Here is a 144179-nt window from a genome sequence, read left to right as displayed (position 1 = left end):
AGGTCAAGAGATCGAGACCATCCTGGTCGACATGGTGAAACCCTGTCTCTACTAAAAAAAAAATACAAAAATTAACTGGGCATGGTGGCGCACGCCTGTAGTCCCAGCTACTTGGAAGTCTGAGGCAGGAGAATTGCTTGAACCCAGGAGACGGAGGTTGCGGTGAGCCGAGGTCACGCCATTGCACTCCAGCCTGGGTAACAAGAGAAAAACCCCGTCTCAAAAAAAAAAAAAAAAAAAAAAGAAAATATCACAAACAAATGAATTTTCTGGGCAAGTAGAAACCTGTTTCCCCTGCTGGTGGGTAGGGTCAGGTAAATAGACGGGGATAAATTGGATAAAGAGAGCATCTACTGATGGGCCAAGGATTGACCTCTAGCCACTAATTTAGCTGGAATTTAGTCTAAGACTATCCATCAGTGTCTGGTCATTTTAGAACTAGTAAATAAAGTTTTTAGGAGTCTGTGTTTATGCTTATAAATTGGGCTGATCTTGATGTAAACTCCATCTGGTTTTGGCACTTGAGTTCATTTCCAAATTATATTTGGGTTCTTTGAAAATCCTCTTGCCCTAGGGAAATCTCTTTCCTTCCTCCGCCTCCATCCCCACCCCTGTATCACCACTACTCTCCCACCACCACTTGTCACTTGTTTACTTTGGGAGGGCTGGGCATGGGAATGGAAACAGGACATAAACTCTTAACAGTTTTCAAAAACACAAACAAGCCTGTTTGAAGAAAGGACTTCCTCTTTACACGCATCCCTGGCAAACCACAATCTCTCCCTCAATCAGTGGACTCACACTTGAACAAACTTCCAGGCAGGAACAAACCTCAGCCTTTCAATAACAGAGAATCCATGCAATTCAGACTTATCCCAAACCCACAGGATAAACTTAGCTGGATAACAACTCATAGTAGAGGACAACACTGGGCTTGGAGCTAGGCTGGTTCTGTTATCCTAACACATCGTGTTTATTAAGGTGCAGAGATTCGTAGGTCTAGGAGAAATCTGGAGAGGCCAGCAAGTCTGTTTCTTAAGGACGAAATAAATAACATTCTGTTAACATTGTTTATATGTTAATAATAATCTCTAACAAAGACTTAACAACAGTGTTTCATACTCCTTGAAATTAAGAAAATTTGTGTAATGATTAACATAATGACTTCCTCCTGTCTTGTCTCCTTAATGTGATAATCACAAAGTTTGTTTATAATCGTTTCCTAAGGAATCATCTGCTCTCATTGGAGTGTCGTAAGGCAGTAGTGTATTGATGAGAGCATGGGTTCCTAAGTTACAAACACCAGGGTTTAAATCCTATCTTCCTAGCTGTGTGATCTGGAACAGTTCCCTTAAACTCTACAATTTGGTCTTCTCGTCTGTAAAAGGGGGATCATTTTGTATCTACCTCAAAGAGTTGCTGCAAGGATTCAGTAACTTACTAGATATAAACTGTGTCCAACAAAGGCTGCCATGAGGTAGCATTATCCTCTCTCATTCATATATAAAGCACGCTTTTTGAATTAACCAGGCAATTCTGCTTCACCTGGGTTTACACACAAGTGATTCAAATTTGCGGATTGTGTCAGATTGATCTTTGCCCTATGATTTGGAGGTTTGACTTCCATATTTCCTGCCAGATGAGTGAGTCACATTAATAGCATCGTTCGTCATGGTTTGTGGTTGCCCTGATCTTTAAATTTGGTCTGCCTCTATTACAATCCCCATTTATCGGTTAGGTCCAAGGATATTTTTATCTTATGGCCACATTAACAATTTTAAGAAAAGGAGCCATGACATGGTCAATATTTTACGCTGGGATATTGACAAAAAACTGCAACAGATTGGCCACAGTGGCTCAGATCAACAGGCTGTGGCAGTGGATTAGGACATATCCTCCAAATCTATCTGGATCTCCTCTCAGAAAATGGGCTTATTTTGTAGAGATTTCATCGTGAACTCTCACCTCAGATTCTGAAGTCAGCGTTTTACAGCACTTAAGCAAAGTTTTCCACAAATTGAGCACAGAAATTTAGAATCAAATCTTCAATTGATTATTTTGATAGAAGGGAGTTCATCAAATGGCTCAATGTCTTCCTCTCTTGCTGTCTCTGAATTTGGAACCAACCATCTTCTGTTGTCAATGAATGACTACAGAAGATAGAAAGACCTTGAAAGCCTAGACATGTCTTGCCTATTCAAGAGCTCCTTAAATCTCTTTATTCAGTAATGTTTATTGAGCTTCTTTTATGTTACAGACACTGTTCTAGGGCTTTGGATAATCAGGGAACAAACTCGACAAAGATCCTTGCCCTTTACAGGCTTATATTCTAGTAGGGAAGACACATAGTAAGCAACTGATACAGCAAGTAAGAAAATTAAATTACATGTGGTAAATTACAAGTGGTAAATGCGGCCAGGTGCAGTGACTCTCACCTGTAATCTCAGCACTTTGGGAGGCCAAGGCGGGTGGACTGCCTGAGCTCAGGAGTTTGAGACCAGCTTGGGCAACACGGCGAAACCCTGTCTCTCTTAAAATACGAAAAATTAGCCGGGTTTGGCAGCATGCGCCTGTAATCCCAGCTACTCGGGAGGCTGAGACAAGAGAATCGCTTTAACTGGGGAGGCGGAGGTTGCAGTGAACCGAATTTGCATCATTGCACTCTAGCTTGGGTGACAGAGTGAGGCTCCGTCTCAAAAAAAAAAAAAAAAAAAGTGATAAATGCCATGGAAAAGAAAAAGAGAAGTAAATAGAGTAAAAAGAAGTTGTGTAGTCCCGGCTGCTCCAGAGGATGCTCCAGAGGCTGTGGTGGGAGGATCGCTTGAGCCCAAGAGGTCTAGGCTGTTTTGTGCCATGATTGCGCCACTGCACTCCAGCCTGGGTACCACAGCGAGATCTTGTCTCCAAAGAAAGAAGGAAAGAAAAATTGAATGTAGGGATGTTGTGAAGTGCAGGTTGCAAGAAATATTAAGCAGAGCAGTTGGCGGGGACTCTCTGAGATGCTGAAATCTGAGCAAAGATTTAGAGGAGGCAAAGCGTTAGCCAGGCAGATATATGGGGAAGCAGTCAACACAGGCACATGCGTTGTGTTCAAGAAGCAGTAGAAGCCAGCACTGCTGTTAGAAAAAATTTCTTGTTCTCTCAGACCTCTTATAACCATTTCGTAGGATCCATCTCAAGAATAAGAAACTAGGCTGGGTGCAGTGGCTCATGCCTGTAATCCCAGCACTTTGGGAGATGGAGGCGGGAGCATTGCTTTAAGGCCAGGAGTGGAGACCGGCCTGGGCAATATGGCAAAACCTGTCTCTACTAAAAATACACAGACACAGACAGACAGACAGACAGACAGACACACACACACACACACACACACACACACACACACACACACACACACTAGTTGGACATGGTGACGCATGCCTGTAATCCCAGCTACTCAAGTGACTGAGGCACTAGAATTGTTTGAACCTGGGAGGCAGAGGTTTCAGTGAGCCAAGATCGCCACTGCACTCCAGCTTGGGGGACAGAGAAGGAAGACTGTGTCTCAAAAAAAAAAAAAAAGTAAGAACTAGATAGAGGAGAATTTGTTTTCTAACATTACAATCAACTAAAAAAAGTGCTCATAGGCTGGGCATGGTGGCTCATGCCTGTAATCCCAGCACTTTGCGAGGCTGACGTGGGTGGATCACCTGATGTCAGGAGATCGAGACCATCCTGGCCAACATAGTAAAACCCCACCTTTAGTAAAAATACAAAAATTGTCTTGGTGTGGTGGCACGTGCCTGTAATCCCAGCTACTCAGGAGGCTGAGGCAGGAAACTCGCTTGAACCAGGGAGTCGAAGGTTGCAGTGAACCGAGATTGCGCCACTGCACTCCAGCCTGGTAACAGAGTGATACTCTGTCCCAAAAAAAAAAAGGGTTCATATTTTGTGGGGGGTTTTGTTTTCTAGTTAGCAAAAAGAAGTCTGTTGGAAATAACGCCAAGTATAACTGTATTTCACACTTTATTAATTTTACAGCATTAGGATAAGCCATAAGAAATCGTCATTCTTGTAAGTCCAAAACTCTTGATACTGTCAATTGCATATGTTTTGTACCTTAACCTCAGAACTTCTGATGACACTATTGCTCTTAACACTAAAGTGCCTAGATCACATTTATTATTTTTGAAATTATTACTCACAGAAAATTGAAAAAAAAAATAGCACAAAGAGCCCAGTATACCCTTTACCTAGCTTCCCCCAGTAGTAACATATTACATGGCTATGGTAAAATACCAAAACCAGGCCTCATCACTGATACAGTACTGTTAACAAGCCTACAGACCTTTCTCAGATTCCCCTAGTTTTTATATGCACTCATAAGACATTACATTTTAAAGTGTACACAACCAAATTTTTCTACACAACTCTGAAAGTAGGCACAGATGCAGCAGGTGAGGGTCAGAGAATTTAGAGTATTGTTTCTAGTCTAGTGTATCGTCCCCCTCTGTGCAGAGTATGGGATGGCCAATAGGTTGAAACCAACTAGATTTAAGGCTCTTTCCCTGAAAACTTTTCTTTCTGGGACCTGAACTATTCCCATAGCAGCGTTGATAAATTCTTCCAATTCTTTATGCCTCTTTTGAATTGCATATGTTTCTAAGAGATTAACTTGTTCAATGCTTAATTTTGTTTTTTCTGGGATCTGGAGAGAGAATAGTTGCACAAGTGCTGTGGGTAAAGCTTTGATGCTGATAAGATGCTGATAATGGGGAAAAATCAGAAAAATGGGAGACTGAAGCTCTCCAGGGCAAATACTCTGTCCTCTCTCACTTATTTGCGGGAGGGGAGCTGTATTCATTAGCTATGTCTGGGACAACCATGGAATGTGACTGTCTCAGACAGGGTGGCTGACATTTTATGAAACAATGGCTAAAAAGAGATCAAATATTAAAATCTAAAATTTCATTGTCTTTATTTAAAAATAAGAATAACCTAGATAATATGCAAATGTAAATTTTGAAACCCCAAAACAGCAGAGTGAAAGTGGAAAATAAAACTATCTTGTGTTTCAAAAAGCAATGAAAGAAAAACAGCACAGCACACCATAAGACTGGAAACCAGTTGTCTGGAGGTTTTAGCAGTGCCATGAGTAGAGAAAAGTTTCCATATAATTCAATAACCAAGTAGAGTCAGAGTGACTCAAAACTTGTCTGGGGTTTAGACTTATTTGATGGAAATTTTGTAGGGCAGCTTTTCCTCTTTCCCCAATTTGACTTTACAAGCCAAGTCCCACATACTTGGAAACAGTCACTGGACAATTATTAAATGGTTGCTGAGTGATGGTGTAAATAGTTAGGAAAAAGCTTGGATTCATGACAGCTGTCAGGTAAGTCTTATTTTCATGTTCTACACAGTTTTATATGCTGTTAGGACATACTGCTGTTGAAGAAAAAGAAATTTTCTTCGTCTTTAATTGTATTTTCAATTAAAATTCAACTTAATCAAATGTGTTATACTAACATATACAGAGGAAAGGCTTTTTCAGGGTTTTTAAAAAGTTTTTCAAAAAAATTAGCATTGGAGGTCCATGTGTTTGCAGAAACTACTGTGATGGGATTTAACAATTGTTTTATTTATTTGATTGTATATATTTAAGGTGTACAATTATATATATATATATATATATATATTTTTTTTTTTTTTTTCCTTTTTGAGATGGAGTTTTGCTCTTGTTGCCCAGGCTGGAATGCAATAGCGGGATCTTGGTTCACTGCAACCTCCACCTCCAGGGTTCAAGTGATTCTCCTGCCTCAGCCTTCCAAATAGCTGGGATTACAGGCATATGCCACTATGCCAGGCTAATTTTGTATTTTTTGTAGAGACGAGGTTTCTCCATGCTGGTCAGGTTGATCTCGAACTCCTGACCTCAGGTGATCTTCCTGCCTCAACCTCCCAAAGCACTGGGATTACAGGTGTGCGCCACTGTACCCAGCCACAACATGCATATTTGATGTGAATATACATTGTGAAATGGTCACTTGAGTCAGGCAAATTAACATATCCATCATTTCACAAAGTCGACCTTTTGTTTTCTTGGTATCTAGGGCATCTAAAATCTACTCTTTTAGTAAAAATCCTGAATTTTGAGAGGCCATACAGGTAAAGGCTCTCACACAGAGGGAACTGAAGTCAAAAACCCCAGTACCATCACTTGGGGCTACAGGGGATGCCCAGGGATGCCCAGATCACTGTCATCAGAAACCAAAACTCAGGGAAAGGATAGGCTGAGAGCAGAACTGAAAGAGTCCCTGTCACTTTCATATTGTATATAGGGCTGTCCAGATCATTGTCATCAGAAACCAAAACTCAGGGAAAGGACAGGCTGAGAGCAGAACTGAGAGAGTCCCTGTCACTTTCATATTGTATATTTATCCCTGTGTGTTAATGAATATATGACCCTTTCGTATATTTACCCATCTAGTGAAAATAATAGTCTCTTTGCTGCAGAATTTCACCACCACCACACCTCCCATTCTTATACACAAACACGCTCTGTTGTGCTGGGTAAATATTGTAAGTATTGTGATAAATTGCATTAGATGGAGGGTCAAACATTCTGGGGGCAGACTTGTCAACACTAGTAGTTATTGATCTGTTTTATTTTTTTGTTTTTGTTGTGGTGGTGATGGATGTCATCTGTGGAGGGCATCGATGGCTACATGCACGGGTTTCTTTTTCAGTAACTGAGGAGCAAGTCAAAGGCAGGATTTGATGCCAGGACAATACACAGGACTTTTGAGAGAAAGCAGTTTGGGGGCAAATCTTCAAGCTTCACTTTCTTTTAAGTTTGCTGGTTGGTGGATGATGTTATTTCTCTTCTTCAATTCCCCTAGAATTCCTCTTCAGTAAAATTGTTATTATTAACAAAGTCACTGTGGGGTTGGATTCACTTGGGGGATATGGCAAAATGCTGAGTTTGGCTTCAGAATGGGCACAGGATGGGAAGAGAAACTACCAGGGGATTTCAGGCACATGTGGGTCACTTAGGCTTTCGGGCAGTGATCCATTTCTTCTTAATTGAAAATGCTGCTATGAGTACAATCTGTTGTTAATACTTCCCCTCTAAGTTTAGAACGTTGAAGCAAAAAAAAAAAAAAAAAAAAAAGACTACATTCCCAGGTGAGCATTTTCTTCCCCATGTACTTTATTACTACATCTTTATGTCACTAATAAAAATTTAAGCACTTGCTAAATTTCCAGTGGAGAGCTAGGATATTTTATAAATGGATATTTTGGACTATCCAGTTAACAGGGAAATCTCAGGGGTAAAGAGCGATGAATTAAACACTTGTACGGAATTTAAAATATTATCAGGACTAAAAATAATCTCAATTCTACTTATTATAAAGCTATAAAGATTTACTTTAAACAGAGAAATACTGATGGGCAAAAGAAATAAGCATTCATGGTACCACCAAGAAGAACAAATCACCACCAATATCAGGATGTATATCCTTCCACCACTGCTTGTATAGTCATAGTCTGTGTATTGATTATTATCTGCCCCTATTTCCAAACACTGTACCAAGTTCTCTGTGCACATTATGTCATTTAACCTTTCCTTTATACTATGAAGTAAATGCTATTTAACAGATATGGAAATTCTTGGCTATTCAAAGAGGAGAAGAATTGAACCCTTTGAAACAACTTTAGCTATCCAGACCCTGGCCTACATTGAAGAATCCCATGAAGAGGTTTCAGGGATATCAATAAATCTAAACTGAATTCCAACCTCCTAATGTACTCAGCAAAGAATTCAGAAGTATCCAACATAAAAAGAGTTGCCTGCATGTAATAGAATGTATCCTCATACTTGACCAGTTTCCAAATATGGAAATGTTAAGGTTGCCAAGGGAAGAACCAAACTGTCTCCACTAAAATACTCTATGTGGCTGTGTTTGAACCTTACCTATTTTTGGTATATCTGGTAGAGAAGTTAGCATTATTAATACTAATTAATGCAATTATTGATGATGGTGATGGTTTTAAAAAATGAATACAAAAGGCAACATGATGAAGTGAAAATATCTTCTGCTACAAAAAGTATACACTTTAACACTTTCCAGCTTTAACAAGCTATGTACCATTTCATCCTGTTTAAATTTAAGTCTGCTTAACAGACATACTGTAGATTTGGGAAATGTGAAAACTTTTTTCCAAACAAAATTGTTAAAGGCAAAATCTATGAAATATGAGTCACCTGCAAGACTTCCAAGAAACCAATACTCCTGGGTTTCCTTACACGTGGTGACTCATTCTTCCAGGATGTTTAAGCAGTTGTCCTAGAAGGTGGGTGGCAAAGAAAAACTAACAGAAAAAAAGTATAGAATATGTCTATTTCTGCTATTTTCACCTATTTTTTGAACTATCTGATATTTTATTTTTTCCATTTTCAAATCTATGATTTGTGATAATTCACTTTGAGATGTGTTATGAGGGACCACTGGAGCCATTAGGGATTCAGTCTTTCTCAGGAGATCCATCCTTCCTTCCTTCCCTCCCATCCTCCCTCCCTCCCTCCCTCCCTCCCTCCTTCCTTCCTCCTTCTTTCCTTCTTTCCTTTTTTCTTTTTGAAGCAGAGTCTCACTCTGTTGCCCAGGCTAGGGTGCAGTGGCACAATCTCAGCTCACTGCAAACTCCCTCTCTCAGGTTCAAGTGATCCTCGTGCCTCAGCCTCCTAAGTAGTTGGAACTACAGGCCCATGCCACCACACCTGGCTCATTTTTTCTGTATTTTTTTAGTAGAGATGGGATTTTACCATGTGAGCCAGGCTGGTCTCAAACTCCTGGACTCAAGTGATCCACCCGCCTCAGTCTCCCAAAGTGCTGGGAGACTTGCAAAGTGCCTTGAGGTTTACCTTTTAAGAAGCAATATTTAAATCCATATAACACACTTGAAGGACCACATTTTTTAAAACTGTATTACAGCCTTTCTTCTCTTTTAAATGGCTGTTCTGAACATAACCAAATATTTCACTAAAGACTCTGTTCATTATCATGAACATCTGTGTATTCTGCCCTTTGTTTTGTCTCCTTTTATTTTCTTTGGTCTTTATTTTTACTTACATATTTATCTGAGATGGAGTTTTGCTCTTGTTGCCCAGACTGTAGCGCAATGGTGCAATCTTGGCTCAATGCAACCTCGACCTCCCAGGTTCAAACGATTCTCCTGGCTCAGCCTCCCTAGTAGCTGAGATTGCAGGCACCCATCACCACACCCAGCTAATTTTTTAATATTTTTAGTAGAGGTGGGGTTTCACCATGTTGGCCAGGCTGGTTTCAAACTCCTGGCTGCAATTGACCTGCCCGCCTCGGCCTCCCAAAGTGCTGGGATTACAAGCTTGAGCCACCGCACCCAGCCTGGTCTTCATTTTTGTAAATATTTTGTTCTTGGTCTTTATTGTGTTCTCGATGTCACCCCCCTCCCCCCCCACACACACCCAGTTCTCCCCTGGTTTCAGGTTATTGGATGTCACTTCTCTGTGTGCTGTTGTGTGACTGCCTATTCCAGCTCTGCCTGCCACGTTTCTCACTTGCATCACAGAGATGGTGTTATGGGCTGACTTGCGTTCCACACAAAATTCATTAAGTCCTAACCACAATACCCCAGAATGTGACTATTTTAAAGTAGGGTCTTTACAGAGGTAATTAAGTTAACAGGAAGTTATTAGGATTCCCTCATCCTATGTAACTGGTGTCCTTATAAGAAGGCAGAATTCAGACACAATTACAGAGGGAAGATGACATGCAGACTCAGGGAGAAATCAGTCAAGTCATCTACAACCCAAGAGAGAGGCCTTGGACAGATACTTCCTGAAGAAACCAACGCTGCTGCACCTTGATTTTGGGCTTCTAGCGTCCAGAACTGTGAGAAAATGAAATTCTATTGTTTAAGCCACTTAGTCTGTGATATTGTGTTATAACAACCCTAGCAAATCAACACAGGTTGATTTGGAAATCATCTACCAAGTCTCTTAATACTATAAAAACTAACCATAAATAGTCTCGTGGTGGGAGAGTCCAAGAGCAAATCTACAGGGAGCTCCTATGGGCTTTGTGCTGTGAACACTGGCTACGCCAATCATTTTATGCTGCCTTCTTAGATGCAAGTATTCATTCATCCCATTATTTACTCAGTCAATGAATATTTACTGAATCCTTTCTCCATACCAGACATTGCACCAGACACAGCTCAATGAGGTCTTGGTGTAGCCCGTGGGGGAGCTTAGAGTCTCAGAGAGGGAGACAGTCATGTAAAACATGAGTTATGGTTGGCCGGGCACAGTGGCTCATGCCTGTAATCCCAGCAATTTGGGACGCTGGGGTGGGTGGATCACGAGCTCAGGAGATCGAGACCATACGGGCCAGCATGGTGAAACCCCGTCTCTACTAAAAATACAAAAAATTAGCTGGGCGTGGTGGCTGAGAAGGCTGAGGCATGGGAATCGCTTGAACCCAGTAGGCAGAGGTTGCAGTGAGCTGAGATTACACAATTGCACATCAGCCCAGGCGACAGAGCAGACTGTCTAAAAAAAAAAAAAAAAAAAACAGTTATGGTAAAATACTACAGGTGTTTAAGATATTAATGAACTGAGGAAGAAAAAGAAAATAGATCAGATAGTCTTGAATTCTGGAAGGTGAGCTCACCAGATAATTGAATTCCAAATACATGCAATAGTATGGGTGTGTGTGTGTGTGTGTGTGTGTGTGTGTGTGTGTGTGTAATGTGTATAAGTGTGTGTGTGTATAGTGTGTCTACCTACCTACCTATATCTTTTGAAATATCAGCAGACTCCCTCACATTCAGCCTGGTTTCAATGCCTGTTGCAAGCTGACAGAGATAAGTAGATTACAATGGAGCGGGAAGTAGCAGTTAGAAGACATGTGTTCACGTCTGGCCTCTGTTATTTATCCAACCAAGAGACCACAAACAAGTCACTTAGCCTTTCTAAGCCTCAGTACCTTCCAAACTGGTTGTTTGGGGGATTAAATAAGATGTCAAGGGCTTTGGAAAGTATAAGATCTTGAATAGTCCAGTTATGATTTATTGAGAAAAAAAACTGGATCTGTCCAGGAAAATAAATAGTTAAAATTAGTAAGTGGCAAATAAAGCTAGAGCTAAACCAGGTATAAGTAGCATGTTGTTATCTAAAATTATTCTAGGTATGTTAGGTATTAGGTGACTTCTTGTGTGTAAAGTGTGGCTTTCATTGTGTTCACTATGGCAATACTGGTTAGTTGGTGCTTCCTGCTTGGTTGGAAAGTTGAATATTTATTCCCCCATGTAGGTAGGGGTAGTTGAGGATGCTCTTAGTTGGATTAGAGATATCCTCTGATGGGCAATGCTGCTTTGTGGTTAGACACATGGACTCTAGAGCTAACTGTAACAGGCAACTTAACCTCTTCTTGTGAAAATTAGGATAAAAATGGTATCTGCTTTATTATAGAGTTATTATGAGAATTAAATAATCTAAAAGTTATAAAGCAGTTAGGAGAGTGGCTTGCACATAAGAGCAATTTGAGTGTTAGGTTAATAAACAAATTCTGCATCTCTGAAGCATCGGCTTTACCAATGACTGCCGATAAGCTTTTACACCCAAGGCTGGCTTTTGCTCTGCTTCCTCAGCATTAGCAACATATTCTCAGAAAACCCCTGGACCCTCCACTCTTCGGGGATGATAATCCCTGTTACTGCCTCGTTTTACAAGTTTGGGGTGGTGGCAACAGAGTAACAATTGTTTACATCATCATCCATGAATTGTGAAAGTCCCCGTGTGTGGGGGGTCTCCTGGAAAAGCAGTGAAACTGCCTCTTCCCTCTCCTGGGCTTATTTTGGGGCTCATTGGTTTGCTCTGCTCCTCTAGAAGGGCTTTGTGGTGCTTCCAACATCGCTGGTGAAACTGTTACTGAATACCATCGTTCACAAGGGCAGTGTTTCAGAAGTCTTAATCACAAGCTGGTTTGAGCTTTGGCAATTTATCCTGAAGTAATAATTGGCAAATGCTCAAAAACACATGAATGATGCTTGCTGTGATGTTGCTTAAAGTAATAGTGAAAAGTGAGGAACGATGTAAATGTTGGACATAGTGGACTGATTAACAGACGATGACAGCATATATTGCAATTGATAGAGCAGTAAAATAAGAGAAAGTTCTATTTTTATATGAAAAATTGTATTCGATATGTTGTTAAGTAAAAAGCAAGTCACAAAGCCATAGGTAGAATGTGATCCAATTTTATTTTTAAAAAGAGGTGACTTTTGTTTGTTTGTATTTGAACAGAACAAGTTTGGAAAAATCTGTACAAAATTATTAATGATAATAACCTTTGCATAGTGGCATTTCGAGTGGTTTTAATTTTCTTGTGTTCTTTTTGTTTACCTGCATTTTCTAAATTGCCTGCAATGATTATGCATGGAATGCCTAAGGGTAAGAAAGGAGAAAAATATCTTAGAAACGAACTTTATTGGTTTGGCTAGTTTTTGTCATAAAATTACTTGGACAAAAAATTCTCTGTGCATTCCAAGAGGGCCATAGCTTGCCTTAGGCATGTCACAGTTTCCTGCTGACTCCACAGAAGGGTAAATGCCTGTGGTTTATGTGAACGCTGATGGTGTAAATTCGAGTGCTGAAAATTGGTACAATGGATATTCACTGCTTCCTGCCTCCCTCCCCTTCCTGTCCAAATTATTGTCAATGGAAAGGAGGATATCTATTGCACAAGGTCGAAAATACTCTACTATCTAAGGTCTCACGAGGGAGAAAAGCCGAGAACAACCCTTATCGTGACCTAGTAATCAAGGGTGAGCTCTCTAAACCACAATGGCTCTCTTTTGCTAAACTAATTATCTTGGTTGAAACAATATCTTTAAGCTACTCCCAACAGACAAGTCTCAGTGATGAGCATAGGAGTTTGGAGCTTTTGGCTAACAACTCCTAGGGGTGCTGCCAAAAGGGGCCCTAAGGCTGTTCTCAGGCTTTTCTGGCAGATTTACAAAGCCCAGAAATCGGAAAAAAATACAAATGGAAATAACAGAAAACTGCAAGATTCTTCTCTCTTTCAGTGCTTCCTCGGCCAGCCTGGAGCTCTTCTGCCAGGCTGAGACTGCGGCTCTGGCTGTGGGGGAATGTGCTGGAAGATCTGATTTTACACCTGTGGCTTATGATTACCGCTGGCAGGGGTTTCCTCTGGTTTAGTGGACAGACATTGTAGAGCCCACTGACTCATTTCTTACCTGGGACTTTCTTTTTCTTTAGAATATTACTAACTGAGTTCAGGCATCCATGGACCTGGCCTCGGTGGAAGCACTTTGGCAGAGAAAAACATTTTGGTGTATCGGTGAAGAACTAGGGCTCTGGGACTGAGTCACCACTTACCAGGCTTAGGCAGAATTTCTAAGCCTTAGTCTTTGTCTTTGTAAAATGGGAATAAAAATAATATACACTTCCACAGACTACGGTGAGGACTAAGTCCAATCTTGAACTTAAAGTGCTTAGTACCATGCCTGGCATATAATAAATATTTAATAAAAGCCAGCATTAGCAAAGAGCAGCCTCGAGGAAGTTAGGGATTTACTTGATTCCAGTTTGAGAGCTGGAGGAGGAACAGTTGGATCATCCATGACTGGAGGCCAGGCGCGGTGGCTCACACCTGCAATCCCAGCACTTTGGGAGGCCGAGACGGGCGGATCACTTGAGGTCGCGAGTTCAAGACCAACATGGAGAAACCCCATCTCTACTAAATCAACATGGAGAAACTCCGTCTCTACCAAAAATACAAAATTAGCTGGGCATGCTGGTGCATGCCTGTAATCCTGGCTACTCAGGAGGCTGAGGCAGGAGAATTGCTTGAACCCAGGAGGCAGAGGGTGCAGTGAACCGAGATCATACCATTGCACTCCAGCTTGGGCAACAAGAGCAAAACTCCATCTCAAAAGGAAAAAAAAAAAAGAACACATGACTGGGATCCTGGGATCCATCGCTTTGGGAATGTGATTCTCCATTTCCAGCCGCCCCCAAAACAGGGTAATCTGGGCAGTGATTTCTTCAGTAAAACACAGTGCCTTTCTACTCTGTCATGGTATATTTTGTTTGTTTTTACTCTTTTTCTATTATTTATCACTACATTCACCCTTGAGGAACCAAACATGATATTTAAAACAGCTGTTTAATAAAAGTGACATTTTTGACATCTTTTTTTTCTTGGTCTGTTTTCTTACGGCTTTATCTATGGCTCTCTTTAGCATTTATACTTCAGATGTGCAGAATCTGTTTTAAAAAGTTACCAGGCAAAAAGAATTCTGCCTCTTACACTGACAGTTTCTTTGTAAAGGGAACACCAGAAAGCTCAGAATATTTATTTAAGAATAATTAGGAAAAATGAACGATTAAATACTAAAATTAAAGAAAAGTCATTGAATCTACTTAAATTGCTCACTGCAGCTGGCAGAAACTCATTAAAAGTCAGTTTCAACATGTGATAGCTTTCAAAGAACCTTTTTACATATTTTCTGAGGTCTCTCTGAAAGGATTCCTTTCTTCACGAACATTGCTATTAAGGAGGGCCTCTATAAACCAAAACTAATTTGTAGGTAAGCATGGTTTTTAAAGGAATAAGAGCCCGATTCAGAAATGTTTACTGAACTGGAGTAATTGAGCTGACTTTCCCACATAGGCATACCAATTTTTCTCACTTCCAAAGTGAACCAGACATTTTGAAATTTATGAAATCAGCTCTCATGTCCTTTGCACAGGCTTGTACTATGTGATCAGTATACGTTTATATGAGATTGGGTAGCTACGAGTGACATTTTAGGCTACACTCTGTGTGTCCTTTCAGATGACAAAGTCCTCTGTGACGTCAGGGAGCAGTTTCTCTCTACCTCTGCCTCTTAGTTAAACTTTTGCTCTTAAGAATAGAGTGCTTATTTGTTTTTTCTCTTCTGAATCATCTCTGACCTTAACTGCTCAGAACTTTTACAAACAAGAAAAATTAATTATACAAAAGTGGTCATTCAGAGCCCTGGGAAGATGAGACTGGCCACATAGCAGAGATGTCCATCAGTGTTTCTGGCATACTTCGAAAAGAGATGTTTTGTGTTTGCATGCATCAGAGACCACACATTAAAAAGCTAAATATGGCCAGACATGGTGGCTCATGCCTGTAATCCCAGCACTTTGGGAGGCTGAGGCTGGTGGATCCCCTGTGGTCAGAAGTTCAAGACCAGCCTGGCCAACATGGCGAAACCCTGTCTCTGCTAAAAATATGAAAATCAGCCAGGTGTGGTGATGCATGCCTGTATCCCAGCTACTCAGGAGGCCGAGGCAGGAGGATCGCTTGAACCTAGGAGGCAGAGGTTGCAGTGAGCCGAGATAGTGCCATTGCATGTCAGCCTGGGCAACAAGAGCGAAACTCTGTCTCAAAAAAAAAAAAGAAAATAAATAAATCAGCTGGTCGTCGTGGCACATGCCTGTAATCCCAGCTACTTAGAGGCTGAGGCAGGAGAATTGCTTGAACCTGGGAGGCGGAGGTTGCGATAAGTGAAGATCACACCACTGCACTCCAGCCTGGGTGAAAGAGTGAGACCCCCATCTCAAAAACAAAACAAAACAAAAAAACCTAAATATAAGGATTAAATGAGATAGTACACTCAAGGAGCTCCTGACTCAGAGATGTTCAATAACTGCCCAGCCATTTCCTCCCATTCCACCCCACCCTGCAGCACATTTTCTAAGACAGAGGCAGCCATTACGGAATCCCCAAATCTTCTTTTCTCTCGGGGCAAGGACCTGGGGTTTTCTTTTCATCTTCTCTTCCTAGGACCCTCTCTGAACTCCATCCCAGCATCTTGTCCTTGTCTTAAACTTAACAGTACTCCTTTTCATCTCAATTGTGGTTCCAGGAACCGAATTCAATACTCCAGGCGACGGGACCTCCACTGAATGGAATGGCCTCTGGATCCTCTCTGAATAGGACTTCTCTTACATAGCTGACATGGCTTGGATCTATGTCCCCGCCCAAGTCTCCTGTGGAATTGTAATCCCCAGTGATGAAGGTAGGGCTGGTGGGGGTGATTGGATCATGGGGGTGGTCTTTCACGAATGGTTTGGCTCCATCCTCCTGGTGCTGTTCTCTTGGTAGTGAGTGAGTGAGTTATTACGAGATAACCCACTTATCGCTTATCACTCTTTGTATAAAACTGTATAGCACTGCTCCCCGTCTCTCTCTTCTTCCTGCTCTGGCCATGTGAAGTGCCTGCTTCCCCTTTGCCTTATGCCATGATTGTCATTTTCTGGAGGACTCCCCAGAAGCTAAACAGATGCCAGCGACATGCTTTCTCTACAGCCTGCAGAACCATGAGCCAATTAAACCTCTTTTCTTTATCAATTACCCAATCTCAGGTCTTTCTTTATAACTATGAGAGGATAGACCAATTCAATATCAGACAAAAGTCACCTCCTTGGCTCACTCTGTGTACCACTGATCTATAAATAAGCCAGAAGAGTCTCCTACAAGTTGTGTCATGCACTGGCCAGGGAGCTGTCATTCAGTCAGTTCTGAAGATACCCACTTTATTACTGTCTTTCAAAAGCCTTTGTCAAATGCTATCGGAGATTCAGCTATACTCCGGCTATGGCATTGCCTTTATGTACTAGCTACCAAAAAAGAATACAGTTATTTTCATGAGGGCGCAGATTTTTTTTTTTTTTTCATTCAAAAGGCATCTACTGAGTGCTTGGTACATGGTAGTAAGTAAGTGACTTTTGAATGAATGAATAAACTTGGACTTTATGGATTACATGGGTTTCTGTTATCCCCTCTGAGTGGTTTTAACATATGTTTTAAAGCCAACCTATAGCATGTGCAATTTATTTTAAAAATTTTAATGATAGCTGTCCAACTATTATCTGTCTCTCAGCAAATATATCTCAATTCGTTTCCTTTTTTTTTTAAGGCAGAGTCTTGCTCTGTTGCCCAGGCTGGAGTACAGTGGTGAAATATCAGTTTACTGCAACCTCTACCTCCCCAATTCAAGCAATTCTCATGATCCAACCTCTTGAGTAGGTGGGATTACAGACGCATGCCACCATGCCCAACTAATTTTTGTATTTTTAGTAGATATGGGGGTTTCATCATGTTGTCCAGGCTGGTCTTGAACTCCTGGATACAAGTGATCCACCAAATTACCTCCCAAATTGCTGGACTTACAGGCATGAGTCACTGCTCCCAGCCTCAATTCACTTCTCAAAAGTAATTAAAGGTGGCTTCAAGATGCAAGAGAAGTTTCCCTGGGTGTCTACCACTTTAATTTGTGGGAGTAACATGGTTCAGAGAAGCATCCCTTTCTCTACAAGCTCACACATCAGATGCTTCTATATCCTCTCACTGATGTTTGTTCTGCCATTCTTGGTCTAAAGCAAAATGGAATGTTTTGCTCTGTTTTCTGTCATCTGCCAAAATTATACTATTTGCCCCAAGAAATGGGCCTGTCTTCTTTATTCTTCTAATTTTGACTATTATTAATGAGACCATCTTGTTGTCCTTAGGAGTTCATGATGTTAATAGCTCCCGCTATTAGAGAATTGTGTGTTTCAGCTGTGGGTGCTTTCTATTCTTGTAACTAACTGAACTGCTGAAGTTCCCACAGAAGAATCCAGAAGAACAGATGCTGTGAATGAGCTTTAACATTTTGGGTAGTAGCTGGGGTGGCAAAGTGAGAAATAATTTTTAAATATTAAAACTATATTTGTGATTTCTAGAATATTCTTTGAAAAATGTAGCATTTTTTAAACTATTTCACATAAAATATTGTGATATTGGTAATAACTACACCTACAGAGCCTGTGCCACACCAGGTGCTTCACATGTAATTCTCACAATGACACTACTGTTTACATTTTTACATTGGGGAAACTGAGGCTTAAGAGTAGCAGTAACTCACCTAAGTTCACCGGACTCAAGAGCAAGTATTTGAACTCAGGTTTGCCTACTCAAAGCCTGCACTCTTCCACTCCACTACACTGCCTGCCAACTTTCATTCATCTATTTGCAAAATATTTATTGAGCACATAATATATATCAAGAGCTGTTCTAAGCGCCTAAGATACATTGGTGAATGAAGACAAAGTTTCCTGCCCTTATGAAGCTTAGATTCTAGTGGGAGAAAGGGACAAAGAAACAATATAATTTTATATAAAATTACATACATGATAACAGGTGCCAAGTGCCAGGCGAAAAAGGAAAAGGAGAGCAAATTAAGAGGAATCAGAGAGCTGGGCAGTGAGGGTGGAAAGAGGTCATCCCATTAAATGTAGGGCGAACGTCATTAAAAAGGGGTCATTTGGGTGAGGAGGGAGTGAGCCAAGCATATCTCAGGCTATTCCAGGCAAGTAGAACAGCGGCAGCAAAGGCCTGGAGGCAGGAATGTACTTGGCAAGTCCCTGGACCAGCAAGGAGGCCAGGATGGTAGCGTAGTGGGAGTGAGAGACAGAGGAGCAAGAGGTAAAGTCAGAATGGAATAGGCCTTGTATAGGAACACGCAGGTCACTGTACTCTGAATTTAATGGGAGGTGGAAGGGAGGGAGGTGGGAACATCTTTGGCAGAGGAGTAATACACTCTGACTTGACTTTTAGCAGGCTCACTGCATCAGCTACTTTGGGAACAGGCTGTGAAGACGGAATATGTAGAAGCAAGCAAGGAAGCAAGCCATTTAGGAGGTTATTGCAAAAATCCAGGCAAGATGTAACACCATTAATGTTCTGATAATCCAGACCTCAGTGATATCAATGGTGGTAGTGGGAGGTGGTCAGATTCTGCATGTATTTTGAAGAGAGAGCCACAGATTTGCTAAAGGATTGGATATAAGGATTGAAGGAAAAGGAGAAGTGAAGATGATACTAAGTTTGCCCTAACCAACTGAAAAGATAAAATTGGACAGGAGGAGACAGGAGGTGATGGCTTGTACCTGTAATCCTAACACTTTGGGAGGCCAAGGAGGGAGGATTCCTTGAGTTCAGGAGATTGAGACCAGCCTGGGCAACATAGCAAGACCCTGTCTCTACAAAAAGCCACAAAATTAGTTTGGCTGAGTAGCTGGGACTTATGCCTCTGAGGTGGGAAGATTCCTTGAGCCCAGGAGTTTGAGGTTGCAATGAGCTATGATCATACCACTGCCCTCCAGCATGGGTGACAAAGTGAAACTCTGTCTCTAAAAAAAAAAATAAAAATAAAAATAAAAAGATAAAAAGGATAGGAGGAAAGAAGCTTGGTTTGACACACTGACTGAAGTTTAGATGCTGATTAGACATCTAAATGGAATTGTTGAATAACCAGTTGGATACTTACCATCAATTTATACGCACCCTAGTATACTTTATTGTGAAAATTATTTACATTTAAATGGTTTGAATTATTAGTGATCGTTGGACATTTTTCATAGTCTTTATTAGCTTATAATGTATTTATCAGTGTGGTTCTTTGATTCTGATCTGCCACATGACAGCATTCTTTGGACTCTAAACTCCATGAGGGCAGGGGTTGCCTTTTTGTCATTGTACTTCTATTACACAGCATCCTGCCTGGCAGGTGGTAGGTGGACAAGCCACATACCAAACACTCAATAAATATTTGTTAAATTAATAGATACTTGTTTTAAAAATGAATATTTTATTTCAAGAGAAATGCTGCTCTAAAAATATTTAGAAATAAAAAAATGTTTTTTGAGGTTTTCAAATCTCATCACCACGTTGTTTCACTACAGGTTTTTACCAACTTGAATTCAGTATTAGAAAGTGATTTTGTCATAAATTATATGCTTCATAAATATGAGGTTTCAAAAAGATTGAAGCATGTGACTTTTAATATATCTTATAAAGATAATAAATGTATATTATACATATCTACATATATAAATGTATACATTGCCCCTTCACATGGCAGGCATTTCTGGAATAGCAATATACACCAATGAAAACGCATTTATTTCATTTATAAAAATCACAAATAAGTAATAGAGAACTTTCCTTGAATGCCACACACTTGTGAAGAGAGAGCCACTTTTTTGTAAATGCTGTGGATTTAAGTAGATAGCAATGAAACAAGAGAGCATGGAAATGGTGGGGGAAAGTAGGTGGAGGATCTTGTGACCAAAACCATAGGGAGTTTGGATTTTTAGATACTTGGCATCTGTGTGTGTGTAACCAACCAGTGGGTTCACCTTGCTCACTGCCTAAACAGAGCCAATTTATCAAGACAGGAGAATTGCAATAGAGAAAGAGTAATTCACACAAAGCCAGCTTTTTGGGAGACTGGAGTTTTATTATTACTCAAATCAGTTTCCCCAAGCATTGGAGCATTGGGGATCAGACTTGTTAAAGACAACTTCGTGGGTGAGAGGAAGCTGGTGAGCCAGGAGTGCTGATTGGTTATGTAGCAGATGAAATCATGTCCTCTTGGGCTGAGTCAGTTCTTGGGTTGGCACCATAAGTCCAGATGAGCGAGTTTATCAAGCTGGTGGTGTCAGCTGATCCATCAACTGCAGGGTTTGCAAAATAAGCTCTGATTTGAGGAACAGTTTAGTGAGGGTTGGAATTTTGTAGGCTCCAGCTGCATGACTCCTAAACCACAATTTCTAATCTTGTAGGCTGTCCTACAAAGGCCGTCAAGTCCCCAGGCAAGAAGGAGCTTTGTTTTGGGAAAGGACTGTTGTCTTTGTTTTAAACTATAAACTAAGTTCCTCCCAAAGTTACTTCAGTCTACACCCAGGAAGGAACAAAGACAGCTTAAAGGTTACAACCAAGATGGAGTCAGGTTAGATCTCTTTCACTGTCTCAGTCACAATTTTGCAAAGGTGGTTTCTCATACTCCTGACTGACCAGAACACAAGGAAAGTAAATGATGTGCCTCTGGACTGATTAGTGTCCCCAGTGGGGAGCTTTTCTGGAGCCTTAGGGTCATTTCTTCTCTCTCCACTGTGGTTGAGAAAAGAATGGACCAAGACCCTTAGTGTATATTCTACTTACTTCATTACTATGGATATTTTTCTGCATATCTCAAGGAAGAGAAAACAAAATCTCAGAGGAGCAGTGCTGCATAAATTCGAGTAGGACCAACAGTGCAAGCTGGGAGTATCACAGTTCATTTGGCTTATTTCCATGATGTTCTCCTAAGCACAAAAATTTGAACTCCTTGGTTGGAACTGGACTCAGATATGGAAAAAGTGAAATCATGTGTCTGTATCTATTTTTACAAGATTGCCAGGTCAATGGACAGGCCTGGAAAATCTGAACAAGCCAAGATTTCCTACAGCTTGCCTAACTTACATCTGGCTCTCTAAAGAAAGCACATCCCTCATTCATCAGAGAAATCCATCAGGGAATAAGCCAGATTAGACAGCATAGGCAGTTCTAATGATATCCATCTGCTTATTGTGTCTTAAGATTTGAGTATATTTTGGTAGTGTTTTCCAAGCCTCCCTCTGCAAAGTTGGTGCCTTTGCCAGTTGCTCATAGCAACACCGGGCAGTGCTTGGGAGTCCTGGTCAAATTTCTTAAACATTCTAAGCATCAATTTTTTAAATCTATAAAATGGTATAAAAATAGAATATTCTAGAAATTTTTTATATGAGTTAATACATGCCTACTACAGTATCCAGCACAGAATAAGTGTTCTAAGCAGTAGCTTTTAATGCAGAGAAATTTTATGAAATGTCTTTGTCATAATTAAAAAGGTAGAGTGGGGTTAGAATCATTGATTTCCAGTCTCTGCTGAATGTTTTCTGCTCTTGAATTCAATCTGTGTGATTTTGACCTATCCTTAAAAATCTTCTCTTCATTATGATATTATAATGACATTTGGATGCTATGAAATAAAAAATAGATTAAAATATTTTGAAAGGTAGCAAGTCTTAATTATCTAAATATAACAATCGCACCAAGAGGCACACATTTTTTCAGCATGGGGACAAATATAGCTGACCTAGCCACCAGGGATGTCCTGTAACAGATGCAAATGAATCGTATTCCGTCTGAATTCATCACCTCCTCCCCTATCTTCCACAGTTCATTAACTTATCTTGATACTCTTAGTGGCATATCTCTGATAGGCAAAAAATACCTATCTCTCGCTCTGCTTTTTTTTTTTTTTGAGATGAAGTCTCTGTCACCCAGGCTGGAGTGCCATGGCGCGATTTCAGCTCACTGCAACCTCTGCCTCCCTCAAGCTATTCTCCTGCCTCAGCCTCCTGAGTAGCTGGGATTACAGGCATTCACCATCACAGCTGGCTGATTTTTGTATATTTCATAAAGACGAGGTTTCACCATGTTGGCAAGGCTGGTCTCGAACTCCTGACCTCAAGTTATCTGCCCGCCTCAGCCTCCCAAAATGCTGGGATTACAGGTGTGAGTCACCGTGTCCGGCCAAAAGCGCCTACATCTCTGATTGTATTTTTTTTTTCCGTATACTTCCTCTGCTCTTGATTGGCTGAAAAGCCAAGAGCAAACAAAACCCCACAAACATATATCTCCTTAGCAGCTGAGAGCAAACCCAATTCCTGACACAAACCTAGCAGTGTAACTGCCATTTAGGGGATCAAGAAATACATAAGGATTGTGCCTGAAACTGACAGTGGCTCCAAACAGGGCAGAGCATCTAGGTGCCTATAGTAAATTCTTTGACTGCTTTCTGGAGAAAAGGATATACAATCATCTTGGCTCCCCAGAGAAGTGTACTATGATGGTGTTTCAGCATCTGTGGGTTTTGCAGTAGTAGGGAGAGGTTGGTGAGAACTGTCGCCCCCCTCATTCAGAAGCTAGGGAGACTCCTGCCCTCAGATCTGTACGTTCTCAAGCTGGGGATCCTCAGGGTCATAGAAAGACAAGTCTACATAAAGCCAGTGCTCTGTTTTTCAGTAGAGAATGCAGAGACCATACAATCTTTAGCCTTTACTTCTTTGGAATCACCATTGATTCCAATAATGACTTCAAATATTCAGTAAATCTCAGGTATAAAAACTGGCCAATTCATTATCCTTTTTGTCAATTCCAAATGATTACTCTGATAAAGATGGTAAAGACTTCCATCTTTATTCCACTGTAGGGAATGACTGACGTTACAACAGGATGTACCAACAAAAATTTAAAATAAAGAATTATTGGCCAGGTGCAGTGGCTCTCACCTTTAACTCCAGCACTTTGAAAGGCCAAGGAAGGCGGATCACCTGAGGTCAGGAGTTCCAGTCCAGTCTGGCCAGCATGACAAAACCCTGTCTCTACCAAAAATAAAAACTCAACTTCGTGGCCTAGTCACATTACCTCTTCCATCTCATCTGTTCTCATCTCCTCCCCACTAACTGTGCTCCAACCATATGTGCCCCCTGGGCATTTCTCAGACAGGCCAGGCAGGCTCTGGCCTCAGCTATGCACTTGCTGGTCCCTTTTCCCGCAACACTCTCCCCCAGATATCCTTCCTCACCTCCTTCAGGTCTTTACTTGAATGTCACCTTCTCTGTGAGACTTCCTCCTAACCATCATGATTAAAATCCAATCACTTCCCCCTCACATGTCTTCTTCCCCTCCCTGCATGATGCTTCTCCATACAGCTTACTGCTTACTATGTGTTTTATTTATCTTATTGCCTGCATCCTCCATAAACTATATATAATGCCTGGAAGACAAGGGTTTGTGTCTTTTTTGGTTCCGTCTACATTTTGGTCCCATTTATATACTACAGAGCTGGCCATGTAGTAGGCTCCCAATTTTTATCTGTCTGAGTCATGGATAAACACCCATAAGAAATAGGTGGGCATGGGAGCCTTGATGGTGGTGGTAGACATAGAGTAGGAAGATTGAAGAGTTGTGAGCATTTGAAGAGCCTGGTGAGATTCAGCCTGTTTCTGACCTGCTAGTCCTGGTGAAGCCTTCTGGGTAACCACCCCCCACCCCACCGCCACCCCGCTGATACTAAATAAGAGCACAGTTTTCTGAAAGCAGTGTCCCAGGAGGATGGCCCAGGAACTCAAGGGTCACTGGGGCAGAGCACACTCTAGGGTGTAAGGGTGTGGACAAGACAGGCTTAGGAGGGTAGGGGCAGAGAGCATGTTGGGACGTGGCAGGCCTACCTAAATATCTTGGGAATAGGGAACATCATTTTATACACAGGCTGCATGTGTTCTTAGGTGCTTTCTGTATCACCTTTCTCCAGGGGTGCCTAGCCACTTATTGTGGGTTTTCTCCTCCACAATAGGAAGGGTGTGTTCCCCCCTCTCTACTTTTTAATTTAATTTTTTATTTCTTTTAACTTTCACTTTAAGTTTAGGGGTACAAGTGCGGGTTTGTTACATAGGCAAACTTGTGTCATGGAGGTTTGCTGTACAGATTATTTCATCACCCAGTTAGGCATTAAGCCTAGTACCCATTAGTTATTTGTCCTGATCCTCTCCCTCCTCCCACTCTCTACCCTCTGAAAGGTCCCAATGTTTGTCGTTCCCCTCTATGTGTCCATGTGTTCTCATCATTTAGCTCCCACCTATAAGTGAGAACATGCAGTATTTGGTTGTCCATTCCTCTCTCTCTCTCTTTAAAAATAGAGACGAAGTCTCAACATGTTGGACAGGCTGGTCTCAAATTCCTGGCCTCAAGTGATCCTCCCACCTTGACCTCCCAGAGTGTTGGGATTGCCGGCGTGAGCCACAACGCCATTCCTATTGTGAATTTTCTTTATCCTCTACTGGGCAAGGGATGTTCCAGCTTGTTCCACTTGCCTTATCACATGGGGAATCCCGGTTTACCATTTTTTTTTTTGCAAGTTTCTGCCTCTTTATTTTATCCATATAACTTATGCTACCCCAAAAGGGGAATGCTGTCAGGGGTAAAGTGAGATAAAATAAGGGAGGGAAGGTCGGCACGGTGGCTCACACCTGTAATCCCAGCACTTAGGGAGGCCGAGGCGGGTGGATCATGAGGTCAGGAGATTTAGACCATCCTGGCCAACATGGTGAAACCCCATCTCTACTAAAAATACAAAAATTAGCTGGGTGTGGTGGCATGCACCTGTAGTTCCAGCTATTCAGGAGGTTGAGGCAGGAGAATCACTTGAACCCAGAGGCTGCAGTGAGCCAAGATCACGCCACTTTACTCCAGCCTGGCAACAGAGGAAGACTCCGTCTCAAAAAAAAAGTGGGGGGGTGCTGGGAAATAAATGAGTGAACTGATTTCATAGTCCACAGTGCCCTTTGTGCATGCCCTCTTTTGTCACAGTAATTTCAGATGCTCAGTGCCCTCATCCTCTCTCCTTGCACTTATTGAAACTAGTTCCTGAGCTGTAATAAACTTCTCTCCATTAAAATACAAATACAAGATGAATATATTCTATTATCTCTCTTAAGTATATTTGAATTTTATAGGTAAAGCGTTAAGCCAATCAGAGGCATTCCTAATATAGCAATTATAATTTCAGCATCTGCTGGTTAATGGTGGGATCATGGAACCTAGAAGCTTGTTTCTGAAATCAGAGTCTAGGCTAACGTGTGCATAGATGAGACCAATGTGGCCTTGGCTAGGGAGACTTCCACCCTCAGATCTGTACTTTCTCAAGCTGGGTATCCTCAGGGTCATTGAAAGACAGGTATACATAAAGCAAGTGCTCCGTTTTTGAGTAGAGAATGCAGAGACCATACAATCTTTAGTCTTCACTTCTCTGGAATCACCATTCATTCCAACAATGATTTCAAATACTCAGGAAATCTCAGATACAGAAACTGGCCAATTCATTATCCTTTTTGTCAATTCCAAATAATTACCCTGATAAAGATAGTTAAGACTTCCATCTTTATTCCTCTGTATGGAATGACCAACGTTACAACGTGATGTACCCACAAAAATTTAAAATAAAGAATTATTGGTCAGGTGCAGTGGCTCATAGCTGTAATACCAGCACTTTGAAAGGCCAAGGCTAGTGGATCACCTGAGGTCAGGAGTTCCAGACCAGCCTGGCCCCCAACACGGTAAAAACCCATCTCTACTAAAAATTAAAAAATTATCCCAGTGTGGTGGTGCCTGTCTGTAGTCCCAGCTTCTAGGGAAGTTGAGGCAGGATAATCACTTGAACCCGGTAGGTGGAGATTGTGGTGAGCCAAGATTGCACCATTGCACTCCAACCTGGCGACAGAGCAAGACTCTGTCTTTAATTAATTAAATAATTTTAAGAAGAAACAAAAACCATTATAACACGTATGCGTTAACATTTCCTGATATTACTAACATATGTACTTTTAACTTTCTTATGGGCTTTCTGAGAAGTGTTAGTGTATTCTGCAGCATTGCCTTCCAGGATTTGGAAACTAAAAAGCAGTTAATCATGTAAAATACTTTCTGGATATAGTAATGAAGTCTGGTTTCACTGTATTTTTCTATGTTTACTTAGCAAAAGGCTTAAGTAAGCCCGCAGGGATAAAAGTGGCCAAGTATCCCCTCCCATTCATCCCTCTCTTTCCTTCTTCTTTCTCAGGAGATTGGTGTGGAAAATCACTCCATCCTAGGATGGCAACTCTCCTTGTATCCAGACCTATCCAGAGCTCCCTCCACTCCCTCTCTAGGCACATGACTTGAGCTTTATGTGCCACCATGGGCATTGAGATTACGGTTTCCATAAACGGGCAGACTGAGGAAGGGAAGGGTGGAGGCAAATGCCATGAGCTCCTGTGCCTTGGGCCATAGATCCTATGGAGACTGGTTCCCCCCTTGCACCCTGAGAAGCTGGTAGCATACGTGATTTTTAACTTCCCAGTGAGTTTTGACACCCACTGTCAATACAGACCTTGGCTCTGCCAGGAACATCAGGCAAATTCTCATAAGGAGCAAAAAGAAAAATAAAATCTGAATAGCATTTCTCAATGTCTCAAAATCCATGCCCCCACTGGAAAAAAAAAAACCCGAAAAGAAACGATTTGAAATTTCAAAATAAGCACTTTTATTTGGCTTTCCGACTATACTCTTTTATCATAATATTGAATATGTTTTGTTTTCAAAACACACATGCAGCCAGGTGAGGTGGCTCACGTCTATAATTCCAGCATTTTATGAGGCCAAGGTGGGTGGATCACCTGAGGTCAGAGTTTGAGACCAGTCTGGCCAATATGGTGAAACTCCATCTCTACTAAAATGACAAGAAATTAGTCAGGCATGGTGGCAGGCACCTATAATCCCAGCTACTCAGGAGACTGAAGCAGGAGAATCACTTGAACCCGGGAGGCAGAGGTTGCAGTGAGCTGCGATGGCGCCATTGCACTGTAGCCTGGATGATGAGTGAAACTCTGTCTCAAAAAAGCAAGCAAACAAACAACAAAAAAAAACCCACATTCCTCTCTGAAAGTCTAACATCCCCCACAGAGGATCATAGGGCTGAAAGGTGCGTGATCTCAGCAGGAGCCCTGTTCCCCCTGGGCTTGGGGGTTGGGGGTCAGGAACACTGAACTTGTTTAGTTCCCTTCTCTGCCTTGGGTTCACTTTTGTTACCATGTCTGGTGTTTTGGTTCTATTAGGAGTGTGTAGCATGCCACCCAAGGGAATGGATTTGGCAGTTATGCCAGCAATTTGATTAAGAAGAACAATCAACTGGAATAATTTGATTTGATAAGCACATTTTCTTTCTTCCCTTCAAGTTTGCCTGCTTACTGCATAAAGCAGTTGATTCCCAAATCTAAACCTTGTGTATAGATTGGTTCTAAGACTGGTAGAGGATGTAAAAATGGGGATGCTAGGCAAGCCAAGGGATTATAATTTTACCAGCTTGATTGTTTTTCATTGCAAGCTTGTTATATATGCAAGAGAATCAGAGAATCATTTCAACATGCTGTTTCTTTAGTAGGATAATATCTTTCAAGGGTTTCTTTCTACTATTAAAGAGTAATTTTAAATCAGGAAAATAGTTATTCATAATACCAGCTCTTTGTATTATTGGGTCTACATTATGAATATTACATAATAATAATTCATTTTTGGAAAGAAAGAAACAGGAGATATTGAAGGTGAGGAAAGAGAATCAAGGAATATCCAGAATCTTCCTTAGGAAAGGATAACTCAATATTGCTTATTACCTGAAAGCTCTACAAGTCACCTGGGAACAAAAGATGCAAAGGAAGTGAGAATAGGCCAGGGTGAGGAAGAGAGATGTAATGTTAAGCAAGAAAGAAACCTTAGGTGACTTGTTGGGGAATGAAGGTAATGATAGTGGGGAGAGGTGGGGAAAGGGCAAACCTGTTTATCTCAGAACAGATTTTATTAAAAAACACTTTTGGCCATGTGTGGTAACTCACACCTGTAATCCCAGCACTTTGGGAGGCCAAGGTGGGTGGATCTTGAGGTCAGAAGTCCAAGGCCAGCCTGGCCAAGATGGTAAACACCATCTCTACTAAGAATACAAAAAAAAAAAAAAAAATTAACCAGGTGTGGTAGCAGGCACCTCGGGATCCCAGCTACTTGGGAGGCTGAGGAAGAGAATTGCTTGAATCCAGGAGGTGGAGGTTGCAGTGAGCTGAGATCATGTCACTGCACTCCAGCCTGGGAGACGGAGCAAGACTCTGTCTCAAAAACAAAACAAAATAAACCAAAACAAACTTTTATTTTTAAACTCAAAGTTTACTCTAAAATAAGGGATCACTTTCTTGCATAGAGTTCTGTATATTTTTTGGATCCTCAGAGATGTCTACAAATTTATACAACTGTCACTCAGGGTAGAATGTGCTTAGGAGCATAGAAAAAAGGAGTTTGCCTTCTCTGTGGTTATTACCTATAGATTGGTTTTTGTTTTGTCCAATATTCATGGTATAAAACTAGAAGTGATTATTAATTTAAAACATAAAATACTTCCTGTTTTCATTTGACAATATTTATTTAGTTTAAGACATTAAAAAATAAAATGCAAGAAATTCTATAGGAAAGAAACCACCACTTCAAGTGGCAAATTCAACCTTTAGGAATAGTTTGCCTTTAGTTTGTAACTATTCAATAGTAATTACAACAGGAAGATCATCTCCAACCTAAATGGTCCCTTAAAATTTACCAAGCATTTCATGTCCAGACCCTTGATTAGTATTTCAAACAGCTCTTTTTGAAATTGGCAGGGCAGGTAGTATTATTATCATCATTTTTTAAAATGTGGAAACCACAGCAGAAAGAAGTCAAAATGACTTAGCTAGAGTCGTCCCACTTTCCATAGAGAAACTAGGACTTCGATAAAGGCATTCTGATTCCAAACCCTTTTTTTCACCATACCATGCTACTTCTTTAACTACTTGTACTTACGAACAGCTGCAGAAGCCCCTGAAATAATTCATTTTGGATGCAGCCCATTTAGGATTCATGGATCCTGGGCACAGTCTAACCATGCTGTTTCCTTCTTTCCTGCCACCACTCCCCTTCTTTTCACCCACTCCTCAAACACAAATCTAATAAACTATTTGCAACCAAAGGAGGAACTTGTGTGAATACATGTATTTAGGAAGCAGATTTCCAAACACGCTGGAGTCTGGAACCAAACAACTATTTTAAAATACTTTTTGTGACTGCTCTGGGGTTCCACAGAAACAGATGGTCACAGAAGTGCTTATGCTGTCTTTGGCATGGGTTAGGAAATGGTATCATGAGAACAATGAAAAGGGATATGAAACACTGAAAGAGTACGGCAATATGAGCAACAATGTTCCCTGCTGTTGCTTCAAAAGGTCAAAAATACAGCTTCACGCTCTTCCCAGAGATGAACAAAGAATTAAGCAACGACTTTTAATGTGAAGTACCACACAACGCCCTGTTCTGCCTTGGGCCCACACCCCGTATCTCAGACAAGGATATCTCAGCTTTTGAATACCCTTCAAAAGCTACCTATGCTCTGCTGGAAAACAGGACTCCAGACCTGCAGAACTGAGCCCACTCTCCCTTTTTCAAGACTAGTACTCATCACCTCAAAGATGAACAGAAACTTTACAAAAAAAAAAGAAAAAAGAAAACTCATGTCCACCTCTGGATGTAGCTCCCCTGTCCCCTGTCAACCAGACCAATAAGTAGGGTCAAGTGACAACACAGACAAGTTGTGTGAGCATCGGGCCTGCAAAGGGAGGAAAATGACTTAGACCAAATGAGACACAGGCTATACAGCTCATGTATATTAGAGTCTCTAGGGGAGAAACTACGGAACTGGATTCTAAGTGTGCTGAATTGAGGGGAATTGAATATAATATACAATATTCAATACAGTAAAGTGTTTATCAGCATGGTAGCCCTCCTCCTTAACAAAGGATTTAACACTGGCAGGATCCGCTAAAGATGATGCTAATGCATTGCTGGGCTGGCTTTGAAAACTTTGGGAAAATGATGGCTTACACTCACTTTACTTGAAATTCCACAACTCCATGGTACATAGTTGAGCAAGGGGGATCGAGAGGCTCATAGCTGCAAACATGCTGCAGTGGCTGGATATAGAACCTAAGGCCAAAAAGCTCACCAACTGGCTATGTTATGTGGGAGGGCCAAGGTAGCGGTTTGCCAGACCCATAAGGAATGTACTAGTGAGAGGATGCCAGCCAGAGTCGTTGTGGAGTTCAGTGATGTTCTTCTCTGGAGTTTAGGGCTGGGGATAGGAGAAGCTTTGCAGAACTGGGGTCCCAGAAAGCCATGGTAATAATGGAAGCCAAGTGGTAGCACTGAAGCTTCAAAAGGCAGGTGAGTGCAATTATGATAACGAACTGCACTGCAGAAGTGGCAACCGTAAGAGCCCATGCCACCAAGAGCTATGAATATGGTTAACAGCTCATAGTATTCCCAGGGCAAGATAAGTGGGCAGACAACAAGGGTATCATTCAATCTAAACTACAAAAGAAGTCAAGAATGGATAATCAGGAGGGTGAATGCAGAAATTAAAAAGTGACAGTCTCCAGTTTAGATTCCAGATCTAAGCTAATTTTCAGACCCAAACTTCATTGACTCATCGAGTGGTTTGTTCCCTATAAGGAGGGATCACCATAAAACCATAGCAAGTGCATACATTAATGATTCTTCCTCATTCCTTCTCAAAGGGATTTACAGCCATTTACACAGGCAACTATACTCTGAAGAAATGGATATACCCAAACATTTTGAGAGCTGTTGAACCTAAGGTCTACCTTGATATTGACAGCCAGAGACCTGAAGCCCCATCATGGTCTCTCTAGCAGAGTTGGGGTATATGGGAGGCCAAGCAATAGGTGGAATCCTGGCTCATGTCCGGCTCACCTGGGGCCCATGGATTGACAAAGCGTTCAGTTCCCCAGTCCCTGAATGCATGATTGGAGTCGAAATAGTTGGTGGTTGTCAGAATACTCATTTGGGGTTTTTGACCTGTGCAGTGAAAGCTATCAAACAGTGGGAAGGCCAAGTGGAAGTCTCTAAAACTGCCTCCACCGGCAATATAGTACACCTGAAACAATTTCACACACCAAGGGAATTGCAGAAGTTAGTGCCACCTTAAAGATCCAAAGGATACCTGGGTGGTGTTCCCTTTTGTGTTCTTTAATTTAATGGTAAATGAAATGCATGGCCCCTACATAAACCAGACAGACCTTAGCAGACAGTAGCCCCAATTGCAGCAGTGACTTTTATGTGTGAGTGGGTAGCAGCAGCTTCATATGTGTATTAGTCCATTCTTGCGCTGCCAATAAAGATATACCCGAGGCTGGGATAATTTATACAGGAAAAAGGTTTAATTGACACACAGTTCAGCATGGCTGGGGAGGCATCTGGAAACTTACAGTCTTGATGGAAGAGGAAGCAAACACACCCTCCTTCACATGGCAGGCAGGAAGGAGAAGTGCCAAGCAAAGGGGAAGTGCCCCTTATAAACCATCAGATCTCACGAGAATTCATTATCATGAGAGCAGCAGCATGGGGGTAACCACCCTCATAATTCAATTACCTCCCACCAGGTCCCTCCCACAACACATGGGGATTATGGGAAGTATAATTCAATATGAGATTTGGGTGGGGACATAGCCAAACCATATCAATGTGCCTTAAAGGGACTTGAAAAGATCAGCATGGCTATAGTTAAAAAAGAGAAATGGAAGAAACCGGAAATATCTTCGAATACAATTGAATGGTATTAAAGATCCAGCCAGCTAAGTTGAAGGCCATGGGATTCTGATGACATCTATTCTTGAAACATGTGAGTTTTCATGCTCAGACACCTAGATAGAGGGTCTGGGCTGCTACATTAGTTTTCTAGGGCTGTGAAAGCAAACTACCAAAAATTGGGATCTTAAAATGACAGATGTTTATTTTCTCACCATTTTGGGTACTAGAAGTTCCAGATGAAGCTGTCAGAAGGGCCATACTCCCTCTGAAGGCTCTAGGGGAGGATTCTTCCCTGCCAGTTCTGAGTTTCTGGTGGCTCCCAGCAATCCTTGGTGTTGCTTGGCTTGCAGCTGCATAGTCCCAGCCTCCATCTGCACCTGGAGTTCTTCCGCTATGTCATTTCATTTTCCCTCTGTGCATGTCCAACTTGTGTCTGTATCCAAATCTCCCTTCTTTTATAAGGACAGCAGTCATTGGATTAGAGCCCATCCTAATAGAGCATGGCCTCATTAACTTAACCAATCCCATCTGTAAAGATTCAATTTCCAAATAAGGTCCATTCAAATGTACCTGGGGGTAGGATTTGAACATAACTTTTTTGAGGACACAATTTAAACCATTAACTACTGCATAGGTCACGAGGTTAAAACAGGATGCAGCCGGGCATGGCAGTGAATACCTGTCCCAGCTACTTTGGAGGTTGAGTCAGGAAGTTCAGTTGGGCCAGGAGTTTGAGGCCAGCCTGGGCAACATAGTGAACTCCCTGTTTCTTAAAAAAGAAAAAAAAAACAACAAGACATGATGGATGTTGGATGTGACAGAGTGGGATAACAGAAAAGAGCTCAGGATCATGTTAAAGAACAGAAGTAGTGGCAACGAGCATTGGCTGAAAGAATAAGTGGCTCTGGTCAGAAACTAGATAATTGAAGTTTATATTTTCAGAGGGTAGGCAGTTCTAGGTGGATATTAGATCCAGAGTGGAGTCATGACCTGCTGAGAAGAGTAAGCAGAAAGATCATCAGCTTCAGGAGGTAAAGGAACACCATGCCCAAGAACATTTACATTGCCCGTGATCAAGGCAGGAGTTAGACTATGAAGAAATTCTGTGGGCAAGATATAAGTGATATTGATGAATAATTGGGGATAATCAGGAGAACACAACAGAATAATCAGGAAAGAAGGAAAGGATGATATAACCAGAGGATTTCAGAAGTATGAAAAGGAATAGTCAACAAAGCTCTTCACGGCTTGATCTACTTCCATTTTAATGTCACATACCAAGTTTTCACCTAATGGTTTTAACAGTCACAGATAATCATTCTCCAGATCTGTTATTGTATTAGGGGTTGCAAACAGATGGCATTCTAATTCTATCACTCTTTTGTTATTTATGAGCTGAAATTTTTATACAAAGAATAATAGCCTCTCATCAATTATTTGGTTTTCCTGAGGTACTATTCAAATAGGAAGAATAAGATAAATTCTTGATTTATTCCATTTATGTATCAATTCTCAGAATAATGAGTTTGTTTCTTACCATATTTCAAAGGTAATAAATGAAAAAGACAAAAATTCTCTTTTTGTTAATTTATGGATTTAAGATGATCTAAATCAAAATTCTAACGTGATAATTATGTCAGCTTATTCTAAGTTTGTATGGAAAAATAAAAGGTAAAACTTGCTAGAAAAACTTCTGAAGCAGAATTATAATTAATGAAGGCTAGATACAGCATATGTGAAATATATTACAAAGCTGTAATAATCAAACAATGTGGTTCAATGATGTAAACATATCAGTAGAGAACCTCGAAATAGTCTTTAGCACAAATAAAATTCAGTGTATGATAAAAGAAATATATAACATTTTCCAAAGATGCTTGCAATTTTCTTCTTATGATATGATTTTGACACTTCTCACTTCTACAAGTTAGGTTTGTATTTCCTCTTCTTGATTTGCATGGGCTTCATGACCAATGTGGAGGTGATACTATGTGGCTTTAGAGGCTAGGTCTAAATGTATAGTAACTATCACTTGACTCTTGTGGGAAGTGAAATTAGCCACCATGTTCTGAGGGAGCCCAAGCAGACACATGGAGAGACTACAAATAAACATTGTGGCTGATAGCCCCAGCTCAGGTCTCAGATAATAGCTTGTATCAATTAATGAGTGAGAAAGCCTTCAGATAATTCCATTCCCCATCACCCCAGCCCTTAAGTCTTCCCAGCTGAGGACCCCAAATATGGAGTAGAGACAGCCTTATGTGCTGTGATATTTCTAAATTCCTGACCCACAGAAGTTGTGAGCATAATACAATCATGTGCTGCTTAACAATGGGGATATTCAGAGAAATAAGTCACTAGGTGATTCCATTGTTGTACAAACATCATAGAGCATACTTATACAAACCTAGATGGTACAACCTATGACGCACCTAGGCTTCAAACCTGTACAGCATGTTAATGTACAGACTGCTGCAGGCAATTGTAACACAATGGCAAGTATTTGAGTATGTAAACTTAGAAAATGTACAGTGAAAATAGGGTATTATACAAAAACCAGCCAGGTGCGATGGTGGGCATCTGTAATTCCAGTTACTCGAGAGGCTAAGACAAGGAGAATCACTTGAACCTTGGAGGCGGAGGTTGCAGTGAGCTGAGATTGCGCCATTGCACTCCAGCCTGGGTGAAAGAGCAAAACTCTGTAGAAGAAAGAAAGGAAAGAAAGAAAAGGAAGGAAGGAGGGAGGGAGGAAGGGAGGGAAAATAGGGTATTATAATCTTCTGGGACAACTGTTGGGTATGTGAACCATCATTGACCAAAACACCATTATGTGGTGTGTGACTATGTAATGGTTTTTCAGTTATGCCACTACTTTTGGGGTGGTTTATTGTGTAGCTGTGGCAACTGGAACAGGTAGGAAAAAGATATTCAATAAATGATTTTAGAAAAAATGTAGCTGTTTGTAAAATAAAACCCATATCTAGAATTAAAAATGAAAAACAACTTAGAAGGAAGATTTTTTTAATGACATAAAAACCTGAAACTATAAAAGATTAATAAATGTGACCACATAAAAACAAAATATTACATAGGAAAAAAGTACCTACGAGCAAAAGACATAAGTAAACTCAAAAGGTCTTGACTGTATGATGAGTCAGTAACTAAAAGACCAGCAGCCTGGCAGAAAAACGAACAAACAAAAAGGAATGGCCGATACTCAAAAGGGGCAAAAGCAAATTATTACATAAAGAATGTCAATCTTACTATCTGAGAAATACAAATAAACACTTCAATGAAGTACCGTCTTTTCACCCATCAGGTTGCAAAAAAAAAAAAAAAAAAAAAAAAAAAACCTTGAGCAGTATACCATGGATTTAAAAGCATGAACCCTAAATCAAAAACCTGCCTGTCTGACTAGTTGTGTCACCTTGGGCAAATGTGTTAATCTCTTGCCTCGGTTTCCTCATCTATAAAATGGTAACGAAATAATAGTACTTATCTCTTAGAGTTCAGTGAGGATTAAGTGACTTGCTGCATAAAAACCATTTAGAATAGTGCCTGGAACGTAGTACATACCAACACGTGGCTGCCATTACTATTGTCACTATATAGTGAGAAGTTGTGGGGTAGGACGGGATCTGTCTTGTGTTGCTTGTGGGAGATTACGACCATTCACTCTACATAGATGACTATTTGCAAGGATCTCTAGAGACTAAAAAAAGTAATGGCCCAGCACTTTCTCTTGTAACTATGAATCCCACAAATGTAGTCACACTGGAAAATACAGTGTGTGCAAAGGTATTCTTTGTAACGTTCTTAGGAGTTACAAGATTGGAAACAACCTCATATCCAACTCTATACAAAGGGAATCGGCTTAAAAATGTAGTTCATTGATAAAATGGAGTACAAGGAAAGGACTGGAAACATTTTAGCCTTGGCGTGAAAACAGGCGGAGGACTGACAGAGGCACAGATCTCTAGGTGTTTCTGTTTTGTAAACACAAGTGAAGTAGTCCCAAGTGGAGACAATCTGCAATCACGTAGCTCCGTGCCTAGCCTATTTTAAATGACCAATAAATGGCAGCTGGTATGAACTTATTACTTATCATTATTTATTTTCTTGACATAATAGAGTCGCATCACAATAAGACTGTCTATGAAGCACCTATGATTATTTGTTTCAGCGCCTATTTGAACCATCGTTAGCTTAAAGCCCAAATTTGCTCCGCAAAAGCAACTCCATCTCTCATGGTGGCTGCCAGACTGGGCTGTCGGCAGCTGTTTTCCAGCTGGCCCTAGTCATGGCTTACTGCCGAAGAGCATACTTGGTGAATCCTTAAAGTCCTTTTTGTCTCTGTCTGTGTTTATTTCACTGTGTTTATAATACAGCAACTGCTGGAGAGCTGAGCTGCCCATTCATCTCATGTGGCAGCGTTAACTCTGAGCTGGGGAGCCTACTGCTTCCTTGTGGACAGACTGATAACCGCCTCATATTGTGACCTACAGAGTCTCCAACCCCATTTCCAAAGATACATAATAATTTACTAAAATAAATATTTGCTGCCTTCTACAATTTGTGATTTACAAGGTTCAAATGTCTCTGCTCTGAAGAAAGTGTAAAAATAACCAAAATGCATCTTTATATTTTACCTTTTCCTGTTTATTCCTACGAAATGTCTATACAAGTTCAACTTTTTATGTTTGAGTAGAAAAAGCAAAAGGCATTCATTTCCCTATTACAGCCCTCAGTAGAACACTTGCTACTTACAGTATCTCAGAACTTAAATCAAAACAAAAAATATCTGTGCTAATTTCCTTCCTCAAAATCACTCTGTCTTGCTTTCTTTACCAATCTCCTTTCAAATGTATAACTTTAAATATTTACTGCAACTTCCATTGTTTTCAAAATATATATTAGAATCTATTTTCAAATGCATGTGACATAATTTACTGCTTCTCTCTTTGATTTTCTCATTTTTTCTCTTTTTTTTTTTTTTTTTTTTTTCAGGCTGGAGTGCAGTGGCGCAATCTCGGTTCACTGCAACCTCTGCCTCCTGGGTTCAAGCGATTCTTCCTCTTCAGCCTCCTGAGTAGCTGGGACTATAGGCACATGCCACCACGCCCGGCTAATTTTTGTATTTTTAGCAGAGATGGGGTTTCACCATGTTGGCCAGGATGGTCTCGATCTCTTGACGTCATGATCCCCTTGCCTCGGCCTCCCAAAGTGCTGAGATTACAGGTGTGAGCCACTGCGCCTGGCCTTGTCTCCCTAATTTTCAAATGCAAATGCCCAAATCATATTTCAAGTATATATTTTCATTTATTAGCCCTTTGAAGTTGGTTTACTTATGAGTTTAAATGCCTCCTTCCTCTCTGATTTATAAAACTATATCTGGCAATGTTGGGGGACCTTGAATTGTTCTCATTTATAAAAGAAAACCCATAAAATTGGTGGCTTAAGAACTGATGTGCGAATAGTCTCCAGTTGGTGACTCATGAACAATCTGTCTCATTTCTTCGTATTTACAGATTTTACACAACCAACAAAAGTCATGTTTCAAAATCGTCTAGGTCTGTGGCCTTATTTCCACTTCCTTTATTTCTAAGCCCTACTTATCACTTCAATCTTGGTTCAAGCATCACTTCCTCAGGGAATCCTTCTTGACCACATCCTACTCCTGCCACAGATTGGTTCAGCTACTCCAGTTATATGTGCTCCTTGCCCCTGGAGCTTTTTCACCAGAGTATTTATTACAATTTTTACAAGTATAATTCTGTGCACTTAATTTGATTAATATCTATATCTCTTCATTTGACTAAACTTCTTGAGGAGGCTGATGTTCTCTTACTCTTGCGTAGTGTGCCTAGAATAATGCTTGCCTCATAGTTAGAACTCCATAGGTATGTGGTGAATAAATGAATGTTTAAAAAAATCAGTGAACAAAGAGAAAATAAATGAATGGCTAAAGTTCCCAGCACCATGATGAGCACATGGTGGCACTTAATGAAACGATAGCTCTCATTGTTGTTAGTTCCCATTCCTGATCAGATCAATTTGCTGAGTGTCTCTGTGGAAGATGTGATTATGCTTTCAGAAACTGGAAGCCAGCCAGGCACAGTGGCTCATGCCTGTAATCCCAGCACTTTGGGTAGCCAAGGTGGGTGGATTACCTGACGTCAGGAGTTTGAGACCAGCCTGTTTAACCTAGTGAAACCCTGTCTCTATTAAAAATACAAAAAGTAGCTGGGCGTGGTAGCGCATGTCTGTAATCCCAGCTACTCAGGAGGCTGAGGCAGGAGAATCGCTTGAACCCAGGAGGCAGAGGTTGAAGTGAGTGGAGATCGCACCACCGCACCCCAGCTTGGGAGCGAGACTCCATCTATCTATCTATCTATCTATCTATGCTTTTTTTGTCTTGATTTTCTAAGTCATTTTGCTAAAACAGATTTTCCTAGTCAGGAAATACATTACCAATAGTAAACAAAGTTATTTCAACATTTTTCAACCTTCAAATTTCATTTTAATTTGAATATTTTAATAAAATTATTGCAGTTTTAACACTTTTTAAAGAAAAAGTATGATAATCCAAATAATATGAGAGATTGTTGGATATTTAATGTTTTTCTGCTATAATAAAGTCAATTTTAATTTGTGATCCTCAGTTTGTTAATAGCAAGGTCTCAGAATTACTTAATTTTAGATTTACATGGAAATTTTGCAACTTGTACATAATTACCATTCCATTCATCTTACATTAATTTCTTAAAATGATTTTACTTACAGCTCATAGGCGACAAAGATTTTTGGAAGCTGTTTTCTCTCATTGGAATAATTTTGTAAATAGAATATTTACACATAGCGTTATTTCTGTAAATCTTTCTCTTGGAACCAAGTATTACAACTCATCCTGTCTTTAATTGGCTTGCCAAACTTTCCAGTAGTCTTATTTATCTTTTTCTGAGTTGCAGAAAGGAAGTTTTCAAGATACGGGTGGGTCAAGAGTTCGCTTAATCACCTCATTCATTCTGGGCCTAGATGTCAGCTGCACATTTCTGGCCTCTCTCTGTCTAGCTGGACAGATGAGCTTCAGTTCTTGGAAGAAACAACACTGTCATGCTTAAGACTCTGTGTACGTGGCTTCTTCATTCTGAAATACTATCTTCTCTCTCTTATTCTTTGCCTAAATCTTGCCAGTCCTTCAAGATTTGCTCAGTCACCGTTTTCCACAGGAAGTCTTCGAGGACCTCAGTATTTTTTGTATGTAATAAAAGAAGCCAACTAAAATTAGATCATGGCAAAAAGGAGGGATATTGTTTTAAGAATAAAGAAATATTTAAAACCCAAAGACAGTAAGTGAGGGAGAGCAGAGCCACACAGGTTGGGGCTCAGGCCTGACAATCAGGTCACTTCATGTTCCCTCCTGATTCTTTCCAAGGGCTCGCTCTGTTCCTGTCTTTCTGTGTATAACAAATTTCTCTGCTGACTCACCTTACACACAGCACACAGCATGGTCTCCCTCAACCCCTTTTTCTATTAGGTTGTTGTAAGAGTAATTGCGGGTTTTGTCATTATTTTTAATTGTAAAAACCATGATTACTTTTGCACCAGCCTAATACGTCATGATCTTCCAGCTATGTCTGGTACAAAGTTCTCAAGCAACAGAAAACCTCAAACCAAGCCAAGGAAACCTCAGTCCCAGCTGAGTCAATGGGTTGCTGGATTTCTGTGAGGCCTCCCTCTCTGTTCAAATTAGTCATGGGGCAATGCCATGTCCCAGGATCTGTGGGACTGCCCCTTCTAGTGGCTATCAGGAGAACAGGTTTTCCAAAGCGGACTACGGGATAAGTGTAAACAATGATGGTCCTCAATTTGGAATTGGTACCTTTCCTATGGGCTCCAATACATTGCACTTTTCTTTCACGGGGTTAACACACTGAAGTGCAATTACCTTTAATGCATTTATCTGTCTTCCCCACTAGATTACAAGTTTCTTGTAAGAATGGGCCATTCTTTTTTTTCTTTTCTTTAGCCCTATTGTTTCTAATACAGTCCTTGGTATGCAATGTGTTCAAAGGGCAGATATATTATTATTTAGTATAAACATCTGCAATCGATCTTCCATATAATTATGGTAATTATATGTACATTAATTAAATATATTAATATGGTAACGTCTTGCTTCTCTGTTCTGGAATCCTAGAGTCCAAAGGCTCTGGTTTTATTATTTTCATAGACTAGACCTCTAGTTTTCTGTTGATAAAAGGGAAGACATAGTCACCAGCTGCAAGGAGGCAGAAATAGAATCTGGCCTTCTAACAACTTCTTAAACAGATTTTCAACCAGCTCTCCTATTTTCTAGTCTTACCTTCATCCTCTGACAGAACTACCTGGGACAGCCCAACCTGGTTGCATTTTTTTTTTTTTTTTTTTTTTTTTTTTGTTTCATTTGGTTGCCTGGTTGGGGGGCAGTGGTGGGGTATTGGCTCACAACCTCTGCCTCCCAGGTTCAGGCAATTCTCCTTCTTCAGCCTCCCGTAGGTGGGATTACAGGCACCCGCCATTATGCCCAGCTAATTTTTTGTATTTTTGGTAGAGACGAGGTTTCACCATGTTGGGCAGGGCGGTCTCAAACTCCTGACCTCATGATTCACTCACCTTGGCCTCCCAAAGTGACGGGATTACACGTGTGAGCCACCATGCCTGGCCCCTGGTGGCCTCTTGACTGCCTCCACCTCTGTTTTAGGGTTAAACTTTCTTGGGTCTCCTAAAGCAATTACCAAGTGTCCATTAGTTTGTCCATCTAATATTCTGTTAAGCACCCTCCTTGTCTTTGTGGATTTATGTCTTTAAAAAAAAAATAGGTCTGGTGTGGTGGCTCCTACCTGTTATCCCAGCACGTTGGGAGGCCAAGGCAGCAAGATTGCTAAAAGCTAGGAATTCAATACCAGCCTGGGCAACAAAGCAAAACCCTGTCCCTACCAAAAATTTAAAACTTAGCCAGGTGCACTGGCTCCCACCTGTAGTTCCAACTACTCAGGAGGCTGGGGTGGGAGGATCACTTAAGCCCAGGATTTGAAGGCTGCAATGAGGATATGATTGCACCACTGGACTCAAGTCTGGGTGACAGAGAAAGATACAGTCTCCTAAAAAAAAAAATCAAGAAAGTGTATATAGATGTGTATAGTAGATCCATCCTCTTTTTCCAGAAGTCCCTGTTTGCATTATTTCATTTTTAAAAATCTGCATTAGTGAGGTATATTTTATATACACTAAACATTTTGATGTTAGGTGTACTATTCAACAGGTTCTGACCTAGGTATTCCATGTTCCAGCTTCTTATTAAAGTCACTTATTCCTTCAACCACCCTCCTTTTGACAACTCTTGTTTTTTGACATTATCATGACCTCTTTTCTTTTCTCTCAGTCTATCATGTCCATCATGTCTTAACTTCATGCAGTAGTTGTGGTTTGAATTGTTATGTTGAAGTTATGTTGAAGTCCAGGAGGTCAAGGCTGCAGTAAGCCATGATCTATCCACTGCACTTCAGCCTGGGTGACAGAGTAAGATTCCACGGTAGCAAATAAACAAACAAAAATCTTTTGAAGAGGCTGGGCATGGTGGCTCATGCCTGTAATCCCAGAACTTTGGGAGGCTGAGGTGGGCAGATCACCTGAGGTCAGGAGTTCAAGACCAGCCTGGCCAACATGGAGAAACCCCGTCTCTATTAAAAATGCAAAAATTAGTTCGGCGGGTGCCTGTAATCCCAGCTACTTGGGAGGCTGAGGCAAGAGAATTGCTTGAACTCAGGAGGCAGAAATTGCAGTGAGCCGAGATCTCCCCATTGCCCTCCAGCCTGGATAACAAGAGAGAAACTCCATCTCAAAAAACCAAGAAACAAACAAAAGAAAAACTTTGGATATTATTGATTTCTCTACTTTTTAAAATTTCAATTTCAATAATTTCTTTTCTTATATTATTTTCTTCCCTTTGCTTATCTGAATTTAGTCTGTTCATCTCTTTTTAGGTTGTTCATTTGAGACTTTTTTCTTTTCTAATATATACTAATGCTATAAATTGTCCTGTACGAATTGGTTTAGCTATACATTGCAAACTTTGATACATGTTTTGAAATTTTCATTAAGTTAAAAATATTTTCCATTTTCTCTTGTGATATCTTATTTGACTGAAGGGTTATTTAGATGTACGCTATTTAATTGCCAAGTATCGAAGATTTTTTTTCATTTTTAGCTTAAATCTGTTGTATTCAGAGAACACACTTTGTATAATTTCAACCCTCTAAATGTTATTAAGATTTATCTTAGTATCTATACCTTCTTTGTGCTATGAGCACCTGAAAAGAGCACCTATTTGGTTGTTGTTGGGTGGAATTTATGACACATGCCAACTGTGTCATCGGTTGATATTCCTATTTAACTCTTTCATATCCTTGCTGATTTTCCATTTGTTCTATCATTACTGAAAGAGGAATACTGAAATCTCTAAGCATTGTTGTAGATTTACCTATTTCTCCTTTCATTCTATAAGGCTTTGCTTCATGTACTCTCTTATTAATTGCATATTATGTTTTATTGATCAACTGGTCCCTTTATTGTAGTAAAATATCTTTTATCACAGCCAAAGTAGCTTTCTTGTTCACAGCATATATTTGGATCTTGTAATTTTATTCAGTTAGAAAATCTCCTTTTAATTGGAGTAGTTCTTTTTTTTTTTTTTTTTTTTTTGAGGCAGAGTCTCACTCTATTGCCCAGGCTGGAATGCAGTGGTATGATCTCAGCTCACTGCAGCCTGCGCCTCCTGGGCCCAAGTGATTCTTGTACCTCGGGCTCCCAAGTAGCTGGGACTAAAGGCATGTACCATCATGCCCAGCTGATTTTTTTTTTTCTTGTATTTTTAGTAGAGACAAGGTTTCACCATGTTGCCCAGGCTGGTCTTGAACTCCTGAGCTCAAGCCATCCATCTGCCTCAGCCTCCCAAAGTGCTGGGATTACAGGCATGAGTCACTGCCCCTGGCTTAACTGGGGTAGTTCCAATTCCATTTCACCCTCTCATGCTGTGTGCTATTGTGTTTACATCTGCATAAATTACAAACCCCATGATAAATTAACATTAATTTGGCTCAATTGAATTATACTTTAAACATAAAAATGAGAAAAATTATATTTATGTGAACATTTATAATTTCCTTACTCTTTATTCTTTTTCATAGCTCTAAATTTCAGCCTGATATCACTTTCCTTCTGTCTGAAGAATCTCCTTTAATATTTTTTGTAGTGCAATTCTGGGGATATATTCTCTCAGTTTTGTTGATCTGAATATGTCTTTATTGTATCTTTGTTTTTTAAAGACATTTTCACTGGGTGTGTAAGTCCATTCTCACACTGCTATAAAGAACTACCCAAAATTGGGTAATTTATGAAGAAAAGAGGTTTAATTGACTCTCAGTTCCACAGGCTGTACAGGAAGCATAGCTGGCAGGCCTCAGGAAACTTGCATTCATTGCGGAAGGGTGAAGGGGAAGCAAGCACCTTCTTCACATGGCGACAGGAGAGAGGGAGAGTGAAGGGGGAGGTGCCACACACTTTTAAGCCATGAGATCTCATGAGAACTCACTCACTATCATGAGACCAGCAAGAGGGAAAATCCACCCCCATGATTCAGTCACCTCCCACCAGGTCCCTTCCCCAACATTGGGAATTACAATTCAACATGAGATTTGGGTGGAGATGCAGAGCCAAATTATATCACTGGGTAAAGAGTTCAAGTTTGGGCACGGCTGGTGGCTCACGCCTGTAATCCCAGCACTTTGGGAGGCTGAGGCATGTGAATCATGAGGTCAGGAATTGAAGACCAGCCTGGCCAACATGGTAAGACCCCGTCTCTACTAAAAATACAAAAATTAGCAGGGCATGGTGGTACGCGACTGTAGTCCCAGCTACTTGGGAGGCTGAGGCAGGAGAATCACTTGAACCTGGGAGGCGGACGTTGCAGTGAGCCGAGACTGCACCACAGAACTCCAGCCTGGGTAATGACGCAAGACTCGGTCTCAAAAAACAAAAGAAAAAGAATTCAAGTTTGATAAATGTTTTGCCTCTCTCTGTACTTTAAAGATATCACTCCATTTTCTTCCGGCTCAAACACATTTGGACAAGAAGACTTCAATAATTCTTTTTACCCTCTATATACAATGTATCTTTTTTCTCTAGCTGCTTTCAAGATTTTTTTTTGAAAATATTACTTTTCAGCAATTTGACTATGAAATGTTTTGATGTGGTTTTTGGTATCTAGTCTGCTTGGCATTTGTTAAATTCCGGAATCTGTCGGTTTATAGTTTTCTTCAAAATGGAAAATTTTATTCCATTATTCTTTCAAATATTGTTTCTGTCCATCGTTTTTGTAGAATTCTAATACACGTATGCTAATTTCACGTCCCTTAGGTAACTAATACTCTGTTAATTTCTTTTTGGTCTTATTTTTCTCGGTGTGCTCATTTTGCATAGTTTCTTTGTAGCAAATAGTCTCTAAGTAAGTGAAAAGGAAAGCCATGTCCTTGCCTCTGGCTTGGCTGTCTGTTTCCCATGATTATACATAACCAGCTTTGATGCATGCAATGGCAGAAAAAAATTGACATCCCATATTGATGAATTTTTTTTAATGTTAAGATTTTTTTATATATACATATTATATGTGGTCATATACTAGCAGGGGCATAAGTGAGTAATAATTTTTGACAAGAATGATGAGGGTTTCTTTGGTTTTGTTTTCCTGATCCCTAATCAACCAGAATTTTCCATTTGCTTCAGAGCATGAGGAGGGAGATAAGGTAGGGAGGCTTGGTTTCATTATGCCAAGTATATAAAGACAAAGAAATTGTTATGGTTAGCTTTCTGTTATTGTTAGCTATTTATAACAATATTATAACTATTGTTATATTTATAATAAAAAATTATAATTTTTATTACCCAGCAAAACAATAATCTTCAAAGCCAGGTGCTGTTAAGAGAGAAAATGATTTCTAAACTTCTTAAACTCCCACAAGAATTATTAAGACTATGGCCTGAAAGATGTGACTATTCAGTTTACTATAAAGCATAGTTATAAAAAAGTCAGGAGATGATGTACAGGAAGTCTCTGCTACACTCGGATGAGAGAAAGTTGATTCTTTTGACTCTGTGGAGTGTGGAAAAAGGGTGAAAAGAGTTAAGGGGAGCTCCCAATTACACACCTTTATGATGCCTTTACTTTCTGGTAAGCTGAAATCCTAGATTTGGGGCTAAGTGTTCGGTAAGGTTAGAAGAAAGCCTGAAGTACAGATGTTTGTACCCTGCGTTTTGATTGGATCTCATGGAGGAGGAGACTGTTGGAGGAATGTTCCCCTCATCAATATGCAGGAGCTACTTCCAGGAATAAACAGCGGCACAGTGTGTCTAGGCAGAATCCAAGCAGCACTTTGAAGCTTCATTGACTCTCCTGCAGGAAGAGAGTAATCCAGAAGCAACCCCATGCCATTTGGGTCTGTGGAAGGTACCTGGGCTGAGAGCCACTGGAGTAATACTGTGGACCTCACAGTTAAAGTTATCCTAACCCAGAGAGCCAAATACAAAAAGAGCTTAGACCACGGCTTTACGGAGAATGTGGCTATATTCAGAGGTGGCTGCCGCTGTACCATGAACTGAGGTAGACTTTAATTAGCTATGAAAGACCTCTGAGCCTTGATGGAGCTAAGAAAACAAGTCAGAAATTTGCCAGCAGCATCTCGGAAGACACAAGAGGAAGGTTCCCTAGGACGATATCAGACCAGACACTAAGCACATAGATTAACAAGGATGTAATGAAAACTCAAGGAGAAGCAAGGCAATGCAAGGCCCATCTCACGCTGCCACAACAATCCTGTCCAGCTCCTGCCAATAAACATCTAGACACAATCCTGGGAGAGATCAGAGGCAGGGGATAAAACAGGAATAGTGAACACATCTATCTCCAAACACTGAGTTATCCCAAAGATACTGAAAACTGTTGAGACGATGTGATCTAGTTTCCCCTCCCGTACATCTACCATCTCAATCCCTTCTTATCCAGTGGGATGAGGGCTTATGAGGACAATGGACCATTATATATACACATCTGACTAGAAATGTGTAAATTTTCCTCTTTTCTATACATTTCCTAAAATTCCAAGCAATATCCAAAGAATAGACACAATGTCCACAGTAAGCAGAAGAATGGTCCTTTACAGCAATTTGTCTGAAAGGAAACTACCCATAGAGACTTCATAATGTTTAGAGAATTTCAACAGTAAACAGGAACCAGTGAAATTATAGTGAACATTTGTTATCTTTGCTATCCGGCACGAAACCCCCTTTCCTCTGGAAAAACACATTATACATTGAGGATCCAGCCCCTTCCTAACCATCTTAAACCTTAATTAAGCCCAACACATGCTTGGCTCTTTCTATGGTACCCCAATCACTGAGTTATCCAAAGGGATAGAAAGGGATTGAGAGAATGTGATTTAGTCTTTAAAGAGTAGACACTGGCATTGATAGGGAATTCCTAGCCTACAGTTAAAATGAAGGCTGGGGAAAAATTTTAATCCTCTGTAGACACAACTGGTACACCCTTAGGACAGAGTTTGCAAATTAGAAGCCTAGGGATAACTCAGTCTCACGGGCACATTTTTGTTTCTTGTTTTTTTTTTTTGCCTCCATGGTGTTTTTAAAATATTGACTCATTTGCCAATATTTAAAAATTGAAAAAAAACAAAACCAAATTTCTGGTGTTTATTTAAAATTCTGGAATAGATTTTCAGATATGAAAGTGAAAAGAGTGGAAAATTCTCTTCACAAAATGCAAGTATTAAAATGGAAAATACTCTCAGTAACATTCATTTCAGGGTTCTGTAAATTGACCATAGGCAGTCATGTTGGACTTTTTACTCCTGAAAAACTGCTGGAGCTTTAGATAACAACAGTGGGAGTTTGCAGCTTTTAGTCACTGTAGGGATACACCTAATTTGGTAGAATCATGCTGAGGTGTGAAAACATTGCTTTGTAAAAGTGGCAACACTGGTAAAAACAAACAGAAAACAGAATAATAATCAGAATTCAGAATTACTATAACATATTATTTAAAAGTCAAGTTTTCAAAGAAAACTACAATTCATGAAAAGAAGATATTGTGACTTAGGGAAAAAATTAGTGTGTATATGCAGATATATATATATATATGTGTATATATATCTGTGTATGTGCGTATGTGTGTATATGTATATACAGATATATATATACACACATATATGTAGATATATACACACATATACACACATACATACATATACACACATACATACATATACACACATACTTATATATATACACATACTCAGTATATATATATATACACATACACACACATACATCTATATACATATTGTTCTCTTAATTTTTTAAAAAGCATATGATTATTTAAAGCTATGAATGTAACACTGCAACACTGACTTTACAAGACATATAGATTAATATATGACAATAACAACAGAAAAGAGGGATGAATAAATGGATATGTATTACATAAAAACTGTTATATTTTACCAGAATTAAGCCAGTTTCAATCTGAAGTAGGTGATAAGTTGAAAATGCATGTTGTAACTGCTAGAACAATAACTAAGAAAATAACTTTTATGAAAGCTAAAATTCAACAGAGAAATGATTTCACTTACATGTGGAAAAATTTAAACTTACAGATGTAGAAAGTAGAATGGTAGTAACCAGGGGCTGGTGTGGGGTGTGGCACGGTTGGGGAAATGTTCATCACAGGGCCAATCACAATTGGAATGAACTTCAACATTTATGGTAAATTAAATTAAACGTTGACATAGCTGCCAAGGTAATTCAATGGAGAAATGACAGTCTTCAACAATTGGTGCTGGAACCATTGGATATTCATGTGTATAACAATGAATTTAGACCATTATCTCAAACATTACACAAATGGATCGTAGACCCAAATATAAGGGCTAAAATTACAACATTTAAGAAGAAAACATAGGAGAAACTATTGTGGTTTTGGGTGAGTCAGAGATTTCCTATATATGATACCAAAATCAGGTTCCATAAGAGAAAATATTGATGAATTGGATTTTATAAAAACAATTTAAAACTTGTTATTTAAAAGACAACATTAAGAAAAAGAAACTGGATAAAATATTTTCAGATCATAAATATGATAAAAGACTTGTGTCCAGAATACATAAAGAACTTTATAACTTAATAATTAGATGAGAAACAAATCTGATAAAAATGGGCAAGAGATTTGAGTAGACATTTCACCAAAGAAGATGTATAGATGTCAGATAAGCACATGAAAAGATGTTCAACACAATTAGTCATTAGGGAAATGCAAATAAAAGACACTGAGGTACTACCAAACACCTATTCAAATGGCTATTATAAAAGACTGAGAATAGGAAGTGTTGCAAAGTATGTGGACTCCTTACAGATTGATATACTGAGAATAGTAAGTGTTAGAAGGGCATATGGATTCCTTATGTGTTGCTGGTAGGAATGTACAATGGTGCAGCTACATTGGGAAACAGTTTCCCTGTTTCTCAAAAATTTAAATATACGCTTTGCATATGACTTACCAATTATACTCCCAGTTATCTAACCGAGGGAAATGAAAATGCAGGTTCACACAAAGACATGCACATGAATGTTCATAGCAGCGTTATTTATAATCGCTCAAGGTGGAAACAATATGAACATCCAGCAACTGGTGAAAAGATAAAATATGAGATTACTACTATGTATAAAAAGGAACTACTGATATTTGCATCAGCATGGATGAATTTCAAAACATTAAGCTAAGTGAAAGAAGCCAGACACAAAAGACAACTTGGTATAATACCATTTAAATGAATTTTCTAGAAAAGGCAAAGCTATAGACAGAAAACAGAGAAGTCTTTGGTTGGGACTGGAGGGGGGGCAGTTTTTGATTACACATGTGCAGAAACAAACTTTTTGAGGTGATGAAATTGCTCCAAAACTGGTTTGCATTAATAGTTGCACAATTGTATAAATTACTAAAAATCACTGAACTGTATTCATATAATGGGTAGATATTATATTCTGTAAATTGTACTTTAAATAAGACTTAAAATTCAGATTACCTGGCAACTCTACATTTTGTTTGAAATAGAGATGTAACTCCGGGCATGGTGGCTCACACCTGTAATCCCAGCACTTTCGGAGGTTGAGGCAGGCAGATCACCTAAATTCGGGAGTTTGACACCAGCCTGACCAACATGGAGAAACCCTGTCTCTAAAAAAAAAAAAAAAAAAAAAAAAAGTAGAGATGTAAGAGTTAATGAAGGAATGTCAACTAAAAAGTGAAAGACTGGACAGCAGCTTCCTGTAGCAGGTGACCAGTGACAATCTGGGGCCACTGGTGTGGGGATAAGAAGAATTTATGAAGATACTTGTAGGTAAAGAAAGTCATATTCATTACAGCATTTATGAAAATATGTTGCAACAGACAGGCCAGCAAGGGAGCAGCTGACTGCAGGGAGATGAAGGCTTGCTGGGGATGTTACAGAATGGTGCTTGTGCTGTGTGATGAAGAGGGCTTTGTGCACTACTGGTAACACCATGGTTGCCGTGAATTAGCTTGCATTTTTTTTTTTTTTTTTTTTATCACCCAAGGGTCTGGTGATAGCTGGATGCAGGAAGATTGTTAGTAATTTGCGCAAGAGGGGCTACATGTTCTAGATCATGAAGAAAGGCAGACTTAAAGCTTATCTGCTTTCTTTTTTTGCGTTCCCTCGGTCCCACCGTCCTGACTCCTTTTTGCTAATTAGAACTCCACACTCCCTTTAGATGGTGTATGTATTTTCCATTTTCCCAGTTTTAATTACTTTCCATGGGATCTTATACTTCTGAATTCACTCTATTCATTTTGTTACCTAACTGGTTCCTATTGGCATCTCTCCTTTATCCTAGAGCAGCAAGTATCCCTTCCTGACCCTCTTTGTAGATGCAGGCCCTATCACAGTTCTCAAACCTTCCCAGAGATTATATATAAACCATGCATAATTTTGGAGAAAAGTAAATCTTTTTACTGTCTCTCTTAGGGATAGTGAGTGGTTGATTAAAAATGGAAAGGATAGATTTAAATGTTTATGTACAGTTGAAATGTCAAACATTTTGTTGGCATTTAGAGATATTATCTGAAAGGGCATTTTACAAATAAGGAAGCTAAGGCTCAGAGACTTCTGGTAATCTGTTCAAGGTCACATCGTTATCCAAGCCTCTTGCTCCAGAGGACATATTTTTGTGCTTTCGAAAAAAGAAAGAAAAATCAAGATGTCATACAGATTCTTAATAAAAATTAATGTCACAGAAAAATGTTTTCTCTAGGCCTCACAAAGATTAAAGAGGCTTGTGGGTTTTCTTTCTTTTTGGATTTGGCTAGATGTCTTTCTTGTTTTACTGGCGAATTAGAAGAAAGCTGGAGAAGCTCTGGGACGGCTGCAACAGCATATTTCATTTTTTAATAGTTAAGAAAAGTTGTCTCCCAACCTCGAAGTAATAATTAAACACAGATACATTGTTTTTGATTTGCGTTTTGGCCTTATCTACACCTAAAGCTTCAGCACCAAGGGAGGAAGGTTTAAATATTTATGTTACAATAAAACTTAATATAAAACATATAAAATCTTAAATTATCATTTTTACTGCTGTACCAGATTAGAGTATGCAATCACTAAAACAGAGTGATTTAGGATTAAGTATGAAATATTCATTGTTCACCTTTGCATTAAGCCAAAAATGTGTGTTGTGGCTTTATGTCTCATTACCTTATTGTACTTTGGAATGTGAGGGTGAAGCTGTCCCTCGGACCATTTAGAATAAAGAAGACTGAGGCAATATCTCACTATAGGCATTGCAATGTCTATAGCTAAACCTAAGAATGGCATACCTGACTCATTTTATTTATTTATTTATTTATTTTTCAGACAGAGTCATGCTCCGTTGCCCAGGCTGCAGTGCAGTGGCATGATCTCTGCTCAACACAACCTAACCTCCGCCTCTCGGGTTCAAGCAATTCTCCTGCCTCAGCCTCCAGAGTTGCTGGGACTATAGGCATGTGTCACCACGCCCTGCTAATTCTTGTATTTTTAGTAGAGATGGGATTTTACCACATTGGCAAGGCTGGTCTTGAATGCCTGACCTCAACTGATCCATCTGCCTCAGCCTCCCAAAGTGCTGGGATTACAGGCACGAGCCACCGTGCCTGGCCTTGGCTCATTTTTATTCCTCTGATTTTAGACTTCCAACTGGGTTTTTATAATCACTCATAAAAGTCCCAACTGGCACAGATGAGGCATGAGTATTAGGCAGAGGCCATATCCTGGTAGAGTGTGTGCCAGGTCCATACTGATGTGGCTTTTAAATGTGCTACATTATGTTTGTTTGAAGAAACTGTTTCTCCGAATTTTGTAGACAACATTTTGCAACTTGGAGAATTCACACAAACATGTACATTTCCTGATTCTTTTGAACAATCTGACCATTTGTCCACATGGGGCACACAATCCTGTTGAATAGACGCTGCAACCCTTAATGTGGCACATGGTTCACCTTTTGCAATGTGTATAGGGTTGCCTCAGTCAAATATGGTTCCAGACATATTGTATTTTTGAAAAAAGAAAGAAAAACCAGGATGTCATATAGAATGTTAAAAATAAATTAATGCCACAGAAAAATGTTTTCCCTAGGCCTCTAGATGTTTAAGATGTTTGTGATCCTCCAGACTGTACACTGTCTTTTCCAAAAGCTAAGTCTTTAAAGTGGTTCGTTGCCTTGTCATGCAGAAAATACACTTCTTCTACTTGTTTTGTCAGGTTCAAAGCCACTTTGGATAATGTCTCTGTTGAGCTGCTTTTAGAAGTTTTGACACTCATTTGACCAGTCTCAGTGGAGCAAATCTTTGTCCTTGAATCTGATTTTTGGAAAGAGTCAAAGGAAAATTTGAACCAAGTTTGGAGCAGAAAAATATGTGTGACTATGAAATAGTGAAAACCTGTTTCTCTTGGGTGGTTTGTGAGCTGGCTTAAAGGCAATTTTTTAAAAAAAGTTCAATAATTCTTTGAGGGAAGCCTTTTTACTTCTTCCAGATGTCAACTGCCCTTTCTACTAAGCTCTCATAATACTGAAGCAGCCTTATTGTCTGGGGTACACCCAAGGTTCTTGGTCTCACGATCACAGATATCGAACATGTGGATACATACAAAGGGTGAGGTTTGGAGCAGAATTTTTAATAGGCAAAAGAAAGAGAATAGCTTTCTGCTACTGAGAGGGGTCCCAGAAAAAGGGGTTGCTGATCCATGGTGAAATATAGGGGTTTTTATAGATGAGCAGTGGGGAGGCGGTGTCTGATCTACATCAGGAGCAAAAAACCGATTAGGACCAGGTGTGCCATCTGCACGTGGCACAAAAAACCCATTAGGATCAGGGGTGTCATCTACATAGGGCTCAAATCTCTGGCAGCCCCTACCCCAATCTTCTACTATATAGGCAGGCAGCTACTCCATGTTGCCTATTTCTGTCTTACTGTGCATGTTCTAAAAAAGAGAGGAGGTGGAACCCCCATGGTGGACAGGCCTGGCCCCAGGTAGCCCCTTCTATCTGTGCCGCATCCCCGTGCAAGCTTCCAGCTTCCTTACCTATGTGTGCAGCCCAATCTTCCAGGCTGGCCTTTGTTAGAAAGGAAGTGATTTCCTGGGATGCTTTTCGTTAGAAGGGAAGTTCTGCCGGGGACTCTTTTGTCCTATCTGCCTAAATAATGTCTTTCTGTCTCCTGTACGAATATCCTATGTGTGACTTTATTGTGCATATATGCCTTAGGTTTTAATCGTTTTTCATTTACAAGCTGATCCTCCCCTCCCCTCCCCCCTGCTTTTACCACACTTGAGGAAAGATACATTTTAATTCATATTTTATATGGTATGTATAGTTGGAGGCCAAAAGATTGAGTTGAAGGATTCATTACTTAATGAATGAATGGATAGGTGGATGGATGAGTCAGTATAAATGAAGAGCATCCCAAGTTGACTATTTTAAAGGAGATAACATGCATATTTGTTCAACATTCATTCTCATTTGTAAATATTTGTATATATTCATGGAGTCGAAATGTATTGAAAACTAATTGTTTTCCTTGGTCCCTGAAGTCAGTCCCGGGTAGCGCAAAGTAGTTCAAAGTCACTGGTTTCCCTCTGTCTCACTTCACTACACACTGGTGATTTTGCTAACTGATGAGCCAACAAATGTAAAAGTTCCAGAATCAAAGGTAAAACAAAACGCCTCAAGAATCATAGCTTGTTAATGTCCTAGTTCAAAAATAAGGCATATCAGAGTATTTCAGATTGTATGTACACTTTTGATATTGCCGAGTATCAGTGTCAACCTCAGAAAAGGGCAACACCAACTCTTGAAACTTTCAATAAAGCCTAGAAGAATTAAATATACATAAAAACAATAGCGACAAGACTCCAGAAACCACATAAAACCGTGGAAAACGAACTATTTCTATGTGTGTATAGTATACGGAAACCTACGTGTTTAAACGTGGACGATTTCTCTCTCAGCGTAGCTTAGGTAGTGGGGGTCAGGGCTCGGAGCCGAAGAAGCGGAAAGTCGCCTTCCTCCACGGTTTACTTGTGTTTCCATCCAGAGACTCACAGGTTGGCCCCAAGACTCCACTCTCCCGCCTTTGAGAAGCCGGAGCGGCATCGGCGGCTGCATCCTTCTCCTCCTCCCCGCTCTATTTTGGGGCCCCATGATCTCATGCCCTCTGCAGACCACACGCTGCAATTTCAGTCCGGGCCGCGCCGCGAGGCCACGCAGGGCGATTCCTGCAAGTGTCGGGAGGGTGGCCGCGACGCGGGGAGGGGACGGCTCGCGGGGGAGAAGTTCAAGACACGCCCACGTAAGGGACCCAAAATAACCGACACGCAGAGTGCCCGAAATCAGACAGGAAGCCCAGTAATCCGGGGCGTTGAGTCGCTGTTCCCTGACAGCGAGCGCCTGGCGTAGGGCGGGGAGCCAAGGGTCCGACCGCGAGGGGCGGGCGCGGCGGGGCGGGGAGGGGCGGGGCGCGAGGCGCGGGCCTATTAAAGGCGCGGCCGGGCGGCGGGGTCGGAGCGCCCGGGGCCACCATGGAGCGCGACGGCTGCGCGGGGGGCGGGAGCCGCGGCGGCGAGGGCGGGCGCGCTCCCTGGGAGGGCCCCGCGGGGAACGGCCGCGATCCGGGCCGCAGCCACGCTGCCGAGGCGCCCGGGGACCCGCAGGCGGCCGCGTCCTTGCTGGCACCCATGGACGTGGGGGAGGAGCCGCTGGAGAAGGTGGCGCGCGCCCGCACGGCCAAGGACCCCAACACCTATAAAGTGCTCTCGCTGGTAGGTGCGCGGCCAGGCCCGGGCGCCCGGGAGGTCTGGGAGGACGGAGAGGGCGGCGCCGAGCTCCCGCGCCCGCCGCGCGGTCAGCCCGGGGCCCCGGAGGGAGGCGTGGTCCGGGAGCGCCTCTTCGCCCGCGCGCTCCTCCGCAGCTTTTGCAAGTGCTCTACGTCTCCGCCCCTGCCCGGTACCCTGGTAGGGCGGGATGGTTCACTCTCACTTGAATAGCGGATGCCTGTGAAAGCTCGCTGTTCAAAATGGTCATCCTTAGAAATACTCGCCCCCCCGACCCAGAAGAGTACGAGTTTTTAGAGGAGAAAAATTACAAACGCGAAAAATTGTTGGTCTTAAGAAGGTGCATCGATGTGTTGCTTCTTTTGGGGGGCTCTGAGTGCAGTATGCGTGACTTTACTTGGGTTAACTGGTTCCAGTTGAAGAGTTATCAGAGCTCTTTAAGTTTTATTAGGAACTTTAGGGAACACTTTTTCCCTTTGGCTCCGTTTTGGAATTTCCTTGCAGCTGCTCAGAAATTCCGTGGATATTCACGTTATGTGACTGAAGAAACCTTTATGATTCTTTGCCCTGTCTTCTAACCATAGGCCACACGGTTTGTGTTGCTAACAAAAGCTACCTATTACTCCTCTGCTATTTTGCTATGACAGTTGCAGGACCCACAGTCAACTTGATGAAATGTGGGGATTCGTTTTTACCGTGAATTCATGGTGGAAAGTGTTGATTGAGAGAAGGCCTGAATTCCTGGCTGTTATTGATTGCTGAGACCTTGCATTAACTCCCCCTGTTAAAACGCGCGCTTTGAATGAAGAGACCCCCCCAAACGGGCTTTGTGTAAGCAACATGGATGTTTATTCACCTGGCTGCAGGTGGGCTATGTCGAAAAGGGCTTTAGCGAAGGTCTGTGGGATAGGAGTTGGTTTCATAGGTTGGGGCAAATTTTTGGGGTAGGGGGCAGGGGTGTTATGGAGTAAGATTAGTTGCAGTGATGGGGGTAGGGGCAAGGAGTGTCATCATAAGTTCAGTTACAATGGCGAGTGGAGTAAGGCGTAAGAGTAGTTAAGATGGCAGGGTGGGGTGAGGAGTATTCACATTATCATAATACCAGTTAAAATGGCAGGGTGGGTTGATGTTGGGTTGGGGGGAAGCTTCACTGGGTGATCAGGGAGAATGGAGAATGCTGGCAGGGGGTGGGGGTGATTAGCCGAGCCAGGCAAGGCTTTAGACTTTCTGGGTCCGGGCTTGCACCTGGAGGTCTAACACTCGCCAAACCTAATTTTTTTCTGTGTTAAAATGGAAACATCGACTCCCTTGTGCATTGCATGGGATTATTGTGAGAATCAAGCTGAAAAATGTGTGTGAGGAAGTAAATTGGAAACCCCAGGAAATGGAATCATTTTTATCGTATTAAGTGGAGATCACAGATTTCTATGTATAGTGTACCCTAAAATATGAGTGAACTTACATATGAGTGAACAATACTTCGTAGAAAAACTTCTAATTTTTAAAGTCTCCTTTCATTTTGTATGCATTTCCATTTTCACTATATTTGGGATATCATGGAGATGCTACAATACTTTGAGGAATCAATCTTCCTAGACTTAAGAGATGATGTCATATACTTTGTATTTACAAAGAAGCCTAAGGTTCAAAGAATAAGTATCCCGAGCCACATGATGTTTGCATCTCAAGATAAAATTTTGCACCTTGTATTGTATCACTGTTTGAGTCTGTAATAACACGATATTGATAAGGACTTAGTCTCTTGAGTCACCTTTTTAAAATTTTGTTAATGGAAGACCTTAGCTTTTACAAGCTGATCACTTAAATTGTTTAGTATCCATACCTTCAGATGTTTCACTCATGATGAGGTAGTCAGTCAATAAGTGTACATGGAGTCTGTGTGTAACTCCAGTGCAAAACCATTTCTACATGCCTACAAATCTTTAAAGGTTTTTAAATGCAAAATTCAGTTTTTAAATTGTTCTTGCTCATTTACTTATACATCCACAACAGATATCAGCAAAGGTCAACTTTTGGAACAAGCTTTCTAGTCTTTGAGAACTGCAGTCAACTGGTCAAACAGCGTTCCATTATGGTCTGATGATGCAACTCTGGGCATTTGACATGGAAGTGTCCTAGGACTGATTTCCACAAGTAGGACTACCGTGGACCTTTTTTATTCCATTGATTGGGGCCTTTTGCATCTATTGAATTGGAAAGAATTCTTACTTTATATCTTTTGATGGAACACTGTGAGATATTAACATAAAATGTCACCAATAGACCTGGTGCAGTGACTCATACCTATTATCTCGGCACTTGGGGAGGCTGAGGCAGTTCAATTGCTTGAGTCCAGGAGTTTGAGACTAGCCTGGGCAACATGACGAAACCCCATCTCTACAAAAGATACAAAAATTAGCTGGGTATGGTGGCATGTGTCTGTATTCCCAGCTACTTGGGAGGCTGACATGGGAGATTCACCTGAGCCAGGGAAAGTTAAGGCTGCAGTGAGCTGTGATTGTGCTACCGCTCTCCAGGTTGGGTGACACAGTGAGACCCTTTATTGTTGAAATTGCTATTTAGTGATTGAACTGAAGTTGCAAACTCTTATTCTTTCTCTTCCCTACTTCAGTGCTTTCTTCCCCAACCCTCATACCCCCCAGAATTTTCCCACATAATGGGCTCCAAAGGGAAAAGGCCCAAAAGGAACCTGACAATTATCATCAAAGAGCTCTGGGACATGTCTTCTAGAGAGGAGCTACAATTATAGAATTCCTTTTTTTCAGATTAAACCTCAGCACACTTTTTATAAAGCTGCAGAAATGAATTGGACTAATTGGACCCTGGGGTTGGGATTAGGACAGGCCCACCACAGTGGTCCTCAGCTACACTGTTTTAATTTAGCAGGATAAATAGAACAGTTGCCTTGCCTTGTGGAGGCAGTCATGCTGAAGTGGCAATGTAATTACATTATTCTGCAGTTTTCTCAGATAAACTAAAATGTAGAGGCGTGAGAGTGGGTGAAGAAATAAGGATTTTGTCCTAACATGGCTTCTCCCCAGTGTGGTGTTTGATCCTAGGAGAGGGTCACCAAGCTCTGCTTTAGAGGCTTTTGGCCCTGGGCCCTGGAAATGCTTATGCCTAGGCATTGAGCCAAACTGAGGAAAACAGCAAGAGGGAAAAGCAAGTATTGTTCCCTACATGGATCAGTAGGTATGTTAAATATTAGGTGCCTTTCCTTTGCTGTAAATGAAGTTTTGAACTGAAATGTAGACTTCTGCTGAGATGTTGCATTGACTTGGAGATGTGTTTAAATATCCCTCTTGTTACTTGGCATGATTTTGGAGGATCATGTAATTCTTAACGACATTGCAATACATTCTCCAGTTAGCTCCTCAAAAGCATTATTTTGTGTGTGTGTTTGTGACCTGCTGTACTTATGAATACGTATATCTGTGTATCTGTGTATGTGTAAAGGGCTTTGTGTGTGGGTGGTGGTCACTGAAGACTACTTTCCTGTTTCAGTGAAAGAGTTCTTTTTTTTTTTTTTTTTTTTTTTTTTTAAATATAAGTAGAGAGTCTGTTTGGCCCAAGTTCGAAGACTGCAACCCATGAGCACAGATTCAAGTTGCCCTGAGTATATGCTCCTATTAGTAGCAATTACAAATGGGTTTTTAAAGGAAAAAAGAAGAGGCAGTTCCTAAGTTTTTTATCAAGCATTTATGTTACAATAGTAAGCTATTAGTTGGCTATACATTGCTCTTTGTAGCACAGATTCCAGAAACATGAAGATAGTGGGTGAGGCAGCTGTCAGGAACAAAATACTTTAAAAGATTTGCCCCTAGGAATGGGTGCAGAGATGTGACTGATGTCCCATGCTCCTGTCTCTCAGGGCCTGATAAATTTTGCATAGTTCGCATTTCTCAGACTGCTCTGAGCAATTTTTCTTTCTCATTTCCTCCTTTTGATAAAATCTTTCTCTTCTGAAAATACTGAGGATCAACATTTTGGATGTAAGTTTGTCCCACGTTGCTGGGAAGGCTCATTCCGGATAATCTTGTCCCATGTCAGAGGGAATGAGCAGAAGTACTAAAACTTAAGAACTTAGTGAGATTTCAGGGCCGAATGGGTTGGCAACAATTCAGGGTTTGGATTCAACAAGAAAGGGACAGAGGAGTGGGATCTCAGGCCATTCACTTACGCTGGAGTTGTCATGTTGGATCAGTTCGAAACATCTAGCTATTTTGATTCGTTTTTTGTTATAGAATTTTGTAGTAGACTTTAGATATCTAGAAATACATAGCATAATCAATTTAAGAATAAAAAATATGACACAAATAAGGATAATTATCAACAAAACAACTTGAAACACAAATATGAAAAGTGTTCCTATCCCTGAAGGTAATCAAATGAATATTTTAATCCACTTGTTGTCCTGGTCTAAAGAACCAAGTGTTGGCCGGGCACGGTGGCTCACGCCTGTAATCCCAGCACTTTGGGAGGCCGAGGCGGGTGGATCACGAGGTCAAGAGATCGAGACCATCCTGGTCAACACGGTGAAACCCCGTCTCTACTAAAAATACAAAAAATTAGCCGGGCATGGTGGCACGTGCCTGTAATACCAGCTACTCAGGAGGCTGAGGCAGGAGAATTGCCTGAACCCAGGACGCGGAGGTTGCGGTGAGCTGAGATCGTGCCATTGCACTCCAGCCTGGGTAACAAGAGCGAAACTCCGTCCCCCCCCCCCCCCCCAAAAATAAATAAATAAATAAATAAAAATAAAAATAGAACCAAGTGCTGAAGATCTCCACTGAGGAAGATGTCCACTCAGGCAGGGCAGCCTGATACCGTCTTATCTAACGTGATTGGAAAGAGTCCTTTATTTCATGGCATTTTCCATTAAACACAATCTACAGGTTAGAGGCCATGATCTTTGATGTTTTTGTCTCCTGAGAGTTTGCTGTTAAAAGAATCCTTAATTAATTTAGAATTTTCAGTGAGAAACTTATAAGGCCTTGGCAATAATGAAGAATATCACCTTGTTAATGGGAAAACCAAACTCTGTAAAATATTTTAAAGAGGTTTATTCTGAGCCAAGATGAGTGACTGTGGTTCAGGGAAACATATTCTCAAGGAGTCCTGAGAACATGCACCTGAGGCAGTTGGATTACCATTTTTTTTTTTTTTTGAGACGGAGTTTCACTCTTGTTACCCAGGCTGGAGTGCAATGGCGCAATCTCTGCTCACGGCAACCTCCGCCTCTCGGGTTCAAGCAATTCTCCTGCCTCAGCCTCCTTAGTAGCTGGGACTACAGGCGTGCGCCACCATGCCCGGCTAATTTTTGTGTTTTTAGTAGAGACAGTGTTTTACCATGTTGACCAGGATGGTCTCAATCTCTTGACCTTGTGATCACCCGCCTCTCCCTCCCAAAGTGCTGGGATTACAAGCGTGAGCCACCGCGCCTGGCCAGGTTTACCATTTTTTAAAATATATTTCAGGGAGGCAGGAGTTATTAGCGAAGACATATATCAATACATGAAAGGTATGTACATTGATTCCATATGAAAAGGTGGGATGTCTTAGAGCAAGGGCTTACCAGTTATTTATTCAGTGTATTCAGAGATTCTTTTTTTTTTTCTTTTATGACAGTCTTGCTTTGTCACCCAGAGTGGAGTGCAACGGTGTGATCTCATGCCACAGCAGCCTCCCCTTCCTGGGTTCTAGCAGCTCTCCTGTCTCGTCTTCCCGAGTAGCTGGGATTACAGGCACACACTGCCACTCCTGGCTATTTTTTTGTGTTTTAGTAGAGATGGGGTTTCACCATGTTGCCCAGGCTGGCCTCAAGCTCCTGAGCTCAGGCAATCCACCCGCCTTAGCCTCCCAAAGTGCTACGATTATAGGCGTGAGCCACCGAACCTGGTGATTCAGAGATCCTTTAATTTGCAATTGATTAAAGGGGTAAGGCTCTGTTTAAAACTTAGAATCAACAGAAAGGGATGTTGTGGCTGGGTGTGGTGGCTCATGCCTGTAATCCCAGCACTTTGGGAGGCTGAGGCGGGTGGGATTATTTAAGGTCAGGAGTTCGAGATCAGCCTGACCAACATGGTAAAACCCCATCTCTACTGAAAATAAAGAAAAATTAGCAGGATGTGGTAGCACATGCCTGTAGTCCCAACCACTTGGGAGGCTGAGGCAGAAGAACCACTTGAGCTCGGGAGGTGGAGGTTGCAGTGAGCCAGGATTGCACCATTGCACTCCAGCCTGGGTGACAGAACAAGACTGTCTCAAAAAAAAAAAAGAAAAAAAGGATATTGTAAGTTAAGCATGCTATGTAGCAATATTATGGTTTGCATACATGACTTAACTTTCTCCTTGCATAGCCTTAAGGTCTTGTTTATAACTTGATGTCTTATTGCCACAGACTGTTTTTTGCAGTCTTATTTCTATTGTAACATTAATGCAGGTCAATTGTTTTGCCTAACTCCAAAAGGGAGGGAATATGAGGTGCATTTGACCTCTCTGCCTATTTTGACTGAGAACTCAGTTTTTAAGGTTTCTCTGGGGTCTCCTTGGCCAAGAGCAGTTCCGTTCAGTTGGTTGAGGGCTTTGGATTTTATTTTTAGTTTACAACTTTTCAGGAGAATGGGTTCATAAGCTCCTTCATCCAGGTGCGAGGATTTTCGCATTCTTATTTGAAAGGGAGAAAGCTGAGAGTGTAATGTAAGTTAAACAAATGGAAGAGCCTTAGGCCAGGGAAAGTTAAAGCTTTCTGTAAGCTTTGCCAATTGACTTTTCATTATTCCATTTATTTATTCTTCCACTCTGAAAGACTGGGTGTGGTTTGCACAGTGGAAAGGCTGATGCATCCGATCTCAATCAGCTTCAACTACACAAGATAAGATTTCAGGCTGAGCATAGTGGCTAATGCCTCAAATTCCAGTACTTTGGGAGGCTGATGTGGGAGGATTGCTTGAGCCCAGGAGTTCAAGACCAACCTGGACAACATGGTGAGACCTCCTCTCCACAACATGTGGTAGGACCTTCAGAAATGGAGAATGCAATGGGTTCATGCTGGTACCAAGCACTGATTTTAGAGAAAAACACCAGGCAATGGTGGGAAGTCACTGTGAATCCTGCTGACCTAAAGAAAAACTGAGGCAAAATTAATGTAAGTAGAGAGTTTTATCTGGGCCAAGTTTGAGGAATGCAACCCAGGAGCCTAGATTCAATTTGCCCTGAGAATATGCTCTGAAAGAATTCATTGTAAGTGTCAGAAGCTGGCATTATTTGAGATTTGAGTGTAAAAATTATAATTCAGTTAGCTTCCTTTTCCTTCCCTTACAATCCATTATCTTAACTCTAGAATACAGAAGGAAGAATGTTCAAGCTAAGTCCCTGCTCTAAATCAGACTTGGAGTTGACATCACTCTTTGGTTTATAAAATGTGTTATCTCTCTAGCCGTAGTTTAACATTTTATTTCAGAATAACCAACGCATCTTAAGAGGCCAGAGAAGTGTCCCCTGTGTCCCTTATGGTGTTTGTTTCACATGTTCTAATAAAATGCACAAAGGATTCCTAGGAACCCAAGTATTTACTATTAGGCCGAAGGTGGTACCTGGCACTCAGTATCAGCTTTTAATTGGTTGGACGAACGTCCTGCATTTTAGTTAGACTGAGCCACACTTTGCCTTGGAAAAAGGGAAGATGGGAAGACTGAACACACAAGCAGGGACCCATGGGGCCTGTGATGGTCAGGAATCCAAATAGAGATGACACTTGGGTATAAATTCAGGTGTAAGATTTAAACTGGGACATACATTTATTTGGGTATAGGGAGATGGAGGAGGTAGCGAATGAACAGAAGTACCCAACTAAGGTGAGTGTGCCTAGGAAGAGGCACGCTCTTCTTGGTGTGCCTTGGTGATAACTTGGATTAGAATCAGAAATCTAGTCAGTGAATATTCCCTCAGGTACAAACACTCCAAGTGTGGCAGTCGGCCTGTATGAACGAGAGTCTCCTTTACTCCTTCACTGTCCCCAAGGCCTCTTTGATTTTGGTAACTTTGCTGCCACACCCCGAGTTCAGTCTTTGTGATTCTTGTAGATGGCGCACTCTTCAGCATTGCTTTCCCATCACTTCCCTTCTTGTGCCTTGAATCATGTTCTGGTATTCCTCTGGCACCATTTATAGCTCAGCTGTTTCTACTCCATGTAGTCTTTTTCTCAGGGATAGGCAGCTACTGTTTCAAAAACATTTTGCTCATTTCTCTTCTGTTTCACTTGTTTAGTTAACTTTGGACACTCAGGTTTGTCATCTCCTGCCCAATCATAACTCTGAAGAAAATCCCTGGTGGTCACATTGAGAGACCTTATGTGTTCTGTATGATAAAGAACTGGGGCCGTTACCCTTTCTAGAACAGAAATTTTCATCTATCAGATTTTTTTTTTGAGATGGAGTTTTGCTCTGTCACGCGGCTGAAGTGCAGTGGTATGAACGTGGCTCACTGCAACCTCCGTCCGCGTCCCAGTTTCAAGTGATTCTCTTGCTTCAGCCTCCCGAGTAGCTGGGATTACAGGCACACACCACCACACCTGGCTAATTTGTGTGTGTGTGTGTGTGTGTGTGTGTGTTCTAGTAGAGACAGGGTTTTACCACATTGGACAAGCTGTTCTTGAACTCTTGACCTCAAGTGATCTGCCCACCTTGGCTTCCCAAAGTGCTGAGGTCACAGGTTTGAGCCGTTACGCCTGGCTCTATCAGGTTTTCATCTTCATCCAGCTGACTCTTTACCTTAAGTAGAAATATTAAAGGCAAAAGAAATAGTTTCATATTCAATTTTGCTTTTTAGTTTGATGAATACCATTGTAAGATATTTGTGTGATATTTAAGATACAGCAAATATATTTCATCTATGGCGTTTTTTTTTTTTTTTTTTTTTTTTTTTTTTACAAGCCAGAGAACTTTATCATGATTCATAACTTCTTTTTTTTCTTGCTAGGGGAAGAGGCATTTTAAGTTCCAGACAACTTAGGAACAAATAAGCTTTTGGAATACAACTTGTAATTAGAGATCTGCTTTTGGTTAAAATAAACATGCCTCCATCAACCATAAAATATCCCCCAACAAGAAAAAATAAACAAGAAAACTTTTAGCAAATGAACTCAAGGCAGAACATAGATTACTCTTCTAAGCATAAATATTCAAAATTAAGACCCAACTCAAAAGTTTCTTATCAGATAAAAACTAAGTTAAGCATTTACCAAGGAAAGACAGTGTAGTAACACATTTAAGGTTTTTCAAAAGAGTGACCAGCACATTCAGTTAAATATTAACGAGAGGACTCTATTTTCTGAGTATTTTAGTTATCTGAGATTTAGTTACAATTAAGGTAATATCTGTAGTGTCTTTGAAAAATTATTCTTACCTTTTTTTTACTTTTAGTTTTTAGAAGAAGAGTTGGTAGAAAGGTAAATGGTAGAAGTTTAGATGATTATAATCATTTATGTAGCACTTGGCAGTTTTAAAAAGCATTTTCTCATATATTTTTGATTGATCCTCAATACTCCACAACTGTGAAATAGGAAAGTGTGGTGACAGTCAATTCTGCTTTACAGATAAGGAAGCTGAGGCTCAGTCAGGGATTCAGCCAGGTTTTCATGAAAACGTTATTGTGCATAAAAACCACCTGGGAAGTGTTAAAGACAGAGATTTTTAGGCTCCATATTAGATCTAGTATGGTTTATTCGATTTGGAATGGACCCAAAGAATCTGTACTTTTTAACAAGTACCTCAGGTTATTCAGATGTAGGTGGTTCATTTACTCCACTTCTAGAAAGAGTGGGCCAAATTTATAGGCAGAAGCCACACCATTAGTAAGTAATAGACTATCATGTTAACTGGAAGGACTTTTAATTACAGATTTTTATCATGGACTAATAGCTAATGCCATCCCATTCATTTGCTCAGTGTTATATCCTAGTCATCAAGCTTGGCCCGCTGTTGGGTTTCCAACTCTCCGTTGCCCGGTTCAATATAACAATGTGTAAGAAATTTCTGGTGTGATGATGCTAAAGATTGCCTCTATAGTGAGATGTAGTATGTGTCTTTGGTAGTTCAGTGACTAGATTCCAAAATTAGTGGAAACCAAAATTAGTGCATTTTATTAATGTGAAATCAATAATCAACTGTTTCTGTGAACTTCCAAAGTATGTATACTTTTGGGAAATTGTGTTTTTCTTCTTAGTTTGAGTTTCTTTCTTGGCTTATTTTTAAATGCAGTAGAATAGAAAAACAGAGAGTTGTGATAGAAAGTCATTTTGGGCTGGGTGAGTTGGCTCATCCCTCTAAAGGGGGCCAAGGCAGAAGGATCACTTGAGGCCAGAATTTAAGATCAGCCTGGGCAATATACTGAGACCCCATGTCTCTCTCTTTCTCTCACCCTCTCAATCTCTCTTTATCTCTCTCTCTCTTTTTCTTTTCCTTACTCCCTCTCTTTTTCTTTCCCTTACTCCCTCTCCCTCCCTCTCTCCACATATATATATATACATACATACACACACACATGTACACACACACATGTTCTCCATATTGTATACATATATGTGTATGTGTACATATCTATATATGTATACATATAAGAAAGTCATTTTGGAGGAAGTGAATTGTCACAAGTATATCTCATTTATGGATTGACCATTTTCTCACCATTATTTCAGGACTTTGCACAGACTTAACTGGCAAACATTCTATCACAGGTGTGATCTGAGAGTCTTAAAAAAAAAATCACTCTATCTTGGTTTTCAGGTGAATATTTTTGAGAAAGCAGCTTGTTCCTAAAGGTGTGTTTCCCAACCCTCCTCCCCCTTAGAAAGCTTTTTTTTTCTGACATTAGCAAGCATCTGGGGGGTCTTGATGAACCATCTAGGGCCTGTGATCTCTTATGGTTAGAGAGAGAACTGAAAAGAAAATCAGTGGTTTTTTATGATGTTACATAATAACTTGTGTAGTAAAATAGATATAACCATCATGAAATTTTTTTCAAATAAAGTCTCATTGGTCAAGAGTATTTTTTAGTGACTCTGGATTTATTTATTTTTTTTTTTATTCTTTTTTTTATTGCATTTTAGGTTTTGGGGTGCATGTGAAGAACATGCAAGATTGTTGCATAGGCACACACGTGGCAGTGTGATTTGCTGCCTTCCTCCCCATCACCTATATCTGGCATTTCTCCCCATGCTATCTCTCCCCAGCTCCCCACCCCACACTGTCCCTCCCCTATTTCCCCCCGGCAGACCCCAGTGTGTGATGCTCCCCTCCCTGTGTCCATGTGTTCTCATTGTTCAACACCCATCTATGAGTGGGAACATGCGGTGTTTGATTTTCTGTTCTTGTGTCAGTTTGCTGAGAATGATGGTTTCCAGGTTCATCCATGTCCCTACAAAGGACACAAACTCATCGTTTTTGATGGCTGCGTAATATTTCATGGTGTATATGTGCCACATTTTCCCTGTCCAGTCTATCATCGATGGGCATTTGGGTTGGTTCCAGGTCTTTGCTATTGTAAACAGTGCTGCAATGAACGTTCGTGTGCATGTGTCCTTATAGTAGAACGATTTATAATCCTTTGGATATATACCCAGTAATGGGATTGCTGGGTCAAATGGAATTTCTATTTCTAGGTCCTTGAGGAATCGCCACACTGTCTTCCACAATGGTTGAACTAATTTACACTCCCTCCAACAGTGTAAAAGTGTTCCTATTTCTCCACATTCTCTCCAGCATCTGTTGTCTCCAGATTTTTTAATGATCGCCATTCTAACTGTTGTGAGATGGTATCTCAATGTAGTTTTTATTTACATTTCTCTAATGACCAGTGACGATGAACATTTTTTCATATGTTTGTTGGCCTCATGTATGTCTTCTTTTTTAAAGTATCTGTTCATATCCTTCGCCCACTTTTGAATGGGCTTGTTTGTTTTTTTCTTGTAAATCTGTTTTAGTTCTTTGTAGATTCTGGATATCAGCCCTTTGTCAGATGGGTAGATTGCAAAAATTTTTTCCCATTCTGTTGATTGCTGATTCACTCTAATGACTGTTTCTTTTGCTGTGCAGAAGCTGTAGAGTGACTCTGGATTTACTTATTTATTTATTATTTTTATTTACCATTCTTAGGGTATAGACTCTGGATATATTTATAAGCAAAAGACAACACAGCACAAAATTTGAGCTAAAATATTTAAGGCAGCAGTTCTCAAAGTGTGTCCCAGGGATCCCTGGGGGTACCTGAAGAGGCTTTTGATTGTTTTTGTTTTTGAGACAGAGTCTCAGTCTGTCATCCAGGCTGGAGTACAGTGGTGTGATCTCAGCTCATTGCAACCTCCACCTCCCCAGTTCAAGCCATTCTCATGCCTCAGCTTCCCGAGTAGCTGGAATTACAAGTGTGCACCATCATGCCCTGCTAATGTTTGTGTTTTTAGTAGAGATGTGTTATGGCCACGTTGATCAGGCTGGTCTCCAACTCCTGGCCTCAAGTGATCCACCTGCCTCGGCCTTCCAAAGTGCTGGGATTACAGGCAGGAGCCATACAGCATTTGGCCTCTGAAGAAGCTTTCAAGGGGCCCTTACGTTCAAAATTACTGTAACAACAAGATTAAGACATTATTTGCCCTTTCACTGTGTTGACTTTTATACCGTGGTATTGAAGGAGTGATGCACCTTAGCAGGAGTTATTCCAGTGGCACCAATTGTACAAGTCATGCACTTGCAATTTAAAAAAAAAAAGCCATTTCACTAAAAAGAACACCTTAGATGAAGCAACAAAAATGTCCTTGGTGAAGCAGATTTAATAATCTCAAACCTAGATTACCCATTTTATATTCTGTGTGACACAATTGGAAGTATGGGTGTAGCAAATCTACTGCATATTGAAGAACTGTTCTAGAGGAAAAGCAGCTGTGCAGTTGTTTAAGTTACAAGCTGAACTAGCTAATTTTTTTCAAGGAACGCCATTTTTATTTGAAAGAACTGACAAACTTTTTATTTAGACTTATTTATTTGGCATGTTTTCTCAAAAATGAGTGATGTTAGCTTGTCTCTTCAAGGAAAACCAAGGATGCTGTCAGTTGTCTATGATAAAATCTGAGGTTCCAAGCAGAAATTAGATTTTGTAAAACTTGTTTGTGCCATTTGAGTGTCACAGCTTCCTGATTCTTACACAAAATTGATGAAGACAGTGAGGAATGTGTTTTTTTAAATGTTGTTTAATGACATGCATTAACATTTGGAAGAATGATAGAGCTCAGTGAACCAATGTTTCCAAAGGACAAGTCGATGATATTACAAAATTATGCATTGGTATAATTTCCATTCAAAGTGCAAGATAGACTAAAAAATTTTAATGTAACAGTATGAAAAGTTCAGTAATGTCTTTTCCATTTTTATGCCATAATTTTTTTATAAGACAAATATATTAAAGATAAAAATTATTTCAGGAGCACAGATATATGCATACTATCGAAACAAATACGAGGTGATTAATAAATGAGAACAAATTACCAATGAACAGTGTTTCTGAAGTTGAAAAGGTGACACTAACAGTGCTAAATACACAGGCTTTTGTTTTTTTCTTCAGATTCAGTTTTTTTTGTGTGAATTTAATATGAAGATGAGGAGTCCATTTGGCAACCTAAAATATTTACTTATTGAAATAAGTAAATATTAATACTTTAATAAACTATACAGAAAAGATAATGAGATAGACATGTGCATTTATGGAACTGCATGTCAGTCAGCCAGTTCCCTGCAGAGGGAATTCCCAGCATGACCTCATTCATTTGTGAGGACACAAAGCGTTCCTTATTTAGACACCCATATTAATCTACTGCTCCAGCATGGCCGGCCCTCCACTTATTGATGGTTTCCTTCTGCTGTGAACGCACATGTCCAGTTGTCTGCTTCTTGGAATAGACATTTTCCTTTCTCATCCACCAGCCATTAGAGGAGGACTGGGACCTTGCCGATGATTGATTCTACCCATTCTGGTGGCCCTCTTTCATCATCATATCTGGAATCAGATGAGTTTCCATAGCTGCTGCTTTTTTTCATATCTTGCTGAAGCAGAGTTTTCAAAAGCAAAATCCACAAACTCAGCTATTCCCCAGAAGAAATCCGTTATCCAAGATAATCTCCATGGAGACTGACTCCAGCTGCCTAACACTTGTCCATTTGAGAGGTAAACCATCTTGCCCCCATTCTCTGCTTCAGAGCAACTGGCCATTTAAGAAATTCATACTTTTAGAATTTTGGTATGGTTTTTAAGAAGAATGTCCATAGTCATCTGAAAAGGCATCTTAGGGTTGTCAGTAATTTTTAGAAGTATAATGGGATCCTGATAAGAAAAATTTTGTGAACATAGGCTTTTAGGAAAGGTGTACATTCAGTAACATTTTTAAGAACTAGGGGATGTGAGGGTGATCTGGCTTTGACATCTATCACCCCATTGATCACCAGGGCTGAGTTGTCTGATCTGGCTGGCTAGGCGGGTGTCCCTGTCCTCCCTCACTGCTCCACATGTGTCCCTCCCAAAGATGTGCGCTCAGTTGAAGAGGGCGACCATCTCCAGTAGATGAGGCCCAGTCTTTGGTCAAGGGTATATGAGTAGCTGCACTGCTCTGCTAGAACCTGCAGACAAACGCTCAAGAACTAGGGAGAGGAGAGTGAAAACGTAGTTACAATGATTGTATCTTTACATTCTTTTATAGATTTCAAAATACTTCTACATCTCCTACCTCATTGGTCCAAACCACAGCTCTGCCATTATCCATCCCCATGTTAGAGATGAAAAATTATGGCTCAGAGAAATTTTGGGGATTTTTCAAGATCACAAAATTAATAATTCTGTTAATCTCATCTGTGTGGTTTATTGGTGAATAGTTTTGGAGTCAAACAAAATCAGGTTTAAATCCTGGCACTATTACTAGCTGTTTGAATATAGACAAAAGAGTTTCCTAAGTATCAGCTTCCACAACTATGGCATAGAGACAAAATTATGTCAGAGTGTGTTATGAGAAGTAAATCAATATAACGTGTACAAAATGTTGCATAATGTGCCCTGAATAAGTGGTTGTTTTTCTCATTACTGTTGATGAGCTTCAATGTGACTGTGAATTTTTTATTTTTCCTTACTTAGAAGGCACTTTACATCCTTAGTACCTAAAGTGTGGTCTGCAGACTGGCGTATCAGCATTAGAACTTGTAAGAAATGCAGAATCTTGGGCTCCACCCCAGACCTACCAAACCAAGATCTGCATTTTTGTAGATCCTCAGAGGTTTGTCTCCACAATTAAGTTTGAGGATCAGCACTCCATAAGGCTGTGAGACGGTACAGAAGGCAACGCACCTGGAATTTCTGTAGCTGGGAATTCTAGTTAACCCTCGCTGTGCCATGGACTTCATACATGATGTTATGATTAGAAACATAAAACAAAATGAAAAAACTCAGTGGTCCTCCATGCTCTCAACTGTGGTTGCATTGGGTTGAACTGGTGTTACCGCTGGTTGCATTGGGCCCTTTTCCATCCATGAACCTCAGCAGCACATTGGTCCAAGTAGCCCCATTGCTCTTGGGTGCACGGAACACTGCATAGTCTCCTCCCTCCACATGTGCAGTCTCCATCTTTCAGGAACCTGCCTGTGCTCTCGTTTGTTGCTTGTAATTTAATTGCCTTCCTTTATTCTGCACTGGCTTGTCCTTTAATTGCTCTTTATTGCCTGAGCCTTGCCAATCTTCTGTCTTTGCTGTTACCTGATAACATTCAGTTGTTTTTCCAATTCAGCCATCCGTCTATCAGAATATCATGTAGATGATGCTTTCCATCGCACCATCAAAGGAACTCTTCAATTCAGAGTTTCCACTGCAGTCCTTTCTCAATAATCAACAGTACACTTTGACACAAAACCAAAACAAAGGAATCTTATACCAATGCTTTTTCAGGTGATGTTAAATCAGGTTAAATGTCCTTGGCACAGAGTTTATTCCATAATACTTCATCATCCAAACACACTAGCCTCCTGTAAAGTGCCACCCAGCAGCACCACTTCGATTAGAATCTCTGGGAGAGGAGGAAACAGGTGAATGAAATATTCATGTGAGAATGGGGTGGTTTAGGAGCAGTATGAATAGACTCTGTTGGTCTTACCTACTTTTGAATTAGTCGGGGAAATAAGCAGGAAACAACTCTACATGTACATGATTTATTTAAATACCTTACTAATCAGCAAAAAGGTAAATGAGAAGAATGTTGACATATATAAGTATTTATACATTTGTTATCTCTTAGAAACTTTCTAAGAATGTTGAGTGTCATGTAATGATTCAAGCAAAGGTCTTCAGAGACAGGGATCATGTAAAGAGTCTAACCTTGAGTCAAAAGAATCATTTGCTGTGTGATCTTTGAACAATTACTCTCTTTTTGACTTTCAGTTGCCTTAACCATAATATGAGGGATTGGATTAGATGGGTTCTTTCTAGTTCTAAAATATTTGTATTGAGAGCTTATAATATTTTCCCCTTGTTATAAAAATACTACCTATTGCAGAAAATTAAAAAAATATAAACAACTATGAAGAAGAAAATAAAAATTGCTTTTATCTTATTGTTTGCTTTTGGGTTTTGTCCCTTCCAGGACTTTTCTATGTGTATGTATTACTTTAAAAAAAACAAAAACAAAAACAAAGATGAGATCACTTTGTGCATACTATTCTGTTGCCTTTTTTCATTTATATTCTATTATGAAATTTTACCATTGATAGACAGCTTTCTAATTACTTTTCATAAGTAGGATTTTGAGACGTTTATTTTAGTATCCTCAGATCAATAGATAATCTTTGAAACTATTTCTATGCATACTTTAGACATTCTCAGTCCCCAAGAATTTCCAGTTTTTGGTACATGTTTGTTTTCCATTTTATTCATTCCTCAGCTTCATCTCTCTTGCTGATGTTTCTTTCTCATGGTTAGATTACTAACTTTTCTAAAATAATAACTTCTCTGCATTATGTTTCTGCTCAGAATTTTTCTGGGACTGCCACAACACACGAGAAAATACATACTCCTAAGCTGAGATTAGTTTCTGTTTCCCACACTTGGGATAACAGTAGACCTTAATTACTGTAGGGCTCACCATGAATAGTTTCATCCATTTGTAGCCGTGCTGAAAGTCTGTGACACATGTTCAGTCATTTATGAGTTAATATTTGTCAACCACTTAGAGTAGACCCTTGCTGGTAGTAAATGCTAAGTGTGTTTGTTAAATACATACGTTACCTATTTGTGTTTACTATTTGTTAAATACATGCATACCTATCTGTGTTTACTATTTGTCTGGCCCTATGCTAAACACGTATCTCCTTTAATGGGTACAGTTCTGTGAGGTAGGAGGAGGCAAACTTGTTGGCCTGGGAGTGTCTGGCCTAGCTCCCATACCTCAGCGGGACTCAGTGTCCCACATGTTGTATGGGACATGCATGTAGTATCAGCATACTTTGTATTTAGGAGTTTGTGGGGCTCATATTTGTTTCAGTCAACTGCTGCTCTGATGGCACTTTGCCCCAGTTTAGAGAGTCAAAAAAGGACTGAAGATGCATATCTCTCTCCAGCATTCCACACCTCTGAAACACGCCTTCCAAGACTGTCTACTCAGCCTTGTATGGTTCTCCAAACACACTTTGTACAGATTATATCTGTTTTCTACCTCCAGAGTGATTTCTTTTTTTTAATTGAAATGGAGTCTTGCTCTGTCACCCAGGCTGGAGTGTGGTCGCGCGATCTCGGCTCACTGCAACCTCCACCTCCTGGGTTCAAGCAATTCTTCTGTCTCCGCTTCCCGAATAGCTGGAATTACAGGCACACACCACCACGCCTGGCTAATTTTTGTATATTTAGTAGAGACGGGGTTTCAGTATGTTGGCCAGGCTGGTCTCGAAATCCTGACCTCAGGTGATCCACCTGCCTCAGCCTCCCAAAGTGCTGGGATTATAGGCATGAGCCACCACGCCCAGCCTCTCCTTTTCTCACCCAATAGCAGGCACCCCCAAGACCCAACTCAATGTGTCCTCAAATCAAACATTCTTTGGATGCTCTTTGACACCATCTTCCTGTCCTAGAACCACTCAATCGCTACTTAATCCTGTAGAGGCCATAAAGCTTAGTGGCTAAGGGCCAGGCTGCTGGAGTATAAATTACATCTCTGTCAATAATTGCTTTGTGTCTTTGGGCAGGTCCCTTAACTTCCCTGTGCCGTAGATTCATTCATTGCCTATTAAATAGGGATAATAATGGTAGGTACCTCATGGTTTTGTTTTGAGGGTTACATGGATTTATATTTATAAAATAATGAGAAGAGTGCCTGATAGTAGATGCTAGATCAGGGTTTAATATCTTAATTGCTATGGTTTGTAAGTTATTTAACAAATGTGTAGAGTTTCTACTGTGTGGACAGTCTGGTACAAGAGGCTGGGGGCTAAATGGTCAAAGGGAAAGTCTACTTACTCTTTGTTTTTTGGGTTTATTTTGAGGGGACCAGATATTTATCAAAGAATTACACAAGAATATCTCACTCAAGTTGCAGCTGAAGTTAGTGCAACCCAGAAGCTGTGCAGGAGTTAGAGAGGGAATAGTGAGGGGGAATTGGCCTTGTCCAGGAGGTCTGAGAAGGCGTTTCTTGGGAAGTGACAGGTGAGCAGAAGGAAATTATGAGGTAAGGCAGCAGCAGGGGAAAAGGCCCTGGGCTGGGAGATGACACAGTCCAACCTAGAGCTCGGAGGAGGCCGGGATGGCAGCTGTGCAGCGCTGAGTGGAGTGTAATGGGGACGAGGTGGGAAATGTTGCCAGAGCCATCTCCAGGTAGGATTTTGTATTTTGTTTTAAGAGCAATTGTAGGTTGGGCATGGTGGCTCACGCCTGTAATCCCAGCACTTTGGGAGGCCGAGGCGGGCAGATCACTTGGTCCAAGGGTTCAAGTCTAGCCTTGGCAACATGGTGAAACCCCCATCTCTACTAAAAAATACAAAAATTAGCCAGTTGTGGTGGCGCACACCTATAATCCCAGCTACTCGGGAGGCTGAGGCACCAGAATTGCTTGAACCCAGGGAGGCGGAGGTTGCAGTGAGCCGAAATGGTACCACTTTACTCCAGCCTGGGTGACCGAGCGAGACTGTCTCAAAAAAAGAAAAAAACAATTGGAAATCATCGAAATATTTTTGTTTGTTTGGTTTCTTTTTAATTTTTGTTCTTAGTGACAATACAAGGTCTGATTTACTTTTGGAAAAGTCATTTTATAATAGCTTTAGTGGCACAGACAAAAGCAACCTGAAAAACAAAAAAGCACACTATCTTTTTTTTTTAAATTGACTACTTTGTACTTTTTTTTCTGCTTGATTTTAAGTTTATAGACTTGTTCATTCCAAGATAATAACCACTAACTACTTGTGGCTATTTAAATCTAAATTTAATTTAATTAAAGTTTAATGAAGCAAAAAGTTTAGTTCCTCAATCACGTTGGCCACATAGTGCTGTGAAGTGGCACGTAGCTAGTCACTTTCATATTGACAATACAGATGCGTGGAACACTTTTAGCATCTTCAAAACTTCTCTTGGATACCATGTAAAAATTGTGATATTATAGTATTTTTTAAAATACCTTGATAGTTCTCCAGTTAACAATGATGAAAATATACATAGCACTTGTTCAAGAAACATTTACTAGAAGAAAAATGAAAAAAGTTACGATATCAATGTTCTTATAAATATTAAGATTCCTTCTCCAAATGATTATTGAATATGATTAAGTTGACTTAAGCCTTAATATATACATGAAGAAGTAATGTGTTTCCAAAATTGTGTTCCGTTTCTAATTATAAACTCATGTATCAATTACTAATTTTTTTCATAATACCCATTTTTCATCTTTATTAACTTAGAAAAATTTACTTCTTATTTAAAGTCCTGGGGCATACTTTTAAAAAATGATTTTGAAATATGGGTCTCTTTTCATTAGGTCAACATCTGTCTAAGCGCATCTGTAAATATTCTGTTACAGGAAGAGTATTGAGCAAATACTCTTCAACAATCAGACAGCTCTGTTTTAGGGACTGATATCCTTCCAGTTCAGAAGGAAGTGTTTCCAGTCGTTACCAATGAGCTCCAGATGAGTATGGTTTGACAGCTCACCCATGTGAGGGGACAAATCCATCAAGCTCTTTTATCCCAAAGGTAAACATTGCAGCTTTTTGCACTGAAACAGCCCATCTGGTAGCATCTCAGTATTATTGTTGGTCACAGCAAAGTACTGCAGATTACTTGGATGTTGGATTTCTTCTGGAATGAAGGGCAAGTGGTTATAGCTTAGATTCAAATAATGTAGTTTGCTGCATAGGAAAAGCTGCAAGGGCAGATTCTCAATATTATTATGACCCCCAAATCGCTGCTCTAGGTTAGATAATGCCTCAATTCATCTAGGAATATAAGCAATGTTATTGTGCCATAACTTGAAGCAGGAAAGATTCTGAAGACGCTGAAACTAATGATCTCTTCCACAGTTTAAAGACTGTGATTTCCTTTAGGTCCATGCAGATTATTCAGGCTGAAAATGGAGTATAGACTGTGTTCCAGGTCACAGCTGATCAGTTCTAGGCTTTTTGCATTGACCATCTTTTTCAAGTTGTTCAGCACAACCAGTTGCTTCCCTCATTATCAAGGGAACAATTTCTGCAGTGAAGGCAGGAGGTCGGGAACAACTTGTGGGATTGGGGAGAGGCTGCTCTTCAAGTAGAGGGTTCTCAGACTTTTTAAGTCCCAAAAGCCCTCCAACTGCATAGTACTCAACGTTTCAGGGAGAACGTAGCCTCCCTGCGTGGCAGAGAAAAGGTTCCCACACAGGGGAAACATACCAGTCCTTCAGATTCTTCAGGTGAAATACCCTGCATGAGATTTTTGCCATTTCAGGAAACTTCAGGCACAGGGTTTAAAACTTTTCCTCCAAAAGAGCCAGTGCAGGATGGTCTACTACCAGAGACGAATGGTCCACATGATGCTCCTTGAGGTTGCCCAGCTGTGAGACAGCAGAGGGCAGCTTCACCTCTGGGATCCGCTCCAGGCTTAGCAGCTCCATTTCCGTGAACTCAAAGACACTGTGTGGAAGACCACTGAGCATAAAAAGATGCCGTTCTGCCGTGTCCTGGGCATTTTTCCCAGGCTTATGTTTCAGTTTCTCAACTGTCCATTTGTTATTGAGGTTGATCTGTTTCAGTTTGAGATCACTGACCTCTGATAGGAATATGGAGAAGTGTCGGGCATAAAGAGGATTATACTGATCAGCCAGATGAAGGATGAAGACAAAGTCATTCTTAACATCAGGGATGTCACTGTAGTTGCTTTCTCTCTCTCTCTCTCTCTCTTTTTTTTCTAGCTGGAGTCTTGCTCTGTTGCCCAGGCTGGAGTACAGTGGCACGATCTCAGCTCACTGCAAACTCCACCTCCTGGGTTCAAGAGATTCTTCTGCCTCAGCCTCCTGAGTAGCTGGGACTACAGGCCCGCATCACTGTGCCTGGCTAATTTTTGTATTTTTAGTGGAGACGGGGTTTCACCATGTTGGTCAGGCTGGTCTCGAACCCCTGACATTGTGATCCACCCACTTCAGCTTCCCAAAGTGCTGGGATTACAGGCGTGAGCCACTGTGCCCAGCCTGCTTTTTTCTCTTAACTCCTCAAAGAAATATTGCTTCAAGGAACTCCTCAGCACCCACCACACCCAATAGGAGGAGGTCAGACCATAGAGTATATCCAGAATGACATAAAATAAAGCCAGAAGCTTAAAGATTTCTCCCAACGAGTGGACATACTGATAGTGCTTATATCCTATAAAAACCTGCACATCAACTGAACAGTCAATTTCAAGCGGGATGTAGGTTAAAAAAATATGGGACATAAGTTATGATGAGCACAAACAAAATAACTTGGATTATTATCCACTTCAGATACACTCTATAAATTAATGTCCTTCTGTTCCTCATGCATGCCAGATCTTCTTAGTTTTCAAAGATGGCTTTGGCCTGTTGCCCCTCCTTCTTGTCCAGACCACTGGAAGTTGGGCTTTCTATGCCAGCTGACTCCAAACCTGACTGCAGGTAGGACAATGACTGCTTGCTGGAATCTGTGTCAGCTGAACATCCTGAGGACGAAAGCAAAATCTTGGACTCAGAGAGTTTCAGAGGCCTCACTGACTGCTCAGCCACTGTTTCTGACAGGGTGCAGGTGATCCATGAAGAATTGAAGCTCTTTGTAAAGGATGGCCACAAAATGCTCAAGCCTGGAACTGGTACTGGGGTAGTGAAGCCAAAAGTTGCTGCAAGCTGCAAAGAAGAGTGTGTGCAAGAGCACCAGCTAGGGAGAAAACTTGGCAAACCAATGGAGCTGTTTCTTGTAACAGATGGCATTGATGTGGGAGTACTGCTGTCAGTGGAGGTCATTCTAGTTTCGGAGTGGGAGCGGAAAGTCGCGTCCCAGGATTAAAGGATGTGTTTATGTTGGCTTTCGGGATGTCCCATGGCACGGCACAGTGATTGTCAAATTCCGCTTTGTATGAAGACAGTGCAGAACCCTGCTCTGCGTCAGCTGGAGAGCTCCGGGCAGCAAGCCCACCAGCAGCAACATAATTAATGTGTTGTAATACCAGAAGACGTCCCACCATAGTTTTAAGATGTGATAAGATGACTGGGTATCTGCTAAGAAACATTTTAGCTCGGTTAGTGTAATCATGCCTTTCCCTTCTAGGAGGACAGAAATATAATGAAAAGATATTAAATAAATAAAAAGTGCTTCTGTCAGGTGATCTACACCTTTCAAAGTTTCTTAGACACACCGTCTCTGTGTTTGTCTTCATTCCTACGAATGCTGGTCAACTGGAACCCTGCAATTAGTCTCAATTTGAAAAATTACCTATCTTTGGCCACAGGGTCAGTGGTGGACGGAGCTAATGAGTTGCAGTACCTGTGGGCCATCCAGGTAGTGAGGTCTCCTAGCAGCTGGAAACACAAGCTGGAGCCCTGCACAACTCCAGCCCTGGGCCCTGCACCTGCGCATTCCCCTTCCTTACCTATTCTAAAATTCTGTCTTTAAGTTGTTACTGTAATTGTGCTGGAATGAATACTAGGCCTTTACAGAAGTTAGGTGGTGGTTTGTATCTCCCATTTCCTGTCTGCAGGAAGAATTACTAGAAATCCTCTGTTCAGTTGTCTTTTTGTTTGTTTCTACTGAGCCCATCTTTCAAAGATAAACACAAGGTGCTCAAATGACTATATTCCAAAAATTATTTCAGAATAAAACAGCAATTAAACTACAGAAACTTAACTGCAGATTATGTTCTTTCTACCCTTTGTTTTTCGTCTCTGACTCACTATCCACATAGGTAAGATACTTGCCTAGGCAAGAAAAACTGTCTTTTGGGTAAGATTTATAAGGCTTTTCCTTTCAGTCCCTCTGTTGGGTCCTCAGAAAGAGCTGTTCTGCATCATTAATACGTTGCTTTCCTGTCTTATGAGCTGAACTAAACTTTACAATTCTGCATCATTAATACGTTGCTTTCCTCCTTTTCCTGTCTTATGAGCTGAACTAAACTTTACAATTCTTTTCTGAAGTAATTTATTACTACTTTTTTTTAATGACATATCTCGATAGTTGCTGCAAAAGAGACCAACTATTTTCAGAATTGGGGGACAATTTTTCTTTTTTTTGAAATCCAACTGAAGCAAGATCTAGCTAAAAGATTTTTTTGCATCGAAGAGATTTGAGAATTGGAAAACAGGATAACCCTCAAAATGGAGAATTCATTGCCTGTATTAAATTTAGTTTAGATTGTACCTTGGGATGTCTGTCTGTCTATCTGTCCATCCAACCATGTATTTATCTTGTTCTGATTATTTACTGTTAGTCAGAGTCCAATTAGAAAAACAAAGCTCATACTCAGTAACTTACTCAAAAGAATTTAATATAGGAAATAAATACCATAAGTATTGGAAGAATTAATGGTCAAACAGGGAATGGTGGGACCCTAAGGCAACCCTGAGAAGAGTAGTAGAAGGAAGCCACTACCACCTGGAGAGCCGGAAGGGCAAAATAAAAAGGTGGTGAAACCAGAGTTGAGAGCTTAGGCTTCGCTGTAGCAGCTGGGACCCTGGGGAGATGCAGCCGGTGCACAGGTCCCACCTGGAGCAGGGAGGACACGGTAGATATGTTCTGATTTCTCCCTTCCTCCCACCCTCCAATGTTCTCTTTCCTGTTGGCTTATTCTGGCCTGATGCTTGGAGTCTGGGAACTTGGGAAATAGTAGTCAAAGTTATTTCTCTGAGCTGGCAGATCAAAACAAAGGAGTGTCACAACTTGGGTTTCTTGGGAAACAGACTCTTAGATGGAAATGAGTGTGCCTGGGATTTCATGAGAGTATGCTCTTGAGATCAGCACCTATGGAAAGCAAGACCAGGAATTAGGGTTGTACAGAGAATGAATGTGAGCTTCAGTGCTCACTGGGTGTGATGCTCATTGGTGGCTGTGCAGCTGTAGAAGGCAAGGCAAGGAAGCAGGGCTGTGCAGAGGGTGAAGGTGAGCTGCAAGGCTCACTGGATGTGATCCTCATTAGAGGCCATGCCCACTCTATGGACCTTCTTAAACTAGTTTGAGACCGTTTAGAGTGGTTCAGGAGGGAGCAAGCTGCCCCAGGAAGAAGAGACTTTGGGCTAACTGCCTGTCTTTAGCTGAGATAATCCCTATAGAGGACCACTCCCAGCAGCTGGAGGAGCAGTGCCTTCATCTCTGAATGAAGCCCACCACAGTGTCCATCACAGGGAGGGGAATGATGTGAAAACAATGTCTGTACATTATGGATTTTGAAAAATCATTAATGAAATGTATGAAGTGAAAGTTCAGTTTGCCTTTTTCCCTTAATTCTGTTTATGATTTATATATTTCCATGTCCCAGCCTGTAGATCGACCTGTATATGTTAAAAGATTTATTGATAAAATAAAACAGTGTTTATAAAATAGTATTACATGCAAAAAGATGAAACAAAAATTGTATATAGAATCATTTCTCAGTTATATACATATATTGCCTTGAGTGTGTAAATGCATTTAAAATAATCACAAGAACATAGGGTCAGGCTGGGTGGCTCACTCCTATAATCCCAGCATTCTGGAAGGCTGAGGTAGCCTTGCTTGAGCTCAGGAGTTCAAGACCAGCCTTGGCAACATGGAGAAAGCCTGACCCTACCCAAAATACCAAAAATTAGCTGGGCATGTTTGCATGTGCCAATAGTCCCAGCTATTGGAAAGGCTGAGATGGAAGGATCACTGTGAGCGAGTGAGAGAGAGAGAGAAAGAGAGAGAGAGGGAGGAGATCAACATTTTAAAAATGAAATGGAAAATTTTTGGTAGAATAATATGGATTCATGCCTGCTTCTCTTCTCTCTCTCTTTTTTTCCCTTTCAATAAATACACTGTTTGAGAATAGTTTTAGATTGGTGGAAAAGCTGTGAGGCTCATGCAGAGTTCCATCTACCCTATACCCAATTCTTCTGTCATTAACATCTTACATTAGTAAGGTACATTTGTTACAACTAATGAATCAACAGTGATACATGATTATTAACTAAAGTTCATACCTTATTCAGAATTACTAGTTATTTCCCTAATGTCTTTTTTGTTTTTTTGTTCCAGTACCCCATCCAGGAATACCACATTACACTGAGTTGTCATGGCTCCTTAGGCTTTTCTTGGCAAAGCGTCTCAGACTTTCCTTGTTTTTGATGACCTTGACAGTTTTGAAGAGTATGAGTCATGTATTTTGTGGAATGTCCTTCAACAAGGATTTGTCTGATGTTTTTCTCATGATTATACTTGACTGATGTATTTTTGGGAGGCACATGACAGATGGTAAAGTGCCATTCTTAACACATCATTTCAAGAGTGTCTACTATTAATATGTCTTCTCATTGATTATGTTAAGCTTGGCTACCTGGCTGAGGTAGTCTTTTTCAGGTTTCTTTGCTGTAAAGAAACTCTTTTTGTCCCTTTCCATTCTGAACTTTTAGAAGGAAGGTCACCTTAAAGGATAGAGAGTTATATTCCACCTCCTTGATGATGGAATATCTGCATAAATTATTTGGAATTCTTCTGAATTGGAAATTTGTTCTCCCCCTTATATTTATTTATTCAGTCTTTTTCAGTATGGACTCATTAGTGTGTATTTCATACTTTGAATTATAACCCAGTACTCTGTTTTTTTTATGTTTTTGCTCATTTTGTTCCAGCCATGGCCACTTGGCACTTAATTGCTATGACGCTTTGACATGTCTGTTTGTATGTGTTTAGCACTTCCTTACTTTCTGGTACTACAGAAAGGTTCTCTTGACCTTTTTTTTTTTTTTTCTTACAGATTTCTTAATATTCTTTATAACCATAAAACTAGTGTGTATAATCGAAAGTCAGATTATCCGCCCTGCAAATTAGGAGTGGACTTACATAAACCTTTGTGCCTGAACTCTGTGCACTTACCAGAGATGGGCATCATACCACCCATATCTCCACAGCACTATGTGTGTGGATTAGTTTTCAGACATCTCCCTTTCTCCAGTGAAGTGATGAACAACCAGGATATTACCTCAGAATGAAGCTGGCCAGATGCACACTTTACCTGGGGAATGATTTAGGCATAAAATCTGGAAGAAGGCGAAAGGCAAGCATGCTTCCTCGTGTGGGCAGGGAGCCATCTTGGTTTGTGTGACAACTTGATAAAGTTGGTCAGCACCTGGTCATCAGCTCTGTAGGCTCAAAAATCTCTTACAGTTTTTGATGTGTCAGGAGTCCATGAAAGACTTGATTGGACCTGTGCGATTCAGGGTCTCTCTTGCAGCTGCAGTTAGATGGTGACTTAGAATTGGAACAGCAAGGGTTGGGGTATTTAGGTGCTAGCTAGGCATCTTTCTCTCTCTTCATGAAGTCTTAGGGCCTCCCCATGTGGTCTCTATGCACGGAATAGTTGGGATTCCTCATAGTATGGTGGTCTCTGTGTAAGAGTGACTGCTTACCTGGAGGCTGAAGGCTTTAAGAGTAAGTATTCCTGTGATAGGTCTACGTAACTTTAAAATAACTGGATAGTACTTTATGTTGTTTGGATTTACCAAATTTTATTGTATTTGCTCCATTATTTATAAACACAAATTTAGGCTATTTGTAAGTTTTTGTAGTTCCAAACACTGTTACAATAAATATCTCTGTAAGGAAGATAAGGTAAGGAACTTTTAGAAAGGAACTTATACTTCTGTGAAGACAGGGTGAAAGAGTCTATTTCGCCTTATGTGTTTGTCAACACTTGTGATTATCAATCTTTTAAATGTTCATTTTGTTGGGTAGGAAAGGGACTCATTGATTTGTAGTTCTTTGATTTTTTTAATGAAGGTGCATGTTTTATATTTTTATTAGCTATTTTCTTTAAATAGTTGGTTTATTACTTTTGGTATTTTAAAAAATTGGATTGTTTATTTTTTTCTACTTGATTTTTATAGCCCATTATCTATTGTAATAAACCAAAAATGTCTTATCCTGGTTCCTCTATCCCAATGTAGTGGTTTTTTTTTTTCTTTTTGGCTTTACAGGAATTCTCAATTTTTATGAACTCAAACGTATCAACTTTTTCATTATAATTATTGGATTTTGTGTCATACTTGTAAAGCAAAATTATAAAAATATTTGCTCACCTTTTCTTCTGGTGATTTTATTTTGTACCTTTAAACATTTGCTCCATCTGCCATTTCATTTTGTTATCAGGTAAGAGATAGAAATCTAGTTTATTAAGCACTTTCCTCAAGATCTTTTTTCTCAATAGATTACTTTTCTTATGATGCCAAAGTAAATCAGTAGAATAGATAAAGAAAGGCCACAAAAAAAGCATATTGCTACAGTGACAATCCTACTGAAGACAGGAGACAGTGAAACCATCAGACCAAAACAGAAGTGTTGCTATTTAATAATTCTGTGATCACTTCTGTGGGTTAACTATTTGCAAATCTAAGTAGAAGTACCAGTGGCTGGAGGCTGTTTCCAAGGAGGGACGCTTTAGCCTTTTTAAGAGTGATTCGACCGGGTAGTTGAGGTGTTTTCTGTCACTCTCCTTATTGACAAAATGCTTGTGTCTCAAGATTCAGTGGCAGCCTGTGAGTCATGGAGTAAAGGTGGACATTAAAGCTTAATGAAACCATTGCTTTATACTATGAGATGGAGGTTTTATTCTTTGACCTTTAACTTCAGAAAGAAATGATCTGTGAAAGCACGTGATGAGATCTTTGTAAAGAAGTGATTTGTTCACTGAGGCAGAGCTTATAGGTGCTGGTTATCCTTTTTCTTTGAAAATGTTTCGTACTTATTGAAACAAAAATGAATGAGCATGATAGGAGAGGAGAATCACTGCCCTTGAAATATCAGCTGTCTGTAGGGCTTGCAGAAACCCAGGAAATATTTCAAATGTAAAGGGCCTGCTGCAGGTGAGTTTCTGACCTCTTTTCTGCTTTGCCTGGGGAAGTGAGGCTCCAGGGCTGGTGTTTCAGGAGCTTCTCATGACAAGCTTCTCATTCCAGTGGCCTGTGTTCAACCAAGAATCTTATGCATGTACGTATTTGAGTTAATAATTTTTCTTTTTTTTTTTTTTTTGAGACAGAGTCTCGCTCAGTCACCCAAGCTGGAGTGCAGTAGTGTGATCTCGACTCACTGCAACCTTCGCCTCCTGGGTTCAAGCAGTTCTCCTGCCTCAGCCTCCCAGTAGCTGGGATTACAGGTGCCTACCACCATGCCTGGATAATTTTTTTTTTTTTTTGCATTTTTGGTAGAGACAGGGTTTCACCATGTTGGCCAGGCTTGTCCTGAACCCCTGACCTCAAATGATTTGCCTGCCTCTGCCTCCCAAAGTGCTGGGATTACAGGTGTGAGCCAGAGCACCCGGCCGGAGTTAATAATCTTTAAGAGATGAGGGTACAGGATGTAGGGTGAGCGTTATCCAAATAAAGGTAGAATTAATTTCCAGGGAGAAGTAAATTTGTAAACATTTTATATGTATTAGGGACCATAGAAAATATTTAGTCTGACTCTTTATTTTTATTGGCAAAGGGGCATAAGTAATGTAACTTTCTCAAGATCACAAAGCTCCAAAAGTAATACATGTCTTAATTCAGATATAAAAGCATGAGAGTTACTGGTCCCTTTGCGGTTATGGTCACAATATCACCAAACTTTATTTTTAATTGAAAATGGCTGGAATTTTATAGTACATATGTAATTTACTAACAGTTTAACTGGTAAAATGTGAATCATTCCTGCTTTCTTAAGCCAGTCTTTTAATTTGATATTTGATTTTAACCTTTCTTTCTAAAAAAATTATTTTGTCAATTGTCATTGCCAGCTCCTGTGAGTTACTGATAGGAGTTTTCTTTGAGTCTGTTCTTCAAAAGCTTATTTATCAGGATAATTAATTAAAAAGATAAATATATAATGATTATTTGCTTAAATATCAGAGGTACTAAAATACTAAGATACCTTTTTTCTGGATTGCTAATTTTAGTTTAGAGAAGACTCTAATAGTTTTATTTATTTAACCAAATCTGTACTGTGTTTATCTAAAATAATTGTTTATTTTTATTATTTTTTTCTTCAACTTCTATCTTAAATTCAGGGGTACATGTGCAGAATGTGCAGGTTTGTTTCATAGGTAAACATGTGCCATGTTGATTTGCCATATAGATCATCGCATCATCCAGGTATAAACCCAGCATCCATTAGCTGTTCTTCCTGATGCTGTCCCTCCCCCTGCCCCCGACAGGCCCAGTATGTGTTACTCCCCCCTCGTGTGTCCATGTATACTCATCATTTAAAATAATTGCTTTGAACTGCATTTTCTATTACCAGTGACTCCTATCATTTATTAGATTTAGGGGACTGTTGTTCTCTTTCATGTATGTCATGTCATACTTGAAAGTTAAAAAAGATATATTTGTGATTATCTTTCTTTTTCACTTAAAGAAAGGTTAGGCTGGGCACGGTGGCTCACACCTGTAATCACAGCACTTTGGGAGGCTCAGGTGGGCAGATCACAAGGTTAGGAGTTCAAGACCATCCTAGCTAACATGGTGAAACCCGTCTCTACTAAAAAAACAAAAAATTAGCCAGACGTGGACATGGGCAACTGTAATCCCAGCTACTCAGGAGGCTGAGGCGGGAGAATCGCTTGAACCCAAGAGGCGGAGGTTGCAGTGAGTCAAGATCGTGCCTCTACACTCCAGCCTGGTGAAAGAGCAAGACTCCATTAAAAAAAAAAAAAAAAAGAAAGAAGAAAGGTTAAAGGCCCAGAGCCCCTAAGTGACATATAGGAACCACTTAAGGATTTCTATTTTGTGCTGTAATTATAAAACTTCTCTACCTTCTCTGACTTTATTTCTCTTGTCTTCTGTTCTTTTAAAAGAAAGATGTGACAGAAAGCACAAGAAGATCCCCAAAAAGAGTTTGTGGTTTTTTGTTTTGTTTTGTTTTTGAGACAGAGTTTTGCTCTTGTTGCCCAGGCAGGAATGCAATAGTGCAATCTCTGCTCACTGCAACCTCTGCTTCTTGGGTTCAAGTGATTCTCCTGCCTCAGCCTCCCAAGTAGCTGAGATTACAGGTGCCTGCCACCATGCTTGGCTAAGTTTTTGTATTTTTAGTAGAGATGGGGTTTCACTATGTTGGTCAGTCTGGTCTCGAGCTCATGACCTCAGGTGATCCACCCACCTTGGCCTCCCAAAGTTCTGGGATTACAGGATTGAGCCACAGCGCCTGGCCGAGTGTTCATGTGTGTTTTTTGAAGGTAAATATTGTTCTTTTTATTCACAATTAGAATTCACTTAGATAAAATCGATTAAACTCAGCCTGCTACTGATTTTCACCAAATAATAGGAGAGCTTGGTGTTTTTTTAAATGCACGAGATTCATGTCACTATTTTTGGCACAAATTAGAAGCAAGTACTATTTGAAATGATGGCATACGTCCAGCAATTTCATTAATTGTTATTGTAAAAAAAATAGGTAGATGGTAGATTATTGGAAAGTCAAACAAATTTGCTATGATATGTCTTTGAAGCATGTTTTTGTGGACTCCCATTTTTCATCACTCATTTTAAAGCCAATATTCTTCCTTTTATGTTTGTGGAAAGTGTGGTACTGGCATCCCCAGGGCAGAGATTCTTTTTATCCATAGAAACAGGAGTCCCTTTTAGGGAAAGTGTTTGTGATCTTAGCTTGGTTAGAGCTCATACAAAGAGGTCCTAGAAATGCCTTAGCAGCTGGGCTTGAGCAGGTAGTGACAAGTATGACCTTATGTATGGATCTGTGCAGAGCCAAAGGAAACCAGTAGTGTTCCCCTCTGTTAACGTTGCTGTTAGCCTACCGATTGCTGCAGCTCGTCAATCTTTACAAGCAGTGGTTTGGTAATAAATGGCCTTGTCCACCAAGAACAAGAGTGAGTTTTCAAGCTTATTTGGGGTTTCTGTTGTCATTATATGTGTATGTAGTTTAATAAATTGTTTAAAAGTTTATAGAGGCTGGACACGGTGGCTCATGCCTGTAATCCCAGCACTTCGGGAGGCTGAGGCAGGCGGATTGCCTGAGGTCAGGAGTTTGAAACCAGATTGGCCAACATGGTGAAACCCCATCTCTACTAAAAATGCAAAAACTAGCCAGGCATGGTGGCACATGCCTATAGTCCCAGCTACTCAGGAGGCTAAGGCAGGAGAATCGTCTGAACCCAGTAGGTGGAGGTTGCAGTGACCTGAGATTGAGCCACTGTACTCTAGCCTGGGCGACGGGGCAAGACTCCATATCAATAAAAAAACACAAACAAACAAACAAACAAACAAAAGTTTATAAATAACTCTTCCATTACTTCTTTACTACTTCCCCTTCCTTCTATCATTGTCATTTTCAACTTATGCCAGCTGTAAGTTGATAGATATTCCTATAATGATTCCTATAATGATTTCTATGAATCTTGAGACCTGTTAATGAGATAATAATTATTACTATTCTCATAATTTCCAAGACAAACATAATTATGAGGATATAGGGCACTCTGCTCTAATGCAATTATCATATTAGATGTTGCCAGACATTACATAGGCAGGTATTAATATTTAATCTTTAGTGTCTTCTACCATGTCTCTTTCGCTCTTAAATCATTGAGTTAATCGTATTCATTTTATTTTGTATTTCTAGAAATTTTATTTTTTAGCTTTCTAGATCTTTTGTAAAATAATACACTCTTTTCTGTTACTATTATTTATCTTTCCTTATTTCTTATTTTGAACGCTATTTGAAGAGATAACGATTCAAGAACTCGTGAAAGACACCAATCTTTAGATTCATGTAGCTTATTGAATCTTAAGCAGAATAGATAAAATAAATATATGCTGACAACAGAATAACTTTGTAGAACACAAAGTTGAAAATAAAAAAGTTTAAAGATATTGGAGAAAATAAGACAGATTCACTTCAAAAGTATGGTAGTTTGATGGCTGGATTGTCAGAGACAGTGATTAAAGCGTGATAGTGTAATGATATCATCACTGTGCCAAAAGAAAATAATTGCCAAACTGGCATTTGTATATCCAGTAGAAATATCTTTCAAGAATGAGAACAAACCAAAGACATCTATAGACTAACAAATACTGAGAGAGTCTGCTATCAGAAAAAATCTAGAAGATGTACTTCAGGCTGGTGATTCCAGAGGAAAACTCAGAAGAAAAAAATGCATAAAGAAAGTGGTAAATATTTGGTACATCTAAATGAACATATAAAACAATGATGTCTTAAGGGGTTTAAAAGTTACAATTATAGTAATATTAAAAGAAAAGTCTGAAAAGCTGTAATTTAAGCATCCATGCTAACTGTAAGAAAAAAAACCCCAAACTCAGAACATTAAACCTAGATATAAAAAGAAAGAAAAATAAGAATAAGATCAGAAATTAATAAAATAGCAATAAGCATGCAAAAGAGAAGGTAAGATTACTCCTGTTTAGCCTAAGCAAAAGACAAACAGACAAAAAAAGGGTACCAGTACGAATAATATCAGGAATGAAAAAGAACACAGAGAAGCAACAGACATTGAAAATGTAGCAAGGGGCTATTATAAACAACTTTATAACAATGTGTTTGAAAATGTAGGTGAAATGAAATAAGAAAAATATAACTTATCATAATGACTCTGGAACAATTAGAAAATCTAATTCTGTAACCCGTGAAGAGATTGAACCAAAAATCAATAAACTTTTACACAGAGTTTTCTAGGCCCAGATAGTTTCACCACTGACTTCTTCTAAACCTCTGAGGAGAAACGAACTCCAATCTTACCATCTTCACAGCCTAGTTTATGAAGTTAGCATAGCCTTTCACTTGACAATCTTTTTACTGTTGGTGTCCTGGAATTTTACAATGATATGAATTGATGTGAGCCTTCTATGATTTATTATTTTGGATCCTTTATATTAGGACTTTTTAATGTGAAGTCTTATATGTGTCTTTTTGAATCCCATTGACTATACTTAATAAGATATCTTTTTATTTCTAATGCTTTTTTCTCTTCCCTTGTCCCCTTTACCCTTCTGTGTTGATCTTAGACTTTTGTTGTAGGCTTACCTCAAATGACTGGTGAATCATGGTGGTTCATTTATATTTAAGAATGAGAGATTAGGTAGATTCATGGAGCTTTGAATATTCCAGCAGAATTTGTTTATTGGAGTTTGCTTAAGGTAAATAGGCAGAGAAGGAGCTTACTGTTATGCTGAGAACCCCTAAAATGCCAGAATGAGGAAGAGTTTACTCTGGGTCACTCATACCCACACTAGCCCTGTGGTTGTCCTGTGTACTGATTCCAACAGGACATGGGTCCACTGTAGAAACTTTGGAAAATAAATATAAACACCAAGAAGATGACAAAATAACTTGTAAGCCAATCCATCAACTGTAGATTCATATATAACCAAAAATTGGAACCATATTACCCATTCTGTTTTATAATCTGTTATTTGTACTCAATAATGGGTCATTTTCCCATCTCATTAAATTTTCTTCTAAATCATCACTGTTAATAGCTGTATAACAGTCTCTTATATAAATGGTCTATATTTTCTTTAGGTATTTTCCTACTCTTGGACATTATGTGTGTGTCTGTTTTTCTCATAAATAGTACTGTGATGTATATATTTACATCTAAATATTTGTACATACTTTCTTTTTTTCTTTTTTCCCGCATCTTTGCCAACACTTCCTATTGCCAAGTATGTGTGTATGTGTATTTATATATATCTATATAAATATTTTATTCTCAGTTACTTTCTAAGAGCTGCTAGTATAATAAATGCAAAGCCAGCTATTTGCCTAGTAAGGAAGCCCAATATTAAAGGCTATACCTAGAATGCATGTCTCTATCTTGTATAATGCTAGATGATCCTCATCTGGATTGTCTATAATTTTTTTTTAATTCGTATTTTTTTCCCCTACTTTTCTTTTTCTTCTTCTTCTTTTTTTAATCTGCCTTAGTCTCCCCAAGTGCTGGGATTACAGGCATGAGCCACCGCTAGCTTCTCCCACTCTTTTTTTTTTTTTTTTAAAGAAGAAGAAAGAAAGAAAGAAAGAAAAAAAAAAAGAATGAAGGAGAGAAAGAAAGAGGAAGAGGAAGAGGGAGAGAGAACAGGGGTGTTGCTTTATTGCCCGGGCTAGAATGCAGTCTAAAAATGGGTATGCCTATAATTGTGTTTAATAATAGAGACATGAAAAAAAAATGAGGGAAGAAAATAACTAACAAGCAGCCGACCAATATTTCATTTAAACCTGTAAATAGGTGTGATGTGGTACTGATAAGAGTGAATATTTTGTGTATTTAAATTGGAGAGTTCTATAAATGTTAATTAAGTCTACTTGTTCCGGATCTGAGTTCAAGTCCTGGATATCGTTGTTAACTTTCTGTCTCATTGATCTGTCTAATGTTGATGTTGAAGTCTCCCACTATTATTGTGTGGGAGTCTAAGTCTCTTTATAAGTCTTATATATCTGGGTATTCCTGTATTGGGTATGTATATATTTAGGATCTTTAGCCCTTCTTGTTACATTGATCCTTTTATCATTATGTAATATCCTTCTTTGCTTCTTTTGATCTTTGTTGCTTTAAAGTCTATTTTATCAGCAAAAATTGCAACTCCTGCTTTCTATTTATTTATTTATTTATTTTTGCTCTCCATTTGGTTGGTAACTCTTTCTCCATCCCTTTGTTTTGAGTCTTTGTGTATCCTTGCATGTGAGATGGATCTGGATTTAGCATACCAATGGGTCTTGGCTGTACATACTTTCTTAACCTTAGTATAAACTCCCAGAAGCATAATTTTTGAGCCAAATACTGTAGATTTGGCTTTTGTTTTAGGATTTTTCTATAGCTACTTGTACCCAAAATGCTTGGATCAGTCTAAGGCTGCAATATGTTAAATGTACAAATAGATATGTATCAGTAGAAATCTCTAGGATATTAATACAAATTCATGTTTACATGGATCCCCTTTTCAGTAGCATGGGCTGGAAGGCCATTGTATACATATAACTAAAATGTCTAGTATCATCATTTCCTGCAAAATCATGCGCTGTGTTTCTTCTCACTGTACTCTGTCTTTTGGACAGATTTCTTTGCCACTGCATGGTCTTCAGCTACTGTCGAACTTCAGATCACTGTAGAACTAAAACAAAAGATGAGAGAAAAACGTTAATGCACTCCTTTATGGCATTTAAAAAAATAGGAAATAGGCTGCCCTGCAGTTGGCAAACATCGGTAAAGTTGCACTGTCCCTTTGGAAGAATCTGTAGTGGGTTCAGTCCTTTCAGTGATTGGATATTTCTAGTAGGAACTATGATTTATTCAGTAACCCTGTGCCCCCGTCGCCAGTCTAGGCGTGTTTTTTACATTCCGCCCAAGGCTCCTGCCAACTTTCTGAGGTGGGTATTATCACCACTTCATAGATTTAAAAATGAGGCTTAGTGAGGATTTGAAACATGCCCTACTTTCACAGCTGCTGGTTGTCTAGAAGTCAGAAGAATGCAAGCCCCGTGAGAGCACTGCAGTTATTTTGTGCACAGGTGTGCCTCCAACACTGGGTCAGTGCTTGAGATGTAGTAGGATCTCAAGAAATATTTGTCCAATGCTGAATAAATGAGTTGATAGGTGGTATTTGAACCAGTCATTTTGAACCTGAAGCTGTTTTTACCAGGCAGATGCCAATTCCTTCAGTTTTAGTGTTTCACTGAGAGATTGTGAGATTTGTCTCTGCGTGACGTGCTTCTCAGTGCCAGACGTCTCTTTTCTTGATTTTCATGTGCCTAGTTATATCAATGGCTTCACATCAAATGTCATTGAAGTTTTGGAGGATCTTCTTCAGATAAGTCTAGCATAACTAAAATGATACTGAGTGCATGAGACCAAGCATGCATGAACAACTGCTTGAGTGAACTTAAAAACCTTTTTTTTAAAGAAGAGATTCTAACTTCTGCTTTGAGCTTTTGTAATGCTTGAAAGTTCTTCAGAAATGTGTTGTCTTTGAGTCTCCCTTTGACTCTCTTGTAGAAGTTTCTTGGCACTGGATTTATTCAATAGGATCAAATTCCCATCCACCAGCAAATGTAATCCCATGAAGACTCCCAGCATCACGCTGGTCTGAATTCTCACAGTTTTATTTCAGAAAGCACGCAACTTTGGTCAAAGGTCAGAGGACTGATAGGCAATGTAGTCAGCTAATTCATTTCAACTGGCATTTTTGTTCCATCGTCACTTTGGAATACCACATCCAGCAATCTCCCATTTCCTAAAAAATTTTTTGTGTGCATATTTATTGTACGTATCCTTTATGTAAAGCAGACACAATGACACTTAACAAACTGACTTGTCAGCTCAGATGAGGAAAATTAGGGGATTTATGGTTTCTCCCCAATTATGTTTAATAAATCACAGCTTGCTGATGTTCAGCTTAACGATTATTTGGTAATGTTTGCTTTGTGCGAGGCACCATACTAGACATGGAAAACACAGCAGTGAGTAAATAAATCCATGCCTCTCGGGAACTCACAGTCTAGTCAGAGACAGACAAATCTTACAGGGCATGGTAAGAGCTGCAATAACTAGGGGTGAAGAAAGATCTGGAAAAACACGGTGGTGGCATCTCCTGGGTGAAGAGGGGCTGGCAAGTCCAAGGCCTCATTTCTCATTGGACTCATAACATAGCCTTCCACAATGATCCCAAGGGATCCTTCTGGGATTTGTAAATCCAGTCCTGTCACTTTCATGTTTCAATGCCTGAACACACTCCACCTACTGCCCCCAGGCTACCTCAGGACTCTCTTATTCTCTCCCCTTTCCTGTCCCCTTCCTACATGCCTCCTTTACACTCTGCCTGCCTATGTTCAAATATTGCCACAGATGCTTATCAAGCCCCTAGTCCTTGGCAAGTTGCTAACCCCTGTAGCTCAGCTTCCTTAAACTGTGTTAATCATAATCTATCTTGTGACGTTATAGTGTGGATTAAATGATTTAATATAAAACTCTTAGAAAAGTACCAGGCACTTAGGAATTACTAGAGAAGTGACGGCCATGATTGTTGTTATTTTCTTTTTCCCAGGCTGGTGTTGTCTTCCCTACCTCTGTGGCTTTGCATGAAGCACCATGGAGTATACGTTCACCACTGTGTCATTCTTAGGTTGCTTCTAACTATGTCATATCTTTATCATCAACCTATGGCATCATTTCAGAGTTGTTGACTTTATTAGATTTATAAACTCTGACATTAGGATTTCAGCACAAATTAATTTTTTTTGTTTCTGTGTTTCGCCATAGAATGTAAATACATTGTATCTTGCGGATACTCAAACCTTTGTTTATTGTTAGAGGGGAGGTCCCTTCTTTTCCAAATCTCTCTTTGTAAAGCCATTTGAAACCCTTCTCTTCTTTTCTGCTTGCTCTCCACTGTGTTGTTAGTATGTTAACATTTTTTACATGTTTCTACCAACGTCCATTGCAATCGTTCATTTTAATATTTCCACCACCCAACTTCCTTTGTTCCTCTGTAAGGGTAGGAGTTATTTTCTTTTTATCTCTGGTCTTTAGCTCAGGGACTGCACACAATAGACACTCATATTTCAATGAACGCCTACTACAGAAAGAATAATATACATGATACTAATGCCATTGTATTTGAGGGAATTGGTGAGGAAAAAGAATTTTTTTTACTTTCTTTTGACTCACTAAATGTCTAAGAGCTAATGATTTAGTTAACTAAACAAGCAGGAAACTCCAAATATTTCAAAAACTTTGCTTTTATTTTCTGTCTCCCGGTTTCTTGTTTTCTAAGATAAGATGTTTTCTATGGTTGCTTGGAAGATATTAAAATTTGAAAAATACCTAGATTGTTATGGAGATTAAAATGGATGGTAGATTATGACATTGATTAATTAAAGTGCTTTGGGAAGAAAATTCAAACTGAATTAGATTTCCCAACTCTGAAAATTGTTGAAGGGAAATTTCCTACTAAAAATCATTCTGGTTAGGTATTTTGTAACAGAGTAGTAGATATTCTAAATTTTGTCTTTTATGGATGTGACTATAAATGAGAAATGATTGTTTCTATTGTCATACTTTTATTTCAGTTCTGTGCTATGCCTCATGTTATGAAAGGTAAATCTAAGAACTTCTTTTTAACAATAAAGAGGTGATTTTTAATAGTCAACATGTGTCTTTGGCTACTTAACAGGAGGATAAAGAGCTGTATATAAACCATGTGTATTTTAAACCAATGGTTGCTATTTAAATGGGTCCTTACCACCTAGTTTTTCCATAGTAGTTTTCCTGTTCACCTAGTTCTCCTATTCAAATACCTGTATTCAATTGGTGCTGCCCCTTTGAGCCGTTCCACTCATGCCTTAATTCTCTTATCCCCTTTTGTTTTCTGTTTGCTCCATCTTTTCCTTTCCCAGGGCATGTCATCTTTTTTTTTTCTTTCCATTTTCCCACTTCCACTCCTAGAATTTTGGGCCATTCAGCTTTGTTACATTCCATGATTTCAGATTAAGGTGGGTTCCCAGAGCTTGAGAGTTTCTTTATTCTTCCCTCGTTGACAGTCTTCATTGTCCCCACTGGTTTATTGCCATCTTTCACATGGGATGCCCTAAGCCCTCTCTATTCCTTCCACACTCTCATCCAGATGTTTTTTACTTGGACAAGACGATCAAAGAGGTTGATTATCAGTTGTTTCTAGCTTCTTATTGTTATACCTTAGTTTGGTTTTTGTGTGTATGTGGTTTGTGTGTCTGTGTGTGTGTGTGTGTGTGTGTGTGTGTATCTTCCTCTCAGCCTTCTGACATGCCTATCTCTGAGGCTAACCCCCTGAGAGTATTTTATTGTATGGGTAAAACATGACTTGTTCAGCCAGTTTCCTTAAAATGAGCTTAGGTCATTTCTAGGTTGGTTGGTTTGTTTTTTGTATGAATACAGTTTTGAAATGAACACCCTTGGACAACTATTTTGCCCCCTTGTAAGAGTACAGGCAGTACTATCTTTGCATAATTCTCTGACATGTACAATTTTAGTTACCATAGTTTTATTAAATAAAACCAGTTCCCAACAACATAGTTCAAATTTCATTTACCAAGGTATATTAACTGTGAGTAATTGCGTAAAGTACAAACTTTGCTGCTAGCTCATCAGTCCACAAATTACTGTGCAAACAGCAAGTGCAAATTTTGGTCAGTTACCAGTTGCATCATTTCTTTCAAAGTCTTATCAGTGAATAGCCCTTAGGTACCATTTAGTCATTTCATGCACAGACAGCAAAGCATGTGGTTGTGTTGTTGCTTTGTCTCGGAGGTGAACTTAATGACATTTTCTAAAAGTGGATCACTGAAAAAGTAAATGGACTGATAATGAAAGTGTAGTAAAGAAAAGAAAAAATAAGAATGCTGAAAGTGAAATTGACGTCAAATGTAAATGGATTTGTGGAAGAAACAGCTAACCATAGGAATGCTAATACTGCCATGATGCAATAGACTCCATATATGAAGCCAGCGGAAATCTAGTGAAGCTGAATTTTTTGACATGAGGAGAGTAGTTGTGAGAAAAAGAGTGAAGATATCCCAGAGGAAGTGACACTGGCACAAAACTTCCTCTTGGAGACATTTCATAATGTTGAAAGTGCAAAGGTTACATTAAAACATTGGAAACTGATCTAAACTTAGAAAGGAATACGGAATATGACAATTCTCCAAGGCAGAGAAAATATTCTCACTCTGTATTGTGAGTTATGTGATAATGAGAAGAAGGTAAATACCGTTTGGAGTATTCTAAATAAGTTTTACAGATAAATACAATTTCAATTCTTCATGTTTTAAGTTTTAAATTATAATAAAATATAGATGTTTTACTGTGTTTTATTTTCTTGTACATTTATAATTGACAGTAAAACAGTTTTTTGTTTGTTTTGTTTTGTTTTGTTTTGTTTTGTTTTTTGAGCATCTCGCTCTGTTGCCCGGGCTGGAGTATAGTGGCCTGATCTCTGCTCACTGCAACCTCTGTCTCCCTGGTTCAAGTGATTCTCCTGTGTGAGCCTCCCAAGCAGCTGGGTTTATAGGCGGGCACCACCATGCTGGGCTAATTTTTTGTATTTTTAGTGGAGATGGGGTTTTACCATGTTGACCAGGCTGGTCTCGAACTTCTGGCCTCAAGTGATCCACCTCTTTCAGCCTCCCAGAGTGCTGGGATTACAGGCATAAGCCAACTCTCCTGGTGTGTTTGATGGACCTTTTTAGACATTGTCTTTTCATAGAGTTGTGTTGCAACAGGAGAAGCCTCGAGAAACAGACCTCTCAAACACCTAACTGGGAAGGAAGGGGTGATTTATTTGGCCAGGAGCAAGGTGGCATAGTTGCTTAACAGTCAAGCTTGTTCAACAAAGGAAACCTCTTATATAGGCTTATAACTCTAGATATTACATGTGAAAGGGTCTTGGGTTTACAGTTTTAGAAATTGCATGTGAAAGGGTCTTGGCCTTACAGCTCTAGAATTTACATGTGAAAGGGTCTTGGGCTTAGGAGTAGGCTTGGGGTATAGTGACTTTGGTGGGGGTTTGAGCCTGTGTAAGTAAACAATGCCTTCTGGAAAGATTCCTCCACACCATGCCTGCCACCTATAGGAGGGTGATTAGGGTGGCCCAGTCTGCCAGCCTTTACTTCCATTGAAATGCAGTGTGGAAGTCAAGCGGGGGATGGTCTTAGATGCTTAAGGGCGATTAAGGGTCTCCTCCCTCAATGTCAGTTTATACCACCATCAGAGGTTTAGGAAAATCCATACTGTTCTCTTCTGATACCTTGTTCTGCTTATTTGCCCATGTTAACTTACTTGTTCAAGCTCTTCCTCTGATACCTCCTTGTTTCTTGTTTAATGAACAAAAACACATGTTTTTGTATCCTTAAAAAAAGGCTAACCTTTTGCTCTCTTTGCAAAAATGCTTGCTTTCCTTTATCCATTTTATTTTGAAGTAAGTTAGAACGGCTGCCTCATTTTTCTTACCATTCACTTCCTCTTAAGTCTCTGCAGTCACTTGACAGTAGGCACCTTGAGAGCAGATGGCATGTTTCCAGTATGTTGTCCGTGCTTGATATTCTTCATTTGATGGAATGAATTCATAAAAGCCTCCACGCATCATCCACTTGGTCCTATTCACCCATTCCTCCCGTCTCTATGATCTCTTCAACTTACCTTTCCAGAAATGCTACAACAGCTTTCCATACTTCCACCCTTCGTCCATTCCCCTTTGCATTTTCTTGGTTCCTGCTAGGATAGGCTGCTCATTATCCATCTGCCACCTTCCACATGCCTGCCTTCTTGGAACCCTTCTTTATGCTGTGCTTTCTCCTCGAAGCTTGCTGTGTTTTGTCCTCTCTTCCCTTCCTCCAATTCTGCCTGGCAACATCATTTTCCCCCATTCAGGGCTATGCTAAGGGCCTGCTCCAGGAAATGCTTTGTGATCTCCCTGACCCCAGCCACCCCAACCTTTCCCCTTCTTTAAACAACTGTAGAACTTTGCAGCTGGTTTGTGGGGTCTACCAAATATGGGCCACTGATGCTGCTGTTTTTAACTTCTCTGACCCAAATAGAAACTCCTTGAGCTAGCTCTTATTTTTTCCTTCAGCGTATAACAGTCTTTGCGCATCATTGGTACTCAATTAATATTTTATTGAAGTGCCTTGTAATCTGACATTCCAGGGAGCTTTCAAGGAAACTTGTCGCACTGAAAAAAATTGAGGAATGTTTTGTGGGTTATTCCGTTCCTTTGTCTTCTAACTCATAGAAGTTCTGGCATGGTTCTTCGGGGTTGTAGCGTGTGTCCACTTATTTTAAAATGTCAAAGGCCAGAAGAGGGAGAATGAGAAAGTGGCAAAGTGTTAGCACTGGAAAGATGTTTACAGATCATGTAATCCAACCCTTAATTTTTTTTTTTTTTTTTTTTTTGAGACGGAGTTTCACTCTTGTTGCCCAGGCTGGAGTGCAATGGCGCGATCTTGGCTCACCGCAACCTCCGCCTCCTGGGTTCAGGCAATTCTCCTGCCTCAGCCTCCTGAGTAGCTGGGATTACAGGCATGAGCCACCATGCCCAGCTGATTTTTTGTATTTTTAGTAGAGACGGGGTTTCACTATGTTGACCAGGATGGTCTCGATCTCTTGACCTCGTGATCCACCCGCCTCGGCCTCCCAAAGTGCTGGGATTACAGGCGCCCTTAAATTTTATAGCTGAATAAACTGGTGTCTGGAAAGCTTAAGCGTCCTGCCTGAAATCACACAACAAGTGTGTTGAACATTTGGTCTGGGAGGTTGTCAGCTGACCCTCTTCAGGTCTTGTTCCCACAGATGCCACAGTACGTGTGAGGATGTTATGTTTGGGTTTGTGTAGAACTGTTAAAAGAGGCATATAATAATAGTCTCACATATTGCCTTTAATGGATTAATAAATAGGAAATTCAGACTCTAAATAGGATTTTCTCTCTCTTTCCCTTAATTATAATTTTTCTGACTAATTTATTTATACTAACTTGGAGAGTTTCTAATTACATTAACATTGGATGGTTTAGAATGGTTGGTTGACATTTGAGAAAACTTTTTATTGAAGTATAAAATGCTTTTCAAGAATGTATACAAATCACAAGTGTATAATTGGAATTTTCAAAAAGCGAACACATCTACGTGATTAACACCCAGATTGAAAAAAAGAACAGCACCAACAAGTTTAGAAGCATTTAAAGCAATAAAACATTTAGAGAAATAGAAGGATTTTGAAACTATATAAGGCCAGGCACAGTGGCTCTTGCCTATAATCCCAGCACTTTGGGAGGCTGAATCAGGAAGATCACTTGATGCTAGGGGTTCAAGGTTACAGTGAACTATAATCGTGCCACTGTACCCTAGCCTGGGCAACAGAGTAAGATTCTATCTCTAAAAATATAAAATAAATAAAATATTTAAAAAAAATAAACCATATAATTTTCTCTTTTCTCCCTACAGGTATTGTCAGTATGTGTGTTAACAACAATACTTGGTTGTATATTTGGGCTGAAACCAAGCTGTGCCAAAGAAGGTAATTAATCGTGTGTGTGTGTGTATGTGTGTGTGTGTGTGTGTGTGTGTGTGCGCGCGCGCACAGTCTTATTAAGAATGTGATTAGAGGTAAACATCATCTCCTATTCCTATGGGTACTCCATAGATACTATAAATTCAATGCTGGTTTGGGCTTTCTTCTTGAAGCTTTTGTATTAGCCATATAAAATTCTACCTACAAAACTTATGAACCATTATCACAAAACAAGGAGGAGGGGCTATGACCAACCAACAAACAAACATCTTGAAATAATAAAAAAAATTAAGAATGAATAAGCAGGCATGGCTGGGTGTTTGGATGATGTGGCCCTGGAGCTCTTGCTCCCTGACTTCCTTCAGGGACTTGGAGGATGTTCTTTACCCTTCTTTTCCCCTAACGAGTTAGTTGCTGAAGCAGCCCGGTAGGTTACTAGGTGACCAGTTATTACCCCTGGGCAACTAGAAAGTTATTAGTACATGCTTTCAAGGTTTTTAAAATTGCAGATACTGGTTATTTGAAAGCCATAGTAATGTTTTTTTAAATTCTAGATATATAGTTCTTTCTTTCCATCAGTTGCAGAAATCTATCCAGCATTGACAAAATTACAATAAATAATTCAACTGGATCACAGTAAATAGTAGTGGCTATTATTTTGTCTTTGAGGTAGTCCCCCCCCAACCCCTCGCAATAAAATCATTGATGGTCATCCTAGAGTATTCAGTTTTGAAAATTGAACAGATTCTTCTGTTTAGCTATTCTGGGATTGTAATATTAATTATTAAAAAATATTAGTGGTTATTAAGCTATCATGTACTGTTGAAAGGTAGTAATTTTATGTATTCAATCAGTAAACTATTCAGAACACACGTATCTAAGTTTAACCAAAGTAGAAAGTTACAGACTTTAGTGTTTATATATGTCGTCTTTTAGCATGAAGTGATTCAATTCCAAGTTGACACAAACAAATGAAGGATTGAAAAGTAGCAATTTTAATCCAAGCCCAACAAAGCATGCATTACGTTTTAAAAAATTATTAGGTACATATTAATGAGCTGCAAATAATAGCTATTATTCTAATAGCCTTCCTCGACCCCCACTCCAGGTCAGGAAAGTTTGTATTTCTGAAATTATTATTGTTACTTCATCTTCTTAAAATTGCTTGATTTCCCAGTATCAAGTGAGAGTTAAATTCCATGCCAGTGTCTTTGGGTCAGAACACCATTAAAGTCAAGAACTAAGATTATTTCTTTTTTGTTGTTGTTAGATGTCCGTTATTTTCCATGTGTTCCATTCTTTCTTCTTTTTCTCACTGTCCTAGTTTTCTAGGACTTCACTGAAACCTGGTTTGTTAAGGTATCTAGTAATGAACTTCAACAGTAAAATTGTTGTTTGTCATGAACAGTATTTTCCTCCAATATCTGCCATTTATTCATTTAGCTATGTGATGTGCAACTGGCTGGGTATTAGGGCTACAACATGCGGGGCAAAGGCCAGATGTGGTCTTTGCTGTCTAACTGGGATAGTAACCAAATAAGCTAGTTACATGTGGAATTAAGTGATTGAGGGGAAGGACCAGGTTTTATATGAGCTTTAAAAAATGGAAATCAGGCCTAGCTGGGGAACTAGGAAAGCTTTTTAGAGGGAGCCAGGCTGAATCTAAAGATGAAATGGGTGTTTTAGGTCAGGGAGGGAAGAGCAGTGCCAAGGAAAATGTTCTGGCAAACCTGCTGCTGCTTTACACCAAGATTGAGAGTGAGGCAGGCTAGGTCATCTGTCCCTTTCTAAAATATTCGTAATCACTTCTAAAAAAATTCCTTTCTCACATTTTGAAATTTTAGGGAACCCCATGCCTGCTTAAGCTAACTTTTTCATAGCATAAAACATTCAGAACAAGCCTTTATTCTGACTTTATCACACCATAGGTATTTAAGTCTTATCAGACCCAGTAAGGTAAAAAATAATAAAGTGATCTTTCTTTCCTACATCAGGAGATAAAAATCAGAAACTGGGTACATCAGGTTACTTTCTGTTTGCATCGCTTTTTGTATGTATTTGTGAAAAGATTTTTGGGTCCCTTTGTTACTCTATCTGTATTTTCTAAAGCGGTTTGAATTTTGTTGATGTTTGTTTTGAATTATATAATGATTAGAAACTAACTTACTGTTCAATATTTTCAGTTAAAAGTTGCAAAGGTCGCTGTTTTGAGAGAACATTTGGGAACTGTCGCTGTGATGTTGCTTGTGTTGAGCTTGGAAACTGCTGTTTAGATTACCAGGAGACGTGTATAGAGCCAGGTATGGATGTGCAGGGAAAAAATGGAGTTATGGTCATTAGAAAAAGATCAAGAAAAGTTCTGTGTCTTGCAGGTATACGATTTTTTTTTTTTTTTTTTAGTTTAGCATATGTACATATTTTGACATTAGCTTTTATATTTTCTTTCAACAGTTCCTTGAGAGAAAAATTTATAGAATTTCTTTGTTAAACATTTTGTAGATAGCAAAACTTTGCCTGTTTTTAATGTATGCTGTAAGCCTTTGTAGTCTAATTTGCACTTAAATTCTAAAAGCCTGCTTGAATATAGAAGTATTTTCATTTTGGTTTTCTGACAGTAAGAGATCTTATCTGATCATCTATACTTTTAAAAATACAACTATCAGAATTTGAGAATTTTCTCAGTTAGATTTGGACTTCACTGTATATGACATGGAATAATACTTAAATGAGACAGATTTATTTATTTTTCATTAGTTTTTATTTTTTAAAGACAAGGACTTTTTCTGTCACCCAGGCTGGAGAGCAGTTGCTCAATCATGGCTCATTGCAACCTTGAACTCCTGGGCTCAAGAGATCCTCCTGCCTCAGCCTCCCAAGTAGCTGAAACTACAGGCTCCCACCATTGTGCCCAGCTAATTTTAAAAATTTTTGTAGAGATGAGGTCTCACTACCTTGCCGAGGTTGATCTCAAACCCCTGGCCTCAAGAAATCCTCTTACCTTGGCCTGAGAGTTAGACCTAGATTAAATTTTAGCAGGTGAAAGAAGCCAAGCCTACATATGAATTGTATAATGTTAAGGTGTGTCTAAATTTGAAAATGACAAAATTCTGGAGTTTTAATGAAATAATAGTAATTGTTTCCTACATGTTTTACCCCATTAGGTCAGAGTGGCCCTGGTAGTGGCTGATTCTGTGAGTGATTAAGAGCTGTGAAATGGTTCATTGTTGCTCATGGATCATACTCAGGAGTTCAGCAATTCTGTGTTCACTCTGGACATGTTGAATTTTAGACATGAAACACATTTTGCTGTTGTTTTTTCTAGAACATATATGGACTTGCAACAAATTCAGGTGTGGTGAGAAAAGGTTGACCAGAAGCCTCTGTGCCTGTTCGGATGACTGCAAGGACCAAGGGGACTGCTGCATCAACTACAGTTCTGTGTGTCAAGGTCAGGTGCTCGTTGGGTTCTGCAGCAGCCTGGCATCTTCCAACATCTTAGCTGGGTTTTACATAGGTGTTATCTTTTATGTTAGGAGTCATGGTTATTAGCCAACTATATTAGCTGAAAAAAATACTTTCAAAACTTTTTATTAAAGAAACTTTTAAATATATCCATGGGGAGAGAGAGTATGTAATGAACATTATACCCATCACCCAGCTTAATAATTATTATTATGGACACATGGCCAATCTTATTTTATCTATAGCCATTCATTCTCCTGCCTTATGTTATTTTGATAATAACAGCATACGTAAGGCTGTATTTGTGGAAAGATCACTCTTACAGTCCTGGCTGACTTTTATGTCCCAGCTTCCCTCCTAGTAAATAGAGACACTGTCTGCTGTGCATTTAGAGAGTCGATGTGAAATTTTTTAGAAAGATTCGAGGGCATTTTGTAAGGTGATGCTATTATGATGCTTGTCCAGGTATTATTATTATTTTTTTCAAATTTCTTGACAGAACCTGACTCTATATGAGAGAGAACTAAGACATTAAAATACCAAGGACTTTGATGAGTGGATAGAAGGAGAGGGTTGTACATTTTGGCTGAAAATAATAAGAATTTGAAATTGAAAACGATACTTTTAAGTTCTCACAAATACAGTAGTGTGTTTTAGCCTTACAATTTTGCATCCATTTTTAATTCCTGACATCAACTAACTCTTTTTTTGAAACAGACTAATTCTCTTCATTGATTATACACGTCTAGAGTCATGTCCCATGTTATCTATCGATCTGTTCACGTACTTTGCTTTTGGAATCTGCCTTAATGTGTCTCACAAGCATCATAATTATTATTATGTGAAATGTGTTCAATTCATTTTATTTTCTTGAAAATATTCTAGGTGAAAAAAGTTGGGTAGAAGAACCATGTGAGAACATTAATGAGCCACAGTGCCCAGCAGGGTAAGATTATATTCTGAGGTATTATTGCTTCTTTTTTAGGAGTACAGTATCATTTTTTTCTCTTTCCAAATTAAGATGATAAAAATAATAAAATCACTGGTTTTTTATACATTACAGGTTGAGCATCCTTAATCTAAAATATGTGGTATGAGAACTGTTCTGGATTTTGGATATTTTTGGATTTTGGGATATTTGTGTTATGCCAGTTTGAGCATCTCAAATCTGAAAATGCCAGATGCTCCAGTGAGCACTTCCTTTAAACATCATGTCAGTGTTCAAAAGTTTTGGATTTGGAAGCATTTGAGATTTCCCAGATTTTCAGATTTGGGATGCCCAGCCTGTATTTTTAGCCCGATCTTGTATTTGGCGATGGCTGTATAGAGATGATTATGGAGTTATCCCTATTCTGGAGTTTATGGAAAAGAGAGGCCATGAATAGTTAGTCCTTAGTACTGATGAATGCTAGATAGAAATATTTGCATTTTTCTTTGTAGGAAGGAAGGATCTTTACTTTCATTTGGAGTTTTGAGAGCTGTTAAACTTGTAGAAAATTTAGCTTTTTCTTTTCTTTTCTTTGTATTTTGGTCCATTTATGCATTTTCCGGATAGACAACCTGTTTGTGAGAGATGATACATTTTTAAAAATAGTTCATTTTTTTTGTCCTTCAAACATTTTGTACAGGGTCTTCCATATATGATACCATCAAAAAGAGTGTGTGTGGAATTAAAGGGTGAAAATTTACTTAAAGGTGTTAGGTGTATTTATCCTTGTTCCATTTGAGGTCTACCATCTCATAAATTTGAATTATTCATTTTCAGAAATAAATTTTTACCTCTTTAAAATGGTAGTTTTTCCAGACTAGTAAAATTTTTAAAGCTGTATTTTAGTTCATTTTGTTCATGTATATAATTTTTGTTATATGTTTTCTTTTTTTTTCTTTCGGAAGGAAGAGTACTTTTTGAATTAAATAAACAGTAGCAACAGCAGCAAAAACTAAACCTTAACCAAATAATTTCATCAGAAGAGACTTTTTTTAAGGAAAACTTTTCATATACTCTAAACTGTCTTTTAAGACCAAGTAGGGCATGTGAGACTTAGTGAATTTTGACTCTTTTTCTTCTAAATATTGCTCATTATTTTTCATTTTTAATGCTGAATCTTTTAGTGGAAAACATAACCCTTTCTTTACAAAAAGATTGTAAGTTAGAACACTTATTATTACACTAGAAAATTTACCAGTACGTTTACCTGATGGCCCTCTAAACTGCTTTAATGATTTCTGTTGATTGAATAAAACTAGTTTTATATAGCTTTATATGGACCATTAAGACTATATACACTGATTCTAGAGAGTCTCTCGGTAGAGCTATGTTACAGGCAGTAGCTAGTGAAAACCGTATAAAAATTTTCTCCTTGTGGGGTTGCTTTTGTGTTTTTGAATGCGGGTAAGGTGGGAGCAGGCAGGGTTAAAAAGGCAAGGTTAGGTATTTGCTGTCACATTTTAAATTTGCTGAGTAAACTTTCAGTGGAAAGTTTTTTCACAGTTATCCAGTGTTATATAAGTTCTCTACCACCTACCACGTATCATTAGATGCTGCAAAATTTCTGAGCCATGGCTGTGTTGGGGTAGCCAGGTAGCTGTTGTCCATAGCTATTCTCATTTGCCAAGTATATTAGCATCCTATGTGGTTTTTGGTCTCCACTTTGGATTTCCACATTGCACATTAACTCTTTGTAGATGTATGTATGCATTGTTGAATCCTCATTGTTTGATCATTCCCAGCTTGGAATTATTTCTTTGTTGTTTATATATTTAAATGTAGTATCTCTCAAACTTTTGTATTAAGTATTTATATCTTTTAAATATATTAAGCCTAAAAGTACAGTATATAGGCTGGGTATGGTGGCTCACACCTGTCATCCTAACACTTTGGGAGGCTGAGGTGGGAAGATTGCTTGAGCCTAGGAGTTCGAGACCAGCCTGGGCAACATAGTGAGACCTCATCTCTACAAAAAAAAGAATTAAAAAATTAGCCAGGCTGGTGGTACATGTTTGTAGTCCCAGCTACTTAGGAGGCTGAGGCAGGAGGATAGCTTGAACCCAGGAGGTTGGCGCTGCAGTGAGCTGTGATGGCGCCACTGCATTGCAGCCTGAGCAACAGAGCGAGACCCTGTCTCAAAAGTAAAATAAAAATAAACTGCTAAAATAAATTAAATAATAAAATAGTGTATAATGTATACTGTATGCAGTACTATTTACTATATTAGAGACCATATCAGAAAGTGATGGTACAGGAAAAAATATTTATGGAAATAAATATTTCCATAATATAGATGTCTAAAATATAATGTAGAAAATGCTGTTTTTTTAATTTGTTCATTTTCCTGCAAATTGGGAAAATACTGTTATATTTTAGTAGCAATTGGTTTAGTAGCAATTTTTGGGAACAGCAGGAACCATGAATGATGTTCTTTGTATGGTGCCTCAAAATGATATGAACGCTTAAAATATACTATTTGATGATATATATGTATTATGAAATTACAGAGCTTGTATATAAATGTAAATGCTTGTGAAATATCGTTTATAAATATGCTTGCCGAGCTTTAGTTTTCTTTAGATCACACAGACCTTAACGGAAAATCTTCACGGGACCTCTGCCCAGAAGGGAATACATCTTCATTGGATATGTCTTCTCTTTGCTTTTTAAACATTTTTTTTTTCTTTTTTATTGCCCAGGTTTGAAACGCCTCCTACCCTTTTATTTTCTTTGGATGGATTCAGGGCAGAATATTTACACACTTGGGGTGGACTTCTTCCTGTTATTAGCAAACTAAGTGAGTAACTTCAGAGTTTACTGCTGGAATATCACAATTTCAGTGAGATAGACTAGGTAGGCAGTCTTTCTTGGAAAAGTACTGGCAGAACCTAACTGTTTCACTGGTGATGAGGCACTTAACCTTTAATAGTGTGATTACTCTGAAGCTGCCCTTCAAATACTTCTAAGTTAATATGGTTTCTTAGACTTTTAACCTTTGGTCACTTTTATATGTATTTATTCTTTCTCAGAATTTTGAATTCCTTGTGAAAAAGTCCCTTATTTATTTATTTATTTATTTTACAAATGTTATTATTATTTATGTGCCATATTGGCTCACTATAACCTCTGCCTCTCAGGTTCAAGCTATTCTTGTGCCTCAGTCTCCCAAGTAACTGGGATTAAAGGCATGTGACACCATACCTAGCTAATTTTGGTGTTTTTAGTAGAGACAGGGTTTTGCCATGTTGCCTAGGCTGGTCTCAAACTCCTGAGCTCAACCAATCTGCCCCACTTGGCCTCCCAAAGTGCTGGGATTACAGGTGTGAGCCACCATGCCTGGCCTTATTTTACAAATATTTTATTTCAAAAATAGAATTTCAAAAACTAAAGGTTATTTTTGAGATGTTACCAGTTCAGACATAGAATATTTGTCAGTTATCCTGTATTCTCCTTTGGATTGAATTGGACTCTTCCAATGTTTTTAAATCCCAATCAAGCCTTAATTAAATGGTTTTTCTATAAATTTCCCATGAAATAGAATGGTCTTTTCTTAATATTGAAGCCAGCGTTTTAAATCACGTTAACAACCTTTAAGCAACTACAGTGTAATACTGGACTAAAATGAAAGTAAGTAAATACAGTTACTTTAGCTTTTTGTGGAATTCTAAAATATTATTTAACAGATTCGAGTATGTGAGTTGCTTTAAACATTAAGGTCACTCTCTGTAAATTCATATGTATGTCATTATGCTTGTCTTACGAAGTGACACGATAATTTTGGGAGAGTTTTAAAAATTTTTAGTTTTTAATTTCTACATGGAAGATTTTTTTTTTTCTTTTTCTAAATATTTTGCATAAAAAGGCTTTAACTTTGCATAGACAAAACTGTGTTCTTCCCAGCAGGCCCATGGCCTTTGAAGTGTAAATACAGCCCTTTGCTACCATTATCAGGAGAGCTTGTCTCCATGGTGCCAAATGTGGCATCCTGACTTTAGAGTTAAGGAGCTGGGGGTACCTCTATATGAAGTTTAAAATAAATCAATAAACAATGAGCCCAAGCCCTAGCTTTGAAGAATTAGGGCATGTATCCTGTAGTTCTGAACTGCTAGAAGGCAGTGAGATATACAGACATATGCCAATCTGAGGGACATTTTTAGGCAATGGAGCTTTGAATGATAGAATCATTAGTTATGTGTTCCCTCCTCAATAGTAGAGGCAGGAGAAAAAGAAAAGGAATAAGGTACTAGAACTAGATCAGCAGAGGATCAGGAATAATCGGACTTCTGGGCATTCTTGGACTTGAAGCCACAAAATGCCTTTTGTCTTTAAAGCAGCTGAGTTTGTCCAAGGTTAGCTGGTTCTAGGTCTACGGCCTGGGACACTGTCTTCCCAGTTACTCCTTCACCCTTGTTTTAATTTATAGACTTAGCTACTAGTTCAGTTTTCTTTTTCTAGCTCTTATAATTTAGGTATTTGACCGCTAAGTAGTATCAGAGAATTTGCATCATTTTATTACAACTCACATGCATCATTTTATTATAACTTGTTCATCTTGAATGAAGTAATGTTATGGGTAAGTATAGGATCAATATCTAATTGGCTTCATTATTTTAATGTTTTTCTGAGAAATGAGGTCATCTTTAACATTGAATTGTATCCACAGTGTTGCTTTATAATTCATCCTGAATTTTTATCTGATTAAAATCCCTCCTCGGCTAACTTTTTATTTTACATGGTTTAGACTGCTGTGGTACCACCACTAAATGAGGTAAGCCGATTGTCGTATGTGTCTAATAACAATGTTTATTTTTTTCCCTTCTAGAGAAGTGTGGAACATATACTAAAAACATGAGACCAGTATATCCAACAAAAACGTTTCCCAATCACTACAGCATTGTCACTGTAAGCTCAGCATTTCAACTTTGATCTCTTTGTAGAAGTGAGATGGAATTGTAACATTTTTTTTGAGGGGATAGATTTAAGATCAAAGAAAAACAACTTGTTTTCCAATATGTAGTTAAGCAAAGAAACCGAGGTTCTGATCTTTGCTCTGCCATGAACTAGCTGAAAGTGGCTTTGGAAAGGTCACTTTACCTGCTGGGTCTCCATTTTCTCATCTGTGAAAAGAGATGGCTCAAGACCTCAAGAAATGATTTCCTGGTTTCCTTTCAGTGTTAAGATTTTCTGATTCTTGTATCTTAGTTTTTTGGCTTATTTTATTTGAGCCAAAAAACAGTCCCAAACTCCTGTGTTCGCAACTTGTCTTTCCAATCATCTTGATGATGAATTTAAGCAAGCCACTTTGCCTGACTCCAAATAGGATTACAGTACTGTTTTTGTTTCAAAGTTTCCAGATTTAATTTGAGTCAAGTAAAACAGTAGAACTCATTAAGCTTTAGAATTGAGGCCAGAAAATTAGTATGTTAGCTTATATTGATGCAGGCTACTCTGGGACCCCGCCAAAAGAGGAATTTGTTCTGCAGAAATGCTTTACTCACAATTTAAAAAAACAGCAGTATTGTTTTCAAAATTTGAGAGGCTGCAGGCTTTTTTTGTTTGTTTTGTTTTTGTTTTTGTTTTTGAGACAGAGTATCACTCTGTTGCCAGGCTAGAGTGCAGTGGCACGATCTTGGCTCACTGCAACCTCTGCCTCCTGGGTTCAAGCATTTCTCCTGCTTCAGCCTCCCAGGTAGCTGGGACTATAGGTGTGCACCACCACACCCAGCTAATTTTTATATATTTAGTAGAGACAGGGTTTCACCTTGTTGGCCAGGATGGTCTTGATCTCTTGACCTCATGATCTGCCCACCTCAGCCTCCCAAAGTGCTGGGATTACAGGCATGAGCCACCGCGCCCAGCCGAGGCTGCCTTTTTTATATAGATCTTTATCCTTAGTATTACTGACTTATTTTCTCCTATTACATAGTTTAAATCACAAATACAATATAAAATCTTAAGTGGTTGATTGTATTTTGACATTACCCGATTGTTTTGTTTTTCTTTCCTTAAACTGACTATAATTCCATGTGGCTTCAGTTATCAGTTTCTCTTGGATGATTTTTTTCTGTGACTTTATTTAACGTTAAATAAACTCAGAAATTGCATAAAATCTGTTTTATCTTTTTTAGGGATTGTATCCAGAATCTCATGGCATAATTGACAATAAAATGTATGATCCCAAAATGAATGCTTCCTTTTCACTTAAAAGTAAAGAGAAATTTAATCCTGAGTGGTACAAAGGAGAACCGGTGAGTTCTTTGTTTTATCTACTAAAATAGTTTGTTATTCTCATCTTTTCCAATCAGAGTAAAATAACCAGATTCTCTGGAGCTTTTAATAACCTATTTCATTTAGTGTATCTGTGGCCATTCTTTTGTAAATGGAGATGAATGCTGATAATCCTAAACATAACTTATATAATTGTGTAAAAGGAGGGTAGTTTATTTCAGAGGTGGATTTGGGTTGTGCTGGGCCATTTTTCTTTTCTGATCAATTCTTCTACCAGAAGCAGATAGCAGTAATATAGGGAGATTACTGTAAAAAATCTTCCCATATTACTGCTATCTGCCTCTGGTAGAAGAAAAACTAGAATCTACACAAAACTACACTGTTTTTGTAGTTTTGACCTACACAAAACTACACTGCTTTTGAAAGCCTTGGTTTTATTTACATGTGCTAATTTAGGAGATTTTTTTCTAATTGTGATTTAGCTGTGTTCTCATTGTTTTACTTTTTAAAATTGTCACAATAATTATATAGGTTCTATTTAACTAATCATAGTATTCCTCTTAGAAAGACAAACAGCATGATAGTTAGTTTGCAGGTTATTAATTCAAATTTTAGCTCTGACGTTTAAGGCTGTGTGTCTTTGGACAAATCATTCTGTCTCTGCCTCTGTTTTATCATATCCATACTGTAGATAATACTGTTTACTACTTTGTAGGATTATTGTGAGGATTATGTGAATTAATAATGTAGCGTACTTGTAGGAATACTATTTAGAGCCATGATTGGAAATAATAAGTGCTTAATAAATGTTAGTCACAGCTGGGTGTCGTGGCGGATGCCTGTAATCCCAGCGCTTTGGGATGATGAGAAGGGTGGATCACCTGAGGTTGGGAGTTCGACACCAGCCTGACCAACAAGAAGAAACGCCATCTCTATTAAAAATACAAAATTTGCTGGGTGTGGTGGTGCATGCCTGTAATCCCAGATATTCAGGAGGCTGAGGCAGGAGAATCGCTTGAAATTTGCAGGGGGTGGTTGCAGTGAGCCGAGATGGTGCCATTGCACTCCAGCCTGGACAACAAGAGCAAAACTTCATCTCAAAAAAAAAAAAAAAAAAGTTAGTTACGTACACAGAGATCTTAGCAAATTAAAGACATGTATATTCGTGAATTTTTTCTTTCAAGAGGAATCTGTTAATTAGGGTTCTAGCTCCAAAAGTTACAGGAGTTAATCTCTGACTATTTAATAACCTGTTGCTGCTTAAGAGTCATATGTCATAGTTCTTGTGATCTAAGTGCTGAAGCTCGTTGACCTTGCGCTATAGACAAGGAATGTGTTGGTATTGCATGAACACATATTTTCCTAAGAGAGGAATGTTTGCATGATTTCTTAATTTTCCTTCATTATCTGCTCCAGATTTGGCTCACTGCTAAGTATCAAGGCCTCAAGTCTGGCACATTTTTCTGGCCAGGATCAGATGTGGAAATTAATGGAATTTTCCCAGACATCTATAAAATGTATAATGGGTATGTAAAATGAACTTTTTCTAGAATCTGTAACATAGAACAGCTAATTCTTACGTAATCGCCTTTTTATTGAATCCTAAGCTTTAGCGTTTGAGTGATATGATGACTGAAAAATGAGAACTGAAGAACTCTTTCTCCAGGAGTTTAGATGGATGGTAAATGGACAGTGAAACTAGACAAGTGTTTTCTAGAGCCTTTCTAGAAACACTGATAACGTGTTTAGTTCAGATCTCTGGGCAAGTATGAAAAATGAGATCATGATGAAGGTAGCCATCTGGGAATGGAGGTACCGCACATCTTAACTCTAGAAAGAGAAAGAACTGTAACTGCCCAAGAGGTTCACTTTGTATACTTCCTAGACAGAGTGGGTTTATCAAGAGAGGAGAATTGCATTGGAAAAAATGTAATTCATGCAGGGCCAGCTATGTGGGAAACCAGCGTTTTAATATTACTCAAATCAGCCTTCCTGAGCATTTTGGGATACAAAGTTTTAAGGGTAATTTGGCAGATAGGAGTTTGGGAAGTAGTGAGTGCTGATGGGTCGGGTTGGAGATGGAATCATAGGGGGTCGAGTGAGTTTTTCTTGCTGTCTCCTGTTTTTGGGTGGGATTGCAGAACTGGTTGAACCAGATTACCAGTCTGGGTGGTGTCAGCTGGTGCATGGACTGCGGGATCTGCAAAATATCGCAGGCACTAATCTTAGGTTTTACACTAGTGATGTTATTCTCAAGAGCAATTTGGGGAAGTTCAGACTATTACAGCTGGAGGCTGCATGTCCCCTAAACCATACTTTCTGATCTTGTAGCTTTGTTAGTCACATTAAGGTAGACCGGTCCCCAGGGCAAGAAGGGGATTTTTTTTGGCGGGGGTGGGGTGGGGGAAGAGCTATTACCAATTTTGTGTCAGAGTTAAACTAGGAACTAAATTCCTTCCAAAGGTTAGTTCAGCCTACGCCCAGGAATGAAAAAGGACAGCTTAAAGGTTAGAAGTAAGATGGAATTGGTTAGGTGTGATCTCTTTCACTGTCATAATTTCCTCAGTTACAATTTTTGTAAAGGTGTTTTCAGAACCAAGAGAAGGAAAAGATGAGTGTATTAAAGAGGACACAGGTGGGAATGATTTTCTGCTATTTAGCATCTATTGTGTTTGGAAATACTATTTAAAAGAAGATATTAATGGTACCTCTGATTTTCCATTTCTAAATTAATAAATATGCTTTCTAATGTAAGAAACTGATTAGAATAACCTCTTTGTGATATTTGAAATCCATGATGCATTGAGAAAAAACAAAAACTTTTTAATGAAAAAATTCCTTTGGGCCAATTTGAGCAAGATTACCAAAATAATTTTATTTATTTTAAAATTATAAAATCTCTATCACAAAATGAATACAACAAGGTGTTTAGAAGGGTGAACAGAAATTATCTTAAATCGCAGACAAAAAATGTATGGCAATTTTCCTTGTGATCTTATGCTAGTTTGTGTTCTTATGGTTTCCATGAGCACGGTGCAATGCTTCTTCTCCACTTTCTTATTTGTCACTGTTTTTACTCCATGGACAGTAATTAAGAGTTTATGGGCCAGGTGTGGTGGCTCAAGTAATCCCAGCACTTTGGGAGGCTGAGGCGGGCAGTTCGCCTGAGGTCAGGAGTTTGAGACCAGACTAGGCAACATGGTGAAACCCCATCTCTACTAAAATACAAACAAAAAAAAAAAATTAGCTGGGCGTGGTGATGCACACCTTTAGTCCCAGATACTCAGGAGTCTGAGTCAGGGTTATCACTCGAACTGGGAGGTGGAGGTTGCAGTGAACCAAGATCCACCACTGCACTGCAGCCTGGTGACAGAGTGGAACTCCGTCTCAAAAAAAACAAAGAGTTATGCACTAGGCATGGGGGATTCAAAGATTAATAGTATAGGGTCTCTGACTTTATAAGGTTTAGTAAAGTACACGACTAATTGTACTTGGGGTAGGGCAAGAACTCTGATTGGAAGTGTGTAAACAAAGCCAATGTCCAGAGGAAGGCATAATCAATTTTGTTCAGGAAATATTGCCTCGAGAACTGCCGTCAGCTCCTCAGGTGCCTACTCCGCAGCTGTGCTGAGTCATCAGTGAGTGAGTTCTTCGTGATACCTGCTTTGTGAAATATATTAACACATGAGTTATTCATGTGGTAAGCAGTGACTGTTGTCAGGTCCATGAATATATCCTCAAGTAGAGGATAGCAAGCAAAGTTTTAAATCCAATTGCAACCTTTTTTTTCTGTGTAAAACCTAACTTTCATTCTTTCATTGGGAAAATACATTTCAAATAAAACCCTTAATTGATTTCAAACGCAATAGATGCTAAATAGCACTTAGTAGGTCTTGATGACATTTTCAGTGAAAAAAATCTGTATTTTAAACGATTGTGAGACATCTTTCCTTTTTGTTTATTCTTAATTTTAGTTCAATACCATTTGAAGAAAGGATTTTAGCTGTTCTTCAGTGGCTACAGCTTCCTAAAGATGAAAGGTATGTAGGCGATTAATTTCTTTCGTAAATACTTTTTTATTTTGTAGAAATGTAGTATTTCTGTTTTAAAATAGACTGCAACAAAACTTAGCTATTTGCTATGATGTTTTATATCGAAATAAATTCTTTAGTGAACGACCACACCACATTTTGAAGAATTTCAAAGCTGTAAATTATTTCTCAGTAGAACTGTTACCCCAGTATTATAAAATTTAATCCCTATCAATTGATGAATTATTTTTTCCATTCTGTTTTTCAATGTGTTTGTAAAATATTACATTTTGATACTGTTTGATTTAGACCACACTTTTACACTCTGTATTTAGAAGAACCAGATTCTTCAGGTCATTCATATGGACCAGTCAGCAGTGAAGTAAGTACATTTTTATCAGTAATTACTTCATTAAACCCAGTCATCAAACTGAACCTCGCTTTGAAGGAGGCTGCTAGGCTATTCTGTAAAAGTCTGTGATTTCTGGAAAAAGCGAGTATTATGCACAATATTGCTAAATAAAAGGATGCACTTTAAACAAAATAAGAGTTGGGAGAATTGTTTAGCTTATGTTCTCAGCAGTGCTAAATTGAACTGATAATAAATTAACTTCCATGTTTTCAATTTGAAAGCCTTTATCCACTCCATGGCCTTTTACCTTGGCCTAAATACCAAGTGCTTTTTGAGAATGTTGTAAACAGCTAAACATCCAATATGAAAATATAGGATAGTAAGTCAAAGAGCAGAGGAAGCCCTCTATGAACTCTCTTCCTTAGAAGATATGGCTTTTGCCACCTGAGACCTTGCTTACAACAGAGGTCCCATAGAAGGATGGGAGATTTTGTCAAAAGTATAGAGATATTTGAATAATTATTGAGTATTTCCTAGGAAACTAGAGATAGGAAAGAGCTCATGGACTAACGCTTCCCGTGTAACATCTTGTTTCACCAGACACCCTTTCAGGAACTTAGCCAGCTCCTGGCTATGTTTTTAATCTGAGTAGCACTTTAAAATAGCAAATACTGCTTTCAGTTTTTACGTGACCATATTATTTTTGTTACCATTTTAATGGCAAAAAAAAATGCAGTTACTTTTGCACCAACCTAATATTTTGGAACACAGGAAGCATTAGAACAGAAAATGATTTGAAGGCCCGGCATGGTGACTCACGCCTGTAATCATAGCACTTTGGAAGGTCAAGGCAGATGGATCACCTGAGGACAGGAGTTCAAGGCCAGCCTGGCCAACACGGCAAAACCCTGTCTCTATTAAAAGTACAAAAAAATTAGCCAGGCATGGTGGCATGTGCCTGTAACTCCAGCTACTCAGGAGGCTGAGGCAAGAGAGTCTCTTGAACCCAGCAGGGGGGAGGTTGCAGTGAGCCGAGATCACACTACTGTACTCCAGCCTTGGTGACAGAGCAGGACTCCATAAAAAGAAAAAAAAATGATTCGAGCATATATACTTTGTCTGTTACCTAAGATCTGAAAAGAAGTAAAAAGTAAGGATCTTGACTATTTTTTGGTCATGATAAAAGTGAAAAGAGGTATTGCCGGCATCCCTCCTGTCAGAACCTCACGTAGTTATCTTGTGCCCCATGTGTATTCCAAGGGGTAATGCACTATTTTAAAAAACACTCTTTCTTAATTTCTAGGGCTTCACTTCCAAATTCCTATCAGTTCTCCTGCCCAGATAGCCCAAGCTGGATAGTTGGTGAGCCTTAAGGACTCTTCAGCATAGAGTTCAGACTAAAGCCTGGCCTGACATGTCTATTGTGATCCTGGTTTTTGAGGGTATTGTTTTCCTAATTGAACAACAGCAGAGGAAGGAGGGAAGGCAAAAAAGCATCCTTATTTTTCTCACTTGAATCTACAACAGCTGCCTAAACCATCTTCACTCATTTCCCTTTCCCTGGGTGTGCCCTAGATTTTTGCCCCTCTTAAAAAGTAGCTATCACCTTGGATAAAACAGTGAAGAGAGAAGGAAGCTCTCACCTAGGTCTGTTTTTACTCTTTGTATTCTTTCCATCAGAATCCATCTCCAGCAGCTCCACTGTAGTTAGTTACTCCATTGTGCCTTCCTTTCATTCTGTACTTGAACTTAGCAGAAATGCTCCTGCTTAGAGGGAGAATAAGGAAGATGCATGCCAGCAACTTGGATGTGTCAAAATTGGCCAAAGGGAAAAGTTTCTTGTAGCTGTTGTCTTGGTTTGAACAATTAGTTACATATAGTGTGATTTTTAGTCTTTTTACTTAAGTCACTGATACCGAAGACTCGTATCTAGGTCAATTTGGCTAGAGAAAAGTCCAAGGATCATTTTATATTTGTTTATAAGTTTACATACATTTTAAAATCATTGCTGCCTTTTCTAATTCACTAACAATGTGCCAAAGCACCTGCTTTTCTGACTCATCTTCATTTAAGGTTGAGCCCATTACTTTTCAAATCATATCCATCAATTTGCAAACTCTGTAAACTCCAACATTACTAGCACACCAAAACCACTGTGTCTTAATACTTAAAAATTCCTGTTCATGTTGCTTGGATATCTTTGAATGGAAGACTTTGTCTTGTTTCATATTACGGTGAAAGAGCTTATTTCATATTACAGTGAAATATACTTGACAAGGAATGAAGATTAAGCTGATTCCACACAATACAGGAAATGCACAAAACTGTACAATAATTTTTCTCAAATGATTTTGCAAGGAGAGAGGATAAAATGAATGCCAGAAAGCAATTTGCCAATATCATTTGTCATTCTGTGTTCTTGTTATATTTATATGTAAAATATATGTGGTTTGTAAGGAAATAATGGGTTGTATTCCTATGAGTTCTAATTTAGAAAATTAAATACATTGGATTATAAGAAGCATTTCATGAAAAATTTTAACATATTTGAAAATTAGGAAATGTATTTATACAGTGACCATTTGAATGATCAGAAAGCATAAGAAGAAATTAATTGTAGAAAATGAAGTGGTAATTAAGAACATACTGGTTTCTGACCAGATGCTGTAGATTTGAGCCATTATTATTTTGACTTAAATTGGGTCTAATCTAAGTAGTAGCATTCTGACCTTAGGAAGGGAGAACTAATAGATCAGCTAATGTCATTCCCAAAACTTAAAATTGAACATGTATAGAATTAGGACTCTTGCATTGTTAATGATCTGTAGTTATTTACTGTTCTTTATATCTCAGCCCTGACCTGTGTTAGTCTAATGTAAATTAGCTCACCATAGTTGCATCCACTGGCCCTTTTCTCTCTCTCTTTCTTTCTTTCTTTCTTTCTCTTTCTCTTTCTCTCTGTTTTCTTTCTCTCTCTCTTCCTTTCTTTTTTTCTCTTTCTTTTTCTTCCTCTTCCTCTTGTTCTAATAGAGAGAGCTTTATGTATAAATAGCCATGAGTGTGGAATGTATCACATGAGGTTGCTTCCCATTCTTAGGTCATCAAAGCCTTGCAGAGGGTTGACAGCATGGTTGGTATGCTAATGGATGGTCTGAAAGAGCTGAACTTGCACAGATGCCTGAACCTCATCCTTATTTCGGATCATGGTAATCTCAATTTGCATTATTTACTCTTTCAGGTGAAAGAGTCGAAGAAAGTTTACTTGATTGTTTTCTCATTTCTTCTGAATGTTATAGTTAATTCTTTTTTAAAAATGTAGTTTCTTGTAGACATTACATTAAATATAAAATGTAAGTGAAACAGAATTCACAGAAGCCTAAGTGTCTATCAAGCACAATGTACCTGTATCTTCTGATTTGAGAGAGGAATACACCAAGAATTTGAGTAGTTAAAAAATATATTTTTCAACATGAAATTCTTGTAACTCTGAAATTTTAGATTTAATTGGAACTGGTTATTATATCTTCAGTTTTCTTCTTTTGTTTTTGAGATAGTCTCACTCTGTTACCCAGGCTGGAGTGCAGTAGCATGATCACAGCTTACTGCAGCCTTGACTTCCTGGGCTCCAGTGATTCTCCTACCTCAGACTCCTGAGTAGCTGGAACTATAGACATGTGCCACCACACCTGGCTAATTAAAAAAATATATTTTTTGGTAGATATGGGATCTTGCTATGTTGACCAGGCTGGTCTCGAACTCTTGGTCTTAAGCTCCCACCACCGCCTCCCAAAGTGTTGAGAATGTAGGCATAAGCATTGTGCCCAGACTTCAGTTCTCTTTAGCATGATAAATCTGACTTTAGAAACATTATATATTAATTTTGATAATATTTTAATTTCACTTTTACTTACTATGATCTTTGTAACATGCTTATGTACAGTTTGGGGACTACAGAAGCAGTGTGCATACAGAAAGTAGGTTCTTTTTGTTTTTGTTCTTGTTTGCTTCAGAAATAATTAGAGAAATCTATGTTTAGAAATGGTCCTGAGAAGTTACATGCTAAAGAAGCTCCAGTCTTGGAGTAAGAGTGAATCACATACATACATTCCAAGTTAATATCCTAGGTGGTTTGGGGCAAATTACTGGGCTTTCATACTCAGTCTACAACTGTGATAAGACATTCTTCTTTGCTCACATAATGATATCGTAATATAAAAAAGAAACATTAAAATAAATTTGGGTGATGGAAAAGATTTTGAAAAAATTGAAGTAAGAGATACATCTGAAATTCTGTCTTACTTATCAGATGTTCAACTAATATGAGTGCTACACCCATATTTAACTCTGGGAGTGAAAAAAAATCTGCTCTGCATATTAAATTTTTTGTGAAGGTTACAGCATGTTTTGGAATTTTTTTTTCTCCTAGGCATGGAACAAGGCAGTTGTAAGAAATACATATATCTGAATAAATATTTGGGGGATGTTAAATATATTAAAGTTATCTATGGACCTGCAGCTCGATTGAGACCCTCTGATGTCCCAGATAAATACTTTTCATGTAAGTATATCCCTGTGATAACTTTGAATATGGTCATATTAAGAATACCTTCCTCTAGTCTGGGTGCGGTGGCTCACACCTGTAATCCCAGCACTTTGGGAGGCCAAAGTGGGCAGATCACCTGAGGTCAGGAGTTCGAGACCAACCTGACCAACATGGTGAAACCCCATCTCTACTAAAAATACAAAAATTAGCCCGACATCGTGGTGGGCACCTGTAGTCGCAGCTACTTGGGAGGCTGAGGCACTAGAATTGCTTGAACCCAGGAGGCAGAAGTTTCAGAGAGCTGAGATCATGCCACTGTACTCCAGCCTGGGCAACAGACTAAGACTTGATCTCAAAAAAAAAAAAAAATACCTTCCTCTAAATTATTACTTCTCTAAACTAAAGGAAATCAGGGTTAATTTTGTTCATGATTAAATCTCTAATGCAGATCTTTCGTATGGGAATTGATTTTATGGGACCGGATGTGAGAACACAACTCTAACCACTTACCTATTGGTTATTCATGGACTAAGCATATTATTTGATGAGCATGGTGCAATTTTATGTTGAAGTGTGTGTATACTTTTATATCAGATTAAAGATTATACTAGAAAAAAATTGAAGAGAAAAATCCAACTGCATTTATTCAAGTTTAATGACTTACTTAGTTTGGGAATAATAGTCTATTATGAGGAGGAATGCTGGCAGAAATGATTAATTCTATAGGCAATTGATTCCTATCCTCAGAAATGCCTCCCTTAAACCATTTCAGAAACAATAAAGAATGTATCTTTTAAATAGGGAGGAATGAATTTCATATTCTCTCTTGACTACATGTGGTACACAAACTGCCAAAAAATGTTTTAAGATATTTATTCTTTTGCCAGTCAAGTGTATTTCATAACTGTTTCTACCTCTGTTATCCACCTCTCTTTTTGATTACAATCCATGATAACTTTCAGATATGTAGAGCAAATTATGTCTTTTTGATATAGTTAACTTTGAAACAGAAAGAGAATAAAATTTTCTGACAATTACCAGAATTGGTTTAGATTGGGCTATTTGGTAAGATATGTTTCAATAGATACATACTGTTGTCTATTAATGAAGAAAACAGCTTTCACTGCAGGAAAATGGTTATGCAGATATATTTACACAGTGTCACAAAGCACAGGCTCCATATGCATAACATCCGGTTTTAACTAGTATTTTTTTAAATTCAGAAAAGTAGTACATGACTGTTATAAAAACCTGTTATTTATAAAGACAGTACAGACAGGCCAGCTGCAGTGGCTCACGCCTGTAATCCCAGCACTTTGGGAGTCCCAGGTGGGCGGATCACAAAGTCAAGAGATCAAGATCATCCTGGCCAACATGGTGAAACTTTGCCTCTACTAAAAATATGAAAATTAGTTGGGCGTGGTGGCACACGCCTGTAGTCCCAGCTACTTGGGAGGCTGAGGCAGGAGAATCACCTGAACCCAGGAGGTAGAGGTTGCAGTGAGGTGAGGTTGTGCCTCTGCACTCCAGCCTGGTGACACAGAACAAGATTCTGTCTCAAAAAAAAAAACAAAAAAACAAAAAAAAAACAAACCTCTAGAGGCAATAGCAGTCTCCAGAATAGTAGTTGCCAGAGCTGTTTGGGATGGGATAGCTAAGCTGTAGCCATTCCCTTATCACAGTTATACCCTCAAGTTTCACAAATTAAAGCAAAAACTATATGTGTACGTCATTTTACAGAAATACATGAAATGTATTTCTGTAAAATTGTACTTTTATATTGATAATTTTCTCAAACTTATATAATGTTTGGCTAAAATAAAATCTAGGAAGCTAGGTAGTTACTGAATCGTAGTACAAACTACCCTAAGTAAATTCATGTGCATACTAGGCAAATTCAGTTTTTAAATTAGCCTACTGCCTTCTCTTTGAAGTTTCCTCATGCCCCTCTTATTTCAAAATTCTAGAACTATCATTGAATGTTGAATTATACAAAGTAAAAAGTAACAGCTTCCCACCTGAAGTCTTCCAACTGGACAACTCATTTCCCTTCTCTAGAAACACCTACTGTTAAGCTTGGACTGTATCTTCCCAGATAATGGCAATGCATTTACAAAACACATACAATTTTTATTTTTGCACAGTGAAACCATACCAGATCTACATGGATAGTTCCTTCGGGGGATGGATAGATATTTGTTGCTAAATGGATGGAGAGATGGTTGGACAGGTGAATGGATAGTTAGATGGGTGAATGGATATGTGGTTAACAGGTGGAGGAATAGGTAGATGTTCTGTAACTTGTCTTTTCATTTAACAATATGACTCTATGTCATGGGAGTCATTACAGGGTGATACCTAAAGGTCTGTCTAATTCCTTTCAGTGGCTAACGTGTAATGACTTAAATGAGCTTTTTAAAACCTGCCTTGGTATTTAAATACAGAGTTTGAATCTGACATTGTACATTTTTGTGTTATCTTTTAATTATAGCACACCATCTACTATTAATTCTTATATTTGTTTCCCTCCAGTTAACTATGAAGCCATCGCTCGAAATCTTTCTGTGAGTGTCTTTATTTTCCATTATCTAGTTATTTTTAGATTTGTATAATATATATTGAAAGAAAAGTTTCAACATCTATTATTGGAATTGAAGGATTAGAATATTTTAGTAATCTGGGCCAACATGTAAATGCTGTGTAGTTTAAAGATCTTTAAGGTTGTGTCCCAATAATCTAAGTTTGAAAAATTTTTAAGAGTTATTTATTGGCATTGTAAAATTTATATGAGAAGAAATAATTTTGAAACTATTTACAAGAAATAATTTTTAAAATAAAAGGAAAAACCCTATAGCTGTACCACCATAAACACCATTAGCATGATGATATATCTCCTTCCAGTCCTTTTTTATGCCGTAACAAAATAAGCTTCTATACTAATGCTGAGTACGTATACTACATTTTATACTCATACATTTTAAGTCTGCAAGAGAACACGATTGCAGTTACAAGGATGTTTGAAAATAGAATCCTCAGCGGTAACTTGAATGTGATCTAGTGACAGTCTGAGTTCTGGGGCTTTTATGTGGTAATAATTATGATTTCCTCTTAATGTTTCAAGTAGTTTGGAAGATTTACCTTGTACTTTATACAAGCTGTAAGAACTTTTAGCTGTTTTTCCATCTCTGACTTATTGGGCAGGCTGATGAAATGTTTGTGAAGAAAAATTTCATAAGAAGTTAGAAAGCAATTTCAAGAAAAGTTGACACGTTTGATATTAGGGAAATAATAGTTTTTCTTTGCTGTTTGTAATTTCAGTGCCGGGAACCAAACCAGCACTTCAAACCTTACCTGAAACATTTCTTACCTAAGCGTTTGCACTTTGCCAAGAATGATAGAATTGAGCCCTTGACATTCTATTTGGACCCTCAGTGGCAACTTGCATTGTAAGTTCCGATAGTCTCCCAGGTAAACTTAGCCTGATCTGTTAGTGATTCGGAGTAACCACTGAGCCCTTTTTAACAATACCGTTATGTGAAAACTGTGTAAGTATGATTCTCTTCACTCTAATCCAGGACTTCCCATGTCGGCCTATGGATGTTTGAGTTGGATAATTCTTTGTTGTGGAGAGCTGTCCTGCACACTGTGGGGTATTTGACAAGGATCCTTTACTTCTCCCCACTAGCTGAAAGTAGCATCTTTTCTCCAATGTGACAATCAAACATGCCCCTCAGCATTGCCAAAAGTTCCCTGGGGAGGAGGGATCACCCAGACTATCCTTGGCTAAGAACCATCGTTTGGGCCTTTCATGTCCATATTGATTACTTCTTATAATCTACATTTGTTACCGCTTGCCATTGCATCTCTTCTACACATTACAGTTTGTCTAATTGTGCCTCCAAAGCCCAGCAAACAGTTGGTGAAAGTACTTTACTTTATAATGAATAACTATCTTTGTTATACACAATCAATAAACTTTAGTTCATTAACTGTTTTGGTGGTTGCCAAGAAATTAGTCATGATACATTCCCCCTTCAAGCAAAACCTAAGCAGTGAAGCAAAATCCAGTAAACAGGATTATACTGTCCCCACTCTTACTGGAGAGCTAGGCTTTTAGTTTTCAAAGAAAAAATACAAAAGGAGAAATGATCCTACTCTCATGGGAAAACTAATATTTAGTAAATATCTAAATACCATGTTGCAAGCATTTCTTTAGGCTACGTCATTATTTTTACGAATAACCAACATGAGAAATCGAAATCAAAGAAGATCGTTAAATCTGTGTGAATTCACAGGTAGTTAATCGCACAGCCAATGTTCAAAACCACTTCTCTCTTGATGCTAGTGGTTTTTCTCCTGTGTACTATATTGATTATAGTTTATTTGTCTATGAAATAAAAGATAGAGGTGACTTGTTAATGCTTTTCAAAGCCAGGTGATTTTATTTACTTGTTTGTTGGTTTATCAGAATAGTTACATACCTTTTATTAATGAAAATAATGTTATGATTATTAATTATGTTTTATGAAGGGACTTTACAGTTTTGATTCATATATGTCAAAATTAGGAATCCCTCAGAAAGGAAATATTGTGGAAGTGGATTTCATGGCTCTGACAACACATTTTCAAATATGCAAGTGAGTAAATCTATTATACTTAATTGGCTTAAATCTAAAGAAAAAATGATATATGAAGTTTGAGACTTGAAAACAGACTGTGATTATATTTCTTGAATGAGAATTAATGAAACATATTTTCATAAAGCTACTTTTCTTTGAACTTTAAAGAATTTTGTTAAAATGTTATATTCATTGGCTATTACTGAAAAGTCAAAAAACATGAGATGTTAATAAGGATGTGGAGAAAAGGGAACACTTATACACTGTTGAAGGGAATGTAAATTAGTACAACCTTTATGGATCACTGTATAGAGATTTCTCAAAGAAATAAAAATGAAACCATGTCTCAATCCAGCAGTCTCACTACTGGGTATCTACCCAAAGGAAAAGAAATCATTTTACAAACAGACACCTGCTCTCGTATGTTTATCGCAGCACTGTTCACAGAAGTAAAGTCATGGAATCAACCTAAATATTTATGAATGGATGATTGGATTAAAAACGTGGTATATGTGTGAATATATGTATATATGTACATATATATGTATATGATGGAATAAAATGTGACACATGTGTGAATATATGTGTGTATGTACATATATATATATGATGGAATACTGCTCAGTCATAAAAAAGAATGAATTCCTGTCCTTTGCAGCAACGTGGATGGAATTGGAGGCCATTATCTTTAGTGAAATAACTCAAACAGAAAGCCAGAAACCGCATGTTCTCACTTGTAAGTGGTAGCTAAACAGTAGGCACACATGGACATACAGAGTGAAATAATAGACATTGGAGACTCCCTAAAGGCGGGAGGGTGGAAGGAGTGTGAGGGATGAAATACCATTTACTGGGTACAATGCACACTATTCAGGTGATGGGTAACCAGACTTCACCACTATGCAGTATATCCATGTAACATAATTATACCCATACCCCTAAATCTATAAAAATTAAAAATTTAATAAAATTTTATATTCATATTTCATGAACATATGACTTATATATCCTGTATTTCTTATAATTATTTTTCATATTTTGTGCTCTGATAAGAATATTGCTTTACAGTTGAAGAAAGCCAGTGATATAATAGATAAGAAAGTATCATACTTATGTTCAGAGAAGAGATATCTTACATTTACTCAGCACTTTAACATTTTCAAGATAAACTTACAATAATTATCAAATTTGATTTCTGCAGCACTGTGTAAGGTGGGCAGGGTGATGTTTGTATTGTGTCATAGATTAAAAAAATTTTATCATTCATTTGGTTCTGATTGTCAAGTCAAGAATTGTAATAAAACTAAGAGACATATCCTGGATTATATGTGTGATAGGGTTAAAACTATATTTCCCACAAAGTCTACCAGGCATGGTAGTTTTCCTCTTATCATAACCAGTTTGTATATGTACAATGTGGATAACAGAATTTTTTGGACCAACTTGTAGACAGCTGAAATGCACTGATAAACTTTCTTTTCTGGCCATCTAGGCCCTCTTTATTGGCTATGGACCTGGATTCAAGCACGGCACTGAGGTTGACACCTTTGAAAACATTGAAGTCTATAACTTAATGTGTGGTAAGTGTGAATGGGTGGCTTTTTTCCCTTCTGAAAACAGACCTGAAATAGGATTATCAAAAGCAAATCACATTGTAGGCAACTTTGTGGAGATGATGGTGAGACAAGACAGATTTTTACCTTTTCCCTGACTCAGACCCACTGAAGAAATGTGGGGAATGTGTCATCTTATTACTTATCTGATTCACTAGGCTGCATGCTGGTAAAGTACACCACTCACAGCAGGCTGGTCTGCACACCCCCAGTGCCCAGCACTTACACCCTTGGTTTAATGATTTGATTCTTGGCTCAGAGCAGTGATAGAAGTCATAGAAGAGACTTGGGTGTAGTGAAAGGTGTACAAAATTGGTGGAACTTCTGGTAGCTGTAATGGTTGGATGTCAGTCAATGTCAGCGTGGTGGAAATGAAAGTGGAACACATTAGGGATATTCTTCGTTACTTTATACTTTCTGAAATAGTCCTTTTAGGGTGAAGCAATTGTGTTTTAAATATTAGTTTCTTATTCTGATAATGGTCCTAAGCATTTGCAAAGCCTTAACTATGTCTTAAGTACAGTTGTTTTAGTGGGAGCCTGTATAGTTTAAATGAGTTAACATATCCTAAAATACTTAAAAGCACCTGGCATATAGTAAGTGCTTACTACAGAAGTATTTGCTCTTACTACTTTTAAGAGCATGAGTCTTAGACAAAGCTGGTGTTGAATTCTAGATCTTCTAGTTAGTAACTTTGAGAATTGGGGAAAAGCACTTTGATTACTCATCTACCAAATATTGATGATAACTTCTTAAATTGTTTTGGGGAATAAATAAGAAAATATATGAGTACCATGACTGGCATAAGATATGCATTCAACAGGCGGTGACTGTAGTTATTGTCCACTTTAAAATTCAGAAATTTTGTGGTGAAGTACAGCATGCATATCAGTATTTCTGTTAAAGATAGCTTAGTCTTAAATACTCTAAAACCCAAGAGAGTTTTATACTTTTATTTTAGTTAGAATAAAGGACTAATATATCTGATTTTTAAAAGGTAAAGATTATGGTGCATGTCTCCTATTTATTTGGTTTTGAAACATCTAAGTAACTCTCCCATTCTTAAAATTATGCAGATTTACTGAATTTGACACCAGCTCCTAACAACGGAACTCACGGAAGTCTTAACCACCTTCTAAAGAATCCTGTTTATACCCCAAAGCATCCCAAAGAAGTTCATCCCCTGGTACAGTGCCCCTTCACAAGAAACCCCAGAGATAACCTTGGCTGCTCATGTAACCCTTCGGTAAGTATCATCAAGAAGCTCGGTCCAGTATGTATGCATAGCATGTGCTGTAGAAATACTTAATAATCAAGTTAGAATGTAGGAGTGGGGGTAGGTAAACATATATTTTACTTCTAGAAGGCACATGCAGAACTTTTGTAATATATCTATTCTCTTTCTAGTTTTTGCATTTTCAGCTCTTTTTTTACTTGCTTGGTGCTATGACTTGACTTGGGTGCAGGTGTGGAGAAGTCTGGCTCAGTCCTTGAGCATCCTGAGTTAGGGCATCTGTGCTGTTACTCTAGTAGTGAGGTCATGAGAACATAGTAAACCAATCGCTGTATATATCTTTTTAAAAATACAATTCAGGTTATTTAAATGTAGGAAGAAAAAATATCTTTTTTTGAAATGAATATGTGACATATGAATATATTACACTGTCCCTTTTCACTTCCATGTTAATATATCATTGTAAAAAGATAAAAATACTAGACAAGTTATGAACAAAATTGATAAAATCCACAAATATAGCGATTTAGAGAATAGTTTATGCTTTACCTTTTGTTTTATACTTGAGTTACACTAGAAGAAAGACTGTTGGAGTATATGGATAAGAATTATAAGGCAGCAGTCATATTCTTATTTTTTAATTCCTGGTGTGATGCTTATGCTAACAATTTTTGCAGCTATCATTCCTTTCCTTCTGTCCTCCTCATCAAAAAAAAAAAAAAAAAGTCACTTCTGGCTTGCGTGGTGGCTCACACCTGTAATCCCAGTACTTGGGGAGACCGAGGTGAGAGGATTGCTTGAGACCAGGAGTTCAAGACCAGACTGGGGAACATAGTGAGACCTCTGTCTATATAAAAAACTAAAAAAATTAGCTGGGCATGTTAGCATATGCCTGGAATCCCATTTACTTGGGAGCCTGAGGTAGGAGGATTGCTTGAGCCCAGGAGGTCGAAGCTGCAGTGAGTCATGATTGCACCACTGCACACCAGCCTGGGTAAAAGAGTGAGACTCTTGTCTATAAAGAGAGAAAAAAAATCCACTAATACAAGACTATTGTAAATGATCTTTGTTCTATGTTGGATTAATCAATCAATAGCATTTCTATGTTACAAAAATTAAAATATGTCTCTCAGTCCTTAAAAATAGTTTATGACCTTTTTTAGATTTTGCCAATTGAGGATTTTCAGACACAGTTTAATCTGACTGCAGCAGAAGGTAAGGCATGCTACTCTCAAGCGTGGAATGTGAAGCAGGCTTTTTCTCAACACTGTGAAATGCAGAGAACTGGTTTGGGGGCATTATTTGAGAATAACCAATGAAATGAAGGGAGTTCTGGAGGACCAGCTGATGAAACATAGAGATTTATTTGCTTGACAGTTTAGACTGTTAGGCATAAGGAAAGAAGAGATATTTTGCAATGGATATTGTATGGAACATATTTAGTGGAAGCTGAATCACACTTTATGAACATGATGGAAGTATTCTGAAATTTTTGATGACTTCCCTAAGTTGATAGAGCCTCAGATTCCCATTTGAAATACCTAAGTTTCTGTCTCACCTGGTTCTTAACCATACAAGATTATAAATGTATTTATTGATCTAAAGTTATTTCTTCATCCCTTTTGACTAAAAATAAAAAATATAAAGACAGCTGATGAAAGTTTGCACTTATGACTTGAATGTTCAGGGTCACCATAATATATTTTCTCATCCTTAAGTTACTTGGCCTACATTTTTTTTTCTATTGGAATAAAGGATAAATTCTGCATTAATTCTGATGTAAGCTTGTCTGTATAAAATCCTTATGTAAATGTTAGAATTAGAAAAGTCTTTGATATCCCCAAGGTGGCAAAGTATTGTGGTGAATGATGGCACTTTCAGAACTGAGTAGACTCAAGTTTGAATATGAGCTTAGATACTATATATTATGTGGAACATATAATATGAAGTATTCCCTGTCAGCTGCTGTTTCCTCATCTGTAAAATGGGCATATAACCTTAATTCATAGGGAAATGTAAAAATCAGTTATATGATGTGTACCAAGCACTTGACATTTGGAAAAAGGGCAATAAATAATATCTATATTGTTATTATTTAATATAGTTTAGTCTCATAATTTCTTTTCTGTACTTCTGCTTTCCAAGTATACATATCATCCAAAAAACTTGCTTTCTGGAGTGTGTCCTAAAGAATAAGTAACTAAAATAATACTACATAATTTTTAGTAATATAACTTTGAATTAACTGGAATATTTAGCAATTTCATATAGTGTCCTCTTGGTATCTCAATATTACATTGACTTTAGAATCTTTATAGGCAAAAATTACAGTGAACCTCACTTGTCTTCTTAATTGTTTATGCTTCTATTCTTTATAATTAGTTTTTTTAAATAGTCCAAAGTAAATCTTCAATATGGTCAAGTAGAGGAAACGATTAGATGAGTGTATCACACCGTATATTATCATATAATGTACACTAACTACATTTATTTTTATCCTGTGACCCAAGAGAAGATTATTAAGCATGAAACTTTACCCTATGGAAGACCCAGAGTTCTCCAGAAGAAAAACACCATCTGTCTTCTTTCCCAGCGCCAGTTTATGAGTGGATACAGCCAAGACATCTTAATGCCCCTTTGGACATCCTATACCGTGGACAGAAATGCAAGTATTTGTCACCTCTTTCTCTATGTGTGGCTGTTTCAAATGAACGATTAGGCAGAACATTGACTGCATAGTTTCTCACTGTTAACCTTGGCTTTATCCTCAGTTTCCACATTAGAGGAACACTGAACAGGGAGTCAGAAAAATTACATTCCAGTTCAAGCTGTGCCACGAAGCAGCTGCCTGACTTTGAGAACTCAGACCAGATTTCTTCTGTGAAATGAGGGTTGTGTAGTAAAGAATTCTCTTTTGCCTCCCTGCCCCCAGTTTTGATATTTTATGATTTTGATTTATAATTGCATGAAATCAGCCTTAGGACCAGTCATGGTTATCCATTTCTAAATACGTGGCTATGTGAGGGCAAGTGTTTCCTTCAGCTGCTCAAATCTAAGAGGGCCTCACTGTTTGGCAAAGCTGTCATTATCACTCAGTAAATTCATTACAAGACATCTATAGGAAGACTCACCAGGGAGAAGCCAGAATCCCACCCACCACCAACACCAGAGGAGGTAGGACTTGAAAGGAGTGAGGGCAAATATCTCAAAATAAGAGCAGCCTTCCCCCTTACTTGTGGCCTCCCAGGTGCTCTGGTAGAAGGAGGAATGGTGAAGGCGATGGTCCTAGAAAGAGAAGGGGGAAGAGATGAGATTGTGATCTTACGAGGAATAAAATTTTAAACTGGGCTGAAACTGAAAGTGACAGGAAGGTATGGAATGCCCCAGAGGGAAGGACAGAGGGATTTGAGAGAGCATCCTTGAGGGCAGCTGTTGAATTTTAAAAATAAAACTATTTACTAATCAGTGAGACTGCTAAATAAAAAGACAGGGATACGTGTGTTTATATATAATTTCTATGTTAAAAATATATGATACCCACATATATTTATATAAAGTTTCTTGAACTTTGATCTTTAAAATTTTTCAAGACTGTCTTTAAATACCAAACATTTTTTGATTTTGTAATTGATCAGTCTACACCATTTTTTATAGGCACCTCATTCTGTTTATTAATATTTATACCTGAATTATGGTGCTCCTTGATTCCATTTTGTTTTCTTCTACAATTAAAAAGCGTGACTTTACAGTCATCGTGATGCTTGAGGTTTTTCCATTGCTGTTCAGTGACTGCCTCCCTTGCCCCACCAACTTTTGGCACTGTAGTTGGCTGTGGAAGATAGACTCAGATGTCTAAAAATCAACATTTTACTATGTAAGAGCTTAAAATTATATAGATCAAAACATTGTAAACATTATTTCGTATTAGCACAGCAGAATCTGAAGATATTTGCACATATGTGACAATTAGTATCTTTAATATTGTGAAGGATTTTTACACTTTAGTTAGAAAAAAAGGTGAATATACTAGTAGGAAAATGGGAAAATAGTGAAGGACATGACCTGACAGCTGGAACTGCGTAATTTCATGAGGTAGTTCACCTTTCAGTATTAATAAAGCGGTTTCCTTTTCTGTGCCTGATATGTGAGAGTTCTTTTTCATTTTGTTCTTTAGGACAGTTTCTCTACAGAAGACTTTTCTAACTGTCTCTACCAGGACTTTAGAATTTCCCTTAGTCCTGTTCATAAATGTTCATTTTATAAAAATAACACCAAAGTGAGTTACGGGTTCCTCTCCCCACCACGTAAGTTCCTTTCTCTCCTGACCGTCCCTTTTCTTACCCTCTTCTCTTCCTTTTCATTTGCTTTCTTGTTTATCCTACCATACATTATAGGGGAATATATGTAGCTTTGTTTATTTGTTGGTGAAAAACTGTGAATTTGGTCTATAACTACCGAGGAGAAAATTTTAATCATCTAAAACTTGAATTTTATAAAACTGTATTTTTGTTGGGAGGGTGGTTGATTCTGTGCAGTTACAATAGGCAGAACACTTTATATTTCCCTTCTGCATTTCTTTTAAACAGAATTAGAGAAAACTTTAAAGTTGGAAGAATATATCAAGACTTTTAGGAAGAAGATCTAACTTTGTTGTTTAAAAAGAAAATGCGATTGTCAGAGAACTGGGTAAAGGTAGAGGCTTAAGTATGCTTGCATTTTCACTGATGCGGAACCTCTAGGGAATGGTTTTTTTTTGAAGCTAAGGTTTCTGTTTTTTGAAATGGCAAATTTGTATGTTGATGAGAAGCCATTTTGGGGCCAGCCTTAAAAGGCAAACATCAGAAAGCTCCAGGTACTCCAATACCATCAGCATCCAGTTCATTCCCAGAGTATGTGTCTGAAGTCAGAACCTGGCTATTGCATTGTAAAAATAGACCAGGCCCAAGCCTCAAGTTCATACAGAAAAGACTTGTATGGCATTTCGAGACAGACATTCTGTGATGTTTTTTCTGGTTAGCAGGTGTTGTTCTAGAGCCAGATGTTCTCTTTTTTGTTTTCACTATGAAAAAGTTTAAGGAAAGAAGATTGTCAGCCCAATTCCTTTTAGTTGAAATAAGGCTAATCAAGTTTGAATATGTTTAATTTGGAGCTCTTGTTATTAAAGTTCCTGTTTCTTTAAAACATCTTGTAAAGACTTTTATTTTTTAAAGGACTTGAGCAAACACACTACATTTTCCCTTGACCCAGTACCTGGGAAAGTTTTACAGGTTTAAGATAGTACTCAACTAGTTTTTAAAAATGTTCCCTCTACCATGAGATATCTAATTTGTCCTCTTTTCTCCTTGTAGAACTACATAAAAATTCAAGTGGAATATATTCTGAAGCTTTGCTTACTACAAATATAGTGCCAATGTACCAGAGTTTTCAAGGTAAAAAATGTTAACTCTATATTTGATAATTTTAATGAATTTCTGCACATATAGGCATAATTCATTTGTAATAGGACTTATGATCTAAATTAAATGAATTAATACCAAATATATTCTTAAAGGTTTGTTTATCTTTGAGAATACTAGTACACAAAAAATCTACAAATATTAGAATTATCGTATATTCCAGTATCCATTCTGCTTTATATTTAAGTGTTTGTAAACATTTTTGGTAAGAAAGTATGTGATGTTCTTCCTAAACTTATCAGGCTAATACAGTCTGCTAACACTTATATTAATTTTCATTTGGCTTTCATGCTTAACTTTTTGGCAGCTCTTGATAATTGTTTTTGTTTTCAAATGAATAGCTTTTATATCATCATTAACTATTGCAGCATTTGACTTTTACAGCAATAAAAATAGTCACACTTAATTGATGTATAGAATATCAAAATATAAGCATGTAAGAAGTTTTTAGTCTAATTTATATCTAGAATATTTGTGAATATTTCAGCAATATTAATATTAATATTAATATTCAGCTATTAATAGGAAATCTGAATAATATACCTCGTTTGTGTCTGTGATCTTGCTGTGCTTTAGTGATGACAATGATCACAATTTCAGCATGATGCACTTGTTCAGTAATGCCTCAAATAGAGTTGAGCTCAACATTTGTCTGTGAGTTGTTTCAAAGGCCAAAGCTGAACAATGAATTTTTGGCCCAACACTAAGATTGGAGCCAAGGCTGGGTATGGTAGCTCATGCTTGCAGTCCCAGCACTTTGGGGAGGCCAACTCGGGAGGACTGCTTGAGGCCAGGAGTTCGAGATCAGCCTGGGAAACAGTGACACCTAGTCTCTAGTCTCTACAGAAAATTTTAATTAGCTGAGCATGGTGATGCACACCTGTAGTCCTAGCTATTCTGGAGACTGAGTCAGGAGCATCTCTTGACCCCAAGAGTTTGAGGTTGCAGTGAGCTATGATTGTGCCATGCACTCCAGCCTGGGTGATACAGCAAGACCCTGTCTCTAAACAAAGCAAGACAAAGACTGAAGCCAAACTTGACATTATTTATTATAAATGCTAATTTTGAATCATGGTGTTAATTTATTTCACATGACAACATGGTACTACCTTGTTCTTCTGAAAGTACACCGTCTTCTATTTTGTTTCAGTTATATGGCGCTACGTTCATGACACCCTACTGCGAAAGTATGCTGAAGAAAGAAATGGTGTCAATGTCGTCAGTGGTCCTGTGTTTGACTTTGATTATGATGGACATTATGATCCTTCAGAGATTCTGAGGCAGTAAGAACATACTTCATTACTCTCAAAAATGGGTATCAAATGGGATTACCATCCAGTTGAGTCAACAGAAACTTTTTTATTCAGTGTCATGTATTTATGTGTATGACACTGCTGACTACACAGGAAGGCTCTTGAAATATCTGATTAATGTTGACGTTTTGCTCAATGTTCAATAAAATATTTTTAGATGAAAGAAGTAGTGTTTCTCACCCATTCAGTTCAGTTGAATAATTTTTTAGCTCAGTTTAAATGTTCAACTCAGTGCTTAAGATCTGTGTGGCTGATTGTTAAGGTATGATCTTAATGATACTGTCAGTCAGAAGATGAAGAATTCTGTGGTTGACTACAGGTATCCTGAGTCTAGGAATGAATAGGGTTATAAAGCTATAGTGCTTGGAGTCTGGTGCCCTTGGGGGTGAATGGTATGGTTTTTACTCAACTCTGGCTGGAGGGGCATGATACAAAGCAACCATCTGGAGGAAGCCATCAGTGGTGCTTTTTTAAAAAAAAGAGAGGGAGAGAACATTTTAGAAACTGATTGATCTTTATTAAAACAATACAGTGTTTTTGGAAGCAATTCTGCTGTTAAGTCTGTAGGATAAAGACTGAGATTCAGCCCCTCTCAGAACTTTCCTACTCTCCCAGGCTGACTTAGATATATGTGACTTACAAAATATATCAGAAAGCACATCAGTTTGTAAAGTTACAGATCTTGCTTTCCTTTGAGGCATATACACTGTAGCACTAGAGTGGATAAAGAAGAGAACCGCATGTGCTCCCTACCCACGGCTTCACCCAGAGCCCTCTGTTTAAATCTGTTTTATAGATTATGATTCTACATAAGGTCATATTTGAAAACAATGATCCCACTACCTTAAATTTTGAAAGATGCTGAAAAAAAAAACAAACACAGCCTTAAAACAAAAGGAAATAAGAGAATGACTATGAGGTAAAGATGTTTGGGACATCTTTGGTAATATACTGTAGTTAAAAAATTAAGTTTTGAAGATAAGGAAGAAAATCCAGTTAAAACAAACAATTCATGACAACACACCTCCCTGAAGAAGCTAATATAAAAAAATCCCTAACCAGTTCTTTCTCTGCCCACTGTTTGTCTATAATGGCCTAGAAGTTAAGACTATCAATAATGGGCGTAGGTGTTAAAAAATGATCTTTTCTTTAGTGTTTCAATTTCAGTGTCTTTAGGTAGTACTTAAAGAATTCCAAAAGTCAATAAATTTCTACAGAAAATAATAAGTATTTGGACTGTGTTTATCTGCCTGTCTTCTAATTATTACACTCAGTCTGGCAGAATATGTTGAGTGACTGTGATTACTAGCTTCTTATATTTAATTATTTGTTGGAATTTGATTTTTATATGTATTAAAAACATCCTCCACTGAAATATTCATCAAGAAAAAAGATAGTTATTTCTTTCTTAAAATGAATATTGGCATATTTTACAGAAAAAGAAGAGTCATCCGTAATCAAGAAATTTTGATTCCAACTCACTTCTTTATTGTGCTAACAAGCTGTAAAGATCCATCTCAGACTCCTTTGCACTGTGAAAACTTAGACACCTTAGCTTTCATTTTGCCTCACAGGTCTGATAACAGTGAGAGCTGTGTGGTAAGTAGCTTTTGTATGTTTACTTTGCATATTGAAAATCTAAGCATATGCATATTTGTTTGTGTCATTTATCTGACATTCCAGTGAGAGAAGACACAGCACTTGAATACACATGGACTTTGAAATTACAGGATGCCTTAAAATTTGATCCTTTAAGATGACATATCTTTGGGGAAGACTACCCTCTTTGTTTTTTTTAGTACCTTTTTTTAATATTAAAATAATTCTAATTTGCATGTTTGTAGGCTGTTCTGGAGAGTCGGGAAATGGGGGACCTGATCCGGGATGGCTTTCCATAAGGCAAGGATGGGAGAAAGCCCTTGCCCCCTGGGAAAGTGCTGAGTGCACTTTGCTGCCAGAAACAAAGGATTCCACGTGCCATTCAAATACCCCTTGAAGGGCGTGAAACCCTTCTGGGCCTCTAAACAATCTAAAGAACTGACTTGGTCTAATAATCTCACCCATCCCCAACTCAGAGTCTGGTTTGAACTTTGATTCCTTAGTAAGAGGCATGGGGTGGAAGGTGGGGGTGGTACAGAGTGTCTGCATTTTTCATTTTCTTTCTTTTCTCTTTTTTTTTTTTTTTTTTTTTTTTAAAGGTAGGGTCTTGCTTTGTTGCCCAGGCTTGTCTTAAACTCCTGGCCTCAAATGACCCTTTTACCTTGGCCTCCCAAAGTGCTGAGATTGCAGGCATAAGCCACCATGACTGGCCCCTTTGTCTGGTAAAGATATTAAAAATCAGATCAGAATAAAACTTTTTATGGCTTAACCACTAAATTCTAGGTTTATCTGAAGTATGGATTTTCTCGTATTTCAAAACTGGATTTATAATTTCAGAATATCAGCACTGTTATAAATCACTCTTCAAGTTAGACAACATTTCAAATTTTCTATATATCACTTAATTAAAAATCTTATCCTTTCTTATCCTCTTGTCATCCCAGTGTGTTTGGGAATAATGGTTTTATATTATCAATTTTTAAAATGTACATTGTAGATTTGGACATCAAGACTGCATAAAAGTTTAGCAATTTTTTTTTTTTTTTTTTTTTTTTTTGAGAAGAAGTCTCACTCTGTCATCCAGGCTGGAGGGCAATAGTGCAACCTCTGCTCACTGCAACCTCCACTTACTGGGCTCAAGTGATTCTCCTGCCTCAGCCTCCTGAGTAGCTAGGACTATAGGCACTTACCACCAAACCCAGCTAATTTTTGTATTTTTAGTAGAGAAAGGGTTTCACTATGTTGGCCAGGCTAATCTCGAACACCTGACCTCAGGTGATCCGCTGGCCTTGGCCTCCCAAAGTGGTGGGATTACAGGCATGAGCCACTGCACCCAGCCCATTTTAGCAATTTTTAAATTTTCTCATATGATGAGCCAAAATATTTTTCTTTCAGAGTACTTCCCACATTTCCTATTTTTTTTCCATTGAAGTGACACCAAGTCAGTCTAGACCTGAATCTGCAAAAAGATTTAACTTTCATACCAGTTCCAATGGATGGGTTGTAGGTAACTGGAGTTAGGATCTTGAGACCTAGTATGACTCAGCAGCTGCATTCACTCATTCATTCACTACTTCTTCAATTCAGCCATTCATTCATTCCTCTGATATTTATAATCAGGTGCTGTAGATACTGAGGACACAGAAGGGAACAAAACAGTGAGCCCAGGAGTATAATACAAGTATAATACAATGCACCATTTGCCATCCCTGATGTGGTAGTCTTTCTGTGTATCATTAAAATTCATGAAGATATGTCTCTCCTTAATGGCTTCTATGGTAAAGTTTCAGAATTACTTTTTCCTATAGAACACATTTCTCATCAAGTTATTTTCCCCTTATTCTTCAGAATTAAATACAGAATAGCAAGACTTTAACTAGTTGGCTGCCTGATGATTGTCTGACTCTGCTCAAAGTTGTCAATATTGTGAGCATTCTTGGACACATGCAGCTATTCCTTCTTCATTATTTTCTTTCCTTTGAGAGATTATATTGTCATTGAATGTATCAGTTAGAGTAGAGTTCCGCAGCAAATAACAGAAACCCCTTTGCAGTGGCTTAAGCAAGTCAGGGGTTCCTTCTGGAACAGGAAGTCCAGCTGTACACAGTCCTTGGATGGCACTTTGGGTCAGCAGCACGATTAGGGACTCAGAACTTTTCCCTTTTTTTGCCCTACCTTTCTTAGCATGTGGCTTTGGCCCACTTGGGCTGAAGAGCGGCTTCTGCTTCTCTAATATCATATCTCAGTTCTGCCCCCAATTCACCTGAAAAAGAAGGCAGCCACAGGCATGTGCTTACATCTCATTGAGCAAAGTGATGTCAAGTGCCATGAGTTAGGCATTGAGTTCCTTTCCCAACTCCAGCATTCCCAGTGCTATTATGCCACTACTGTAATGAGAACATTAATCAAATTCTACAATGGCACTGTGCCTAGGAGATACTAAATATTGAACTTGAGCCAGTGAAGGGATTGTTTTAAGGTATATCGTACAAACGTATTGATTCCTCTGTTTCATCTCTTAAAGTAATGACTAAGGATTAGTTGGAACAGATGCCTTGAATGTACTTTTTAATCTGTTCCTCTGAATGTTGGAACAGATGGCAATTATTGTCTGGTCAGGGAGTCCACTGAGTCAGGAATGTTCGCCCTTAGAGCTAGAGTAAGGATTGTTACAGAGAGGGAGACTGAGTATGGAGTAGTGGGTGGTTGGAGGCTAATGGGAAAACAGAGGTTGTTGGTCTGTTTTATATGTGAAATATCTGTGTTTATCATTTTCAATGAGTAATGTCCCAAGAGTTACATGAACCTTTATTAAGAATGCCTTTAAAGTACAATCATAGCCCATGGACTAATGGATATATTCTTTGTCTAACTTTCCCCAGTGGCTAATTTCAGGAAAAATTAAGCTAACACATGGATGTGTGATTCCCATTCCTATTGCCTGCTTCAGTGACCACATTTCCTTCCATTTGCCAGAATATCAGTCTTTAATTCTTTTCAGATCTCATATCATTTAAGACTTTACCATCTCACCAGAAATGAAACTGTGCTTTACCACTTCCTCCAAGCCCATCTTCATGCATCTGTATCGATAAAACATTCTCATAGGAAGTAGTATTTGTGTAGTACATTTGCACATATCATTACATTTGATCCTCAAAACAGCCCGATGAGGAGGATACTGATACAGGAATCCAGATTTGTATGTTAAATAACTTGCCTTCGTTTACCTGGTAGATAGTCACAGAACCAGTCTCTTTTTAAAAATTTTCCAACTTTTATTTTAAGTTCAGGGATATGTGTACAGGATGTGCAGGTTTGTTGCATAGGTAAACGTGTGCCATGGTGGTTCTCGGCACAGATGATCCCATTACCCTGTTATTAAGCCCAGCATCCAATAGCTGTTTTTTCTGATATTCCTCCTTCCACCCCCTGCTCTCCAACAGGCCCCCAGTGTATGTTGTTCCCCCACATGTGTCTATGTGTTCTCATCCTTTGGCTCCCTCTTATAATTGAGAACATGTAGTGTTTGGTTTCCTGTTTGCTAAGGATAATGGCCTCCAGCTCCATCCATGTCACTGCAAAGGACATGATCTTGCTCCTTTTTATGGCTGCATAGTATTCCATAGTGTGCATATACCACATTTTCTTTATCTAGTCTATCATTGATGGGCATGTAAGTTGATTCTATGTCTTTCCTATTGTGAATACTGCTGCACTGAACATATGTGTACATGTATCTGTATAACAGAACAATTTATATTCCTTTGGGTATATTCACGGTAATGGGATTGCTGGGCCAAATGGTATTCCTGCTTCTAGGTCTTTGAGGAATTGCCACACTGTCTTTAGTTCATAGTGGTTAAACTAATTTACACTTCTACCAACAATGTAAAAGCATTCCTTTTTTCCACAACCTTACCAGCATCTGTTGTTTTTTGACTCTTTTATAGTAGCCATTCTGAGAACCAGATTCTTTACATTCATTCCCATATTCTTTCTATCATGCCATGGAATTTGTTTTCTCACTTTTTTTTTAATCCCACACCATTGAAGTTGCTTAAACCCATGTAATGCGTGATCATCTGTTCCAAGTATATATATTTTTTCCAAACTTATACAACTAATTAAACAGACATGCATGGTATGTATTAGAAGGACAGCTACTCAAGAGGAGAGATAATGCCTAACAAATCATGTGGCATGTTCCACTTCAGAGCTGAAATCTCATAAATGATTAAACTGGGGAGATGGAGCGCTTATAGAGGTGAACTGAGTGTTCTCTTGGTAACTTTTCTTTTATATTTCCTATTCTCCTAGCATGGGAAGCATGAATCCTCATGGGTTGAAGAATTGTTAATGTTACACAGAGCACGAATCACAGATGTTGAGCACGTCACTGGACTCAGCTTCTATCAACAAAGAAAAGAGCCAGTTTCAGACATTTTAAAGCTGAAAACACATTTGCTAACCTTTAGCCAAGAAGACTGATATTTTTTTAATTCCCAAACACCATAAATCTTTTTGAGAGAACCTTATATTTTATACAGTCCTCTATCCACACTATTGCGTTGTTCAGAAACTATCGACCAGAGTTAGAACGGAGCCCTCGGTGACACGGACATCTCAGGGAAACTTGCGTACTCAGCACAGCAGTGAGAGAGTGTTCCTGTTGAATCTCGCACATATTTGAATGTGTAAGCATTGTATACATCGATCAAGTTTGGGGGAATAAAAACAGACCACACCTAAAACTGCCTTTTTGCTTCTCTTAAGGGAGAAGTAGCTGTGAACATTGTCTGGATACCAGATATTTGAATCTTACTGTTGGTAACAAACCTTGATGTATTGGGCAAACAGTAGATTTATCGGTAGGATTGGGGTAGCCCATGTTACGTGACTATCTTTATGAGAATTTTAAAGCGGTCAGGATTTCTTTTAACTTGGAGTTTCATTTCTTTTCATTTTAATCAGAAAAAAAAAAATTAACAGAAGCCAAAATACTTCTGAGACACTCTTTCAATCTTTGTTGTATATCCCCTCCAAAGCCAAATTATTAACCTTGGGTTTTTGTTTTTCCTTTTTTAATTTTTTTGATTGGATTTTTTTAGGTTTAATGATTCAAATGAGTTCAACTTCAAGGAAAGATCTTTGGCTATACTTACCTATTATAGTCTTACTCTGTATTAAAAAATATATATATTCCCATCTTGCTTACTGGTAATTAACATAGGTTTAAAATTGCTTTAAGTGTGGCCCTTTAGACTGCTAAAATTGTATCTTATCTTGGCAAAACTTCAGAGCACCGGTCAGCACATGCAAGGTGCCATTTTTTACTGAGATGGTGGGAGTCTTTCTCTCCGCACAAGACTTCCTCTAGCAGCAACAGAGCTGTTCTCTGTTGAGCGGTTCATTTTGAAGTTCCATAGTTTAAAGAGAACATGTCACCAATCACCTCACATCTTCTTGGTGGACATGAAAAATGAACAATGACCTTGATTACTACCTTGACTGTACCTTTTTGTCCCTACCTGTGAGCCATCTAAGATTTCATTAACTTTTAGGCTACCTAGCTCCAATTTAGGTATAATTTTAGTACACCAAAGATTTTTATATGTTCTTCATATGACCATTCTTCAACAACCTAAAGGCCAGCTGCAAAGACCTTTGAAAAATACAATTTGCAACTGAAAATTATGTAATAATTTAGGAAGTTTCATTTTTTTTTTTTAAGTCCTGCAGTTTCCTCAGGCTCTGTATATTTTTTTCAGTCTGTTTTCTCTGCTGTTCAGATTAGGTAATTTCTATTCTTCTGTCTTAAAGCTCACTAATTCTTTCTTCTGTCTAATCTGTTCTGCTGTTGAGCCCATTTATTCCTGATTTTTATATTTTAGTTATTGTATGTTTTATTTCTAAAATTTCCATTTGGTTTTTCTTTATATGTTCTATTTGCTTAGACTTTCTGTCTCTTTGTTGAGACTTTTTATGTTTTTATTTGTTTCAAGTGTGTTTATATTTGCTTGTTGAAGCATTTTTATGATGGCTGCTGTAAAATCCTCATCAGATAATTTCAACATCTGTCACCTCATTGTTTGCATCTGCTGATGGTCTTTTTTCCATTCAGAAAGATTTGCCTGTTTCTTGGCATGTGGAATGATTTTTGATTGAAACCTAGATATTTTTAAGTATTATGTTATGAAACTGTACATCTTATGTAAATCTTCTGCTTTAGTCAAGTTTCTCTGATACCACCACAGCAGGGGAATTGGGAGCACTGCCTCATTATTACCAGGTATGACTTGGAGTCCAGGTTCCCTTCTTAGCCTACCTTGACACTTGGAGTGACAGGGTCCCCTTGTTACGGCTGGGCAAGGTGAGAATTCAGTTTCCCATTAGGCCTCTATTGATTCCTCCCTGGCAGGGATGTGCAGGGCACCGTTTGCTGCACCCTGGGAATCTCTACGGATGCTGTGGGATAGGAGTGACCAGGAAGGGCTTTATTACACCAGGTGGGAATGAAATTCCCAGTGGCCTATACAGGTTTCTCCAGCACCGCTCTGGTAGGAGAGTTGGGACACCTCTTTACAGCTTGGTGAGAGTGTAGATCTAGGCTCCTCACTCAGCATTTCCTGGTATGGGTGGGGCCATGTTTTTTCCATGGTGTTTGGTTGGAGTAGAGCCGTCTTTACTCTTGCTTGGCTACCCTTTCTGGTCCTTTGGCAGGAGAAAGAGCATGGGACTCTTTTAGGGATTTTTCTTTCCCCTGCATTTGTTGACATTTCCAGGTTGCTGACTTTTTCAGCTCCAAGTTGGAAATATTTGAGCTGAAAAGAAAACGCAGGGAACTCATCACAGTGTTGTTCCTTGGGCCCCAATGTTCCTAGCCTGTCTATTTTCTCTCTACTGTTAAGAGTCTTGCTGTGTTTTATTATAATATCCAGGATTTTTGTATTCATTTAGCAGAAGGATATCTACTCTGTCCTTGTAGAAGTGTCTCACTGATTTTTATATACTCTTCCAGCACACAAACATACACAATTTAACTCAAAGCATCTTAGCAGAGCTTAATTAAATGGATAGATGCCTGTTCCCTTTGCTGGACACCAAGAATACAGAAAAGAACAAGTGACAGTTTTCACCGTCTTAGGGAAAAGATGCAGCAGAAGTGTGAATGATCCCTAAAGAGTGATAGATGTTACCGTGAAGCCACAGGAAGGGTACCAGGCAGCACAGAAGACACATTGGATGCCTCTTAGTAGTAGAGGCAGTGGCTTCCCAGCCTGGGGCTAAGGCTTGAAGGGTGAATTGGAGCTTTTCAGATGAGCAAGGCAAAGAAGGGACCTTCTAATATTCCTTGGATGGATACATTTTTAACATTTCCTCATTTATAGCTACCTATATTTTCTACAAGTGTCACTGTGACCAACTTATGTACAAATAGTTTTTCTTGCTTTGTTATAATAACCTGTTCTTAAAGAAAATGTCAGACTCTACATTCTTTTTTTTTTTTCTGAGGCGGAGTTTCGCTCTTGTTACCCAGGCTGGAGTGCAATGGCGCGATCTCGGCTCACCGCAACCTCCGCCTCCTGGGTTCAGGCAATTCTCCTGCCTCAGCCTCCTGAGTAGCTGGGATTACAGGCACGCACCACCATGCCCAGCTAATTTTTTGTAGCTTTAGTAGAGACGGGGTTACACCATGTTGACCAGGATGGTCTCGATCTCTTGACCTCGTGATCCACCAGCCTCGGCCTCCCAAAGTGCTGGGATTACAGGCTTGAGCCACCGGGCCCGACCCCAGACTCTACATTCTATGCTGACTCTTAAGGAAGGGCCCCCCACATCTGCTCCTACCTAGCTTTTTTTTTGTGATTTTTACACAGTATTCCTTTTTTCTTTTCTTTTCTTGAAAGAGACCCCTCCTTTTGCCATTTTATCAGTTTCAATCTGTTTTTTAAAATCAGTCTAAATCTGATAAAATGGTAAATGTGACTGATCTCTACTTCCCCAATTTGAATGATAAATTCCCATTTACCATTCAAAGTAGGATAAATTCCCATTTACCATTCAAAGTGGGATAAATGTCTTTATCCTACTTTCTTCAATAAAGGGTGTTCTTTGCTTTTCAAATGCAAAGTGAAACCTTAATTTATCCTGAATTTTACTGCCATGCTTCAAGTCAGTACTTCTTAAGTGAGGTAAGTAACCTCCATAGAAAAGTTCTATCAGTTCATTCATGAAAGAACAAAGAACCTGGAAAAATATAAGAATATTTTCTAAGAATCAGAGAACAGAGGACAAACCTTAGGGAGAAGAAGGCAGAGGCTCATGTTCCGGCAGGGAAGTGACTGCATAGTCTACAAGGACTGTTAGGCCAGTTGGCCAGTCCTGTTTAAGGAGACAAGCTGGGTATGGAGCAGGGACCACCCTGTCCTCTGGGAAAGGTTGTTACCCCCTTCACTTTTCTTCTGTCATTACCCACAATCACTGTCCTCCTTTGCACTATGGTAGATGCTTATCCATCATGAATGGATATTTGAACTTTGAAACTGAATGTGGTGATTGCACTTCATGCTGAAGCTTATCACAGGGTGCTTTCATAAGCATTAAATAAAATTTTATAATGGCTGCAGTCCAAGGACATTTCCCTGGTTTTTGGCCAGTCTAAATATCGTAAGAGAGAGAGAAAAAAAGTGTACGGAATAGAGTTGTCTCTAAGGTAAGAAATGTGGATGTTCAAATAAAACATATATACAGAACCCTGGCTGCTTTCCTATGTGGCTATGTGTGTGGAGGATGGGCAGGGTCATGGGCGACAGTGCTTCTCTTCAGACATGAAACTGAGTCCAAGGGTTGTTGATGGTTAACCACAGCTGTATTGTTGGAAGGCAAAAAAATACAAAGTTCATTTCAGGTCATAGAGTAAACATTTCTGATCTGTGACCTATATCCTTGCTCTTGGTATTTTAGTTATATTTAATCATACTTCCAGGTAAAAACAAATGACCGGCACATACTTTAGGATTTAGAATGGTCTGGGACCAGACTTGGAACTTCCGTGGATTCTTTTCATGTGAAATTTTTGTATTTATCTTCTTCATTATAGTGATTGAAGAAAAAAAAATGTTTACTAGAAATCATATCTATACCAGAACTCATAGATAAGTGAACTATGTTTTAGTCTACAAGAAACGGAAGAACCTCTGAACGAGGCATTATACTCATGGGATGTCAAAAGGAAAGAACATAAAAGAAGCCTCTTTCATCCTACCCAATGCTGTTTTAAATTTAACTTTTTACTTGTCTGTAAATTCTCAATTCAAGGGATGATTTTAGGATTTTAATTAAAATGGCATATTTTAAATTATATGTCAGAAATTCAGAACTCAGAATGGAATATGCTTTGAGTTTCACATAGTAGAGATACAAAACAATGTAAGAAATATATAGGAAATACATGTTTTACAGTGTCTCATAGTTTTGCCCCACAATATTCAGATATTTTTCACTGTCAAAAAAATTTATGCATATACTTAGATGGCATTGTGCTGGCTGTGACATAAAGGAAATAAAACAGGGATCTCAGAAGTGAAAGTTTATAACTTACTAAAAACTCGAAAGGATTTTAAACGAGACTGAAATGTTCTCAGTCCAATGAATGGATCTTGTTCAAATTTTCACAGTTTAGAAAATCTCTGATGACACCTACCATTTTGGATTCTCTGTTTTATTCTATATCTTGACACAATGCCACTGTCTGTTTTGGAGAGTTACCCACTTACATTAAGGTCCAAACAGAAGCAAGATGGTAAATCGGTGGGTCCTTTGTCTGGGTACTTGTTCATAAGCTATCTCTGCAGTTTTACTCAACAGCACACTTTATTGGCACTGGAATAGATTTCCCCAGCTCAGGGTTGACAGTAGATTTCAAAGCTGCACTTACTTTTTGTCAGGCATTAGGGGTAAGTTGGAGAACAGGGCAGATGGGGTGCCTCCCCCTTTGGGGCTCTCTTGTCAATATTTGACCTTTATTTCAAGGTCCAGCCAAAAGCCATATCCGTAGGATCCATTGGTCATGTGATCAGACTTCGGTGGTCAACATTGAAGGTAACACACAGCACACGCCCTCAGTCTCGTTCTTGTTATGTATTATAGTTGCAGTAGAACTACAGATGTGTAATGCAATTTGTTATTCCATAACCCATACACCATGTTGTTAGATGGCACTGTGGCCTACTAAGAAATTTTACCAGAACCCAGACTCCAAATCCAAATATACAAGTTGCTAAAACCGGTCTTTGCAAGCATAACATGAAATAAGATAATTTCAAGGTGCTGTGGTTATAGGTAG

At 38.9% G+C, this 144179-nt stretch overlaps 1 protein-coding gene, 1 long non-coding RNA gene and 2 pseudogenes across 2 annotated transcripts; 2 read left to right on the top strand and 2 right to left on the bottom strand.

The window, feature by feature from the left end:
- The first annotated feature begins 17168 nt into the window (after positions 1-17168).
- LOC116549028 lies at positions 17169-17803 on the top strand. The gene is made up of 2 exons (XR_004267675.1): positions 17169-17294; positions 17591-17803. It is a non-coding gene; the product is annotated as an uncharacterized LOC116549028 (long non-coding RNA).
- A 36561-nt stretch (positions 17804-54364) lies between these two features.
- On the top strand, positions 54365-139004 carry ENPP1 (ectonucleotide pyrophosphatase/phosphodiesterase 1). The gene is made up of 25 exons (XM_032274761.1): positions 54365-54616; positions 98327-98399; positions 100577-100693; positions 101716-101841; positions 102741-102801; positions 105543-105640; positions 107666-107745; positions 108972-109091; positions 110488-110597; positions 113046-113111; positions 113412-113484; positions 116552-116660; positions 117881-118012; positions 120530-120561; positions 121316-121443; positions 122565-122634; positions 124109-124196; positions 125306-125475; positions 126627-126678; positions 127974-128128; positions 129638-129767; positions 130812-130892; positions 132070-132202; positions 133669-133831; positions 138152-139004. The coding sequence occupies exons 1-25, from the start codon at positions 54377-54379 to the stop codon at positions 138320-138322; spliced, it is 2778 nt and encodes a 925-aa protein (XP_032130652.1). The 5' UTR covers positions 54365-54376; the 3' UTR covers positions 138323-139004.
- Positions 68609-68871, bottom strand: LOC116549290 (annotated as a pseudogene).
- Positions 74686-77745, bottom strand: LOC116549291 (annotated as a pseudogene).
- Positions 139005-144179: the final 5175 nt, after the last annotated feature.

This window comes from Sapajus apella, unplaced genomic scaffold (assembly GCF_009761245.1).
Source record: "Sapajus apella isolate SASKATOON/1434 unplaced genomic scaffold, GSC_monkey_1.0 scaffold6, whole genome shotgun sequence".
In the NCBI taxonomy this organism is placed as follows: Eukaryota; Metazoa; Chordata; class Mammalia; order Primates; family Cebidae; genus Sapajus; species Sapajus apella.
Note: the sequence above shows the minus strand (reverse complement) of the source record. Positions and strands in the feature narration are given on the sequence as shown.

Coding starts and splice junctions, on each gene's coding strand:
- ENPP1 (XM_032274761.1), top strand. CDS start 54,377: ATGGAGCGCGACGGCTGCGCGGGGGGCGGGAGCCGCGGCGGCGAGGGC. Junction 101,842..102,740: donor CTACAGTTCTGTGTGTCAAG/GTCAGGTGCTCG, acceptor AAAATATTCTAG/GTGAAAAAAGTTGGGTAGAA. Junction 120,562..121,315: donor CCATCGCTCGAAATCTTTCT/GTGAGTGTCTTT, acceptor TTGTAATTTCAG/TGCCGGGAACCAAACCAGCA.